This window comes from Tachypleus tridentatus, chromosome 12 (genome assembly GCF_004210375.1).
Source record: "Tachypleus tridentatus isolate NWPU-2018 chromosome 12, ASM421037v1, whole genome shotgun sequence".
Taxonomy (NCBI): Eukaryota; Metazoa; Arthropoda; class Merostomata; order Xiphosura; family Limulidae; genus Tachypleus; species Tachypleus tridentatus.
The window spans coordinates 120,983,018-121,124,811 of NC_134836.1; the positions used below are offsets into that span (position 1 = coordinate 120,983,018).

At 33.1% G+C, this 141,794-nt stretch overlaps 3 protein-coding genes and 1 non-coding gene across 10 annotated transcripts; 2 read left to right on the top strand and 2 right to left on the bottom strand.

The window, feature by feature from the left end:
* Nucleotides 1-2,705: 2,705 nt before the first annotated feature.
* On the top strand, nucleotides 2,706-33,658 carry LOC143234536 (dual oxidase maturation factor 2-like). 3 transcript variants are annotated; one of them, XM_076471966.1, is made up of 8 exons: nucleotides 2,706-3,310; nucleotides 11,230-11,287; nucleotides 13,608-13,742; nucleotides 15,106-15,168; nucleotides 18,397-18,550; nucleotides 20,139-20,350; nucleotides 31,373-31,607; nucleotides 32,378-33,658. In XM_076471966.1, the coding sequence occupies exons 1-8, from the start codon at nucleotides 3,143-3,145 to the stop codon at nucleotides 32,457-32,459; spliced, it is 1,107 nt and encodes a 368-aa protein (XP_076328081.1). In that variant the 5' UTR covers nucleotides 2,706-3,142; the 3' UTR covers nucleotides 32,460-33,658. The 3 variants fall into 3 exon arrangements, with proteins under 3 accessions (XP_076328081.1, XP_076328080.1, XP_076328079.1); XM_076471965.1 differs by having other exon boundaries at nucleotides 2,710-3,310; nucleotides 31,259-31,607; nucleotides 32,373-33,658; XM_076471964.1 differs by having other exon boundaries at nucleotides 2,710-3,310; nucleotides 31,259-31,607.
* A 5,321-nt stretch (nucleotides 33,659-38,979) lies between these two features.
* Nucleotides 38,980-39,051, bottom strand: TRNAC-GCA (transfer RNA cysteine (anticodon GCA)). The gene has a single exon. It is a non-coding gene; the product is annotated as a tRNA-Cys (tRNA).
* Nucleotides 39,052-54,358: 15,307 nt separating this feature from the next.
* LOC143234538 (multivesicular body subunit 12B-like) lies at nucleotides 54,359-63,685 on the top strand. 2 transcript variants are annotated; one of them, XM_076471968.1, is made up of 2 exons: nucleotides 54,359-54,499; nucleotides 58,050-63,685. In XM_076471968.1, the coding sequence occupies exon 2, from the start codon at nucleotides 58,079-58,081 to the stop codon at nucleotides 58,862-58,864; it is 786 nt and encodes a 261-aa protein (XP_076328083.1). In that variant the 5' UTR covers nucleotides 54,359-54,499; nucleotides 58,050-58,078; the 3' UTR covers nucleotides 58,865-63,685. The 2 variants fall into 2 exon arrangements, with proteins under 2 accessions (XP_076328083.1, XP_076328084.1); XM_076471969.1 differs by lacking the exon at nucleotides 54,359-54,499 and adding an exon at nucleotides 54,803-54,942.
* Nucleotides 63,686-100,821: 37,136 nt separating this feature from the next.
* LOC143234539 (uncharacterized) lies at nucleotides 100,822-134,426 on the bottom strand. Of its 4 annotated transcripts, XR_013018699.1 has the most exons (8): nucleotides 134,303-134,426; nucleotides 119,819-120,018; nucleotides 119,316-119,438; nucleotides 115,495-116,370; nucleotides 111,382-111,480; nucleotides 106,067-108,207; nucleotides 103,790-105,915; nucleotides 100,822-103,756 (listed from the first exon to the last, which is right to left on the bottom strand). XR_013018699.1 is itself a non-coding variant. In XM_076471971.1 (6 exons), the coding sequence occupies exons 2-6, from the start codon at nucleotides 119,976-119,978 to the stop codon at nucleotides 108,050-108,052; spliced, it is 1,404 nt and encodes a 467-aa protein (XP_076328086.1). In that variant the 5' UTR covers nucleotides 119,979-120,018; nucleotides 134,303-134,404; the 3' UTR covers nucleotides 107,763-108,049. The 4 variants fall into 4 exon arrangements, 2 of the variants coding, with proteins under 2 accessions (XP_076328086.1, XP_076328085.1); XR_013018698.1 differs by having other exon boundaries at nucleotides 100,822-105,915; XM_076471971.1 differs by lacking the exons at nucleotides 100,822-103,756; nucleotides 103,790-105,915 and having other exon boundaries at nucleotides 107,763-108,207; nucleotides 119,328-119,438; nucleotides 134,303-134,404.
* Between the last annotated feature and the right edge of the window lie 7,368 nt (nucleotides 134,427-141,794).

Below are 141,794 nucleotides of genomic sequence, written 5' to 3' on the forward strand. Positions count from 1 at the left end.
GATAGTCCTAGTAGTCCTCGAGTAGCTTTGCGCAAAATTCAAAACAAAGTCAAGCTCTGTAACCCACAAGTAAATTGTTGAATAAATATATATATTTTAAATGTGTGTTATAAAATCCAGGGGAGGTAGTAACTCCACTAATAACTCTAGAGTAAATTTTGGCAGACATTTCAGATTAACTGATAGTAAAAATAGTACATTAACTGTTGGAAATAAAGTTAACTGTTTGCAAATTACGACCACATATGACTGTGTGTCTGTTGAATACTAGCGGAAAAAATAGTTTCATTTGAGCTAAACAAAAATATGAAGTAATTTACTTTTAGTACATTAGCGTCGTTAATCTGGTATGTATTTTATAAAAACAACGTTTTCTCGAGTGTTCTCGTAGCTTTGGAAACTTTCTTCAAAGCTTTGACCTTCGGTTTCGCTTTATATGACGTCAACAACACTGTTTATCAATTGGGCTACATTATATGACGTCACAACAGAAAAGTATCTTTACAAATAATATGAAGTTAGAAACATGTAAGAAGGTGAATCTTATATTTTGATACAATAGTTTCTGTAGATAATTTTGAATCTCATAACTCCATTTATTTTTTGTCTCGTGGATATGAAGTTTTCACGTGTGATAAGTAAAGAAACTGTAAAACATAATACGTAACTTCGTTTCCTAAGTATACTATCGGCTAGAACCATTGACGAGTCTATTTACCTCCTTTTTAATGTAAGTTATGCACGTTAAATATTAATTTACACGATTTAAGTTATCATTGCTTATTTCCACAGTTATGCATGTCTTAAGCATAATGTGACGTTAACTTTCGTTCCATTTCCTTGAGTGAAGTAATGTAAGTTATTCTCTAACTTTGTTATATAGATGTAGAAGATAATGTTATCAAACAAAATCATAATATACATTCAGGTAAGGAAAAATTACATACAAGTTATACAACTCTAAGCTTCTACAGTGAAAATTACATACATCTGTACGTTACTACAATGAAAATCATATATACCTGTAAGTTACTATACTAAAAATTACATTCATCTACAGGTCGTTACAGTGAAGGTTACATACGTCGATAAGTTACTACCATGTAAATTATATATATTTGTAAGTTACTACATTTAAAATTACATACATCTGTGAGTTACTACATTCGTTTTTGTGTATAGACTTAAGTGTATCATGATATACACTGTTCTTATAGCTGAGAATAAATAAGTATTGTATTCAGCTTTATTTAAGGTTTTATGCGTTAAAGTTGAACCTAATTGTAGTAAAATATTGTTAGGCCTAGCACTTGTAATTTGATATTTATTACTATTACTAGGCCTCTCAGATTTGCTGCTTTGCTGGTTTCCGAAAGCAGTACTGTAACATTGTATATATAAATTAAACCAAATGTTTATCACATTTTTATCTTACGATCATGAAAGAAACAAATATTTTAAAAGTAAGTTTAGCAACATGTGACGCAAAAAATTCCAAAAATGTGTTGTTGTTTTTTGTCCTATATTAGCCCGATATTGAAAAACAAATGGTAGATTTAATTATATCTCTCGGTCACACTTTGTGATATTCTATTAAATATTTATAATAACAATATTTAGATTTTCAGAAATATACAAAGTCAATCTCATTGTAAATAAAACTGCTTTATTCTCTAATTAGTGCTCTTATTTGATGTGTGATGGCGCCAACATCACACAGCCAACAAGAAACTGTTAACGAAACATTATGCAGAACTCAAAAAAATTAGGCTAGTTTTTAAATTCTTTATAGACACTTGTTCATTTATTGATTTCAAAAAGCGAAAACGATTAAAAATCTTAGGTTAAAAGTTAATGAATTTTCGTTGTAAATTTTCGTCTTCGTTTATTATTCTCCGACCATTTACATGTAACGCTTCTCAATCATAAAATTCGACGTTAAAAGATTATTGGCTTCTTTCCATATTTCTCGCTAAATAATTAATTACTATAGTTTGCATTTAATACTTATAAATAATTACTCTAACCTAACTCTTTAACGATGTCTTAATTAAGGTAAAACGTTATGCCATAAAGATGTCACATTTCAGCCGTTAATTCAGCCGTTTTCTTTAATAGATGATTCAGCTTACGATATTAAGACAAAATAACTTCTGTTTCAACGTTAAGAAAATCCCAATGATAGAATAGATTACTTGGACAACCCTATATTTTTGTTATTATTGTCTTTTGTGAATATGGTGTTGCCCAAGTAATCTATTCTATCATTGGGGTTTTCTTAGCGATGAAACAGAAGTTTTTTCTGAATATCGTATATATATATATATATAATAAACCTTGTATTTTATTACAAGTATTTTATTGCATCATTCATCGAAACGTTGTGCCCGTCCTAAAACCAAACCTTTACTGTAAAAGCTACAATTTTTTTCCTGTTTAAATTGTGTGTTTTACTCCTGTTTAAATATTTGTTCACTGGACTAAGCATTGAGAATGTATAACTCAAATCTCGCACATCTTTCTTTGCCCAGCCACTTGTGAGAATATATATTTACATAAGTTCGTTTGAATTCAAGTTAAGTGAACATGTCTCAAAACACAAGTAATCTACAACCAATTAAATTGATTTCCTCCTGCTTTCACTCGCTAGTTACCGCTGATTGCTCTACGCATGCGTCAAAGTTGAAAAAAAAAGTCGACATCTGTTTACCTTCAGATATAAATCGAGCTTGGAATGTGAGCTAATTTGCTCTTGTATGGTATAACGTAACATATTTCTTGGCCCTTGGCCTGATTTAATAATGTTACGGCGAAAAGTTGGGCAAAACAGGAATATGGGTCGCTGTATATTTTTTCAGAAGCATGAGACTATTCTGGACGTGTGAAGTTCAAGAGAATGCAAGAAGAGTATATTTGAAGACCTATTCACTTTCACTTTAAGTTTAATTCAAGCACTCGTTTCTCCTAAGCCTTAATAAGATAAGGTTCCCTTAAACTACTGTTGACTTGATAATATTTAAATTTTGTTGTTTCTATCAGAATATAGTGAATTTTTCTCATAACATTAGATTGCAGGGATATCTCTGCATAATTCTGTGTATACTTTCATTGCGCATGAAAATTATTAAACTAGACAGAGAGAATGTTGAAAGGATGGTTCGATGCCTTTCGTAGTAACGGAGGCCCTACGTTGTACACCTGTTCTAACCGGACGCCTGTGGTAGAGGATATACAAAATGTACTCGTTTATGTCAGTTTTTCGGCGATATTTCTTGCCTTCCTCATTGTGTTCCCAGGGGTGCGAAAAGAGGTGAGTCCCACTTTATTTATTTTCATATTTTGGGCATTTAACAATCAGTTTTTGTTACATCTAATTACAATATTCAACAGGATGAAACTAAAATAAAAATGTAATATATTTCAACCAAGTTAAGCCTTTTAGTTTGAGGGTCGGTTTGTTTTGAATTTCGCGCAAAGCGACAATAGTTTGAGGGAATTTCATGAGCTAGAATTTTAAAAGTAAATTATATAACGTTTGATGTCTCAAGATTTAACCTAATTTTTGTCGTAGTGGCATTTAACTTTAATCCATAATACATATGTTCTCCTACAATTTTTCGAACTAAATATTTGTTTAACTTTTTAAAAATTTTCAAGTGAAGTATGGATAGTTGACCTAAGAATTAAAAATAACGTTTTGTTTATTAAATAAGATAAGAAAGATCTGTAACCAATAGGAATGGTTATAATTCAATACGTTGAAAGATCTGTCACCACTAGCAATGGTTATAATTCAATACGTTGAAAGATCTGTTACCAATAGCAATGGTTATAATTCAATACGTTGAAAGATCTGTTACCAATAGCAATGGTTATAATTCAATACGTTGAAAGATCTGTTACCAATAGCAATGGTTATAATTCAATACGTTGTTCTGTCACCAATAGGAATGGTTATAATTCAATACGTTGAAAGATCTGTTACCAATAGGAATGGTTATAATTCAATACGTTGAAAGATCTGTTACCAATAGCAATGGTTATAATTCAATACGTTGAAAGATCTGTTACCAATAGCAATGGTTATAATTCAATACGTTGTTCTGTCACCAATAGGAATGGTTATAATTCAATACGTTGAAAGATTTGTCACCAATAGCAATGGTTATAATTCAATACGTTGAAAGATCTGTTACCAATAGCAATGGTTATAATTCAATACGTTGAAAGATCTGTTACCAATAGGAATGGTTATAATTCAATACGTTGTTCTGTCACCAATAGCAATGGTTATAATTCAATACGTTGAAAGATCTGTAACCAATAGCAATGGTTATAATTCAATACGTTGAAAGATCTGTCACCAATAGCAATGGTTATAATTCAATACGTTGAAAGATCTGTTACCAATAGCAATGGTTATAATTCAATACGTTGAAAGATCTGTTACCAATAGCAATGGTTATAATTCAATACGTTGAAAGATCTGTTACCAATAGGAATGGTTATAATTCAATACGTTGAAAGATCTGTTACCAATAGGAATGGTTATAATTCAATACGTTGTTCTGTCACCAATAGCAATGGTTATGATTCAATACGTTGAAAGATCTGTCACCAATAGCAATGGTTATAATTCAATACGTTGAAAGATCTGTCACCAATAATTCAATACGTTGAAAGATCTGTCACCAATAGCAATGGTTATAATTCAATACGTTGTTCTGTCACCAATAGCAATGGTTATAATTCAATACGTTGAAAGATCTGTTACCAATAGGAATGGTTATAATTCAATACGTTGTTCTGTCACCAATAGGATTCAATACGTTGAAAGATCTGTCACCAATAGCAATGGTTATAATTCAATACGTTGAAAGATCTGTCACCAATAGCAATGGTTATAATTCAATACGTTGAAAGATCTGTCACCAATAGCAATGGTTATAATTCAATACGTTGTTCTGTCACCAATAGCAATGGTTATAATTCAATACGTTGAAAGATCTGTCACCAATAGCAATGGTTATAATTCAATACGTTGAAAGATCTGTCACCAATAGCAATGGTTATAATTCAATACGTTGAAAGATCTGTCACCAATAGCAATGGTTATAATTCAATACGTTGAAAGATCTGTCACCAATAGCAATGGTTATAATTCAATACGTTGAAAGATCTGTCACCAATAGCAATGGTTATAATTCAATACGTTGAAAGATCTGTCACCAATAGCAATGGTTATAATTCAATACGTTGAAAGATCTGTCACCAATAGCAATGGTTATAATTCAATACGTTGAAAGATCTGTCACCAATAGCAATGGTTATAATTCAATACGTTGAAAGATCTGTCACCAATAGCAATGGTTATAATTCAATACGTTGAAAGATCTGTCACCAATAGCAATGGTTATAATTCAATACATTGAAAGATCTGTCACCAATAGCAATGGTTATAATTCAATACGTTGAAAGATCTGTCACCAATAGCAATGGTTATAATTCAATACGTTGTTCTGTCTTGGTAAAATGTGGTTTCGTCGTTATTATTTAAAGTGTTATATGTATTATTATGTTTCATATGTCAGAGTTGTTAATGTTGTATTTTTATTTAATACTTAGTGTTAAAAAGTAGTGCAATTGTAAAAGTCAGGCTATTTGACGTGCTTATAAAATCGGTAAATTTGAGTCAAACATGAGAATGACTTCATTCGTTGAGAGGCCCGACATGGTCAGACGGGTAATCTGAGGGCCGCGGGTTCGAATCCCAGTTGCACCAAACATGCTCGCTCTTTCAGCCGTGGAGGCGTTATTATGTTACGGTCAATCCCACTATTCGTCGATAAAAGGGTAGCCCAACAGTTGGCGTTGGATAGTCATGACTAGCCGCTTTCCTTCTAGTCTTACACTGCTAAATTGAGGACGGCTAGCGCAAGATAGCACTCGTGTAGCTCTGCTCAAAATTCAAAAGCAAATCATTCGTTGAGATACATATTTCAAGTATTCAGGAGTTGTGAGTCGCTTGAGTTTTGCATATAACGTTTTATATTTGAAAAATAACTTAAGAACTGATGCTTATAGTAATACAATTTTACAAAAATCCTGTTAATACGTGTTGGTTCACACGTTTCTAACATTGCACAGTTAGAATAAGATCGGTCGTTGCCGTCACGTAGATTTTTGACCCAGGGTCTGATTACGTCACGCGAAGTGATTTTGCTGTATGCGTCAGTTGTGGTAGTAGCCACTTGGTGATGTGTTTTAACCTGATTTACTTTATTATTGTGTTGTTACAGCCGTAAAAAAAGTAAACTTCCAACTATTTAAGAGATGTTATTATTACACTGTCTACAACTCCATGACGGTATAAAGCAATATTCTATATACCTTTACACAATAAAAATGATGTGTTGTGTGTTAGAATCCATCACTCGGAGTTAACTGACTTGATTACTGTAATTCTTAGTATGATAAGTGGGAACTGTCCGACGGTGTACGTAAAATCTTTGTTTAAAAATCTACCCCTAAGAAGGGAATAAAGAAAACCCCTGAAGCGGGGCACACTTCTACTTTTTAATAGGTAATCCGAGGGTTGCGGTTTCGAAATCCTGTCACATCAAACAGTCTCGCCCTTTCAGCCATGGGGGCGTTATAATGTGACGGTCAAGCCCACTCTTCGTTGGTAAAAGAGTAACTCGTGTGTTGGCGGTGAGTGGTGATGACTAGCTGCCGTCCCTCTAGTCTTACACTGGTAAATTAGGGACGGCTAGTGTAGATAGCCCTCGTGTAGCTTTGCGCGAAATTCAAAAACAAACAAACTTTTAAACAGACTTTCAGTTTAAAAGACACAAAAAATTAAACCATTAAATGAGTCCGTCACTACCTTCCACAAGGCAGGTTATGTAATGAATATCCAGATTAGTTAATTTTATTAAGTACAAGAAAAAATCAAGGGGGGAACATTACGTGACATTGTCCTTTAACGGGACTCTCAGTTATTCATTATAAATATTGTTTACACCTCATATTATATCAGTCAGTATAACATTATTATAAATATTGTTTAAACCTCATCTTATATCAGTCGTTATAACATTATTATAAATATTGTTTGAACATCATCTTATATCAGTCTTTATAACATTATTATAAATATTGTTTAAACATCATATTATATCAGTCGTTATAACATTATTATAAATATTGTTTAAACATCATATTATATCAGTCGTTATAACATTATTATAAATATTGTTTAAACATCTTATATCAGTCGTTATAACATTATTATAAATATTGTTTAAACATCTTATATCAGTCGTTATAACATTATTATAAATATTGTTTAAACATCATATTATATCAGTCGTTATAACATTATTATAAATATTGTTTAAACATCTTATATCAGTCGTTATAACATTATTATAAATATTGTTTAAACATCATCTTATATCAGTCGTTATAACATTATTATAAATATTGTTTAAACATCATCTTATATCAGTCGTTATAACATTATTATAAATATTGTTTGAACATCATCTTATATCAGTCTGTATAACATTATTATAAATATTGTTTGAACATCATATTATATCAGTCTGTACAACATTATTATAAATATTGTTTGAACATCATATTATATCAGTCTGTACAACATTATTATAAATTTTCTTTACAAAAACTAGTAGATAGTGTACCATTATTAATCATTGCGACGTTGTAATACCGTGTAAAACAATCGTCCGGGAAGCCCATTTATGAAATTTCTTTTTAAGACCCCGGATCAGTGTAGCAGTACTACGTTTTCAGGGGCCAGTGAACTGCAGTGGAAATAAGTGAAGACTACTGGTCGAAGTGACTAGTACAACATTTTAATATAGGTGAATGGAGCTACATTTCTCTGGAGCTTTTGGTATTGTTGAAGATTTGATAGTTCTTAAAGTGAGGGTTACTAGCACTCCAGCAAATATAAAACTAACCTGAGCTCACCACCCACCTATATGGACTGAGTATGTGGTGAAAACTGGTCCTCGGCCAGTAGGAGTGAAATTACTCTCTGGTGGATGTGGGAGTGATTGGCGTGACGACATTTTCTAATGTATAACGTAAAATCTTTAATATCGTGAGACTGTGGTTTACATGAAAGACGTTGATAGCTTGTCTTTATCTAATATAAAATATATGCTTACAAAATATTGTACCGGATAGTTGATTTCTGAGAAGCTTTGAAAGAAGAATGACCTAGAGGGCTACTTCCAAGTGTCAGAATTAGTCGCTGAGAGAACGTGGAACTGGTTTAATCCGAATGGCATTGTATCAGCTCTATCTTTGTTAACTTGAAGATGACCTAAGAAGTTCCAAACGTTGTTCTGTACTTTATTTTAATCAAAGTATTAATACTCGTACTAGCCGTCTCGAGAATACATTTTAATATTGCACCAGTTCTTTTAAATCTCTGTAAGTTAATTTATTACAAAATTTCAGTCCTGAGAGTCCTTGGTTGAATGATGACACTATTGGTTGTATGTGAGGATTCAAGTACACGTAGACTCCTTATGAGCGACATGAAAAAGAAAGCTAGGTGGCTTCATGTGACGTAGCTGATGATTGGTGAGAATCAGGATAAGAAAGCTAGGTGGCTTCATGTAACGTAGCTGATGATTGGTGAGAATCAGGATAATATATTTATCTGTCACTTTCTGAACAGTCCACAGAGAATGAAAGGACTAGTACATTAACCTGTTGTGATTGAAAGTAAAATAGTATTTTTATTATTAAGTGCACAGAATTTGTGTTTGCTCTTCTTTTAAAACTGACCTGTAGCCCTAACGTAACCCAATTTTTAGTGTGCTGGACCACCGATCTGCAAGTCCATCTACATACTGTTGCCGTTAAAATTAAAAACGTCGATGTGTTTTAAGGGTTACTTTCAAGTCCCACCGTTTGGTCAACAGTTGGTTGGTTGTAGGCTGTCTTCTTTCAGTTCAAATTTGGGACGGCTAGCGCAGTTAGCTCTTGAGTAGCTTTGCGCAAATATCTGATAGCAAACAAATAAAAACTCAAATAACCCAAACTCTTGTGATTAAGAATCAAACCTTATGCCTGTCGCTCAGTTACAGAAGGTCGGGTAAAATGTAAGAGCTCTAGGTAAAGAACATTAGTAACTTAAAGCTGACCTGTACCAGGTAAAGAACTTACTTAAAGCAGTTAAAGAACATTAGTAACTTAAAGCTGACCTCTACCAGGTAAAGAACATTAGTAACTTAAAGCTGACCTCTACCAGGTAAAGAACATTAACTTAAAGCTGACCTCTACCAGTTACCAGGTAAAGAACATTAGTAACTTAAAGCCTCTACCAGTTAATGAACATTACTTAAAGCTGACTCTACCAGGTAATGAACATTAGTAACTTAAAGCTGACCTCTACCAGTTAAAACATTAGAACATTAGTAACTTAAAGCTGACCTCTAGTAACCAGGTGAAGAACATTAGTAACTTAAAGCTGACCTCTAAAGAACATTACCACTTAAACTTAAAGAACATTAGTAACTTAAAGCTGACCTCTACCAGCTCTTAAGCTCCACCAGGTAAAGAACATTAGTAACTTAAAGCTGACCTCTACCAGGTGAAGAACATTAGTAACTTAAAGCTGACCTCTACCAGGTTAAAGAACATTAGTAACTTAAAGCTGACCTCTACCACTTAAAGAACATTAGTAACTTAAAGCTGACCTCTACCAGTTAAAGAACATTAGTAACTTAAAGCTGACCTCTACCAGTTAAAGAACATTAGTAACTTAAAGCTGACCTCTAGCAGGTAAAGAACATTAGTAACTTAAAGCTGACCTCTACCAGTTAAAGAACATTAGTAACTTAAAGCTGACCTCTACCACTTAAAGAACATTAGTAACTTAAAGCTGAGCTCCACCAGGTAAAGAACATTAGTAACTTAAAGCTGAGCTCCACCAGGTAAAGAACATTAGTAACTTAAAGCTGAGCTCCACCAGGTAAAGAACATTAGTAACTTAAAGCTGAGCTCCACCAGGTAAAGAACATTAGTAACTTAAAGCTGACCTCTACCAGGTAAAGAACATTAGTAACTTAAAGCTGATCTCTACCAGGTAAAGAACATTAATAACTTAAAACTGAGCTACACCAGTTAAAGAACATTAATAACTTAAAGTTGAGCTCCACCAGTTATATCACGTTTTCAAAACGACATTTCGAACTCGACTTCTGATCCTTATGACCTCACTTGTGTTCACAATTCGTCAAATTGATCAAAATGTGTGGTTGCCAAGGCTGGTTTGCTGATTTTAGCAGTGTAAGACTGGAGGGAAGGCAACTAGTCATCATCACCCACCGTCAACTCTTAGGTTACTCTTTACCAACGAATAGTGGGATTGACCGTTACATTATAACGACCCCATTGGCTGAAAGGGCGAGCATGATTAATGTGACGGGGATTTGAACCCGCGACCCTCAGATTACGAGTTGAGTGCCTTTACTACCTGGCCATGCCGGGCCTGCAAAGACTGTATCAGGTTTTTCCCGAACAAAGGATGAGTGTATTTCTATGCCTGGTAGCAGGCTTGTGTGAGATTTTACCTAACAATTCAGATATATCATGAAGATGGTCTTCAAAGTTCTGAAGAAAGGGTGCTCTAACTTATATTGGAATATTCAACGTGTTGTTCGTTTTGATATTCCAGATATTCGTGGATGTAAGATACACCTTTTAGCTGAGGAAGTTTTAGATTGTTTCAGGCACGATTGCCGGTTTGGAGTTACAAACTTACAATGAATAAACGAGCGTATAAACCAGTGGAATTTATTTTTGAGTTTCATGAAAAGCTACACGAGGGCTATTTGCGCTAGCCGTTTTTCATTTAGCACTGTAAGAATAGAGGGAAGACAGCTAATTATCACCACCCACTGCTAACTCTGGGCTACTATTTGTCAATAAATAGTGGAATTAATCGTGACATTATAACGCCTCTCTGATCAATTCAATAAAACTGAATTTACAAAAGTACGAATTGCAATATCACAGGTCATTCATGTTAGTTTGTTAAATATTTTATTTGTTTTAATTTACATTTAATAAATACCTGGTTGTTTTTTGCTAGAATTGTGCTTTAATTAATAAAGTTTGAACTTTAAGTTGAAACTATCGTTTTGTCTGTTTTATAGGTTGTTCTTATTTGTTTTTGTTTTACAGAGACTTTCAACATTTGTGTATGTCACTCTTAGTCTCTTCATTGGAGCAGTCATTCTTGGTGAGTCGATTTGAAAATGTAAAAACTGGTAAAAGTTAGCTTTCCTCGTCTAACAGAGGCTTGTGTAATGTTTATTTCTTAAGATGGCGTCACGTATAAAACACCAGGTTTTAATTAACTTGGCCTATTACTGACTGGAACTGCCCTACCGTATTTACAGCTCATGTTTTAATAGTAAAAAACAAACAGAATACATTTTATTGTTTGTGTTTGTTTTTATAAATAATATAAAAATAGCTTACATAATCATTTAGGTTTGCCTCAATTTTTGTTATCCAACTTGAAAGTAGATAACCTAGTCTTGGTGATCGCGTAACTTTATCCAACAACACCAAAAAGACCTGTCTTATGACCTAAAACATACGTCTTACTAGACACATAAATGCACTTTGGCCTCTAGTTAATAAAACTAAGTTTTAAGGGTGATTATTTTTATAATATTTAATTAAGAGCTAAACATTATGGACATGGTGCTTGTTTTGTATGTAGTTAAGACTTTAAGATTTCATAAATATAGATCCATTATGGGTTATACATATAGAACTTCATTTTTCATATAAATATTGTAGCATACAGTCAAATATTTACATTTTATTAATATTATTTGAAATTAAAGATTTCATTAGTAATGATTGTTGTAAGTGTATACAGTTATATGTTTAATGTTATTTAAATTATGGTTACTCTATCGTATTGTATAGATAATTAAAATGATTGGATTATACGATTAATATTTTAATGTATTATACATAATAATAATAATTATTATTACAATACATGTTTATGTATTTAATGTTTTATAAGTACCGGTGATTATTAGTGTAGATATTTATTTGTTTAATGCTTTAAAAAATGTACAATAACTAACATGTTTATATATACACTTAAAATTTGAGGGAAATAAAGTTTCAAATAAACTTAGATTTCATGCTTTTCCCTAAAAGAAACTCGAATTTTGTTATAACGGAAATACAAAACGTTACATTCATTTATCGGTGTTTTTTGCTTTAGACTAAAATTATCTTTGAAACCTAGCTAAAAATGTAATATGCTATAGCAACATACGACGGCTTCTGAAAACAAGATAAAACCCTAACGGAAACAACTTTAATTATTAGTTCATGGTATTTGTATCATTATTTCTGTTCATCTTATTTACATACATATATAATATGTATTCTTGGTGCTGTGTTGTGCGTTTTGTCTCAGAAAGTTTTCGCGACATCACAATCAAAATATAGTTTTGGAATTTTCCGTTTTGCCCAGTGGTTTCAGGTTTTATCAGATTGTATTTTCACCTTTACTTCCATGTTGCAAAGAGTAAAACTATTCTAGATCGTGACTCTTTTCTTAGGCCTAGTGACGTTTATGGTTTAACCCTACCTAACCACCGAACATTAAGTTTTACCAAGCCACTTGTACGAAACTAATTATCTGTTATCATGACACGTTATTTTGATCCTTTAGTTTCGAAGACAGTATTGTTCGGAACCGCCTGTTTCTTGATTGGTTTCTTTGTCACGTGATTTTGTTTCATATTACATTCGTAGTTATGAAGAACTATGAAATACTGAAACGTTCGCACGGCAAACACGAAAATCAGGTTTAGTAATCTAAAAAGTTACTTTATGATTCGTGAAAACTGTTCCAAACGTCACATATATATGTAAAACGACAATAATATTGGAATAAATACTTTTCTTGCACAAGTTGTCACTATTTAATAAAACAAACAAACTGATTTCCAGAATGGTATTTCGTCCCCGTCAGAAGCTTTAACGTACTTTGGATGATAATAATTCTAATTAACAATGAATATTTTTTAGGCTTACAGTGTATATTAGTTTTCATTGCTTCATAATAGTGAAATTACTTGGTGTGGAGTTTTTTAAATTATAATTTTCCACGTATTCGAACGCTAACAGTGTAATTTCCGTGTCTTATATAGTGAAAACTTGTTACAAATTTATAATCTAAGTATTTATTCCACACTTATTAATAACAAGAAGGTAGGTTTAATGATAATAAAATATCTCGTGTCTTGTTAAGCACCTGAAAATCTATACTGATTGTAAGTTAGTACATTAAAGATTTTAACAGTAACTGTAATAAGGTAAAAAAAAAAAAAATCAAATGTCTTTGTAACAAATTAAAAATAACTGTCTTTAAGCCTTTATTTAGAAAAACTACTTTAGCCGATATAAAGAAAGGCCAACTCGATATTTTAGCCATAATCTCTAATATTTAAGCGCTTGGATACGTCTAGGTAACAAAAAAAAGAAACATCCAGAATCAGCTTTTCTTTCATTTTTTCTTTTAGTCTCTAACTTCGGTTCTGATTGGCACGTGGCACAGTCTTCGATATACACTTCCCACTATGCATTTTCTAGACAGAAGGTTGAAACAGGCGTGGGAGTACACATTGGCTTTACTGGCGTCAATATAACCCTCCGAGGTAACAAGTGCTAATGGAATACTGTAATGAATGTTTTATCCACTCTAATATTGAGCAGTTAACCTGCTATGGTAATAAATTTAAATTAACGTACGAGGCTCTATTTGATATGTTTGTGTTTATGGTACAAGTAATATTGTTGTAAGTTATAGTTTTAAATGTAATATATGCACACACCCCGCTAGTACAGCGGTAAGTCTACGGATTTAGAGCGCTAAAATTAGGGGTTCGATTCCCCTCGGTGGGCTTAGCAGATAGCCCAATGTGGCTTTGCTATGAGAAAACACACACACACACACAATATATATAATGATTTCCCAGTTGCAATGGCTCATAAAAGCCAAAACTCTCTCTGCCCTGTGGGACAGTGAGTGCGATATAAGAATGACAGTCAAGTCCCAGATTAAAGTAGCCTGATAGTTGTCAGTAGATATTGACTTGCTGCTTTTACTCTTAGTGTCTGCAGGGCGTGGCCCAGTGGTTAGTGTGTCGAACCATGGGTTCAAAGGTCCATGGTTCGTGTTTCGTTGTCACAAAATCACAATCCTTACTTTGTAGGCCCATAAGGGTATTAAACGAGTGACGGTGAAATTCTTATTATGTTATATTACTCCCAGAAGTCGGTGATGGGTGCTGTTTATTTTCCATTTTCAGTTAAAAATTAAGAGGATTTGATTTGAATTTCGAGCAAAGCTACTCGAGGGCTATCTGCGCTAGCCATCCCTAATTTAGCAGCGTAAAGCTAAAGGAAGGGCAGCTACTTATCACCACCCACCGCTAACTCTTGGGCTACTCTGTTACCAACGAATAGAGGGATTGACCGTCACATTATAACGCCTCCAAAGCTGAAAGGGCGAGCATGTTTTGTGTGACGGGGATTCGAACCCGCGTCCCTCAAATTACGAGTGTAGCTATCATTTGTGTATCTTTGTTAGAATATCCGACACCCCCTCCTAACTGTATCTTTACGCTCAGCAGCAAACACAATTAAACCCTCTTTTGTATCAATTAAAACGTTAGAGTGGTTAAATGTATATAATCATTTTAAAGTTTTGCGTAAAAACGTATCAAACAAGTCGTGTATTAATAATTTTTATGTAAATAAGCTTCCCTCTGGTGGCTCAGCTTGTATTTGAGTTATTTTAAGACTAAAAATCACTCTTCGATACCCGCAGTGGTACAGTCCTTAGCAGAGCATTATGATTAATAATAAACAAACAACCTAAAATATAAATTCTGTTTCATGAAATTATTCCACCAGTTGTTGTTATTTTCCATCCTTTTTAATGTTTATGTGAGTTGCTTAATGTGATATAATCTCTTTAAAATGGCTCGTAATTATTGATTGCATTTTTTTGATCAGCTGTCCCGAAAAATATATTATTAGAAGACATAAATTACAACGAAAGATTCAACTGGATTGAAGGTAGGTTTTTATTATTGTTTGAAATTATATAATTTATTGTGTCCAGTATTTAGAGGAACTTTTATTGTTGCAAATCGTATAATATATTGTTTCCTTTATTTAGTGGAACTTTTTTATTGTTGCAAATCATATATAATATTGTATCCAGTCTTTACTAGAGCCTTTTATTATTGTTTAAAATCGAAATACTTTATTGTGTTCAGTATACAATAATATTTGTTTTGAATTATCTTCTTGAAACATTGAAAACGATAAACATTAAAATAAAAAGTTAAATTGTGCAAAAACGTTTTGATTAAAACAAAATATTAATTCCTTTTAACGGAAATTAAAAAAATTAATTAGAATTATGAAAACAGTTGTTTCACTTTTCTGTGATTTTACTACTTCTTTCTTTTTAAATTTGGGCCGATCATACCCCTTGTGGCGGCAGATACAACTAACAATCAATCATTCTTTAGATCAACAGCTCAAAGTAGGACCGACTGACTACGCCTGACACATAGTATTCACAAACTAAATATATGATTAGCATTTATTCTTATATTACAATTACTTTTTATATATAATAGATTAATGACCGTTCAACTGTTGGTTATCCTCTTGGTAATTATTTTTTATTATGGAACCGTAACCCAAACGTCCGAAATTCCTTCCTCTAACGACAATCGGGTATTCGATTATACAATTCTGAACACTGGCGATTCCAAAATGACCTCTGAAACCACCGAGTTGGAACGATTATCTTTATCTCATATCGGACAATAATGGTTCGATGTTTGGAATGCTTGACTAAGAAATAGGGTGTAAGAGTATTTCGTGATGTGCCAGTTTTCTGCGAGAACAAAAAACAATCTTCTAAAAATTGTCAGGGGAAGTCTTGATCTTTCAGAGATAATATTCAGGGTACCAGGGCTGATGATAAAAGTTTGGTTCCAAGTGGTTATTACTCAGACAACTGTACTGTATTATTATTATTATTAAATATAGTTTTATTGTTTTTTTTTTTTTGTCCAGTGAAAGTGAATATCGAAACATGGTTGAAAGAAGACTGCTTAAGTAAGACATGGCCTCATTTTACTGTGACAGCTACAATAGTTGTGATTATAAAAACGATTAATTCATTCAGATATTATTGTGATTACGGCGGAAAATATCGTCAAACTCGACTGTAATCAGCTGATGAAACAATACATTATAATCTCGATAAGCTATTAACTTAAGAAAATTGGCTCTTAGCTTGTTTGTTTGTTTCTTTGTTGTATGTCACGCGAAACTAAACGAGAGATATCTGCGCATAGCTGTCCTTAATTTAGTAGTGTAAGACTAGAGGGAAGGCAGCTAGTCATCACTCCCACTGCCAACTTCTGGGCTACTCTTTTTATAACAGTGAATAGTGGGATTGAAAGTAACACTATAACGCCAACACGGCTGAAGGGGGCGAGCATGTTTGTTAAGACAGAGATTTAAACCGTCGACACGTGTTTCTATTATATACAATAAATGAAACCTGTGCACACGTCTTACCATCACATACAATAAATGAAACCTGTACACGTCTCTTGCCATCACATACAATAAATGAAACCTGTCCACACGTCTTGCCATCACATACAATAAATGAAACCTGTCCACACGTTTTGCCATCACATACAATAAATGAAACCTGTGCACACGTCTTGCCATCACATACAATAAATGAAACCTGTGCACACGTTTTGCCATCACATACAATAAATGAAACCTGTACACACGTCTTGCCATCACATACAATAAATGAAACCTGTGCACACGTCTTACCATCACATACAATAAATGAAACCTGTCCACACGTCTTGCCATCACATACAATAAATGAAACCTGTCCACACGTCTTGCCATCACATACAATAAATGAAACCTGTCCACACGTTTTGCCATCACATACAATAAATGAAACCTGTACACGTCTCTTGCCATCACATACAATAAATGAAACCTGTGCACACGTCTTACCATCACATACAATAAATGAAACCTGTGCACACGTCTTGCCATCACATACAATAAATGAAACCTGTCCACACGTCTTGCCATCACATACAATAAATGAAACCTGTGCACACGTCTTGCCATCACATACAATAAATGAAACCTGTGCACACGTCTTACCATCACATACAATAAATGAAACCTGTGCACACGTTTTGCCATCACATACAATAAATGAAACCTGTACACACGTCTTGCCATCACATACAATAAATGAAACCTGTGCACACGTCTTACCATCACATACAATAAATGAAACCTGTGCACACGTCTTACCATCACATAGAATAAATGAAACCTGTGCACACGTGTCACGTCTTACCATCACATAGAATAAATGAAACCTATACACGTCTTACCATCACATAGAATAAGTGAAACCTGTACACGTGTCTTACCATCACATAGAATAAATGAAACCTGTACACGTGTCTTACCATCACATAGAATAAATGAAACCTGTACACGTGTCACGTCTTACCATCACATAGAATAAATGAAACCTGTACACGTGTCTTACCATCACATAGAATAAGTGAAACCTGTACACGTGTCACGTCTTACCATCACATAGAATAAATGAAACCTGTACACGTGTCTTACCATCACATAGAATAAGTGAAACCTGTACACGTGTCTTACCATCACATAGAATAAGTGAAACCTGTACACGTGTCTTACCATCACATAGAATAAGTGAAACCTGTACACGTGTCTTACCATCACATAGAATAAGTGAAACCTGTACACGTGTCTTACCATCACATAGAATAAGTGAAACCTGTACACGTGTCTTACCATCACATAGAATAAGTGAAACCTGTACACGTGTCTTACCATCACATAGAATAAATGAAACCTGTACTAAACTCCATCTAGTTTTACTATTTTACACAAAGTTAACATTTAATGTAAACCATTAACAAACATGAATTCTTGTCTGAAATGTTATAAATTACACGAGGCAAGTTTGTAAACATGATAATAAACCAAAGGTTACTTATTTTGTATGGTACCAGGTAAAATACAATACTTGTCCAGGTTTTCTTCCTCTCTCGCAGTATTAACTCTCAGTACTTTAAAGACAACAAAATATATATATTGTTATTTTCAGCTGGATAACTAAGATCATTTGACTGGTAAGAAAAACTACAAAGCGGAAAGAAAACCCATTTGTTTTTTGTATGTCTATTTTAGCCACAGATTTGAAAGGAGAATACAGAAAAGCCTTGATCAAGGGTCTGCCCTACCCTATTCTAACTATAGCAGAGTACCTGAGTCAAGATCTAGAGGGCTTCTGCTGGGGTCGGAGGTATCGATTAGCTGGGTACTATTCTGGATTTATTCTGTGGTAAGTGGTGACGTTACTAAAATGTTTTAAATCTGTATAGTTAGGGGATAGACGTAACTTTTGTACTTACTAGATTAGGTATTACAATTGTTTTTCCAAATAATGTCAAAAGAAAAATTATACTTATTTCACTATTTTGTACCTATTAAGAAATTAACATCGTATTCTTCTAGTCCCCACAACGTTTAATTTTCGCTCACCGGGGTTTATGGGGGCGCTGTGTCTGTTTTTTTATGAAACTGGAATTGTCTGACCGTTCTACAATAATGCACTTATATTTAACGTACAGTAATGTTTACCATCCACAACAAAAAACAATATTTTTAATGAAAGTTTAGTTTAAAAGTGAACTAACAACTCAGAATGACATCACAGAGTGGGTTCTATTAAGATATTTCTATGTAGGCTTAGTTACCGTGATTTTTCCCTTGCAACACTCGTGAGATTTCCACTAAAGAAATAAATAATTTTGTTTAAGTTTTTTTTAATTTTTTATATATAAATATATTTGAAACTTGCTTTTGGTTATGTACTGTTGCTTGGGGCACATGTAGTTTTTGTCACTGGCCTTTATTTTTAATCCAGAGACGTTGTTAGACAATGGTATACGGGGGCCGATCCCCGATTGTATTTGAAAGCGCCCCGAATCTCCAGTTAGTGTCTTGAAAAATTAGAATACAAAATTATGACCGATATTATACTAAAACGCCGAAAATATCAGCGCTTATGATCTCAATCCACGGATCTATTAACTACCTAGCAATACGACAGATCTCGCATGTTAATTACTGTACAAGAGATGACGATTTGTTTACAATGGCTGGAGTTTCACTTGTTGTAGGCCTCTTTCTTAATATCGGTCCGGCATGGCCAGGTGGTTAGGGCACTCGACTCGTAATCCGAGGGTCGCAGGTTCAAATCCTCGTCACACCAAACATACTCGCCCTTTCAACCGTGGGGGCGTTATAATGTTACGATCAGTCCCACTATTCGTTTGTTAAAGAGTAGCCCAAGAGTTGGCGGTGGGTGGTGATGACTAGCTGCATTTCCTCTAATCTTACACTGCTAAATTATGGACAGCTAGCGCAGATAGTCCTCGTGTAGCTTTGCACGAAATTCAAATATCAAACAAACAAACAATCTTTCTGGTTTGCCCTGGTTTCTTAAATTGACTCGAATTTCTCCGTTCCCGAATTCCATAATACACAAGATATCCTCCTCTTGGAATATCTAAATTTCCGATCTGAACACATCTTTATGAGCTGAGTGTATAGATAGTTTGCTCCAGAAAGAACTGTTCAATGCCCTTCTCAAAAACGATCAAATTTTTAGTGGCAACGCACTGCGTACCTTGATACCGCACAATGTCAAAACGTAGTTCTGATTCATTCTGTCCCACCATGGCTTTATATGAGCTGTGGTTGTCACATGACTTGCTGATTTACATATTAAGAATCGTTTTAATATAACGTACTCAACTCTCTACAACTTCTGCATGTTTTCTGATCTATCAAAAAAAAATTGTTCAATAAAACGGTTCAGACCAACAATGCTAGTTTTTGTTAACATTTCATATTTTTCTCACCAGGGTGGCGTTTTCTTTGTGGCTGTTGATGAACATATTGCTGTGCACCTTACCCAGGTATGGAGCATATTGCATGCAGCTCACTGGCGGCGCCATGCTTTCCACCAATGTTGTGTTTCTTCATCTTATACCAAGGAAACCTCTGTCTATTCCTTTCGAAGGAGGGCATCTTTCGTTTCGTTATGGCTGGTGTTTCTGGCTTGTATTAGTAGCTGGTAGGTCTAATTTCATTTCTTTGTTTGAGTACACGTTTAATGTGCTTCAGTCATATCTTCATGTTATGTCAGATATAAAAACTGTTTAATTATTAAATTATTTATTTTGTGAGGTAATATTTAATGACTGTTTGCTATTTATTATTATAAGTTAAAAGCTGGCGATTATTGAAAGATGTGCTTGTGAGTCATTGCTGTCGAGGCTATGGAGATTTCCAGGATGCCTCAGTGAAAGATATCGAAAAGAACTGTTGTATGATGTGTGTACAGTTTTCAGGAACTGTTGTGTGGTGTGTGTACAGTTTTCAGGAACTGTTGTGTGGTGTGTGTACAGTTTTTCAAGAACTGTTGTGTGGTGTGTGTACAGTTTTCAAGAACTGTTGTGTGGTGTGTGTACAGTTTTTCAAGAACTGTTGTGTGGTGTGTGTACAGTTTTCAGGAACTGTTGTGTGGTGTGTGTACAGTTTTCAGGAACTGTTGTGTGGTGTGTGTACAGTTTTCAAGAACCGTTGTACGGTGTGTGTGTACAGTTTTTCAAGAACCGTTGTACGGTGTGTGTGTACAGTTTTTCAAGAACCGTTGTACGGTGTGTGTGTGTAGTTTTTCAAGAACCGTTGTACGGTGTGTGTGTAGTTTTCAAGAACCGTTGTACGGTGTGTGTGTACAGTTTTTCAAGAACCGTTGTACGGTGTGTGTGTACAGTTTTTCAAGAACCGTTGTACGGTGTGTGTGTACAGTTTTTCAAGAACCGTTGTACGGTGTGTGTGTACAGTTTTTCAAGAACCGTTGTACGGTGTGTGTGTACAGTTTTCAGGAACTGTTGTGTGGTGTGTGTACAGTTTTCAGGAACTGTTGTGTGGTGTGTGTACAGTTTTCAAGAACCGTTGTACGGTGTGTGTGTACAGTTTTTCAAGAACCGTTGTACGGTGTGTGTGTGTAGTTTTCAAGAACCGTTGTACGGTGTGTGTGTACAGTTTTCAAGAACCGTTGTACGGTGTGTGTGTACAGTTTTCAAGAACCGTTGTACGGTGTGTGTGTACAGTTTTCAAGAACTGTTACATAACGCTTCGAGACAGGATTCAGTCATGTTTTTCTGTTTTCCTTACATAAAATTATTTCGTTAAAGTCGTTATTCACCCCAAAATGTCTCAATTCCTCCTTGGGGCAGGAGGACAATTTGTGTCAGTAATCTTATTACACATGAGGTATGTCTGTACATCTGTGTCGTGAATTTTTGTAGCTCTAAACTTAGTTCGGTCATTGAAAATAGGATTATGTGTCATGTTGTAATACTGATGAAAGTCGCTCGCTTCAAACATAACGCTCAGGAATCATTGATATTTGGTCAAGTGTCCGACACTTCTTTTGACTTCTAGGAATATGTACCAGAAATGTGTCGTAAAATGGACTTAAGTCTTTTTGGTTAGGTGAAATCTTCGGACAAACAGCACTGTGACAGTTAGAACATTGATTTATTTGCGTACGTTAAGCCTACTTTAGCCATGCCACTGCTTAAAAACATACATTTATATATCTAACTCAATACTGATTTTTATTTTTCGTTAATGTCGGTCGCTTAGATATATTAACTATCGTTATTCAGTTTAAATATTTTTTTTGTAGTTCAGTTTTTATGTACTACAATGAAGTGGCGCCCTCTAGTAGTGTACATCTTCCAGTCAGTTTCGGTGATTACAACGAGTTACATGAGCAAGCGTAGAGGAAACACATACAACGTTTTCTCTCTATTCCTTTTTTTTTCTCTCTTTGACGAAGGCATCTGTGTTAAAAGTAATGTTTGTTTATTACTAAGCACAAAGTTACACTAATGAGATACTGTTCCCTGCCTCCCGCTGGTATCGAAACCGTAATTTGCTTAACTCGAATTACGTTCGTTGTCCTTGTTCTATTGATTTTATATGTTTGAAAAAATGAGGTTTAACTCTAACTAGACACAAATCATGTTTTCTCTTTATTATTTCATTTATCTCATTTGTAAAACTGAAAGAAAACTGTTTTTTTATCTTATCGATTCATTTAATTAGCACAGCTAGCACGCTTATTAAAACGTGTATACACCAACAGTTGTGGATATATTTATTTTCGTTTATCGCTTCATTCAGTGATAACTCTCTAAGATAATTTGCGTGCCATTTTTAAATTCATTTAAATACTCTCTCCTAGGTTTCAGTTTCATTTTATTCCAACATGTTCACTTTCCGGCTATATTCGTACGTCAGCGCTTTGTTGTTTTTACGATCTGCCTGGCGTCAAATCAATTACAAGCGATGGATAAACGCGTGTTAACACCCCATGTGCAGATCACTGACACGCTGTTCTCTAGAGAGCTGAAAACACCCGTTGGCATTGGATGCGGGTCATTGGCTTGACAACTGCGAAAGTTCAGTAGTGTTTTCCCTATGGAAGAGGAAAGCTCGAAGCGTGACGGTGGCCCAGAAACCTTATTGCTCTAGGAATTAATAGAAACACGAATAGCGAAGAAAATCGCAGTTGTGAGAGGGGGGTACATTTTGAGGGGGTGTGGTCGATAATCTAAATTGTGCCAAAGTGTCGAAATTGGCTCGAACGTTTATTGGTCGCCAGCTCAATGACCACTGATAAAACCTTCAGGGAGAAAGAGAAAGAGCGCGCCTTAAGTTTTACTTAGTGATACGAGAGATGGAACAAGTTTTTCATAAGTATTTTTATTTTTGAAACAGTGAACCTCTGTTAAGAAATTGGTTAAGGCTGAAAGTAGGCACTGCACAATGCTCATTATAAATTCATAATGACACCTCAAAGTAAACGGACACTTAGTAACAAACATGTTACATATAAGAGTTTTAAGCAGACACAGAGTGGATAGAGCTATTAGTTCAACTTTATTTCATGTAAAATTAAAGTCCTAGAGTTAGGTTATGGATTGTAACTTTTATTTTAGTTGAATATTCAAATATCTTATCTCTGATTAATTTTAAACTCGTGCTAATTGATAACATGTGGTATTTCCGGTTATATAACAGTACACAATGTGTTTTATATTATATTATACAAGTTTTGTTTGTTTACAGTATTAGGAAATATCCAGTTTTTAATTCTCGGTTTTTTAAAAAAATTAAAGTATTATAATCCAGCATGGACAACAGTGGTCTGACATGTACATGATACATAATCCAGCATGGACAACAGTGGTCTGACATGTACATGATACATAATCCAGCATGGACAACAGTGGTCTGACATGTACGTGACACATAATCCAGCATGGACAGCAGTGGTCTGACATGTACGTGACACATAATTCAGCATGGACAGCAGTGGTCTGACATGTACGTGACACATAATTCAGCATGTACAGCAGTGGTCTGACATGTGCGTGATACATAATCCAGCATGGACAGCAGTGGTCTGACATGTGCGTGATACATAATCCAGCATGAACAGCAGTGGTCTGACATGTGCGTGATACATAATCCAGCATGGACAGCAGTGGTCTGACATGTGCATGATACATAATCCAGCATGGACAGCAGTGGTCTGACATGTGCATGATACATAATCCAGCATGGACAGCAGTGGTCTGACATGTGCATGATACATAATCCAGCATGGACAGCAGTGGTCTGACATGTGCATGATACATAATCCAGCATGGACAGCAGTGGTCTGGCATGCACGTGACACATAATCCAGCATGGACAGCAGTGGTCTGGCATGCACGTGACACATAATCCAGCATGGACAGCAGTGGTCTGGCATGCACGAGACACATAATCCAGCATGGACAGCAGTGGTCTGGCATGCACGTGACACATAATTAAGCATGGACAGCAGTGGTCTGACATGCACGTGACACATAATTCAGCATGGACAGCAGTGGTCTGACATGCACGTGATACATAATTCAGCATGGACAGCAGTGGTCTGACATGCACGTGATACATAATTCAGCATGGACAGCAGTGGTCTGACATGCACGTGATACATAATCAGTAGTTTGACATACACATGATACATGATCCAGCATGGACAGCAGTGGTCTGACAGTGTACAATGTATCGTAGTTAAAAAGGATAATACTAAATATATTGGATTATAACTTCCTCATGCATGCTTTTGGTTACATTTATTCTACTGAGTTTAGATTCGCCCAGCTAGGAGTCACGTGCGTGCTGTAGTTTCTCTTCTTAATTTTACCTACCACAGTCTACAAGTTACCCAAGGTTAATGATCTCAAGTAGCATGGGCCACGATTGACTGGTACTGAGATTCTTTCTCTTGGCTAGGGCCTTGTCCTTCTCCCCCCCCCCAGTCCTGATTAGTACCAGAAACTGGGTCAGTCAGTACGTTCTGCCAACTTGTAACAACTTGTCATACTTTCTATTAAAACACGCAGGCAGAAAACTAGTTTCTAACACCCGTATAACTGTTTCTACTAGTTACTAGAGGTCCAGTATGGCCAGATGGTTAAGGCACTCGACTCGTAATTTGATGGTCGCGGGTTCGAATCCCCGTCACACCAAACATGCTCACCCTTTCAGCCGTGAGGACGTTATAATGTGACGGTCAATCCCACTCGTCTTTGGTAAAAGAGTAGCCTTTTTCTAAAAGATAGAAAGGATGCTAAAGCCAGGACTTGAACTCAAAATCTGTTAAATGTAGTAGTTCTGCCTGTTGTGTGTCCATGTAACTAATTCGCAAGGTGTGGACGGATCTTTACCAAAATAGGTACAAGAGTACATGAGGAGATACATTCACATTTTTAGATTTGCGTTTTGTCCTTTTACGAACTTTATACACACACACACACACACACACACACACACACACACACACACACACCCTAATTTAGCAGTGTAAGACTAGAGGGAAGGCAGCTAGTCATCACCACCCACCGCCAACTCTTGGGCTACTCTTTAACCAACGAATAGTGGGATTGACCGCCACATTATAACGCTCCCACGGCTGAAAGGGCGAGCAAGTTTGGTACGACCGGGATTCGAACCCGCGACCCTCGGATTACGAGTCGAACGCCTCAACACACTTGGCCATGCCGGGCCAATTTGGCCAGTATCCTTGGTTTGTCTGGTTCTCAGGTTACCTCAATACAACATTTAAAAATAAATTCACTTTTGTTTTGCATAATTTTGAATTTGGTCCTGGGATATTCCTTAATCAATAACTAAAGGAATTTGCCTTAACATTATAATGCCTTCACACTGAAAGGGTGAACATGCTCGTAGATAGAATTCGAACCCACAGCCTTTGGTTTGCGAGTTCAGCGCCCTAAACACCAGGTCATGCCAGACCAATAATTGTACGTTTAATGCTATGGTACATCTATTCAGTTCGTTATAATGGAATCGTACGTTTAATGTTATGGTACATCTATTCAGTTCGTTATAATGGAATCGTACGTTTAATGTTATGGTACATCTATTCAGTTCGTTATAATGGAATCGTACGTTTAATGTTATGGTACATCTATTCAGTTCGTTATAATGGAATCGTACGTTTAATGTTATGGTACATCTATTCAGTTCGTTATAATGGAATCGTACGTTTAATGCTATGGTACATCTATTCAGTTCGTTATAATGGAATCGTACGTTTAATGCTATGGTACATCTATTCAGTTCGTTATAATGGAATCGTACGTTTAATGTTATGGTACATCTATTCAGTTCGTTATAATGGAATCGTACGTTTAATGTTATGGTACATCTATTCAGTTCGTTATAATGGAATCGTACGTTTAATGTTATGGTACATCTATTCAGTTCGTTATAATGGAATCGTACGTTTAATGTTATGGTACATCTATTCAGTTCGTTATAATGGAATCGTACGTTTAATGTTATGGTACATCTATTCAGTTCGTTATAATGGAATCGTACGTTTAATGTTATGGTACATCTATTCAGTTCGTTATAATGGAATCGTACGTTTAATGCTATGGTACATCTATTCAGTTCGTTATACTGGAATCGTACGTTTAATGCTATGGTACATCTATTCAGTTCGTTATAATGGAATCGTACGTTTAATGTTATGGTACATCTATTCAGTTCGTTATACTGGAATCGTACGTTTAATGTTATGGTACATCTATTCAGTTCGTTATAATGGAATCGTACGTTTAATGTTATGGTACATCTATTCAGTTCGTTATAATGGAATCGTACGTTTAATGCTATGGTACATCTATTCAGTTCGTTATAATGGAATCGTACGTTTAATGCTATGGTACATCTATTCAGTTCGTTATAATGGAATCGTACGTTTAATGTTATGGTACATCTATTCAGTTCGTTATAATGGAATCGTACGTTTAATGTTATGGTACATCTATTCAGTTCGTTATAATGGAATCGTACGTTTAATGCTATGGTACATCTACTCAGTTCGTTATAATGGAATCGTACGTTTAATGCTATGGTACATCTACTCAGTTCGTTATAATGGAATCGTACGTTTAATGCTATGGTACATCTATTCAGTTCGTTATAATGGAATCGTACGTTTAATGTTATGGTACATCTATTCAGTTCGTTATAATGGAATCGTACGTTTAATGTTATGGTACATCTATTCAGTTCGTTATAATGGAATCGTACGTTTAATGCTATGGTACATCTATTCAGTTCGTTATACTGGAATCGTACGTTTAATGCTATGGTACATCTATTCAGTTCGTTATAATGGAATCGTACGTTTAATGCTATGGTACATCTATTCAGTTCGTTATAATGGAATCGTACGTTTAATGTTATGGTACATCTATTCAGTTCGTTATAATGGAATCGTACGTTTAATGTTATGGTACATCTATTCAGTTCGTTATACTGGAATCGTACGTTTAATGCTATGGTACATCTATTCAGTTCGTTATACTGGAATCGTACGTTTAATGCTATGGTACATCTATTCAGTTCGTTATACTGGAATCGTACGTTTAATGCTATGGTACATCTATTCAGTTCGTTATAATGGAATCGTACGTTTAATGTTATGGTACATCTATTCAGTTCGTTATAATGGAATCGTACGTTTAATGCTATGGTACATCTATTCAGTTCGTTATAATGGAATCGTACGTTTAATGCTATGGTACATCTATTCAGTTCGTTATAATGGAATCGTACGTTTAATGCTATGGTACATCTATTCAGTTCGTTATAATGGAATCGTACGTTTAATGTTATGGTACATCTATTCAGTTCGTTATAATGGAATCGTACGTTTAATGCTATGGTACATCTATTCAGTTCGTTATACTGGAATCGTACGTTTAATGTTATGGTACATCTATTCAGTTCGTTATAATGGAATCGTACGTTTAATGCTATGGTACATCTATTCAGTTCGTTATAATGGAATCGTACGTTTAATGCTATGGTACATCTATTCAGTTCGTTATAATGTAATCGAACGTTTAATGTTATGGTACATCTATTCAGTTCGTTATAATGGAATCGAACGTTTAATGCTATGGTACATCTATTCAGTTCGTTATAATGGAATCGTCCGTTTAATGTTATGGTACATCTATTCAGTTCGTTATAATGGAATCGTACGTTTAATGCTATGGTACATCTATTCAGTTCGTTATAATGGAATCGTACGTTTAATGTTATGGTACATCTATTCAGTTCGTTATAATGGAATCGTACGTTTAATGCTATGGTACATCTATTCAGTTCGTTATAATGGAATCGTACGTTTAATGTTATGGTACATCTATTCAGTTCGTTATAATGTAATCGAACGTTTAATGTTATGGTACATCTATTCAGTTCGTTATAATGGAATCGTACGTTTAATGCTATGGTACATCTATTCAGTTCGTTATAATGGAATCGTCCGTTTAATGTTATGGTACATCTATTCAGTTCGTTATAATGGAATCGTTCGTTTAATGCTATGGTACATCTATTCAGTTCGTTATAATGGAATCGTACGTTTAATGTTATGGTACATCTATTCAGTTCGTTATAATGGAATCGTACGTTTAATGCTATGGTACATCTATTCAGTTCGTTATAATGGAATCGTACGTTTAATGTTATGGTACATCTATTCAGTTCGTTATACTGGAATCGTACGTTTAATGCTATGGTACATCTATTCAGTTCGTTATAATGGAATCGTACGTTTAATGCTATGGTACATCTATTCAGTTCGTTATACTGGAATCGTACGTTTAATGCTATGGTACATCTATTCAGTTCGTTATAATGGAATCGTACGTTTAATGTTATGGTACATCTATTCAGTTCGTTATACTGGAATTGTCCGTTTAATGTTATGGTACATCTATTCAGTTCGTTATAATGGAATCGTACGTTTAATGCTATGGTACATCTATTCAGTTCGTTATAATGGAATCGAACGTTTAATGCTATGGTACATCTATTCAGTTCGTTATAATGGAATCGTACGTTTAATGTTATGGTACATCTATTCAGTTCGTTATAATGGAATCGTACGTTTAATGTTATGGTACATCTATTCAGTTCGTTATAATGGAATCGTACGTTTAATGCTATGGTACATCTATTCAGTTCGTTATAATGGAATCGTACGTTTAATGCTATGGTACATCTATTCAGTTCGTTATAATGGAATCGTACGTTTAATGTTATGGTACATCTATTCAGTTCGTTATACTGGAATCGTACGTTTAATGCTATGGTACATCTATTCAGTTCGTTATAATGGAATCGTACGTTTAATGTTATGGTACATCTATTCAGTTCGTTATACTGGAATCGTACGTTTAATGCTATGGTACATCTATTCAGTTCGTTATACTGGAATCGTACGTTTAATGCTATGGTACATCTATTCAGTTCGTTATACTGGAATCGTACGTTTAATGTTATGGTACATCTATTCAGTTCGTTATACTGGAATCGTACGTTTAATGCTATGGTACATCTATTCAGTTCGTTATACTGGAATCGTACGTTTAATGTTATGGTACATCTATTCAGTTCGTTATACTGGAATCGTACGTTTAATGCTATGGTACATCTATTCAGTTCGTTATACTGGAATCGTACGTTTAATGTTATGGTACATCTATTCAGTTCGTTATACTGGAATCGTACGTTTAATGCTATGGTACATCTATTCAGTTCGTTATAATGGAATCGTACGTTTAATGTTATGGTACATCTATTCAGTTCGTTATACTGGAATCGTACGTTTAATGTTATGGTACATCTATTCAGTTCGTTATAATGGAATCGTACGTTTAATGTTATGGTACATCTATTCAGTTCGTTATACTGGAATCGTGCGTTTAATGTTATGGTACATCTATTCAGTTCGTTATAATGGAATTGTACGTTTAATGTTATGGTACATCTATTCAGTTCGTTATACTGGAATCGAACAAAAACCATCATTTATTTTTTCCAAATTTTGCTCGTTTTACCAGAATATTGAAAGTAAATGTCGTAGAAGTTGTCAATAACTACCGACTACTGTACAGTCTACTTCTATAAGTTATTAATAAATACCGTCTACTGTACAGACTACTTACAGAAGTTGTTAATGAATACCGTCTACTGTACAGACTACTTACAGAAGTTGTTAATGAATACCGTCTCTACTGTACAGACTACTTACAGAAGTTGTTAATGAATACCGTCTACTGTACAGACTACTTACAGAAGTTGTTAATAAATACCGTCTCTACTGTACAGACTACTTACAGAAGTTGTTAATAAATACCGTCTCTACTGTACAGACTACTTACAGAAGTTGTTAATAAATACCGTCTCTACTGTACAGACTACTTACAGAAGTTGTTAATAAATACCGTCTACTGCACAGACTACTTACAGAAGTTGTTAATAAATACCGTCTCTACTGTACAGACTACTTACAGAAGTTGTTAATAAATACCGTCTCTACTGTACAGACTACTTACAGAAGTTGTTAATAAATACCGTCTCTACTGTACAGACTACTTACAGAAGTTGTTAATAAATACCGTCTACTGCACAGACTACTTACAGAAGTTGTTAATAAATACCGTCTCTACTGTACAGACTACTTACAGAAGTTGTTAATAAATACCGTCTCTACTGTACAGACTACTTACAGAAGTTGTTAATAAATGCCGTTTACTGCACAGACTACTTGTAGACGTTGTGAATAAATGCCGTCTACTGCAGTCTACTTGTAGACGTTGTGAATAAATGCCGTCTACTGCACAGTCTACTTGTAGACGTTGTGAATAAATGCCGTCTACTGCACAGTCTATTCGTAGACGTTGTGAATAAATGCCGTCTACTGCACAGTCTATTCGTAGACGTTGTGAATAAATGCCGTCTACTGCACAGTCTATTCGTAGACGTTGTGAATAAATGCCGTCTACTGCACAGTCTATTCGTAGACGTTGTGAATAAATGCCGTCTACTGCACAGTCTACTTGTAGACGTTGTTAATAAATACCGTCTACTACACAGACTACTTGTTAAACATCATGTTCTTTTTTCACATACTTTACTAAAAATTGATTTTAATTTTATTTTTAATTTAAAGTGAGAAATAGGTTTATTACTTACATTTATTTATAACGTTTCTATCTGCACCGTATCTTATCAGTGATTTGGTATTAGGCATGGATTATCCTTGTACCGATTAGTGCTCTAGTTAGGGTTATCTCTGCTCTACTTAGAGCTACAATTAAGATTATCTCTGCTCTAGTTAGAGCAATAATTAGGATCACCTCTGTGCTACTTAGAGCTATAATTTGGATAATCTTTGTAGTACTTAGCGCTAGAATTGAATGTTTAATTGCTACTTGTATTCCAGATGTATTTGATGTTACTTTTTATTTTAATATAAAGATTGTTTTCAACTGAATCATTATCAATAGTTTATTAATTACAGGTGTTGTCGCCATTCTAGCTGGAACCACTGTTGTCATTGTAGATACTCTTTTTCCCAACAAGTTTTCTACCATTTTGGAGGTCGACTATGATACTCCGTATCGTTACTTTGTAGGTCAAGACAGCCACTCTGTCATCAAAACTGACTTGGTGATCCAACCAACAACTTTCTCACCAGATGCCGCTATACCAGGACCAAGCCAGGATAGGATTGATAATACAATTTACGAGAACGATGACGGTGACGTCAGCACGATTTTCAACGGCAAGCGAGCAGTGAGCCTCCACTCTTTTGGCAAATTTACCCAAAAAGAAGCCGCGAAGAAGGAACTAATGCCTCCTTTTAATCGGTAGGTGGCCTTGTCTTTGTTTGCTGTTAACACAAAGAGCCATCTGTTCTGTGCCCATCCCGAGTATCAAAATCCGATTTTTAAGGCTATGCATATTCAGACTTATCGCTGAGGGTTTTATTGCCAAACATCACTATGCTGTGAAACAATCACTAGGAAACTGGAGAGATTTAGTAAAATAATCTAGGAGAGTGACTCGTTTTTCACTTGAAAGATATAACTAAAAGACTTCACAGTAAATTATCAATTCGAAATAACTTAGAAAAACATATGGATTTATTTTCCACTAACTTTTATCTGGAATGAATTTTTTCTAAGATGGAATATCTTATACCCTTGCAAAATAATTTCTATAACGACTTAGACTTTACTTTCTCTCTAGAGCTCTTAGTATTTAGTTGTGTGTTTTTCTTTTAGCGGAGCCACATGTGGCTACCTGCTGTGTACATCAAAGGGAATCGAACCCCCAATTTTAGCGTTGTAAATCAGAAGACTTAACGCCGTTCCTCTGGTGGATGACAGTTAGTAACTACTACTTTATGTTGTGGAAGTTTACTGTTATAAACCTCTTCCGCGTGTTGGGGAGATCTAAAACTTTAAACCTATTTTGTATGTTGGGAGCATTTACTGTTGTCAGGTTTTATTTCTTTCTTTCCTTCTAGACACTTCTACCAGTTGTGGAAGTTTTGTCTCTCAGAGGTCTGTTACTATGTACTTAGTTAATTATTAATGAGGTTCACCATTACGTGAACATTTTTCTGTTAGTGTAGATTCTCCGACATACCGAGGAGTATTGCTTGTCATCGCTTTGGAGAAATGAACACTAATATTCAAGCAGCGGCCATGTGGTGACGTCCCCTGTTGTACAGATAAAATAATTACAAGAGGAAAGACCATGTTACAGGAATCTAAAAAATCAGAAGTTTTAGGAAGATCTTTCTCCGTGATGGTTTACTAACTCTTCTAGTATACCACGCTCGTGCATGCAAATCGATATTTAGTATTAATCGATCAAATAGTCTCAAGGAGCCACCTGGTGACAAAATGTTACCTTCGATTGTGAATATGTGAACATCTAAATGTGCAAACTATTTTAACGTGTTTGTGTGGCGCATGAATGTTAGCATTTTCTAGGAAGCAACGTGTATGTTAATTTTAAAATGAACTGAAGTTTTGTTATTGTTATTGTAGAAAATTCTCAGAAAACTCGTGGTAAATAATGTAAAACATCAGTGAAAGTGCATGTATGAAAATTACTGGAAATAAAAAAATTAACGTATTATTATTCAGAATATAATTAACAATATTCTTAGACGTAATAATAAAATAAACCACAACAATGATATAGATAAATATTATTTTTATGTTCTACGAGCTAGTCCAGTACGTTATTGTTTAATAGCTCACATGGAGATGAAATTGCATCCTTTATGACGAGAAAACCCACTTGTAGAGAAAATTGTTGTTCGCTTCTCTACTAGTGCTTTCTCTACCCATACCAGCCGTTTTTAAATATATAAATTACATTCCTATTTGCAAAGGGTTCATTTCAAGTAGCAACTGTCATTGTATTTTAACACGTTAAGACCAATGTATAAAGCAAATCACAGGGGCATTTATTCTAGGATGTGCTAAGCCTAATAATTCTCCATACCATGATGTGTTGGAATAATTTATATTTTTTCTTGCCTTTTTATCGCTATATATGTTGATAACTGCAAACAATTTTGCAAAAAAATGCAGTATCGCGAGCAGAATTCTCAAATTACTGAAGTATATGTAGACTTCGTATTTGTTACTCTCAAGTAGGCTTAATTTGTTACCCTAAAGTAGGCTTAACCTTTATACAAACGCAGACGACTTTTAAAATGGCTAAAGTAATAGCGTTAAGCTATTTTGAAAGTTTTGTAATTTATCAACTTATTATTTGATTAATGGATATCGCAAAAACACTAAGAGGTTATGTGATTGCCAAATGTGGTTATAATTAAAAACTTTAATGCTAATTTACATATAAATGACCAATAAAAAGGCTTGTTTGATTACCACTAGCTGTTCTCCATTGTCCTACTTTCTACACAACGGTAGAAGTTAATACATTTGATAAAGAAGGAAGTGCCAACGAATAATTTAATTCTCTAGTCGTTTGGAACAATATGTTCAGATATTATATACATAATACATAAATATTTTACAAGAAGTAACTGGAAACACCTGTATAGTACATTAGAGCGTTACCCAGATTAACAGGAAACACCTTATCGTACATTAGAGCGTTATCCGGATTAACAGGAAACACCTTATCGTACATTAGAGCGTTACCAGGATTAACAGGAAACACCTTATCGTACATTAGAGCGTTACCCGGATTAACAGGAAACACCTTATCGTACATTAGAGCGTTACCCGGATTAACAGGAAACACCTTATCGTACATTAGAGCGTTACCCGGATTAACAGGAAACACCTTATCGTACATTAGAGCGTTACCAGGATTAACAGGAAACACCTTATCGTACATTAGAGCGTTATCCGGATTAACAGGAAACACCTTATCCTACATTAGAGCGTTATCCGGATTAACAGGAAACACCTTATCGTACATTAGAGCGTTATCCGGATTAACAGGAAACACCTTATCGTACATTAGAGCGTTATCCGGATTAACAGGAAACACCTTATCCTACATTAGAGCGTTATCCGGATTAACAGGAAACACCTTATCGTACATTAGAGCGTTACCAGGATTAACAGGAAACACCTTATCGTACATTAGAGCGTTACCAGGATTAACAGGAAACACCTTATCGTACATTAGAGCGTTATCCGGATTAACAGGAAACACCTTATCGTACATTAGAGCGTTACCAGGATTAACAGGAAACACCTTATCGTACATTAGAGCGTTACCAGGATTAACAGGAAACACCTTATCGTACATTAGAGCGTTACATAGATTAACAGGACTAATATCTGTAGAGAAAGTAAGACGTCACAAGGGGTATGAATCGGTTTTATTATAATGAGATTTAGAAATACAAAACGGAGACACAACCTACCCTTCATATGTTGAAACTGAGCTATATACGTCACAGAGAATAAATTTATTTGCTCAAAGTTGTAAGGTCACTATGGATGATGTAACGTAAGTCACTGATCACCAGATGACTCTATAGAAATTCGTCACGGTCTGATGAAAACTCTTAAAACTTCCACTTTCAATTCTTGTCCAACCTACTATAACTGGTGGGATTTCCCACTCAGTTCAATAGCTTGAAATATTTTTATCTCCGGGTTCGTAACACTGTTTGTTCTGAACCTCTTTTTACATCGGGGGGATGGGGGAGAGAGTTGAGACCGCCAGAAGAGAAAGCAGTTTCGGAAAGTTACGTTAATAATAAAGACAACTACAATAAACTAATTCATTAGAAAGTGTAACTCAATTCATTTTCATTGCGCCGTACTTGTCTTAGATTTGATAGCCTGGTGGATAGGGCTTTCGCCTCACAATATGGGAGTCACAGGTTCAAATCCCTGTCTTACCAAATATGCTCGTCCTTTCAGCTCTGGATGCGATATAAATGTTACGACCAATCACACTATTACCGGTGAAACAGTAGCCTAAGAGTTAGGAGGAGGGGTTGTTGTTAACTTTCTGCCCTCTCTAATCTGTCACTGTTAAATTAGGATGGCCCGGCATGGCTAAGCGCGTAAGGCGTGCGACTCGTAATCCGAGGGTCGCGGGTTCGCGCCCGCGTCGCGCTAAAACATGCTCGCCCTCCCAGCCGTGGGGGTGTATAATGTGACGGTCAATCCCACTATTCGTTGGTAAAAGAGTAGCCCAAGAGTTGGCGGTGGGTGGTGATGACTAGCTGCCTTCCCTCTAGTCTTACACTACTAAATTAGGGACGGCTAGCACAGATAGCCCTCGAGTAGCTATGTGCGAAATTCCAAAACAAAAGTTAAATTAGGGATGGTTTACGCAGATTGCGCAGCTGTGAGCAAAATCCGAAAGTTTGTTTTTGTTTGTTTTTGGAATTTCGCACAAAGCTACTCGAGGGCTATCTGTGCTAGCCGTCCCTAATTTAGTAGTGTAAGACTAGAGGGAAGGCAGCTAGTCATCACCACCCACCCCAACTCTTGGGCTACTCTTTTACCAACGAATAGTGGGATTGTCCGTCACTTTATAACGCCCCCACGGCTGGGAGGGCGAGCATGTTTAGCGCGATGCGGGCGCGAACCGGCGACCCTCGGATTACGAGTCGCACGCCTTACGCGCTTGGCCATGCCAGGCCTTTCTAATAGTTAATAAAACATCGGATACGATGTGTAAGGCGTAAACTAGGGGGAGTATCATTAACATACCTACTGTACTTTGTTGTTGTTGTTTTGAATTAAGCACAAAACTACACAATGGGCTATCTGTGCTCTGCCCACCACGGGTATCGAAACCCGGGTTTTAGCGTGTAAGTCCGCAGACATACCGCTGAGCCACTGGGGGGCTAAATCCGAAAGAAATGAAACCGAATGAAGGTCCATGAAGGAGTGTTTTCAGTCTCTCTCCGCTTATCTTCTGTGGTTAATGTTGCTCCAGGACCTCAAAAGATCCTCTGCAACTCTGACCAGTGCGTCTCATTTAAATTTTTCTCCTGAAATAACATCAGATTAAACTACACTCATTTCTTTACGCCTTTTCTTTGCCACTGCTAAGATTTAGTTAAGCTTGCAAACGTGTAACAGTCCGATTTCTACAGGAACCAATACAGAGCGTTAGATACAAAGTTACATTACAACGGATTTGAATTTTATGCAAAGCTATACGAGGACTATATGCACTAGCCATCTCTAATTTAGCAATGTAAGAGTGGAGTAAAGGCAGCTAGTTATCAACACTCACCGCCAACTCTTGGGCTACTCTTTTATCAACGAATAGTGTGAATGATCGTAACATTGTAACACCCCATGGCTCAAAGGAGGAACACGTTTGGTGTGACGGGAATTCGAACCCGCGACCCTACGAGTCGAACGCCCTAACCACCTGACCATTCCGGGCCTTTGTATTTATGACAGAGATACTGAAACTATTTACTGCAGTCTGTAATTTTCAGCTGCTGGCCAGAGTAGAAAAAGTTGGTCAGCGGTAGGCTACCTTGTATCCTAAGTGGATTGACTGTCACTTTTATGACACAACTAGAGCTTAAGGAACGAGTAATATTTTGTGGTTTCGCACAGACTTGAATTCGGCTCGCTACCTCTGAAATCCACAGTCTGCTGCAAGATCAACCAAACCGCATATTTAAACAATTCTGGGGCCTCACCACGTCGTTACAGTCCACGTCCAGTCATGCTCTTTCTGATGGTGTCGTATTTTAACATAGCAAAAAATTCCATTGTAAAACCATCAAATCCAAAACATGCCACTCTTCTACTCCAGGGGGGGGGGTCAGAAAACACGCAAGTATCACCAAACTACACACACACACACACAGTTTTGCCGGATAATGGTCTTGGTTTAGATACACAAATCAATATAAATATATTGATTTATAATTTATATCTCGAACTTTCGATTGATATCAGCGTTGAAACGGAGTCACAAAGACATATTGTCATATCGTGACTAGTTTACCTATAGACATTTAACTAGGCTAACATTTCCACATATGATTAATTCAGCTATAGATGTATATTGGAATAACAAAGACAGTAACACTTTCACACGTGACTAATTTAGCTACAAATATCTAATTGGCTGAAAGCGGTCAGTGACATTATATTAAACAAATGGGAACATTCAAACGTGCTCGCTGACCCATGACCTGAGTGCTGGCCAGTGTTAGAAGTATTCAGTATAATTTACTTCATTACTTGTTCACGTAATCTGTTTCATACCATTCTAATTTCGTGAATTATGTGTGATATGGTTTTAGTTTTGTTTTCAGGTCCACTAGATAAGGGGTAAACTGGTTTTCTAACAAAAAACTTGTACCTCTCATCTGTAGTTTAAATTAGTAACCTCGCAACGAATCCGTTTTCCTTTCTTCGTATAACAAAAAGTATTTTCGTTTTGAAAACGAGTTGAATTTTTTGTTACATTTAAATTACAGAATCTACCCGTTGCTGAAAAATAATGATAAAAATACTATAGCGACATCTACAATACTCTATGCATGAACCCATTCATCAACATATTACTCGGTAGCTGGTGGCACCAGCGTGTTTCGGGTATATTTGTCACTTAATCAAAATAAATAAGTTTGTTTGAAAGTCCACTGAACCGTCCTTTCTTCACGTATTTCCAAATCAAAGAAGGAAACAGAAAGAAGCCATTTTCGACACGTGACTCACATGTTTTATTTTCACTAGAAGGTCATTCATTTCGTTAGACTACAGTCCACTCCGCCTACAGTGACTCTACGTTATCTGCCGGGTTAAACAACATTAAAAATCGTGTTTCAGTAGCCGCGGTGGACAGAGGACAGATGTCAATACTCAGTGATGTCGAGAAAACCCACTTGTAGATACCGATAGTTCCGGCTACTGACGCAGATCCACGTCATCCCTTCGAGTCTCGGTTTTGTGTATTGCTAAGAGCTAAGCTACACAATCTGTACAAATACAAACACAAAACCAAAGAAGCCTGGCTTATACAAGAACTTAAACCAATATAAAGGAACACCTTTATACTTATATTAATTAATAGCCCAACATCTAACTACAACGCCCCCTACAATCTCGTACCTGTTCACTCTCTTGTCCCTAAGACACGTGCCCACCAAGGGTCAGTTTTAAACTCTCTTTGTTAACCTGAAGATGACCGAAGGAGGTCGAAACGTTGTTCTGTACTTTGTTTTAATTAAAGTTTTAATACCCATGCTAGCCATCTTGAGAATACACTTTTACTTCAAGTGGGTTCATTGGAGTGGAGAGAATCATTGCTGGCAATAATTGATTTATTTGGTATTAAGCGCTAGACTACGTGATGGGCTGACTTCGCTGTGCTCACCAAAGATATTATCAAACCTGATTATCGTTATAAGCCCACAGAATTGCCGCTGAGCCACCAGGGGCTTGCCGATAGAAGATAGAGTTTGGTTTGGTTTTAAATTTCTCACAAAGCTACTTAAGGATTATCTGTGCTAGCCGTCCCTAATTTAGCAGTGTAAGACTAGAGGGAAGACAGCTAGTCATCACCACCAACTCTTGGGCTACTCTTTTACCAACGAATAGAAAGATTAACCGTCACATTATAACGCCCCCACGGCTGAAAGGGCGAGCATGTTTCACGCGACGGGGATGCGAACCCGCGACCCTCAGATTATGAGTCGAACGTTTTAACCCACCTGGCCATGCCGGGCCAAAAGTAACAGATAGGGGGCGCCCAGGATTGAACAAGGGACCTCTCGATCTGCAGTCGAATGCTCTACCATTGAGCTACACCCCCTCTAGAGGACGGGAGAAAACTGAAACGTCTGTCAAAATGATAATTAGAAAATCAAACGACTGATTTAAGACACGAACAACCAAAACAACACAGGCCCAAATAACTTTATGGCTGGATTCTTTCAACGCGCTAAATACAAATAAAAACAGCAATGAACATCGTATGACTGGAAGCGAAAATTATTAAAAACACCTTCGTAATTTTTAAAACACGTGAAATCATTAAAATTTTAAGTTTCATAAATGTATAATATTTTCGAATTGTTCTTGCCCATAGAAATTTCACCTTCCATTAAAAGTAAAGATACGATATAAGTACGTCACAAGCTATATCATGGCCAAGCGTGTTAAGGCGTGCGACTCGTAATCTGAAGGTCGCGGGTTCGCATTCCAGTCGCGCCAAACATGCTCGCCCTTTCAGCCCTGGGAGCGTTATAATGTGACGGTCAATCCCACTATTCGTTGGTAAATGAGTAGTCAAGAGTTGGCGGTGGATGGTAATGACTAGCTGCCTTCCCTCTAGTCTTATACTGCTAAATTAGGGACGGCTAGCACAGATAGCCCTCGAGTAGCTTTGTGCGAATTTCTAAAACAAACAAACAAACAAACACAAGCTATATTAGAACAATACTCCATATTAGATCGATACTTCACGTTTCACATGAAACGTTGTTCAAACATTTTGTTGCCCAAATAAAACACAGCTCAGACCCGTTCATTATCTCAACCAATACAAAATGGAATTTCAACTTTAGCTTCGCTATCTGATCATATATAAAACATAACTCGAACGTTTTCATTATCTTATCATATATAAAAGAAAAAAAAAAAAAAACTCTTTCCATAAGACCCCCGCTGGTACAGCGTTAAGTCTTCGGATTTACAACGCTAAATTTAGGGGTTCAATTCCCCCTCGGTGGACTCAGCAGATAGCCCGATGTGGCTTTGATATAAGAAAACACACATATACGTTCCTTAAGAACAATACGAAAGGACTTACAATAAGTGTTTTTCTGAGGCAAGGAGTGTTCCTGGACCGCATGCTACTGGTCAGTTAGAGAGATAAGTTAGCATGTACTTACGATAATATACATCTGTATTCTACGGTACTTGTTATGGGTATCTATAGATTTTTGTGATCATGATCAAAATTTAGGAACAATTTCATGATCCCTAGCGGTGGAAAAGTCCCACCCTCCTACCACTAGCGCCATCTCTGTGTACCCCCAAGAATCACTCCTTTATCTTCCACCTCTTCCAAGCTCTATATAGAATAAAAGTTAACATATTTAACTAAGAAAAAAACCCAGATAACATATCATATACAACACCCCTTCTTCTGGTCATAATTAAATAAATACCTACTTTCCTTCATCTTACACCTAATCAAATAACACCTTACTTACTTACTACTTACTTCATCTTGACCCAAATAAGATAACACCTTATTTACTTTCTTTCATCTTGCCCCAAATAAAATAACACCTTACTTACTTCTCCTCATCTTACCCTAAATAAAATAACACCTTACATACCTTCTTTCATCTTGCCCCAAATAAAATAACACCTTATTTACTTCTCCTCATCTTACCCTAAATAAAATAACACCTTACATACCTTCTTTCATCTTGCCCCAAATAAAATAACACCTTACTTACTTCTCCTCATCTTACCCTAAATAAAATAACACCTTACATACCTTCTTTCATCTTGCCCCAAATAAAATAACACCTTACTTACTTCTCCTCATCTTACCTCAACTTAGCCCGACATGGTCAGGTGGTTAAGGAACTCGACTCGTACTCTGAGGGTCACGGGCTCGAATTCACGTCACATCAAACATGCTTGCCTTTTCATCCATGAGGGCATTATAAAGTGACGGTCAATCCCACTATTCGTTGGTAAAAGAGTAGCCCAAGAGTTAGCGGTTGGTGGTGATTACTAGCTGCCTTCTCTCTAGTCTTACACTGCTAAATTAGGGACGGCTAGCGCAGATAGCCCTTGTGTAGCTTTGCGCAAAATTAAACAGAAACCAAAACCAACACCCCCAACTAAAATAACACCTCATTTATTTTCCTTGAACTTAACCCAAATAAAACGACTATTTATTCTTCATGTTACAACATATATAAGAACATTGTAGACCCATCATCTTCATTTTTTCGCGTGGACAAGAATATTGACGATTCTCTCATTCGTTCTTCTCGTGAATAAAACTTATTTAAACTTTGCAAAAAATATATTCTATTACTAATCTTCCATTTTATACAGAAATCTAAATACAACAAAACATTGCCCCTCAAACTGGTGACACAGTAACCTACAATACTAAATCATATCATCTAGGTGTTTCCAGTTATATATAATATAAATAGTCGTAAAAATTTCAGTGACACAGTTGGTCTAAGCGCAATGTTTCTACCTGTCGCTCTTTCTTAACATGGACGTTAAAAATCGCGAATTGTTTTTCTTAATATAAATCTTAATTTTCACAGGTATATTTATGGTAAAATACAATATTACTATTTTGATAAACAAAACAAAATTTAGGGAGATTAAATCTGCATTACTGTTTGTTTGTCCGAATTAGAAGCGTTTAACCTAATTGGCCCCTTAAGCGCACGTGAGCTAAACAGCTAGGTCAGAGACCCCTACGATTAAAGTATAGCTGTCCATAATATCGAATTACTGACGAGAAAGAAGCCAACCAGCCAATCAACAGCATGTGCCACCACACTGGCTTTCAACCAAATAAAATAATTGACTGCAACTTTTATAACGCACCCACAGCTGAACGTACGGAGAAAGTTCAGTGAAACTTATTTAGTGAAATTGAAATAATAGAAATGAAGGGAGTCCATAAAGTCCTTTTAATATCTTCGGTTCTATATAAGATATATAGAATATATAAGATGTACACAATCTGTAAAATCGGATAAACAGGGGCTTTATTCAAGAGTTAGCATATTTAATTGTAAGAATGTTAACTTTCAACACATCCACCATTCTTCCAACAACACTTGAAACATGCACATTTGCTTAAATAATTTTGTGAACAGGAACACCTTCTTCCGTCTTACCGATTTTTGTGGACGATTCTGTTCTACAGACAACAGTAGTACCGATTTTTGTGGACGATTCTGTTCTACAGACAACAGTAGTACCGATTTTTGTGGACGATTCTGTTCTACAGACAACAGTAGTACCGATTTTTGTGGACGATTCTGTTCTACAGACAACAGTAGTACCGATTTTTGTGGACGATTCTGTTCTACAGACAACAGTAGTACCGATTTTTGTGGACGATTCTGTTCTACAGACAACAGTAGTACCGATTTTGTGGACGATTCTGTTCTACAGACAACAGTAGTACCGATTTTGTGGACGATTCTGTTCTACAGACAACAGTAGTACCGATTTTTGTGGACGATTCTGTTCTACAGACAACAGTAGTACCGATTTTGTGGACGATTCTGTTCTACAGACAACAGTAGTACCGATTTTTGTGGACGATTCTGTTCTACAGACAACAGTAGTACCGATTTTTGTGGACGATTCTGTTCTACAGACAACAGTAGTACCGATTTTTGTGGACGATTCTGTTCTACAGACAACAGTAGTACCGATTTTTGTGGACGATTCTGTTCTACAGACAACAGTAGTACCGATTTTTGTGGACGATTCTGTTCTACAGACAACAGTAGTACCGATTTTTGTGGACGATTCTGTTCTACAGACAACAGTAGTACCGATTTTGTGGACGATTCTGTTCTACAGACAACAGTAGTACCGATTTTTGTGGACGATTCTGTTCTACAGACAACAGTAGTACCGATTTTTGTGGACGATTCTGTTCTACAGACAACAGTAGTACCGATTTTTGTGGACGATTCTGTTCTACAGACAACAGTAGTACCGATTTTGTGGACGATTCTGTTCTACAGACAACAGTCTCGTCTTTTACCCTAGGGCTTCCAGTTCGTGGATTATCGTTAATGGAACCAGTCTCCTTAAATTTTTTTCATCCAGTTCTGAATTGTATTTTTGTGGGGAGCTTCCTTATTCTAATGAGATCTGAATCATCTTCTGACGACTGACACAGACTTCAGATCAGCCATAGAACACGATTGATCTTTTCTTTAATCGGTACAATAAAGGGTTTATTATCTGGAAAATAAAAGAAAGAAATGAGAACAAATTGATAATTATGGACACACTGTATATTATCAAAGTATTTACATGAGTGTATGTACACTGCTGGCCAAAATCTTAAGGCCAATGAACACAAAGAAAAAATGTGCATTTTGCGTTGTTAGACTCAACCACTTATTTCATTCAATAGAGCTTAGAAAGATGACAATAAGAAAAGAGAAAATAAAAATAAAAGTTTTTAGCATTTAATAGAGAAAATGTGAACAATATGAAATTAGCCTAAATACCAGCTGTTGAAAAGATTAAGACCATACCAAAAAGAAGTCCTAAACAGGGTAGGAAATGTCCAACAAGAGGTCTCAGTAGCGAGTTGCATATCCGTCATTGCGAATAACTGCAAACATTCGCTTTGGCATGGTGGATATATGCGTTTGCATAAGGCTGGCTGGAATGTTATTCCAAGTGGAGAAGATGGTTTCACGAAGATCATGCACTGTTTGGAATTTACGTCCATTTCTATGGATTTCCCTTACCATCCACCCCAAACATTTACAATGGAGTTCAGTTCGGGCGAACACGCTGGATGGTCCAAAATAATTACGTTATTCGCCATGAAAACGTCCTGCAGGCATTGTGGATTGCAGCGTCCGTAAGTGCCTTAATCTGGTTCGACGATCGGCTGGTGTTTTGCCGGACAATCCGTCGAATCCTCCTGCTCAACGCCGGCGAAATTTTCTTGGGCCTATCACTTAAAATTCTCGTTCCGTATCCCACAGGGTATTTTAATAAATTTGCAACAGTTTTACTAAGCCTAATCTCACCAGCGATGGCACGTTGAGAGAGATCTTGCTTTTACAGCTCGACAATTCTGCCACGTTCAAACTCTGTCAACTTTTTAACCTTTGCCATGTTTTAACACAATGTAACACAGGAGATGTCAGCGGGATATGTTGAACATAAATGACCAAATTTCGTCACGTGTTTACCGATTAACGCTTCGTTTCAGTATGGTCTTAAACTTTTCACCAACTAGTATTTAGGCTAATTTCATTGTGTTCACATTTTCCCTATTAAATGCTAAAAGTTTTTTTTTATTTTTCCTTTTCTTATTTTCATTTTTCGAAGCTCTACTCAAATAAGTGGTTGAGTCTAACAACGCAAAATACATATTTTTTCCTTGTGTTCATTGGCCTTAAGATTTTGGCCAGCAGTGTGTGTGTGTGTATTTTCTTATAACATAGCCACATTGGGTCATATGCTGTGTCTACCAAAGAGAATAGAACCCCTGATTTTAACGTTGTAAATCCGAAAACTTATTCGCTGTATCCTTTGTAAGAGAAAATATTTAAAGATTATATTTCCAGTTAAAATAGGAGTTGTATGTGTCGTTTAGTTTGAATTCCCTGCAAAGCTACATAAAGATCACCAGAGCTAACTATCTTTAAGTTAGCAACAATAGACTAGACGAAAGGCAGCTGGTCAACACTACTCACCGCCAGGTGGTTAGGGCGCTCAACTCGTAATCCAAGTGTCGCGGGCTCGAATTCCTCTCATAACAAATATGCTCGCCCTTTCAGATCTGCGAGCGTTATAATGTGGTGGTCAATTCGTTGGTAAAAGAGTAGCCCAAGAGTTCGTGGTGGGTGGTGATGACTAGCTGCCTTCCCTCTAGTCTTACACTGCTAAATTAGGGATGGTTAGAGCAAATAGCCCTCGTGTAGCTTTGCGCGAAATTCGAAACAAAATAAACCAATCCTTAGCTTCTTCCCGTTAATAAAAAGTGAGAAGGCGTGTCCTCCAGTGAGCCCCCACCGAGCCAATTGATAAATTGACAAATGTTGCAAAGACAGTGACTTGTCAAACATGAAAAAAATGCGAAGGTAATAAAATGAAATAAATTAGATTCTTAGAGAATTGTTCAGAGACTTTAGATTTTTTCTCTCTCTAAAAGTATAGTTTAATAAATTGTTCTTATTGCTTGTTTTTGGACGTCAATAAAAGCCATGACGCAAAACGTATATTCAGGAATTTCAAATAAGCGTCTCGAGACTTCTTGAGCTCTTTGTTAATTTTCTTTTGTTGCACAGCGAGGAAAAATAGTAAACGTTTTTTATTTATATTTTCTGTGCCCACACGAACATTCAGCGTGGTGTCAAACACGTAGTCTGTCACTGAATGACATGGAATAGTCATGACATTAAGAATTACGTCATTTAGGAAATTCCTAAACATCTTTATACAAAAAAACAAAAGCTTGAGCACCTCTATAACAGGAAAGCTAACAATGGAATACGTGATGTCCAACAAGCTATATTAAATAACTATAACTATAATAACTATAAATAACTATAACTATATTAAATAACACAGAAAATCAGGTGTTCGTAGTTTACGCTCGAACAAACTGTGTACTTTACAGAAACGTGCGTTTCGTTCTTTAATTGCACGTTCTGTCGTTTTGGTAACTAATAGTTCATTTGGTAATAATTCATCATCAACATTTACAGTGCAACTTGATTGTTTTCATCCATTTTGATCCAAGTAATGTTAACACTGTCAACAGCCCACGAAAGTTTTCAGGGTTGTATACACTAGTAGTATGCCCTAAATACCTAGTGTCACAGTCAGCTTGTCGTTAAGTGTCAAATTTCGTTTGTTAGGTTAATTGTTCTGTAGCAAAGCCACATTGGACTATCAGCTTTGTCCACAGTGAGAAATCGAATCCTTGATGTTAATGTTGCAAATCATCAGACATGCTGCTGTCCCACCAGGGTACCATAAAACTGTGTTTGCCAAAGGATGTGTCGTGGCATGCTGTGTTGCACGTGTGACACTCAAAATTAAAGGTTTAAAGGTCAACAGTTACAATAAAATATGAGCAACCGTTTTACTGTGATGACCAATAAAACTCCAATAAGAAACCGTTTTATTTACTGCTGATTGTTTATTGGGTATTTGTGTTTGTGATTTTGAACTTAGTTTGCTGTGAGAGACATAGTTGGTGGTGTGTCGAATTATTTTTAGTGAATCCAAAAGTGACCAGAAAAGAGGAAAAGAAGTAATATGGTAATTGGAATAAAAACCAACTATGAATTTATGAGATAAAAAATATAATAAATATCCTAAAAAATTAACCAGCGAGAACCAGTTTCAAACAAATATATTTTATTCCTTGCCACAAGAAGTCTCGTAATCGTATCCACAAAATGAACCATTATGTGTGTGTATGCGATCACCCATCACCAAGAGTCGGCTGGTTAGATTCCCTTTGTTGTTGTTATGTGTCAACTGGAATTTAGTGTGCATGGACTTCTCTGTTTTAGGATTTTTTGGCCGAGACGAGAAATAAATTCCTCGAAATAGGACACTTTTCCTATTTTCATAAGCGTTTGGCTTTTAATTTAAAGTACTTTATCAGCTAAATAAGTTAATTATTCTCCACAAGGGAAAATGTGAAATTGGCATATAATGAGAACTTTGTAGATTTAATAACAAAAAATGGAAACATTACCAAATATTATTCTTTAAATAGTTGTTTAATCTTTGACCCGTTTTCTCAGCTAGTAGATATAATGAACCAGTTTCATAATATCCTAGTATATTTGACATTATAATTTTTTGTTTTCTCAGACAGTACCTAATAACAACAGTCTCAGTAGCAATGGCAAGAGCTGGTGATAGTTCTGACATAACAATAATCTAAGTAGAAGTAGTGAGAACTGGTGATAGTTATGATCAAAGTAACTTTGTAAATGCTCCCTCCTTTGTGATTTAGCGATCAGTTTAATGGTTTATATATATGCAAAATTACCGTATTGCGATTGATACCCGGTCGGGCAGCGCTATTAGCCCATTGTGTAGCTTTTCACTTAAAAACAAACAAATTAGCCTTATTAAAAAAATCTTAGAACGTTTTTCTTTTATAGTGTGATTTTTACTTTAATTTTATAAAAGGTGATGTGACCTGCGCGACATCTAGTAGCGTTATATCTAATTACAATGATTAAAACGTAATATTTTGTTCGTTTTGCTTTAAGAAAAAGTCCTGAAATGCACGTTTTAAAAATATTATTGTAAAACTACTGAAACACTTGGATTAGTTTCGAAACTTTCTAGATTTATTGCGATAAATATCAAGAAAAAGAGTCGATGAACATGTGTAAGTAGTAAGTATCATTTTATATTATACAATTATTTTAAGCAAAGTTATACCATTCACATTATGTATTTAATTATAACCAATTTTATCTCCTACAAGTGGCACAGTGGTATATGTTACCATACTTACACCGCTACTCACGGTAGGTAGAGAACAGATTGCCCATTGCGTAGATTCTAAATAAACATAAAGCAATTAAACTCTAGTATACTCTAGCTACAGTGAGCTACATGTTTTTAATGTTGTAATTTATGTGTTAACTAGAGGGCACATTATTGGAAAATTATAGTTTGACGTCAAGTTTTGTTCAGTACTTTCGAACATAAGTACCCTCTATAGCGCCACAAATCTACAACTTTCTTTAAATTTAATAGCAGAATATTGCCATAAGAAAATATACGAAATAAAAATTAATTCCAAAGATTCAAATAATCGTAGTTTCAAAATTAAAGAAACTCCTAAAAAAACAATCCAGAACTAAATCTTCATGGATTATCCATCCAGACTGCTACATCAGCAAAGTTTCTTTCTGTGATGGTTGAAATAAAATATGGATACGAGTGAAGCAAGTTAGAAGTATGTCTTGGACATAATACAGACACGACACCCAACAACATATTTAAAATATGTAAAAAAGAACATAATACCACTGATCGAATACGCCTGTCCGGTATAGAGAAATATAGCATCTCATAAAATAACAACTGAATTGATTAAATTACAAAACGCAATACTTACAAGTGTATATAAAGTTACACAGACAACAAACTATTTCTACATACCTACGTAAACATCCAACCACTCTACGACAGTCTTCTAAACAGATCATTCACTTACTTCAAGAAAAACCTACATAAAAATGAATTATTACACACACTAAATCGCTATATCACACTTGATAGAAATTAGGCTTAGTACTTCTCATCCATAAATATGTACTACAGGTTTAGTAATATGCCACCTGTCGCTAGAACTACATAACATATCATTATAGTGTGTTATAGAGGTATTTATATAAATACATGTAATATAGGCTACACTATGAAAAGATGTTGGAACATACGGAACTATAAATAGCGATGTGTGTATTATTGTGAATGATAAACGTAGTGCATAAACGGACATGACCCTTAATTTACATATTCACTTTTGTGAAATCAACACCTTCTCTTGTGTGACGTTCAACTGCGAAACCTAAACATCAGTGACGGAAGGAAAAAGAGATCCAAATTTTCGCTGACCCTCTCAGATCCATATGGATCTAAGTCCTGATGCAGAATACCAATGAGTTTCGAATTAGGCCAATAACTCGAGCAATTTCGAATAGTTGACTTACCTTCTTCAGGAAAATAAAGAAAAAAGTAGCCTGGGCCTAGTTTGAAAACATTACAATTTTTGTAGGTGATCCTGTGTGCTAACTTCTTAACCAGAAGTGAATTTTGAATATAGATTATAAATATAAGGTCTATGAAGTACTGAGTTAATTTAGTTGAAACTTGAATGAGATTTACTGTGTTATTTTCTATCAGTAAGTGGTTTGATCATATGCTAATCGTAGTTTAACGTTACGTCTAGTAGTAGTAGTGCTGTTGTTGGAGATGTAAACGTCATTTGTAGGCCTAAAACATTTACAACATTTTGTGAAAATGTTGAATTTCATGCTTATAGAAACGTAAAGTTAGTTGAAATACAGTAAAGCTGGTTCAGATAAAAGACGGTCATAGCACTGTTTTATTCATGTAAGTGGAATTATTATATGATAGCTTAGTCCTACTACTATTCCCAGTACCGTAGAAGTTTGTTTGTTTGTTTTGAATTTCGTGCAAAGCTACACGAGGGCTATCTGCGCTAGCCATACCTAATTAAGCAGAGTAAGACTAGAGGAAAGGTAGCTTGTCATCACCACCCACCGCCAACTCTTGGGCTCCTATTTTACTAACGAATAGTGGGATTGACTGTAACATTAAAGCCCCCACGGCTGAAAGGACGAGCATGTTTGGTGGAACCGTAGAGGGGTAAAACGTCATTTGTAAACGTAGGTCTAAATATTTTGCGACAGTTTAAAAGTGATTTCGGCTTGCAGAAACTTTTAAATGAGAAATAACAAGTTTCATTAAATAGATTAGATGCGGAATTATGTTTACCGGATAATTCGAAAGAACTCACAGAGAAAGAATAACGTTCCAGTAATACGCACTATAATAGAATAGGTATTCCTTTGTTTGATAATAGAAATGTGATAAGCATGTGGTATGGATTTAATTTTTTACAACTCAAAAAATGATTTAGTCAGATCTATTCAAAAGTGTGTACTATCAACACTTATATAATCTTAAAATCAAATAAATAATAAAATACAATGTTTCATTATACACAAAATATTTACTGAAGTCATCAACAGCTTGTTTCCACCTCATATATTTCGATGTGTCTACATTACCTTTAAACTTCAATAAAGTAGTAACTCACAAAAACCAAAGTTTCAGTATTTATACATTTATTGCAAGTCGTGAGATGCCACGTTCAAAATTGTTTATTAATTGGTCAACATTTACAGAATATTTCGCCATATATGAAACATAAACTAAACGGACTGTCATATCTGTTTAGTTCTATTTCTTTTCGATATGCAATTATTTCTAACAATTCACGAGTATGTTGCGAGGATAAGCTAAAATTAGGTTTATCTCATAAAATGTCTGTTGCGTTGTTTGTAAGTATTCTACTCTAATTTGTATTTTCTATTTTATTATTCTCGTTTATCATTTCGTAATCTGTATCTTACGTTCCTTTTGTTTCGCTCTGTTTACTACCGCATTCAATTTTTTGTTTTATAACTCTGAGTTTTAACTCTTATTTTATCTTTACTATTCTACAACATGTGTTTAACCTTACTGATGGATTTGAAGATAGCGTAAAATTTTTTGTTGCTTTTGAAATACATTAAACAACTAACTTGACAATCCTGAAATATATTCTAAACTTAAAATATCTTTTGAGGTTTAAAATTAATATTTTAAACTGACATTCTATCATTACTAAATTTTTTAAAGACTCCATCACCAATATTCGATTTAAATATTCTTTCAACAGCGTATGTGTTAATTATTTATTTTATTCAGGTATATTCAGTTGTTTGTTTGTTTTTTATTTAAAACCAGTATAGATGGCTATACTTAGACGTTTTATACACGTAAACAGGAACAGGATGTGTGAGTAATGGCTTACGCTGATTTTTTTGTTAAGCCTATTACGTACGGCATAGTATAAGTTCGTGACATATCTTTTCTTATTGTTTACTGGTTGAATCAACTGTGTATTGTTCAAATGAAGTTTGTCCGTTGATAACAGAAGAGCATTTTATTGTTTCACTAAACAGTGTTTTTGTTTCATAACACAATAAACAATGTATAATAGACACAAGCTTCTCTTTGTTTTGTGTTGTATATTGAAATGTCAGTAAGTTCTAGCAGTTTTTAACTTATTTAGATTCTAATCTGTTATAATGTTTACTTGTTTGCAATAAAGCACAAAGCTACTCAGTGTATCTGTGCTATGCCCGCTACAGGAATTGAAATCCAGTTTTTAGCGTTATAAGCCTTAAGATTTAAAACCGAGCCATTATTAGTGAGTGGTGTTTCATGAAACGTGTAACAAATATAACCCATTTGTCGCTCAATAGCAACTCCACTTGTCGATAACCGCCAGAAAATTTTCAAATTCAGTTAACCGACGGCGCGAATAATTATAACATATGTTCAACTTAGAATCTTTAATTGTATATTATTTCTCTACAAACCGTGTATTTTAAAATAAGTTAACCCTCGAATGCGAACAAACGTTCCTCGCAATTAAAATGGGTTTTAACTAAAACTTTTGAAAGAACGAAGTAAATATTAAATTGTTTTGGTTTTGTTTTGGAATTTCGCACAAAGCTACTAATTTAGCAGTGTAAGACTAGAGGGAAGGCAGCTAGCATTGCCACCCACCGCCAACTCTTGGGCTACTCTTTTACCAACGAAAAGTGGGATTAACCGTCACATTATAACGCCCCCACGGCTGGGAGGGCGAGCATGTTTGGCGCGATTAGGGCGCGAACCCGCGACCCTCAGATTACGGAGCCACGCCTTAACGCGCTAGGCCATGCCAGGCCCTAGTAAATATTAAAGCATTTCTAGTTTATGCTGATTTAACAGATTCAGGGGCCCGGCATGGCCAAGCGTATTAAGGCGTTCGACTCCGACGGTTGCGAGTTCGAACCCCGGTCGCACCAGACATGCTCGTCCTTTAAGCTGTGGGGGCGTTATAATGTGACAGTCAATCCCACTATTCGTCGGTAAAAGAGTAGCCCAAGAGTTGGCGGTGGGTGGTGATGACTAGCTGCCTTCCCTCTAGTCTTACACTGCTACATTACGGACGGCTGGAGCACATAGCCCTCCAATAGCTTTGCGTGAAATTCAAAACAAACAAACAGATTCAGTTATAAAAATTTTTAGAAGCTAATTCCGTCATGTTTTTATTAGTGTTTCCGCGCACAGGAAACTTAAGTTAGATAGAATCGGTCAAATCTACAACTACAATTCAACCTCTGTAAGGATTGAAACTGCCTGCGATGACTGGATGGTATGCTTAGGGCTTTCAACGCTAAATTTGGAGTTCCACTCCTTCAGTGAGCACAGAACTTTGCTCTTGAAGCTAAAAACAAAATTAAAAATAAATTGGCATTTTGAAGTTCTAAATAAATGAGGGATATTGTAAAATAAACACAATAAAGTTTATAATTTTAATGTACGTGTTTTCTTGAAGCAAAACCACATCGAGCTATACTTTTAATAACTATTAAAGTTGGAAAAATGTGATATTTTATAAACATTTTATACAATCTACTAAATAACTTCTTGTTTATCACAGTGTTATTGATACTTTTAATAAATATCAAAATCCAAACAAAAAGTTCGTTGGGAGAAAAAATGTTTAGGAGAAACTCAGCAGATGTGACGTGAATATTTATATATGCTAACATTGATGAATCTTTATAGAATGGACGGTAACTGATGACATTTCGAAAGTCTTCTGTCTTTCGTCTTCAGACTTTCGTAACGTCGTCCTCTACACTTGTGTCTCAACAACAGACAGTTGCCGTCCTTTCTACAAAGTTTCATCATGAATACTCTGCTTAAACAGTCTATCAAAGAATATGCTAACATTGTTTAACTCAAATTCTAGTTTGCCTTAATGTTTGTTTGTTTGTAGTTAAGCGCATAGTTACTTAAAGAGTTATCTGTGCTGTGTCCACAACATGTATTAAAATCCGGTTTTTACTGTTATGAGCAAAGTTAAATGTGTTTTTTCTCTCTTTATGGAACCCTGCCAGTTTTACGGATAATATCGAAAAACATTAAACAAAAAACGCGATACTAGTGACATCTATCAATTCTCAATTTTGTCAAATAATATTTGTTTAAAGGGTCATAGAATCACTTAACAGGAACGGCACCATTGTCCTTTACTAAATTATATGAGCTACGATATGTGCTTAAATATGATGGTTTCCATATCACATTAGTTAAATAATTCACTGTCACTAATAATAAAGTATTTTAATAAGAACGATTATAGCGACACGGCAGAAATTATATTTAATAAAAATTCAATTTTTAGTTTCATAATAAAAGTAGGTTTTTTTCTTCTTCTGGATTCTTTATTCACCTTTATTTGTTAATCGTACAACTATAGCTAAAAACAATTACGTTTTTACAAATTTTATTAACAGTACAGTTTCGATGTGACTTATTTGAAATCACTCTACAATTTCTCACTAGTTTTTTTTTTTTTTTGTAGTTTTCTTTGGAACGTGTGTACGTATTTTAAACCATTCATTAACTATTTATAAATATCTCATAATCATTACAAAAATTATTCGTTGGTAAAAGAGTAGCCCAAGAGTTGGCGGTGGGTGATGATGACTAGCTGCCTTCCGTCTAGTCTTACACTGCAAAATTATGGATGGCTAGAGCAGATAGCTCTCGTCTAGCTATGCGCGAAATTTAAAACAAACCAAAGCAATACTGCAAGAATGCTATTTTATTTAGAGATTCAATTTCAAAGTTTGTAGCCACTTAAATGTATTCGAAACTGTTAATAATAATTTGTTTTCCTGTCACGAAGAATGATTACAGCAACGCTACGTACAACAATGGATATTTTTAGATTTCACCACTTTGCAACGGAATATACGGTGGAAAAGCTAGTTCCACGAATAGCACAAATAACAGTATCCCCTCATCCCTACACCGTTAATTGGCAGTAAAATATTTATAGCTACCCTCCTAAAGATTGCTTTCTCCACGGCTCAGGCGTTGTATGAAGATCAGTGTGTTGGATAGTGAATCAAAAGGTCCGTGATCCGAGTCCCATTACTGAAAAGAAATTCGCGATCTGCGCTTTGGGACAGTGGTTGTGTTATAACAGTGACTGTCAAATCACGTTATTTGATTAAGTAGCCCAAGAGATGACAGTGAGTGCTGTTCTTCCTCTTGTCCAATCTATCAGTTTAAATTAAGAAATAGCCAGCGAGGATAGCTCTTTCACATCTTTGGGTGAACATCTGTAAAAAACAACAACAAATACATTCACTTCCCATCCTATCCTCTTTATTTTAGGGCAGAGTTATACAGTGGGTTATCTACCCCATGACATTTGTGATCCTTGTCTTGGTTGTGTGTCACTTAGCTTTATACTTATGCACGCGCCTATAACAATATTAATTATATTATTTTTTACCCGAGTTGCATTTATTTATGCTGAAATAGTGTTATTTTGTTTGATCGTGCTTATCGTGTCTTGTATAATTATGAATGTTTAAGCTGTCTTTCATTTTCAGACGTTTCTATTGAATTACTTATTTTAGATTTTTGTATAAAGAATGGGTAAAGGAAATGTTTTCTGAAAGGAGCACAAGAGGGCAAACATCAAGACAAACAACCAACAGTATCACATGATATATTTCTTGATAATACGATAAAATATTCACATTTGAAATTGTGTTTCGTCTATACCTTTAACGTTTTTACGCCTAGATTAAAACATTTAAATTATTTAAATTGAATTGATTTTCATTTTAGAATTTGAGTCTGAGGTAATGTACCGTCTGATTTCCAAGTATTTACTAAACTATATAGTATTACTGTTAATGTTTTAATTAATAATATTAATATCAATTATTATATAGTAGTAATTATATAGTATTTCTATTTAGCTGGACACAGTAGATAGCTCGGTGTGGCTTTGCTGTAATAAAAACACACACATTATTTAGTACTTTTATATGTTTTTAATGGTATTATTATCCTACCAAAACCTCGAATTAGTACTAATGCTATTACATATGAAATGTAGAGCAGTGTGACACATCTAATACTTTTCTAAATAAGAATGTAGTAGGTGTTGAATATTGCTGTTATCTGTATAAATTTGCCAATACTTAACGTAAGAGATTAATAGTAATACAGAGTCAGCCAAATTATTGAAAAGTAATTGAGTTGAAACCTAGATGCTATATTCTGGAGTAAGTGTATAATGGTATGGATTGTTTTCACTCTTTAAATTGCATATTCTAGATTTTTTGTTGTCACTTTATGATGCTTTAAATAGTATTTAGAAAATATGAATCTGCTTTAAAATGATAATAGGATTGTTAACTTACAGGAATATTTCATTATTCAGCATGAATTAAACAATGTAAGTTGATGAATTACAAATTTAAGTTTGGTTGAAAATGTTAATTTAATATACCATGGGCAATGAATGGAATGATATAGTAGGACCATCATTAATGACATTGGTGAGGAACAGCCGTTACATTTACACGGACTGTCATTAATGACATTGGTGAGGAACAGCCGTTACGTTTACACGGACTGTCATTTATGACATTGGTGAGGAACAGCCAGAACATTGGTTAAATTTGCAGATAATACTAAACTACTAAGAATTTCAAAATGTACCAAAGGTGCTGTAGTTTTGTGGAAAGAGATTTGAACTATGTAGGAAGTTTTGTGAACACGTTGTAGATGTCTTTTTAACAAAAGTAAAGCTATGTAAGAGTTTCGTGGAAAACTAGTCTTACTTTAGTGTGTAAAATTCTGTAGAAATTAGTAAAAGAAGATTGTGAAATTTAGTAAAGCATCATAAAGAAAAGTAATTAATCTGATGAGGATTAATAATTTCTGTAGAAATTAGTAAAAGAAGATTGTGAAATTTAGTAAAGCATCATAAAGAAAAGTAATTAATCTGATGAAGATTAATAATTTCTGTAGAAATTAGTAAAAGAAGATTGTGAAATTTAGTAAAGCATCATAAAGAAAAGACTTCTTAGCCCAACAAAATCTGTTCATTTGTTAAAAATATTAATTGTTATGTGGATGATAGAAATGACCACAGGCTTACTGTGCTTAAATTTTTAATGGTTCTTGATAAAGTAGATGCCACATAGGACATAAACTAAGAAAAATGTCATTAACTCATTCTATGAAATACTGTTAATCTAATTTTGAAATGTTCACTTTTAGTTATGTTATTCTGTAATAGAATTTTAAATTATTAGACAAAGTATCTCATATTCAAGTATTCTGTTTCAATGACCTTGTTTAGAAAAAGAACCACCAGGATTATTTGAGGTTTGGAATGTTTAATGTGTGAAAATAGGGTGGAAGTAAGTAATGGTATAACTTAAATAGTACAAATTATCCCTTGTTGTTCACTGAAAGTAAAATATGATGAATGATAACTATCAGTAAGGGACATTTTTTTCTTTGGTTTGTTCCTTTTCAGGATTTCTAGTAAGAGTTCCCTGAGACCAACCTAACTACATAGCAAGTATAAGAATAGATTAGGCTTGAACTGTTTGTTGAAAATGTGCAGCTTTGCTAGTAAGAAAGAGTACAGTCAGTTTGCTGTACAATATGAAAAAAATTAGTTTAATTTTTTACTATTAATAACTTATTCTTTGACTGTGCATTTTAATATATTTTTTATTTGTGTTTAAGGAAGGACTTTACGAACAACATTGTCATGTTATCTTAGTTAAGTATTTATCAATATTTGCACCTAATTGATTTGGTGGCTAGGATTGGGTGATTGAGGAAGCCATTGGTCTTAAGTCAGCATAATGTTAAAAGTCAGTGTGTATCTTGTCATGCTTGATTTCATGAAATAAGAGTCATAAAAGTCAAAAGTTCATGTAGAATAATTTGATTAGTGTTTGCCCATTATGATTTTAGTGACAGTGATGCTGATGGTGTTTCTGTGAAACCTTATAAGTGTAGTGAGTGTTGGTATTATAAGTCTAAAGTAAAGACATGGTGTGGAATCACCTAACCTAGAGCCAAGTGTTAACAATTTATCATGAAAGTAAAAATATCAATTGAATATTAAACTTGTTACTTCTGTTATATGATGAATTTAACCTACTGAACTAAATTAAGAATATAACAAATCTGTTTTATTGTCTATACTTTTAATTTTATAATTTTAATGCATAGACAGCAATATTAAGTTATATATTTGTTGCTAAGCAACATAACATAAAAGCCATTGTTGGAATACAGTGTTACCAAAACACACTGGCTTTTCCATATATTAGAAGTTGTTAGTCTGATTGGTCGTTAAGAGTAATTATCCTGTGAATATGTCGCAGGTTTATTTTACGATTGATATCAGTTTTGATTGGCTGGAAAACGAATATACTGATGTTTTACTGCCTTGACTGCAATTTCAGCCTCTATGTTGGTCAAGCTTTATTTCAAAACAATTATTCCAGTTAACTGAGAAATGTAAGGTTAGGGTACACTGTGGAGTGGTTGTACTTGCTTTGTTATTTTTGATGAGTTATACACTAGTTTAGTATAGTTTTCTGAAATTGAAAGAGTGAATGCAAGCATTCGTGGGATGTATTGAGACAAACAAGTATTTACCTGTATTCTTTTTCAAAGAATACTTAGTGAATTTGAAAAACAAGTATCCTTTAAAAAGGCATGTTTTATTGTGGAATACTGCTAATTAGAACAAATACTTTAGCTCTTCAACTTGATTCTATCTTGTAAATTAATACCTGATTTCTAGTTGCTTAGTTTTAACTCGCATACAAGACGTGTGCCTATCTGTCTTATCATGGTGAATTTGATTTTTAAATTACATGCCCTGACCATGAATTTCATTTTGAGTGACCAACCAGTTTAGTTGTCCAAGATATAAATATACAGTGAACTAATCTTCTTGTAGAAGCAACTTGAGATTTCCTCCTAAACTTAACTAGTGTTGCTAGTTGTTACAAAACAAGTGATGTAATGTTAAAGATGAGATGAACATTAGGTTGACACAGATTATACATCAGTTGTGTATCCAATTTGGATTTGAAAATATGACCTTTGTCTTACTGACTTGGCATTCTACCAGCTGATGTACCAAGGTTTAAGTTCCAGTTAACAATCCATACTACAGTCATTACACACTGTTTTATACTTGATATCATATATTATCAAGTATTTATGTATATCTTAGTAATGGATGGTATAATATTTATAACAAAACTACCAGTTCTTTATTAATTGAAATTGTTAATTTGATATTATGGTCATTTAAGTGTAAGATGCATCTTTTAATAAGTAGATTCTTTTGTTGTAATTTAGGAAATGTGTGAGCTACTTCACCAGTAACTATGGATCTTCAGAATGTTTTAAAAGCTTTACCAGATGATCGACCAGTGACCAGTATTTGCGTGGTGGAAGATCCTACTAAATGCCCGCAAGGCTTTCAAGTGGTATCTAGGACTTTTGACCAGGATACAGATGCTGATTTGTGGAAAGACAGAATGTTTGTGAAGCGAATCACCAGATATATTTGTTTTTCAAAAGATGAAAACAGTTCTGATGAAGTGGTCGAGTCTATCGCTGTAGTTGGAGAAAGAGAATTTCCACCAGAGTTCACTCTTCTGTTGTACACTATTGATACCCAGCAGAAAGCTACAAAAAAGAAAAATCTGTGCTACAAGTTGATGAAGAAAGAATTGGTGCACAAGTTAGTAACTGATATTATTGTACTGAGTAAATTAAAGAAGCCTCCCTCTGGATTTACCCTTGCAGGAGAATTGAATAGTTTATTAATTTGTTACAAATGCAGACCAGTATCTCCAACAAAGATACCAGGAGGTATAGGTCCACAACCATATGGCTTATCTTGTAACAGTCATTGCTGGAGAGGAAATAATGAACAGTCCTTGGTTCGAGGACAGCAGACATTTTATAGGAGTACAAGTGGTTATGTTGCTGCTTTAGATGGTATTCCATTTACTGTAAATCCAAAATATGCTGATATTAGCCACCTGCTACAGTGTACTATTCCTCACATCATACTGAAGACGGAAGATCAGTTACTAATGCAGTATAACTACAGTTTTCATGTCGAACATCAATCTCAGCAAAGCTTTTCATCCAAATTCACATGATTGTTTTTTAATGTTCATGTTCGAGAACTTGGACTTTAAATAAGTTATAATCAGTCATGGGTATGTACTATAAAAAAAATGATGAAATTACCATTGTTAGTGTAATATTAGACATGATAAATGTTAATTCACAGAGAGTACTAACAAATATAAAAATATATACTATATGACATTTTAACTTGTGTGACAAACGAATATTTGTTTAAAGGAAACGACCATTCATGTATATTCTTTTACTGCTGTCAGCTGATAGACTCTGAAAGTTGCAATGCTGATTACCCATATTGACAGTATGGGTGATGTATTCATTGAATGTATGTGGTCAGTCCATTTTACTGGTCTTGTACTAAAGAAGGAACATTGGCTATAATCCTGAATTTAACAAATAACTCTAAATGGAATGCGACAAGCTTTCCCTCACGTATAGAAGGTTTGAATGCATAAAATTCAGATGTGTTACAAAGGTGCTTGTGGTTAAGATATCTCTGAATTGCAGATGAATGGCTGACTTGGGCTCTGAAAAATAAGAATATAAGGTGTTGTTCATGTGAACAATACAGATATTTGTATCTGTTGTTTCTGGATTGTATTTATATAGTCTCTAGAATATACTAAATACATATCTATAGTTTTATTCAGCATCCTTGTATATTGTATCTGTTTTTTCCTCTCGCACCACAAGCTGTTATTAAATCAGTAGCTTGGAGTAAAATGAACAGTTTATAACTTTGATATGAAATATACTATGGTGGATGATACTTTGTAAAAGGTTGTTGTAAACACATTGACCTCTGCTCTGGTACTCTTGTGTGCAGGATTAAGAAAGTTTGTGTTTAGTATACTGTAGCATATAAATTAACAAACATTAGAACTTTAATTTCTATTGTTTTGTGACCACCAGGTGGATACAGTTTTGATTTCTGAAGCTTGGGTATAATTTCTCTACATATTGTTTAAAATTACATTCTCATTTTCATAAATTTCATCTTGTAAATTTGTCATTTAATAACATTTAGTTAATATGATCCAGGCAGACAAAATTTGGCAGGGTAGAAGCCATTTTTTAATCAAGTTTTATTTTGCCAACAGGTTCATTGGCCTTTGGAATTTTGTTTTCAAGTATGATGGCAATAAATTTAAAGAAAGGCTTAATACATATTTGAATGATTAGGGCTAACTTTAAGTTTGTTTTTTAAGGTTAGTGAATGGAATGACCAATAATGAATCAGTGGGACCTTGTTATCTTTAAATTTTATTTTTAAGAAATACAGGGAAAATACACATCTGTATTTTTGTAAATGGCACTGTTAACCATTTGTAACCTCTGTTTTCCTTGTATTAAAATCGTTTCAAATTTTGAACACTGCTTTGCAAATACCTCAAATTCAACTTTTTTAAGACAAGAATAATGTTCCAAGTTTTCTTCGTCCATTTTATAGGAGTTTTTTTTTCAGGCATTGATGGTAGAAAACATGAGAGTGAACCTTTGAAGAAGCAATTAAAAGTTATTGACAAGTTCTAAAGTAACAACAAAAGTCCAGATGTAATAGCTACAAATTGATTATCTTTAACTTATTACATTAATGAGAAATTATATTAATTATATTAAGAGAAAGTGGAAAAATGGAAGTTAAAATCTTCATGAAGACAAACAGTTTCTTAGTTCTGTTTTGACATCTTTTCAGTGTTTCTTGTAGCAGTTCTTCATGATGCAAGCACAGATCTTATGCTTAGTACAGAAAGACATTTTAATTATTTGTGTTCTGGTCTACAGTTTTTGGCCTTTATTTTCCTGCTTTTTGTGGAAGCTGTGATACCACAGTTGGATTAACATGTTAATCGTCTTTCTTCAGAGGCTGACTAACATTGTCATCATCCTGACTGTCTAGTGTCTCTTCTACTTGTGTAGTATATCCTTTCAGTAGATAGCATCTCTTACCTTCTTCTCTGGAGAATGCAGGCATTTGTGATGGATGTTTCTAAGAAGTGCAAAGCCAGATAAACATATGATTATCATCCATTGGTAAAAATCTTATAAAGTGATAAAAGTATCTTGTCTTTTTTGAACCCTTCTGGTCATCTTATTGCATACAAGTATACATTTTAGTCAGAGAACTGTCACTTTTTCCCTGTTCACATCATGTCTGTTGCATTCCTCGACAAGTACAACATCATCATACTTGGAGGCAACGATTGCTGCTTTATTGTCATACCACTTGCAGATGACGTGTTACTGGAGACCAGTATAGCCTTTTGTTTGGTATATAAATGATGCTTGTAACAACTGTGTACATTTATCCTTGGTTGCAGATTTAATGAGAACCTAAAGACGATTTCCTGATTTTCTTCTGTGTCATACAAATTGGTCTGGACAACTTCTGTTACAAACCTCTAAATGGGAGTAGGAGTGATTTACGATGTTTGTAACATGGCTCAAGCATTATTGGTACATTTGTTTTAGAGGTCTTCCAAGCCAATCTTTTTTTTTTTTCTTTTTCTTCCAGGTATATTAAAAGGGCTCTTCACTTCTGCTATTTGAGTACAGTTCTTGTGCCTGTTTGGTTCACATCAGATATGCTTAAAAGTGCTTATTTCAAACTGTTATGATTCACTAAGGAATCACCATCTTCAGATGTGTAATACTGTAGCATATTGACAAGTTATAAAGTAACAACAAAAGTCCAGATGTCCTTTGCCACCTGTGAATGTATGCTTATTTCACACTGTTATGATTCACTAAGGAATCACCATCTTCAGATGTGTAATCAGTAGAGTTTGAGAGATTAACAACTGTCCTGCATAAATAAATTACAAGTTTACTAACAAAAACAGTATACATCCTCTTGTCTGTTATTACAGTTATCGAACTATTATTATTAATAATAAAAATATATATTTTTTACTAATAATTATTATTTTCTTAGTAAACAAGAAAGTGAAAGTTGTAAAAATAAAGTCTATGTACAGTACTTACAGAACTGGCCAGGTGGTTAAGGCACTTACCTTGCAAACTGAAGGTCACAGGTTTGACTTCATGTTCTGCTAAACATGCTTGCCTTTTCAGCTGTGGGGGGGTTATTAAGATCTGATGGTCAATTCCACTATTCATTGGTAAAAAGAGTAGCCCAAGAGGTAGTGATGAGTAGCTGCCTTCTCTCTACTTTTGCATTACTACATTATAGATGGCTAGGGGAGATAGCCCTAATGCAGCATTACAAATTTCTGGTTGCTACTTTTTCCAATAAACTAAATGTTGATCTTTGACAATACTTGGTAAACTTGTTTTAGTTCAATATTATGCTTCTTGGATTTCTGTGCAATGTACAAAATATGTTTTAAACGTGTTTTAAAGGATTAATCTGAATTATTCAAATATCGTATCGTACGATGTCAACTGAACCTTAAAAACAATTTAAGTTCTGACAAACAACTGTGACAAATAACCAAAAATCTGGACTTTTTGTTCTGTTTAATCTAATAGCTAATGTTGTGTTAAAATTATAAATCAATAATGATTGTTTGCTGTTTGACATGTACATTTTCATTTTTATACACTGTAACATTTCCAATAATTATTTAACAAATAAAAGAGAAAGCCTTAAAATCATTTTTGTTTAACAGACATATTGATATGACAAAATAAATGTGTCTGGTTTACTAGCTCATAAATCCAAAGCTCTAGCATAGGACCAACTTACACTTCCAGACCCATGTGTGGTATTTTTAAGCTGTGGGTGCATTGTAAGAGAAGTAGCAAATTGATTCGTGTGGGTTGTAAGGTGCTGTAATATTTTAAAATTAGAGAATACACCCACAGTAATGTTACTGTAGAATACCAAATGCAATGTTATCTTAACTAAGAAATGGCATGTGTGTCAGAAACTGGGGTTAGTGAACTTGTAGTAATTGTGTAGATGTAGATCTAGCATAGTTATTAAACTACTTAAGATATTATCTAGTCAATGTTTCATGTCTTTATGATAAAAAAAGACCTGAACATGCGAGCATTGAAAAAATAGTGAATGTACATATTTAGTTGTAACTTGCATGTTTTTCAAACTTCTTAAGACGTTATCTAGTCTTTGTAAATACTTGCAAATCCTGGATTTTTTTTGTTTATCCATTAGCGTTCAGCTCGTAATAATGGCTGATGTATTCTTTTGTAAAAAAATGTTATTGTGTTTAAATGTAACAGCATAAAAAATATCCTTATGAACATTGAAAGATTGGGTTGAAAAAATTGTCTTTTACTATTCAGAATGGTTGACTTGCATACAAGATGTTTTAGTTGTGTTGCTTTAAGCTTTATTTGTCAGTGTATTTAATATTGCTACTATAACATTTCTAAACCAACTATAACAGTTTGATCTGCACACCTGTGCATTAAAATGCAAACTTTATATCTTGTATGTTTTATTGCATACATTTTATCAACATGCAGATGTTATATGTTCACCTTGTGCATACATTAAAATGCAAACTTTATATCTTGTATGTTTTATTGCATACATTTTATCAACATGCAGATGTTATATGTTCACCTTGTGCATACATTAAATAATTTTTAATCAGTTTAAGCTAGGCCTTTTTTAGTTTTTGATAGTGTTACTGGTTGTTTACCAAGTTAAAATCAATTTTTTAAGAATTGTCTTTTCATCAGCACTGTAAGTAACCCAAATTGATGCCTGTTTTCCCACCTAGGTTACAAAGCTGTCCACATATTACTTTTGCATATGTTATTGAGTTTTACTTGTTATATGTATTTTAAAAAATCTTAAAACTAGTTAATATTAAACCTTATCAGTGGAAACACTGGAACAGTTGAGTGGATCCTTTATTTTTTCATTTCAGCCATTTATTTTCTATTTACTTTTCTTAAATTTTATAAGAAATTTATACTACTACACTAAATATTTTTTTATTTGATTAAGGAATGCACTAAAGAATACAATGATAATACACAAAAAGCAAACACTGCCCTCTTGTTATCTTCTGACTGTGTGGTAAGAGCCTTTTAAAAATTTAGCTAAACTTGTTGATTTGATTCCCGTGAGAATAGATTTGAAACTGGATGTTGAAATGGACAATGCAATGTACACCATATATTATTTGATAGATTAAAATTTTGACTTTCTGTTGGTTATATATAATATAGTATTCAATATCAGAGAAAACTTGTGGTAGCTTGTTAAACATATGAGTACGGTAGTTGGCTCTGGTTTTCTAGTTCTTGACTTTATAGACAAAAAATAAGATTGAAGGCTATAAACCTGTTTCATCTGAACAATATCTAAAGTATAACATTTATTCAGAGGGGGGTGACAAATAAGTTAGAATACCTGGAGGACAAATGTCACAATTCTTGTGGTAAAAAGTTGTTTCTATATTATTATGCCAGTGACTGTAAATACAGTGAAACAGCACACATTGATTTATTACTTTTTAAATGATTTTACAAGCATTTAATATGTAAATATCTTTACGAGCACTTTTAATCTTACTGTTTCATGTTGTGGTTAACCGGTTTTTTTTGTCTTCTCATATTTATTTGTGGGACTGTGGGAGAAAACTGACTAAATTTACACAAGTATGAAAATAAAACTGTAAAAAGGCTGCATACTTCCATTATTAAAGGTGCTGTAAAAATCTAGAACTAATTCATTTTGTAAAGTAGGACCTATAAGCAATTGCACTATCTTAAGACAATACTGGACAGTTCATTGTGTTTGTAGAATTTTGTAGACATGAATTTCAAGTTTTTCCTTGAACCTGGAAAAATCAAAATGTTGCCTTTTTTATGTACTGGATATGTAATTGAAAAACTCGATTTGTATGGTCAAATGAGTTATTAAATTATTACTAACTAATTTATGTATTAGTGATTTTAAACTGCGATACAGACAGTTCTCAAAATATCAACAAAAGACATTCATGTTATTGTATGTTTACATGTGTGTGTGTGTTTGAACTTCCTGTACTTTACAATATTTAGAAATAATGACGTATTGGATTTTTCTTTTCCATCTATGTAAAAGCACATATGGGTGGGGGGTATAGTGAGCCAGAAACAAGAGGATGGGGGATTCTGTCTAAGAGGTTTCTGAATCCCTCACACACAATCCTGTTTAATGACCTTAACAGATGCTATTTTATTAATGATGCCAAGTAACTCATTGACTACAGCTGCACTAAGAATGCATAGCATTTCGACAAACTGTATGCTCTATGCAGTACACTCACATTTGACTGCTGGAGATGAACTGTACTCCATACAGCAAATCAACAGTAAGTTGGTTAAAAATCATGAAAGACGTTCTAAAGCTAAATAGATCTTGATCAGAATGTATTTTTTGTAGGACAGTTGTGAGTGAAGTTTGTAGAATTACTACAAGTTTGTACCATCTCAGAATAATAATAATAATAAAAAAGACTTCAACTTTAAAGACTTATGCATCTGAAAATGAGAAGGAGCAAATGCTCATCTCCATTGGTTTCAAAACTGGACATCTGACCCAAATTGAGCATTTAAAATATTGTGGAACTTAAACATATGTTTGAAGAAGGGTTGCATGTACCACAGACCTTACCTTCTGTAGTAGAGCATCAGGTATTGTAACAATGTATGTGTGAAGAAGGGTTGCATGTACCACAGACCTTACCTTCTGTAGTAGAGCATCAGGTATTGTAACAATGTATGTGTGAAGAAGGGTTGCATGTACCACAGACCTTACCTTCTGTAGTAGAGCATCAGGTATTGTAACAATGTATGTGTGAAGAAGGGTTGCATGTACCACAGACCTTACCTTCTGTAGTAGAGCATCAGGTACTGTAACAATGTATGTTTGAAGAAGGGTTGCTTGTACTACAGACCTTACCTTCTGTAGTAGAGCATCAGGTATTGTAACAATGTATGTTTGAAGAAGGGTTGCTTGTACCACAGACCTTACCTTCTGTAGTAGAGCATCAGGTATTGTAACAATGTATGTGTGAAGAAGGGTTGCATGTACCACAGACCTTACCTTCTGTAGTAGAGCATCAGGTATTGTAACAATGTATGTGTGAAGAAGGGTTGCTTGTACTACAGACCTTACCTTCTGTAGTAGAGCATCAGGTACTGTAACAATGTATGTTTGAAGAAGGGTTGCTTGTACCACAGACCTTACCTTCTGTAGTAGAGCATCAGGTATTGTAACAATGTATGTGTGAAGAAGGGTTGCATGTACCACAGACCTTACCTTCTGTAGTAGAGCATCAGGTATTGTAACAATGTATGTGTGAAGAAGGGTTGCTTGTACTACAGACCTTACCTTCTGTAGTAGAGCATCAGGTACTGTAACAATGTATGTTTGAAGAAGGGTTGCTTGTACCACAGACCTTACCTTCTGTAGTAGAGCATCAGGTACTGTAACAATGTATGTTTGAAGAAGGGTTGCTTGTACCACAGACCTTACCTTCTGTAGTAGAGCATCAGGTATTGTAACAATGTATGTGTGAAGAAGGGTTGCATGTACCACAGACCTTACCTTCTGTAGTAGAGCATCAGGTATTGTAACAATGTATGTGTGAAGAAGGGTTGCTTGTACTACAGACCTTACCTTCTGTAGTAGAGCATCAGGTACTGTAACAATGTATGTTTGAAGAAGGGTTGCTTGTACCACAGACCTTACCTTCTGTAGTAGAGCATCAGGTACTGTAACAATGTATGTTTGAAGAAGGGTTGCTTGTACTACAGACCTTACCTTCTGTAGTAGAGCATCAGGTACTGTAACAATGTATGTTTGAAGAAGGGTTGCTTGTACCACAGACCTTACCTTCTGTAGTAGAGCATCAGGTACTGTAACAATGTATGTTTGAAGAAGGGTTGCTTGTACCACAGACCTTACCTTCTGTAGTAGAGCATCAGGTACTGTAACAATGTATGTTTGAAGAAGGGTTGCTTGTACTACAGACCTTACCTTCTGTAGTAGAGCATCAGGTACTGTAACAATGTATGTTTGAAGAAGGGTTGCTTGTACCACAGACCTTACCTTCTGTAGTAGAGCATCAGGTACTGTAACAATGTATGTTTGAAGAAGGGTTGCTTGTACCACAGACCTTACCTTCTGTAGTAGAGCATCAGGTACTGTAACAATGTATGTTTGAAGAAGGGTTGCTTGTACTACAGACCTTACCTTCTGTAGTAGAGCATCAGGTACTGTAACAATGTATGTTTGAAGAAGGGTTGCTTGTACTACAGACCTTACCTTCTGTAGTACAACATCAGGTATTGTAACAATGTATGTTTGAAGAAGGGTTGCTTGTACTACAGACCTTACCTTCTGTAGTAGAGCATCAGGTATTGTAACAATGTATGTGTGAAGAAGGGTTGCTTGTACTACAGACCTTACCTTCTGTAGTAGAGCATCAGGTATTGTAACAATGTATGTGTGAAGAAGGGTTGCTTGTACTACAGACCTTACCTTCTGTAGTAGAGCATCAGGTACTGTAACAATGTATGTTTGAAGAAGGGTTGCTTGTACTACAGACCTTACCTTCTGTAGTACAACATCAGGTATTGTAACAATGTATGTGTGAAGAAGGGTTGCTTGTACTACAGACCTTACCTTCTGTAGTAGAGCATCAGGTATTGTAACAATGTATGTGTGAAGAAGGGTTGCTTGTACTACAGACCTTACCTTCTGTAGTACAACATCAGGTACTGTAACAATGTATGTTTGAAGAAGGGTTGCTTGTACTACAGACCTTACCTTCTGTAGTACAACATCAGGTATTGTAACAATGTATGTTTGAAGAAGGGTTGCTTGTACTACAGACCTTACCTTCTGTAGTACAACATCAGGTATTGTAACAATGTATGTTTGAAGAAGGGTTGCTTGTACTACAGACCTTACCTTCTGTAGTACAACATCAGGTACTGTAACAATGTATGTTTGAAGAAGGGTTGCCTGTACCACAGACCTTACCTTCTGTAGTAGAGCATCGGGTATTGTAACAAAGAAAATGATTGGTATGATTAGACACTGCTTTTTAAACTGCTCTCTATATTTTATGAAATAATGTTTGTTTAAATCTTTCTAGGTTCACAAAGAATAATCACAAATAAGTTAAAGTTGGGTACAATATAGGGTGCTAGGTTATTACCATGAAGAATCATATTATGTTGTTGAAGTCATAGGTGTATTATAAGAGTGACAGATAAATCCTTTTCTTCAGTTTTGTACAGTATGAGACAAACATTTATTTACAAGTTTAGAAAACAGCTGTTATCAAATAAAATTCAGGATGTTGTAATATCTTTCACTGTTTGAAATCAAACTAGCCACTTATGAAATTGGAACTACGGTGAAAGTTGTATGCTGTGTGTTACATGTCACGTGTTTGAAATGTGAAGATTATACCACTGGATCCTCATTTAGAAAAACACATCAATGAGAGTATAATTTCTTCTTAGAGTATTTAATTTTTTTGTTAGTGTTCAGTTAAAATTGTTAATTTTTTTATTTCTGCTTTAACAGTTCTAAATGCTAAAGTTCTGAGTGTTGAGGGGAGAGTGAAGTTTACTAGAATTTAGCTTTTAAATGTCTAGTGAAAACCACTCGTAGGGGTGTCCGAAAGTAATTGTTCATGGTGTTTCATGTATCTCAGCAGACCATTTATGTAATGATTTTAAGTTTTGTTTTAGTTTGTTGTCATCACTTGTTTGTGATGATACTTGTCCTTATTTTATGTAATGATTTTAAGTTGTGTTTTAGTTTGTTGTCATCACTTGTTTGTGATGATACTTGTCCTTATTTTGTGTAATGATTTTAAGTTTTGTTTTAGTTTGTTGTCATCACTTGTTTGTGATGATACTTGTCCTTATTTTGTGTAATGATTTTAAGTTTTGTTTTAGTTTGTTGTCATCACTTGTTTGTGATGATACTTGTCCTTATTTTGTGTAATGATTTTAAGTTGTGTTTTAGTTTGTTGTCATCACTTGTTTGTGATGATACTTGTCCTTATTTTGTGTAATGATTTTAAGTTTTGTTTTAGTTTGTTGTCATCACTTGTTTGTGATGATACTTGTCCTTATTTTGTGTAATGATTTTAAGTTGTGTTTTAGTTTGTTGTCATCACTTGTTTGTGATGATACTTGTTCTTATTTTGTGTAATGATTTTAAGTTTTGTTTTAGTTTGTTGTCATCACTTGTTTGTGAAGATACTTGTCCTTATTTTGTGTAATGATTTTAAGTTGTGTTTTAGTTTGTTGTCATCACTTGTTTGTGATGATACTTGTCCTTATTTTGTGTAATGATTTTAAGTTTTGTTTTAGTTTGTTGTCATCACTTGTTTGTGATGATACTTGTCCTTATTTTATGTAATGATTTTAAGTTGTGTTTTAGTTTGTTGTCATCACTTGTTTGTGATGATACTTGTCCTTATTTTGTGTAATGATTTTAAGTTTTGTTTTAGTTTGTTGTCATCACTTGTTTGTGATGATACTTGTCCTTATTTTGTGTAATGATTTTAAGTTTTGTTTTAGTTTGTTGTCATCACTTGTTTGTGATGATACTTGTCCTTATTTTGTGTAATGATTTTAAGTTGTGTTTTAGTTTGTTGTCATCACTTGTTTGTGATGATACTTGTCCTTATTTTGTGTAATGATTTTAAGTTTTGTTTTAGTTTGTTGTCATCACTTGTTTGTGATGATACTTGTCCTATTTTATGTAATGATTTTAAGTTTTGTTTTAGTTTGTTGTCATCACTTGTTTGTGATGATACTTGTCCTTATTTTGTGTAATGATTTTAAGTTTTGTTTTAGTTTGTTGTCATCACTTGTTTGTGATGATACTTGTCCTATTTTATGTAATGATTTTAAGTTTTGTTTTAGTTTGTTGTCATCACTTGTTTGTGATGATACTTGTCCTTATTTTATGTAATGATTTTAAGTTTTGTTTTAGTTTGTTGTCATCACTTTTTTATGATGATACTTGTCCTTATTTTATGTAATGATTTTATGTTTTGTTTTAGTTTGTTGTCATCACTTGTTTGTGATGATGCTTGTCCTTATTTTATGTAATGATTTTAAGTTTTGTTTTAGTTTGTTGTCATCACTTGTTTGTGATGATACTTGTCCTTATTTTATGTAATGATTTTAAGTTTTGTTTTAGTTTGTTGTCATCACTTGTTTGTGATGATACTTGTCCTTATTTTATGTAATGATTAAGTTTTGTTTTAGTTTGTTGTCATCACTTGTTTGTGATGATACTTGTCCTTATTTTATGTAATGATTTTAAGTTTTGTTTTAGTTTGTTGTCATCACTTGTATGTGATGATACTTGTCCTTATTTTGTGTAATGATTTTAAGTTTTGTTTTAGTTTGTTGTCATCACTTGTTTGTGATGATACTTGTCCTTATTTTGTGTAATGATTTTAAGTTTTGTTTTAGTTTGTTGTCATCACTTGTTTGTGATTATACTTGTCCTTATTTTGTGTAATGATTTTAAGTTTTGTTTTAGTTTGTTGTCATCACTTGTTTGTGATGATACTTGTCCTTATTTTATGTAATGATTTTAAGTTTTGTTTTAGTTTGTTGTCATCACTTGTTTGTGATGATACTTGTCCTTATTTTATGTAATGATTTTAAGTTTTGTTTTAGTTTGTTGTCATCACTTGTTTGTGATGATACTTGTCCTTATTTTATGTAATGATTTTAAGTTTTGTTTTAGTTTGTTGTCATCACTTGTTTGTGATGATACTTGTCCTTATTTTATGTAATGATTTTAAGTTTTGTTTTAGTTTGTTGTCATCACTTGTTTGTGATGATACTTGTCCTTATTTTATGTAATGATTTTAAGTTTTGTTTTAGTTTGTTGTCATCACTTGTTTGTGATGATACTTGTCCTTATTTTGTGTAATGATTTTAAGTTTTGTTTTAGTTTGTTGTCATCACTTGTTTGTGATGATACTTGTCCTTATTTTATGTAATGATTTTAAGTTTTGTTTTAGTTTGTTGTCATCACTTGTTTGTGATGATACTTGTCCTTATTTTGTGTAATGATTTTAAGTTTTGTTTTAGTTTGTTGTCATCACTTGTTTGTGATGATACTTGTCCTTATTTTGTGTAATGATTTTAAGTTTTGTTTTAGTTTGTTGTCATCACTTGTTTGTGATGATACTTGTCCTTATTTTATGTAATGATTTTAAGTTTTGTTTTAGTTTGTTGTCATCACTTGTTTGTGATGATACTTGTCCTATTTTATGTAATGATTTTAAGTTTTGTTTTAGTTTGTTGTCATCACTTGTTTGTGATGATACTTGTCCTTATTTTATGTAATGATTTTAAGTTTTGTTTTAGTTTGTTGTCATCACTTGTTTGTGATGATACTTGTCCTTATTTTATGTAATGATTTTAAGTTTTGTTTTAGTTTGTTGTCATCACTTGTTTGTGATGATACTTGTCCTATTTTATGTAATGATTTTAAGTTTTGTTTTAGTTTGTTGTCATCACTTGTTTGTGATGATACTTGTCCTTATTTTGTGTAATGATTTTAAGTTGTGTTTTAGTTTGTTGTCATCACTTGTTTGTGATGATACTTGTCCTTATTTTATGTAATGATTTTAAGTTTTGTTTTAGTTTGTTGTCATCACTTGTTTGTGATGATACTTGTCCTTATTTTATGTAATGATTTTAAGTTGTGTTTTAGTTTGTTGTCATCACTTGTTTGTGATGATACTTGTCCTTATTTTATGTAATGATTTTAAGTTTTGTTTTAGTTTGTTGTCATCACTTGTTTGTGATGATACTTGTCCTATTTTATGTAATGATTTTAAGTTTTGTTTTAGTTTGTTGTCATCACTTGTTTGTGATGATACTTGTCCTTATTTTATGTAATGATTTTAAGTTTTGTTTTAGTTTGTTGTCATCACTTGTTTGTGATGATACTTGTCCTTATTTTATGTAATGATTTTAAGTTTTGTTTTAGTTTGTTGTCATCACTTGTTTGTGATGATACTTGTCCTATTTTGTGTAATGATTTTAAGTTTTGTTTTAGTTTGTTGTCATCACTTGTTTGTGATGATACTTGTCCTTATTTTGTGTAATGATTTTAAGTTGTGTTTTAGTTTGTTGTCATCACTTGTTTGTGATGATACTTGTCCTTATTTTGTGTAATGATTTTAAGTTTTGTTTTAGTTTGTTGTCATCACTTGTTTGTGATGATACTTGTCCTATTTTATGTAATGATTTTAAGTTTTGTTTTAGTTTGTTGTCATCACTTGTTTGTGATGATACTTGTCCTTATTTTATGTAATGATTTTAAGTTTTGTTTTAGTTTGTTGTCATCACTTGTTTGTGATGATACTTGTCCTTATTTTATGTAATGATTTTAAGTTTTGTTTTAGTTTGTTGTCATCACTTGTTTGTGATGATACTTGTCCTTATTTTATGTAATGATTTTAAGTTTTGTTTTAGTTTGTTGTCATCACTTGTTTGTGATGATACTTGTCCTTATTTTATGTAATGATTTTAAGTTTTGTTTTAGTTTGTTGTCATCACTTGTTTGTGATGATACTTGTCCTTATTTTGTGTAATGATTTTAAGTTGTGTTTTAGTTTGTTGTCATCACTTGTTTGTGATGATACTTGTCCTTATTTTATGTAATGATTTTAAGTTTTGTTTTAGTTTGTTGTCATCACTTGTTTGTGATGATACTTGTCCTTATTTTATGTAATGATTTTAAGTTTTGTTTTAGTTTGTTGTCATCACTTGTTTGTGATGATACTTGTCCTTATTTTATGTAATGATTTTAAGTTTTGTTTTAGTTTGTTGTCATCACTTGTTTGTGATGATACTTGTCCTTATTTTATGTAATGATTTTAAGTTTTGTTTTAGTTTGTTGTCATCACTTGTTTGTGATGATACTTGTCCTTATTTTATGTAATGATTTTAAGTTTTGTTTTAGTTTGTTGTCATCACTTGTTTGTGATGATACTTGTCCTTATTTTATGTAATGATTTTAAGTTTTGTTTTAGTTTGTTGTCATCACTTGTTTGTGATGATACTTGTCCTTATTTTATGTAATGATTTTAAGTTTTGTTTTAGTTTGTTGTCATCACTTGTTTGTGATGATACTTGTCCTTATTTTATGTAATGATTTTAAGTTTTGTTTTAGTTTGTTGTCATCACTTGTTTGTGATGATACTTGTCCTTATTTTATGTAATGATTTTAAGTTTTGTTTTAGTTTGTTGTCATCACTTGTTTGTGATGATACTTGTCCTTATTTTATGTAATGATTTTAAGTTTTGTTTTAGTTTGTTGTCATCACTTGTTTGTGATGATACTTGTCCTTATTTTATGTAATGATTTTAAGTTTTGTTTTAGTTTGTTGTCATCACTTGTTTGTGATGATACTTGTCCTTATTTTATGTAATGATTTTAAGTTTTGTTTTAGTTTGTTGTCATCACTTGTTTGTGATGATACTTGTCCTTATTTTATGTAATGATTTTAAGTTTTGTTTTAGTTTGTTGTCATCACTTGTTTGTGATGATACTTGTCCTTATTTTATGTAATGATTTTAAGTTTTGTTTTAGTTTGTTGTCATCACTTGTTTGTGATGATACTTGTCCTTATTTTATGTAATGATTTTAAGTTTTGTTTTAGTTTGTTGTCATCACTTGTTTGTGATGATACTTGTCCTTATTTTATGTAATGATTTTAAGTTTTGTTTTAGTTTGTTGTCATCACTTGTTTGTGATGATACTTGTCCTTATTTTATGTAATGATTTTAAGTTTTGTTTTAGTTTGTTGTCATCACTTGTTTGTGATGATACTTGTCCTTATTTTATGTAATGATTTTAAGTTTTGTTTTAGTTTGTTGTCATCACTTGTTTGTGATGATACTTGTCCTTATTTTATGTAATGATTTTAAGTTTTGTTTTAGTTTGTTGTCATCACTTGTTTGTGATGATACTTGTCCTTATTTTATGTAATGATTTTAAGTTTTGTTTTAGTTTGTTGTCATCACTTGTTTGTGATGATACTTGTCCTTATTTTATGTAATGATTTTAAGTTTTGTTTTAGTTTGTTGTCATCACTTGTTTGTGATGATACTTGTCCTTATTTTATGTAATGATTTTAAGTTTTGTTTTAGTTTGTTGTCATCACTTGTTTGTGATGATACTTGTCCTATTTTATGTAATGATTTTAAGTTTTGTTTTAGTTTGTTGTCATCACTTGTTTGTGATGATACTTGTCCTTATTTTATGTAATGATTTTAAGTTTTGTTTTAGTTTGTTGTCATCACTTGTTTGTGATGATACTTGTCCTTATTTTATGTAATGATTTTAAGTTTTGTTTTAGTTTGTTGTCATCACTTGTTTGTGATGATACTTGTCCTATTTTATGTAATGATTTTAAGTTTTGTTTTAGTTTGTTGTCATCACTTGTTTGTGATGATACTTGTCCTTATTTTATGTAATGATTTTAAGTTTTGTTTTAGTTTGTTGTCATCACTTGTTTGTGATGATACTTGTCCTTATTTTATGTAATGATTTTAAGTTTTGTTTTAGTTTGTTGTCATCACTTGTTTGTGATGATACTTGTCCTTATTTTATGTAATGATTTTAAGTTTTGTTTTAGTTTGTTGTCATCACTTGTTTGTGATGATACTTGTCCTTATTTTATGTAATGATTTTAAGTTTTGTTTTAGTTTGTTGTCATCACTTGTTTGTGATGATACTTGTCCTTATTTTATGTAATGATTTTAAGTTTTGTTTTAGTTTGTTGTCATCACTTGTTTGTGATGATACTTGTCCTTATTTTATGTAATGATTTTAAGTTTTGTTTTAGTTTGTTGTCATCACTTGTTTGTGATGATACTTGTCCTTATTTTATGTAATGATTTTAAGTTTTGTTTTAGTTTGTTGTCATCACTTGTTTGTGATGATACTTGTCCTTATTTTATGTAATGATTTTAAGTTTTGTTTTAGTTTGTTGTCATCACTTGTTTGTGATGATACTTGTCCTTATTTTATGTAATGATTTTAAGTTTTGTTTTAGTTTGTTGTCATCACTTGTTTGTGATGATACTTGTCCTTATTTTATGTAATGATTTTAAGTTTTGTTTTAGTTTGTTGTCATCACTTGTTTGTGATGATACTTGTCCTTATTTTATGTAATGATTTTAAGTTTTGTTTTAGTTTGTTGTCATCACTTGTTTGTGATGATACTTGTCCTTATTTTATGTAATGATTTTAAGTTTTGTTTTAGTTTGTTGTCATCACTTGTTTGTGATGATACTTGTCCTTATTTTATGTAATGATTTTAAGTTTTGTTTTAGTTTGTTGTCATCACTTGTTTGTGATGATACTTGTCCTTATTTTATGTAATGATTTTAAGTTTTGTTTTAGTTTGTTGTCATCACTTGTTTGTGATGATACTTGTCCTTATTTTATGTAATGATTTTAAGTTTTGTTTTAGTTTGTTGTCATCACTTGTTTGTGATGATACTTGTCCTTATTTTATGTAATGATTTTAAGTTTTGTTTTAGTTTGTTGTCATCACTTGTTTGTGATGATACTTGTCCTATTTTATGTAATGATTTTAAGTTTTGTTTTAGTTTGTTGTCATCACTTGTTTGTGATGATACTTGTCCTTATTTTGTGTAATGATTTTAAGTTTTGTTTTAGTTTGTTGTCATCACTTGTTTGTGATGATACTTGTCCTTATTTTGTGTAATGATTTTAAGTTTTGTTTTAGTTTGTTGTCATCACTTGTTTGTGATGATACTTGTCCTTATTTTGTGTAATGATTTTAAGTTTTGTTTTAGTTTGTTGTCATCACTTGTTTGTGATGATACTTGTCCTTATTTTGTGTAATGATTTTAAGTTTTGTTTTAGTTTGTTGTCATCACTTGTTTGTGATGATACTTGTCCTTATTTTATGTAATGATTTTAAGTTTTGTTTTAGTTTGTTGTCATCACTTGTTTGTGATGATACTTGTCCTTATTTTATGTAATGATTTTAAGTTTTGTTTTAGTTTGTTGTCATCACTTGTTTGTGATGATACTTGTCCTTATTTTATGTAATGATTTTAAGTTTTGTTTTAGTTTGTTGTCATCACTTGTTTGTGATGATACTTGTCCTTATTTTATGTAATGATTTTAAGTTTTGTTTTAGTTTGTTGTCATCACTTGTTTGTGATGATACTTGTCCTATTTTATGTAATGATTTTAAGTTTTGTTTTAGTTTGTTGTCATCACTTGTTTGTGATGATACTTGTCCTTATTTTATGTAATGATTTTAAGTTTTGTTTTAGTTTGTTGTCATCACTTGTTTGTGATGATACTTGTCCTTATTTTATGTAATGATTTTAAGTTTTGTTTTAGTTTGTTGTCATCACTTGTTTGTGATGATACTTGTCCTATTTTATGTAATGATTTTAAGTTTTGTTTTAGTTTGTTGTCATCACTTGTTTGTGATGATACTTGTCCTATTTTATGTAATGATTTTAAGTTTTGTTTTAGTTTGTTGTCATCACTTGTTTGTGATGATACTTGTCCTTATTTTATGTAATGATTTTAAGTTTTGTTTTAGTTTGTTGTCATCACTTGTTTGTGATGATACTTGTCCTTATTTTATGTAATGATTTTAAGTTTTGTTTTAGTTTGTTGTCATCACTTGTTTGTGATGATACTTGTCCTTATTTTATGTAATGATTTTAAGTTTTGTTTTAGTTTGTTGTCATCACTTGTTTGTGATGATACTTGTCCTATTTTATGTAATGATTTTAAGTTTTGTTTTAGTTTGTTGTCATCACTTGTTTGTGATGATACTTGTCCTTATTTTATGTAATGATTTTAAGTTTTGTTTTAGTTTGTTGTCATCACTTGTTTGTGATGATACTTGTCCTTATTTTATGTAATGATTTTAAGTTTTGTTTTAGTTTGTTGTCATCACTTGTTTGTGATGATACTTGTCCTTATTTTGTGTAATGATTTTAAGTTTTGTTTTAGTTTGTTGTCATCACTTGTTTGTGATGATACTTGTCCTTATTTTGTGTAATGATTTTAAGTTTTGTTTTAGTTTGTTGTCATCACTTGTTTGTGATGATACTTGTCCTATTTTGTGTAATGATTTTAAGTTTTGTTTTAGTTTGTTGTCATCACTTGTTTGTGATGATACTTGTCCTTATTTTGTGTAATGATTTTAAGTTTTGTTTTAGTTTGTTGTCATCACTTGTTTGTGATGATACTTGTCCTATTTTATGTAATGATTTTAAGTTTTGTTTTAGTTTGTTGTCATCACTTGTTTGTGATGATACTTGTCCTTATTTTATGTAATGATTTTAAGTTTTGTTTTAGTTTGTTGTCATCACTTGTTTGTGATGATACTTGTCCTTATTTTATGTAATGATTTTAAGTTTTGTTTTAGTTTGTTGTCATCACTTGTTTGTGATGATACTTGTCCTATTTTATGTAATGATTTTAAGTTTTGTTTTAGTTTGTTGTCATCACTTGTTTGTGATGATACTTGTCCTTATTTTATGTAATGATTTTAAGTTTTGTTTTAGTTTGTTGTCATCACTTGTTTGTGATGATACTTGTCCTTATTTTATGTAATGATTTTAAGTTTTGTTTTAGTTTGTTGTCATCACTTGTTTGTGATGATACTTGTCCTTATTTTATGTAATGATTTTAAGTTTTGTTTTAGTTTGTTGTCATCACTTGTTTGTGATGATACTTGTCCTTATTTTGTGTAATGATTTTAAGTTTTGTTTTAGTTTGTTGTCATCACTTGTTTGTGATGATACTTGTCCTTATTTTATGTAATGATTTTAAGTTGTGTTTTAGTTTGTTGTCATCACTTGTTTGTGATGATACTTGTCCTTATTTTATGTAATGATTTTAAGTTTTGTTTTAGTTTGTTGTCATCACTTGTTTGTGATGATACTTGTCCTTATTTTATGTAATGATTTTAAGTTTTGTTTTAGTTTGTTGTCATCACTTGTTTGTGATGATACTTGTCCTATTTTATGTAATGATTTTAAGTTTTGTTTTAGTTTGTTGTCATCACTTGTTTGTGATGATACTTGTCCTTATTTTATGTAATGATTTTAAGTTTTGTTTTAGTTTGTTGTCATCACTTGTTTGTGATGATACTTGTCCTATTTTGTGTAATGATTTTAAGTTTTGTTTTAGTTTGTTGTCATCACTTGTTTGTGATGATACTTGTCCTTATTTTATGTAATGATTTTAAGTTTTGTTTTAGTTTGTTGTCATCACTTGTTTGTGATGATACTTGTCCTATTTTGTGTAATGATTTTAAGTTTTGTTTTAGTTTGTTGTCATCACTTGTTTGTGATGATACTTGTCCTTATTTTATGTAATGATTTTAAGTTTTGTTTTAGTTTGTTGTCATCACTTGTTTGTGATGATACTTGTCCTTATTTTATGTAATGATTTTAAGTTTTGTTTTAGTTTGTTGTCATCACTTGTTTGTGATGATACTTGTCCTATTTTATGTAATGATTTTAAGTTGTGTTTTAGTTTGTTGTCATCACTTGTTTGTGATGATACTTGTCCTTATTTTATGTAATGATTTTAAGTTGTGTTTTAGTTTGTTGTCATCACTTGTTTGTGATGATACTTGTCCTATTTTATGTGTAATGATTTTAAGTTTTGTTTTAGTTTGTTGTCATCACTTGTTTGTGATGATACTTGTCCTATTTTATGTAATGATTTTAAGTTTTGTTTTAGTTTGTTGTCATCACTTGTTTGTGATGATACTTGTCCTTATTTTATGTAATGATTTTAAGTTTTGTTTTAGTTTGTTGTCATCACTTGTTTGTGATGATACTTGTCCTATTTTGTGTAATGATTTTAAGTTGTGTTTTAGTTTGTTGTCATCACTTGTTTGTGATGATACTTGTCCTATTTTGTGTAATGATTTTAAGTTGTGTTTTAGTTTGTTGTCATCACTTGTTTGTGATGATACTTGTCCTATTTTATGTAATGATTTTAAGTTTTGTTTTAGTTTGTTGTCATCACTTGTTTGTGATGATACTTGTCCTATTTTGTGTAATGATTTTAAGTTTTGTTTTAGTTTGTTGTCATCACTTGTTTGTGATGATACTTGTCCTTATTTTGTGTAATGATTTTAAGTTTTGTTTTAGTTTGTTGTCATCACTTGTTTGTGATGATACTTGTCCTTATTTTATGTAATGATTTTAAGTTGTGTTTTAGTTTGTTGTCATCACTTGTTTGTGATGATACTTGTCCTTATTTTGTGTAATGATTTTAAGTTGTGTTTTAGTTTGTTGTCATCACTTGTTTGTGATGATACTTGTCCTTATTTTATGTAATGATTTTAAGTTGTGTTTTAGTTTGTTGTCATCACTTGTTTGTGATGATACTTGTCCTATTTTGTGTAATGATTTTAAGTTGTGTTTTAGTTTGTTGTCATCACTTGTTTGTGATGATACTTGTCCTTATTTTGTGTAATGATTTTAAGTTGTGTTTTAGTTTGTTGTCATCACTTGTTTGTGATGATACTTGTCCTATTTTATGTAATGATTTTAAGTTGTGTTTTAGTTTGTTGTCATCACTTGTTTGTGATGATACTTGTCCTTATTTTATGTAATGATTTTAAGTTTGTGTTTTAGTTTGTTGTCATCACTTGTTTGTGATGATACTTGTCCTTATTTTGTGTAATGATTTTAAGTTGTGTTTTAGTTTGTTGTCATCACTTGTTTGTGATGATACTTGTCCTTATTTTGTGTAATGATTTTAAGTTGTGTTTTAGTTTGTTGTCATCACTTGTTTGTGATGATACTTGTCCTTATTTTGTGTAATGATTTTAAGTTGTGTTTTAGTTTGTTGTCATCACTTGTTTGTGATGATACTTGTCCTTATTTTGTGTAATGATTTTAAGTTGTGTTTTAGTTTGTTGTCATCACTTGTTTGTGATGATACTTGTCCTTATTTTGTGTAATGATTTTAAGTTGTGTTTTAGTTTGTTGTCATCACTTGTTTGTGATGATACTTGTCCTTATTTTGTGTAATGATTTTAAGTTGTGTTTTAGTTTGTTGTCATCACTTGTTTGTGATGATACTTGTCCTTATTTTGTGTAATGATTTTAAGTTTTGTTTTAGTTTGTTGTCATCACTTGTTTGTGATGATACTTGTCCTTATTTTATGTAATGATTTTAAGTTGTGTTTTAGTTTGTTGTCATCACTTGTTTGTGATGATACTTGTCCTTATTTTATGTAATGATTTTAAGTTTTGTTTTAGTTTGTTGTCATCACTTGTTTGTGATGATACTTGTCCTTATTTTGTGTAATGATTTTAAGTTTTGTTTTAGTTTGTTGTCATCACTTGTTTGTGATGATACTTGTCCTTATTTTGTGTAATGATTTTAAGTTGTGTTTTAGTTTGTTGTCATCACTTGTTTGTGATGATACTTGTCCTTATTTTGTGTAATGATTTTAAGTTTTGTTTTAGTTTGTTGTCATCACTTGTTTGTGATGATACTTGTCCTTATTTTATGTAATGATTTTAAGTTTTGTTTTAGTTTGTTGTCATCACTTGTTTGTGATGATACTTGTCCTTATTTTATGTAATGATTTTAAGTTGTGTTTTAGTTTGTTGTCATCACTTGTTTGTGATGATACTTGTCCTTATTTTATGTAATGATTTTAAGTTTTGTTTTAGTTTGTTGTCATCACTTGTTTGTGATGATACTTGTCCTTATATTTTGTGTAATGATTTTAAGTTTTGTTTTAGTTTGTTGTCATCACTTGTTTGTGATGATACTTGTCCTATTTTTGTAATGATTTTAAGTTTTGTTTTAGTTTGTTGTCATCACTTGTTTGTGATGATACTTGTCCTTATTTTATGTAATGATTTTAAGTTGTGTTTTAGTTTGTTGTCATCACTTGTTTGTGATGATACTTGTCCTTATTTTGTGTAATGATTTTAAGTTTTGTTTTAGTTTGTTGTCATCACTTGTTTGTGATGATACTTGTCCTTATTTTATGTAATGATTTTAAGTTTTGTTTTAGTTTGTTGTCATCACTTGTTTGTGATGATACTTGTCCTTATTTTATGTAATGATTTTAAGTTTTGTTTTAGTTTGTTGTCATCACTTGTTTGTGATGATACTTGTCCTTATTTTATGTAATGATTTTAAGTTTTGTTTTAGTTTGTTGTCATCACTTGTTTGTGATGATACTTGTCCTTATTTTATGTAATGATTTTAAGTTTTGTTTTAGTTTGTTGTCATCACTTGTTTGTGATGATACTTGTCCTTATTTTGTGTAATGATTTTAAGTTTTGTTTTAGTTTGTTGTCATCACTTGTTTGTGATGATACTTGTCCTATTTTATGTAATGATTTTAAGTTTTGTTTTAGTTTGTTGTCATCACTTGTTTGTGATGATACTTGTCCTTATTTTATGTAATGATTTTAAGTTTTGTTTTAGTTTGTTGTCATCACTTGTTTGTGATGATACTTGTCCTATTTTGTGTAATGATTTTAAGTTTTGTTTTAGTTTGTTGTCATCACTTGTTTGTGATGATACTTGTCCTTATTTTGTGTAATGATTTTAAGTTTTGTTTTAGTTTGTTGTCATCACTTGTTTGTGATGATACTTGTCCTTATTTTATGTAATGATTTTAAGTTTTGTTTTAGTTTGTTGTCATCACTTGTTTGTGATGATACTTGTCCTTATTTTATGTAATGATTTTAAGTTTTGTTTTAGTTTGTTGTCATCACTTGTTTGTGATGATACTTGTCCTTATTTTGTGTAATGATTTTAAGTTTTGTTTTAGTTTGTTGTCATCACTTGTTTGTGATGATACTTGTCCTTATTTTATGTAATGATTTTAAGTTTTGTTTTAGTTTGTTGTCATCACTTGTTTGTGATGATACTTGTCCTTATTTTGTGTAATGATTTTAAGTTTTGTTTTAGTTTGTTGTCATCACTTGTTTGTGATGATACTTGTCCTTATTTTATGTAATGATTTTAAGTTTTGTTTTAGTTTGTTGTCATCACTTGTTTGTGATGATACTTGTCCTTATTTTATGTAATGATTTTAAGTTTTGTTTTAGTTTGTTGTCATCACTTGTTTGTGATGATACTTGTCCTATTTTATGTAATGATTTTAAGTTTTGTTTTAGTTTGTTGTCATCACTTGTTTGTGATGATACTTGTCCTTATTTTATGTAATGATTTTAAGTTTTGTTTTAGTTTGTTGTCATCACTTGTTTGTGATGATACTTGTCCTTATTTTATGTAATGATTTTAAGTTTTGTTTTAGTTTGTTGTCATCACTTGTTTGTGATGATACTTGTCCTTATTTTATGTAATGATTTTAAGTTTTGTTTTAGTTTGTTGTCATCACTTGTTTGTGATGATACTTGTCCTATTTTATGTAATGATTTTAAGTTTTGTTTTAGTTTGTTGTCATCACTTGTTTGTGATGATACTTGTCCTTATTTTATGTAATGATTTTAAGTTTTGTTTTAGTTTGTTGTCATCACTTGTTTGTGATGATACTTGTCCTTATTTTATGTAATGATTTTAAGTTTTGTTTTAGTTTGTTGTCATCACTTGTTTGTGATGATACTTGTCCTATTTTATGTAATGATTTTAAGTTTTGTTTTAGTTTGTTGTCATCACTTGTTTGTGATGATACTTGTCCTTATTTTATGTAATGATTTTAAGTTTTGTTTTAGTTTGTTGTCATCACTTGTTTGTGATGATACTTGTCCTTATTTTATGTAATGATTTTAAGTTTTGTTTTAGTTTGTTGTCATCACTTGTTTGTGATGATACTTGTCCTTATTTTATGTAATGATTTTAAGTTTTGTTTTAGTTTGTTGTCATCACTTGTTTGTGATGATACTTGTCCTTATTTTATGTAATGATTTTAAGTTTTGTTTTAGTTTGTTGTCATCACTTGTTTGTGATGATACTTGTCCTTATTTTATGTAATGATTTTAAGTTTTGTTTTAGTTTGTTGTCATCACTTGTTTGTGATGATACTTGTCCTATTTTATGTAATGATTTTAAGTTTTGTTTTAGTTTGTTGTCATCACTTGTTTGTGATGATACTTGTCCTATTTTATGTGTAATGATTTTAAGTTTTGTTTTAGTTTGTTGTCATCACTTGTTTGTGATGATACTTGTCCTTATTTTATGTAATGATTTTAAGTTTTGTTTTAGTTTGTTGTCATCACTTGTTTGTGATGATACTTGTCCTATTTTTTATGTAATGATTTTAAGTTTTGTTTTAGTTTGTTGTCATCACTTGTTTGTGATGATACTTGTCCTATTTTATGTAATGATTTTAAGTTTTGTTTTAGTTTGTTGTCATCACTTGTTTGTGATGATACTTGTCCTATTTTATGTAATGATTTTAAGTTTTGTTTTAGTTTGTTGTCATCACTTGTTTGTGATGATACTTGTCCTTATTTTATGTAATGATTTTAAGTTTTGTTTTAGTTTGTTGTCATCACTTGTTTGTGATGATACTTGTCCTTATTTTATGTAATGATTTTAAGTTTTGTTTTAGTTTGTTGTCATCACTTGTTTGTGATGATACTTGTCCTATTTTATGTAATGATTTTAAGTTTTGTTTTAGTTTGTTGTCATCACTTGTTTGTGATGATACTTGTCCTATTTTATGTAATGATTTTAAGTTTTGTTTTAGTTTGTTGTCATCACTTGTTTGTGATGATACTTGTCCTATTTTATGTAATGATTTTAAGTTTTGTTTTAGTTTGTTGTCATCACTTGTTTGTGATGATACTTGTCCTTATTTTATGTAATGATTTTAAGTTTTGTTTTAGTTTGTTGTCATCACTTGTTTGTGATGATACTTGTCCTTATTTTATGTAATGATTTTAAGTTTTGTTTTAGTTTGTTGTCATCACTTGTTTGTGATGATACTTGTCCTATTTTATGTAATGATTTTAAGTTTTGTTTTAGTTTGTTGTCATCACTTGTTTGTGATGATACTTGTCCTATTTTATGTAATGATTTTAAGTTTTGTTTTAGTTTGTTGTCATCACTTGTTTGTGATGATACTTGTCCTTATTTTATGTAATGATTTTAAGTTTTGTTTTAGTTTGTTGTCATCACTTGTTTGTGATGATACTTGTCCTATTTTATGTAATGATTTTAAGTTTTGTTTTAGTTTGTTGTCATCACTTGTTTGTGATGATACTTGTCCTTATTTTATGTAATGATTTTAAGTTTTGTTTTAGTTTGTTGTCATCACTTGTTTGTGATGATACTTGTCCTTATTTTATGTAATGATTTTAAGTTTTGTTTTAGTTTGTTGTCATCACTTGTTTGTGATGATACTTGTCCTTATTTTATGTAATGATTTTAAGTTTTGTTTTAGTTTGTTGTCATCACTTGTTTGTGATGATACTTGTCCTATTTTATGTGTAATGATTTTAAGTTTTGTTTTAGTTTGTTGTCATCACTTGTTTGTGATGATACTTGTCCTTATTTTATGTAATGATTTTAAGTTTTGTTTTAGTTTGTTGTCATCACTTGTTTGTGATGATACTTGTCCTTATTTTATGTAATGATTTTAAGTTTTGTTTTAGTTTGTTGTCATCACTTGTTTGTGATGATACTTGTCCTTATTTTATGTAATGATTTTAAGTTTTGTTTTAGTTTGTTGTCATCACTTGTTTGTGATGATACTTGTCCTATTTTATGTAATGATTTTAAGTTTTGTTTTAGTTTGTTGTCATCACTTGTTTGTGATGATACTTGTCCTTATTTTATGTAATGATTTTAAGTTTTGTTTTAGTTTGTTGTCATCACTTGTTTGTGATGATACTTGTCCTTATTTTATGTAATGATTTTAAGTTTTGTTTTAGTTTGTTGTCATCACTTGTTTGTGATGATACTTGTCCTATTTTATGTAATGATTTTAAGTTTTGTTTTAGTTTGTTGTCATCACTTGTTTGTGATGATACTTGTCCTATTTTATGTAATGATTTTAAGTTTTGTTTTAGTTTGTTGTCATCACTTGTTTGTGATGATACTTGTCCTTATTTTATGTAATGATTTTAAGTTTTGTTTTAGTTTGTTGTCATCACTTGTTTGTGATGATACTTGTCCTATTTTATGTAATGATTTTAAGTTTTGTTTTAGTTTGTTGTCATCACTTGTTTGTGATGATACTTGTCCTTATTTTATGTAATGATTTTAAGTTTTGTTTTAGTTTGTTGTCATCACTTGTTTGTGATGATACTTGTCCTATTTTATGTAATGATTTTAAGTTTTGTTTTAGTTTGTTGTCATCACTTGTTTGTGATGATACTTGTCCTTATTTTATGTAATGATTTTAAGTTTTGTTTTAGTTTGTTGTCATCACTTGTTTGTGATGATACTTGTCCTATTTTATGTAATGATTTTAAGTTTTGTTTTAGTTTGTTGTCATCACTTGTTTGTGATGATACTTGTCCTTATTTTATGTAATGATTTTAAGTTTTGTTTTAGTTTGTTGTCATCACTTGTTTGTGATGATACTTGTCCTTATTTTATGTAATGATTTTAAGTTTTGTTTTAGTTTGTTGTCATCACTTGTTTGTGATGATACTTGTCCTATTTTATGTAATGATTTTAAGTTTTGTTTTAGTTTGTTGTCATCACTTGTTTGTGATGATACTTGTCCTATTTTATGTAATGATTTTAAGTTTTGTTTTAGTTTGTTGTCATCACTTGTTTGTGATGATACTTGTCCTTTTTTTATGTAATGATTTTAAGTTTTGTTTTAGTTTGTTGTCATCACTTGTTTGTGATGATACTTGTCCTATTTTATGTAATGATTTTAAGTTTTGTTTTAGTTTGTTGTCATCACTTGTTTGTGATGATACTTGTCCTATTTTATGTAATGATTTTAAGTTTTGTTTTAGTTTGTTGTCATCACTTGTTTGTGATGATACTTGTCCTTATTTTATGTAATGATTTTAAGTTTTGTTTTAGTTTGTTGTCATCACTTGTTTGTGATGATACTTGTCCTATTTTATGTAATGATTTTAAGTTTTGTTTTAGTTTGTTGTCATCACTTGTTTGTGATGATACTTGTCCTATTTTATGTAATGATTTTAAGTTTTGTTTTAGTTTGTTGTCATCACTTGTTTGTGATGATACTTGTCCTTATTTTATGTAATGATTTTAAGTTTTGTTTTAGTTTGTTGTCATCACTTGTTTGTGATGATACTTGTCCTATTTTATGTAATGATTTTAAGTTTTGTTTTAGTTTGTTGTCATCACTTGTTTGTGATGATACTTGTCCTTATTTTATGTAATGATTTTAAGTTTTGTTTTAGTTTGTTGTCATCACTTGTTTGTGATGATACTTGTCCTTATTTTATGTAATGATTTTAAGTTTTGTTTTAGTTTGTTGTCATCACTTGTTTGTGATGATACTTGTCCTATTTTATGTAATGATTTTAAGTTTTGTTTTAGTTTGTTGTCATCACTTGTTTGTGATGATACTTGTCCTTATTTTATGTAATGATTTTAAGTTTTGTTTTAGTTTGTTGTCATCACTTGTTTGTGATGATACTTGTCCTTATTTTATGTAATGATTTTAAGTTTTGTTTTAGTTTGTTGTCATCACTTGTTTGTGATGATACTTGTCCTATTTTATGTAATGATTTTAAGTTTTGTTTTAGTTTGTTGTCATCACTTGTTTGTGATGATACTTGTCCTTATTTTATGTAATGATTTTAAGTTTTGTTTTAGTTTGTTGTCATCACTTGTTTGTGATGATACTTGTCCTATTTTATGTAATGATTTTAAGTTTTGTTTTAGTTTGTTGTCATCACTTGTTTGTGATGATACTTGTCCTTATTTTATGTAATGATTTTAAGTTTTGTTTTAGTTTGTTGTCATCACTTGTTTGTGATGATACTTGTCCTTATTTTATGTAATGATTTTAAGTTTTGTTTTAGTTTGTTGTCATCACTTGTTTGTGATGATACTTGTCCTATTTTATGTAATGATTTTAAGTTTTGTTTTAGTTTGTTGTCATCACTTGTTTGTGATGATACTTGTCCTTATTTTATGTAATGATTTTAAGTTTGTTTTAGTTTGTTGTCATCACTTGTTTGTGATGATACTTGTCCTTATTTTATGTAATGATTTTAAGTTTTGTTTTAGTTTGTTGTCATCACTTGTTTGTGATGATACTTGTCCTTATTTTATGTAATGATTTTAAGTTTTGTTTTAGTTTGTTGTCATCACTTGTTTGTGATGATACTTGTCCTTATTTTATGTAATGATTTTAAGTTTTGTTTTAGTTTGTTGTCATCACTTGTTTGTGATGATACTTGTCCTTATTTTATGTAATGATTTTAAGTTTTGTTTTAGTTTGTTGTCATCACTTGTTTGTGATGATACTTGTCCTATTTTATGTAATGATTTTAAGTTTTGTTTTAGTTTGTTGTCATCACTTGTTTGTGATGATACTTGTCCTTATTTTATGTAATGATTTTAAGTTGTGTTTTAGTTTGTTGTCATCACTTGTTTGTGATGATACTTGTCCTATTTTATGTAATGATTTTAAGTTTTGTTTTAGTTTGTTGTCATCACTTGTTTGTGATGATACTTGTCCTTATTTTATGTAATGATTTTAAGTTTTGTTTTAGTTTGTTGTCATCACTTGTTTGTGATGATACTTGTCCTTATTTTATGTAATGATTTTAAGTTTTGTTTTAGTTTGTTGTCATCACTTGTTTGTGATGATACTTGTCCTATTTTATGTAATGATTTTAAGTTTTGTTTTAGTTTGTTGTCATCACTTGTTTGTGATGATACTTGTCCTTATTTTATGTAATGATTTTAAGTTTTGTTTTAGTTTGTTGTCATCACTTGTTTGTGATGATACTTGTCCTTATTTTATGTAATGATTTTAAGTTTTGTTTTAGTTTGTTGTCATCACTTGTTTGTGATGATACTTGTCCTTATTTTATGTAATGATTTTAAGTTTTGTTTTAGTTTGTTGTCATCACTTGTTTGTGATGATACTTGTCCTATTTTATGTAATGATTTTAAGTTTTGTTTTAGTTTGTTGTCATCACTTGTTTGTGATGATACTTGTCCTATTTTATGTAATGATTTTAAGTTTGTTTTAGTTTGTTGTCATCACTTGTTTGTGATGATACTTGTCCTTATTTTATGTAATGATTTTAAGTTTTGTTTTAGTTTGTTGTCATCACTTGTTTGTGATGATACTTGTCCTTATTTTATGTAATGATTTTAAGTTTTGTTTTAGTTTGTTGTCATCACTTGTTTGTGATGATACTTGTCCTTATTTTATGTAATGATTTTAAGTTGTGTTTTAGTTTGTTGTCATCACTTGTTTGTGATGATACTTGTCCTTATTTTGTGTAATGATTTTAAGTTTTGTTTTAGTTTGTTGTCATCACTTGTTTGTGATGATACTTGTCCTTATTTTATGTAATGATTTTAAGTTTTGTTTTAGTTTGTTGTCATCACTTGTTTGTGATGATACTTGTCCTATTTTATGTAATGATTTTAAGTTTTGTTTTAGTTTGTTGTCATCACTTGTTTGTGATGATACTTGTCCTTATTTTATGTAATGATTTTAAGTTTTGTTTTAGTTTGTTGTCATCACTTGTTTGTGATGATACTTGTCCTATTTTATGTAATGATTTTAAGTTTTGTTTTAGTTTGTTGTCATCACTTGTTTGTGATGATACTTGTCCTATTTTTATGTAATGATTTTAAGTTTTGTTTTAGTTTGTTGTCATCACTTGTTTGTGATGATACTTGTCCTTATTTTGTGTAATGATTTTAAGTTGTGTTTTAGTTTGTTGTCATCACTTGTTTGTGATGATACTTGTCCTATTTTATGTAATGATTTTAAGTTTTGTTTTAGTTTGTTGTCATCACTTGTTTGTGATGATACTTGTCCTATTTTTTATGTAATGATTTTAAGTTTTGTTTTAGTTTGTTGTCATCACTTGTTTGTGATGATACTTGTCCTATTTTATGTAATGATTTTAAGTTTTGTTTTAGTTTGTTGTCATCACTTGTTTGTGATGATACTTGTCCTTATTTTATGTAATGATTTTAAGTTTTGTTTTAGTTTGTTGTCATCACTTGTTTGTGATGATACTTGTCCTATTTTATGTAATGATTTTAAGTTTTGTTTTAGTTTGTTGTCATCACTTGTTTGTGATGATACTTGTCCTTATTTTATGTAATGATTTTAAGTTTTGTTTTAGTTTGTTGTCATCACTTGTTTGTGATGATACTTGTCCTTATTTTATGTAATGATTTTAAGTTTTGTTTTAGTTTGTTGTCATCACTTGTTTGTGATGATACTTGTCCTATTTTATGTAATGATTTTAAGTTTTGTTTTAGTTTGTTGTCATCACTTGTTTGTGATGATACTTGTCCTTATTTTGTGTAATGATTTTAAGTTGTGTTTTAGTTTGTTGTCATCACTTGTTTGTGATGATACTTGTCCTTATTTTGTGTAATGATTTTAAGTTGTGTTTTAGTTTGTTGTCATCACTTGTTTGTGATGATACTTGTCCTATTTTGTGTAATGATTTTAAGTTTTGTTTTAGTTTGTTGTCATCACTTGTTTGTGATGATACTTGTCCTTATTTTGTGTAATGATTTTAAGTTGTGTTTTAGTTTGTTGTCATCACTTGTTTGTGATGATACTTGTCCTATTTTGTGTAATGATTTTAAGTTTTGTTTTAGTTTGTTGTCATCACTTGTTTGTGATGATACTTGTCCTTATTTTATGTAATGATTTTAAGTTTTGTTTTAGTTTGTTGTCATCACTTGTTTGTGATGATACTTGTCCTTATTTTATGTAATGATTTTAAGTTTTGTTTTAGTTTGTTGTCATCACTTGTTTGTGATGATACTTGTCCTTATTTTATGTAATGATTTTAAGTTTTGTTTTAGTTTGTTGTCATCACTTGTTTGTGATGATACTTGTCCTTATTTTATGTAATGATTTTAAGTTGTGTTTTAGTTTGTTGTCATCACTTGTTTGTGATGATACTTGTCCTTATTTTATGTAATGATTTTAAGTTTTGTTTTAGTTTGTTGTCATCACTTGTTTGTGATGATACTTGTCCTTATTTTGTGTAATGATTTTAAGTTGTGTTTTAGTTTGTTGTCATCACTTGTTTGTGATGATACTTGTCCTTATTTTATGTAATGATTTTAAGTTGTGTTTTAGTTTGTTGTCATCACTTGTTTGTGATGATACTTGTCCTTATTTTGTGTAATGATTTTAAGTTTTGTTTTAGTTTGTTGTCATCACTTGTTTGTGATGATACTTGTCCTATTTTGTGTAATGATTTTAAGTTGTGTTTTAGTTTGTTGTCATCACTTGTTTGTGATGATACTTGTCCTTATTTTATGTAATGATTTTAAGTTGTGTTTTAGTTTGTTGTCATCACTTGTTTGTGATGATACTTGTCCTTATTTTATGTAATGATTTTAAGTTGTGTTTTAGTTTGTTGTCATCACTTGTTTGTGATGATACTTGTCCTTATTTTATGTAATGATTTTAAGTTTTGTTTTAGTTTGTTGTCATCACTTGTTTGTGATGATACTTGTCCTTATTTTGTGTAATGATTTTAAGTTTTGTTTTAGTTTGTTGTCATCACTTGTTTGTGATGATACTTTTCCTTATTTTGTAATGATTTTAAGTTTTGTTTTAGTTTGTTGTCATCACTTGTTTGTGATGATACTTGTCCTTATTTTGTGTAATGATTTTAAGTTTTGTTTTAGTTTGTTGTCATCACTTGTTTGTGATGATACTTGTCCTTATTTTGTAATGATTTTAAGTTTTGTTTTAGTTTGTTGTCATCACTTGTTTGTGATGATACTTGTCCTTATTTTGTGTAATGATTTTAAGTTGTGTTTTAGTTTGTTGTCATCACTTGTTTGTGATGATACTTGTCCTTATTTTATGTAATGATTTTAAGTTGTGTTTCAGTTTGTTGTCATCACTTGTTTGTGATGATACTTGTCCTTATTTTGTGTAATGATTTTAAGTTGTTTTAGTTTGTTGTCATCACTTGTTTGTGATGATACTTGTCCTTATTTTGTGTAATGATTTTAAGTTTTGTTTTAGTTTGTTGTCATCACTTGTTTGTGATGATACTTGTCCTTATTTTATGTAATGATTTTAAGTTTTGTTTTAGTTTGTTGTCATCACTTGTTTGTGATGATACTTGTCCTTATTTTATGTAATGATTTTAAGTTGTGTTTTAGTTTGTTGTCATCACTTGTTTGTGATGATACTTGTCCTTATTTTATGTAATGATTTTAAGTTGTGTTTTAGTTTGTTGTCATCACTTGTTTGTGATGATACTTGTCCTATTTTGTGTAATGATTTTAAGTTGTGTTTTAGTTTGTTGTCATCACTTGTTTGTGATGATACTTGTCCTATTTTATGTAATGATTTTAAGTTTTGTTTTAGTTTGTTGTCATCACTTGTTTGTGATGATACTTGTCCTTATTTTGTGTAATGATTTTAAGTTTTGTTTTAGTTTGTTGTCATCACTTGTTTGTGATGATACTTGTCCTTATTTTGTGTAATGATTTTAAGTTGTGTTTTAGTTTGTTGTCATCACTTGTTTGTGATGATACTTGTCCTTATTTTGTGTAATGATTTTAAGTTGTGTTTTAGTTTGTTGTCATCACTTGTTTGTGATGATACTTGTCCTTATTTTGTGTAATGATTTTAAGTTGTGTTTTAGTTTGTTGTCATCACTTGTTTGTGATGATACTTGTCCTTATTTTGTGTAATGATTTTAAGTTGTGTTTTAGTTTGTTGTCATCACTTGTTTGTGATGATACTTGTCCTTATTTTGTGTAATGATTTTAAGTTGTGTTTTAGTTTGTTGTCATCACTTGTTTGTGATGATACTTGTCCTTATTTTATGTAATGATTTTAAGTTGTGTTTTAGTTTGTTGTCATCACTTGTTTGTGATGATACTTGTCCTTATTTTGTGATGATTTTAAGTTGTGTTTTAGTTTGTTGTCATCACTTGTTTGTGATGATACTTGTCCTTATTTTATGTAATGATTTTAAGTTGTGTTTTAGTTTGTTGTCATCACTTGTTTGTGATGATACTTGTCCTTATTTTGTGTAATGATTTTAAGTTGTGTTTTAGTTTGTTGTCATCACTTGTTTGTGATGATACTTGTTCTTATTTTGTGTAATGATTTTAAGTTGTGTTTTAGTTTGTTGTCATCACTTGTTTGTGATGATACTTGTCCTTATTTTATGTAATGATTTTAAGTTGTGTTTTAGTTTGTTGTCATCACTTGTTTGTGATGATACTTGTCCTTATTTTATGTAATGATTTTAAGTTGTGTTTTAGTTTGTTGTCATCACTTGTTTGTGATGATACTTGTCCTTATTTTGTGTAATGATTTTAAGTTGTGTTTTAGTTTGTTGTCATCACTTGTTTGTGATGATACTTGTCCTTATTTTGTGTAATGATTTTAAGTTGTGTTTTAGTTTGTTGTCATCACTTGTTTGTGATGATACTTGTCCTTATTTTGTGTAATGATTTTAAGTTGTGTTTTAGTTTGTTGTCATCACTTGTTTGTGATGATACTTGTCCTTATTTTGTGTAATGATTTTAAGTTGTGTTTTAGTTTGTTGTTATCACTTGTTTGTGATGATACTTGTCCTTATTTTGTGTAATGATTTTAAGTTGTGTTTTAGTTTGTTGTCATCACTTGTTTGTGATGATACTTGTCCTTATTTTGTGTAATGATTTTAAGTTGTGTTTTAGTTTGTTGTCATCACTTGTTTGTGATGATACTTGTCCTTATTTTGTGTAATGATTTTAAGTTTTGTTTTAGTTTGTTGTCATCACTTGTTTGTGATGATACTTGTCCTTATTTTATGTAATGATTTTAAGTTTTGTTTTAGTTTGTTGTCATCACTTGTTTGTGATGATACTTGTCCTTATTTTATGTAATGATTTTAAGTTTTGTTTTAGTTTGTTGTCATCACTTGTTTGTGATGATACTTGTCCTTATTTTGTGTAATGATTTTAAGTTTTGTTTTAGTTTGTTGTCATCACTTGTTTGTGATGATACTTGTCCTTATTTTGTGTAATGATTTTAAGTTGTGTTTTAGTTTGTTGTCATCACTTGTTTGTGATGATACTTGTCCTTATTTTGTGTAATGATTTTAAGTTGTGTTTTAGTTTGTTGTCATCACTTGTTTGTGATGATACTTGTCCTTATTTTGTGTAATGATTTTAAGTTTTGTTTTAGTTTGTTGTCATCACTTGTTTGTGATGATACTTGTCCTTATTTTGTGTAATGATTTTAAGTTGTGTTTTAGTTTGTTGTCATCACTTGTTTGTGATGATACTTGTCCTTATTTTGTGTAATGATTTTAAGTTGTGTTTTAGTTTGTTGTCATCACTTGTTTGTGATGATACTTGTCCTTATTTTATGTAATGATTTTAAGTTTTGTTTTAGTTTGTTGTCATCACTTGTTTGTGATGATACTTGTCCTTATTTTGTAATGATTTTAAGTTGTGTTTTAGTTTGTTGTCATCACTTGTTTGTGATGATACTTGTCCTTATTTTGTGTAATGATTTTAAGTTGTGTTTTAGTTTGTTGTCATCACTTGTTTGTGATGATACTTGTCCTTATTTTGTGTAATGATTTTAAGTTTTGTTTTAGTTTGTTGTCATCACTTGTTTGTGATGATACTTGTCCTTATTTTATGTAATGATTTTAAGTTTTGTTTTAGTTTGTTGTCATCACTTGTTTGTGATGATACTTGTCCTTATTTTGTGTAATGATTTTAAGTTTTGTTTTAGTTTGTTGTCATCACTTGTTTGTGATGATACTTGTCCTTATTTTATGTAATGATTTTAAGTTTTGTTTTAGTTTGTTGTCATCACTTGTTTGTGATGATACTTGTCCTTATTTTATGTAATGATTTTAAGTTTTGTTTTAGTTTGTTGTCATCACTTGTTTGTGATGATACTTGTCCTTATTTTGTGTAATGATTTTAAGTTTTGTTTTAGTTTGTTGTCATCACTTGTTTGTGATGATACTTGTCCTTATTTTGTGTAATGATTTTAAGTTGTGTTTTAGTTTGTTGTCATCACTTGTTTGTGATGATACTTGTCCTTATTTTGTGTAATGATTTTAAGTTGTGTTTTTAGTTTGTTGTCATCACTTGTTTGTGATGATACTTGTCCTTATTTTGTGTAATGATTTTAAGTTTTGTTTTAGTTTGTTGTCATCACTTGTTTGTGATGATACTTGTCCTTATTTTGTGTAATGATTTTAAGTTTTGTTTTAGTTTGTTGTCATCACTTGTTTGTGATGATACTTGTCCTTATTTTGTGTAATGATTTTAAGTTGTGTTTTAGTTTGTTGTCATCACTTGTTTGTGATGATACTTGTCCTTATTTTGTGTAATGATTTTAAGTTGTGTTTCAGTTTGTTGTCATCACTTGTTTGTGATGACACTTGTCCTTATTTTCCAGAAACAGCAAGGAGAGACAGGTGACAAAGGAACATTGTAACTGTAGTGTTAATACAGTGAGGTACTTAAAGGATTTTGGAGTCACATACAAGAATAGTATAAAGTAAAAGAGTGAATGCTGATGAGGTAAAAAATTCAGTGTTACCTCCAGACTTTGGATATCAATCTGCGTGTATAAAATCATTTTTCAATAACGTAACATAAAAGCTTTCCTCTTTCCATATGAAATCTATATTTTGTATGATGTGACCAAAACAATTAAAATTTGCACATAAAATTTAAACATTTTCCCACTGCATGCATCTCCACTTTGGTCTGTCAATTTCTTGTTGCAGTTGGTCATCTCTCACTTTAGCAGTTATGCTAATTTGTTACTAATACCCACAAATAGGAAAAAGACAGTGTCACCAGCCCCTTGTATTAATCATCTATTTACAGACTTTGTTTGTAAACACCATGTTACTTTACTTATTTTTTATTGCTGGATCATCAGCTTCACATTTCAAGTGTTAACTTTTTCAGACTTGCTTTTATTTAGTTTTATTGCTGGAATTTTTTTCTAACTGAAACAGTAATTCTTCTGTTGAGAACAATAAAATACAAAGGAAGTCCAGTAGTTTCTTCTTCTAAAGAGCACATACAGTGTGTATTACCTTTACACTTGGATGTCACTACTGAAGCCTCAGATTTTGTTCATTAAGTTGGCTGTCCAAAATAATTTAGTTTTCAGTTATACAGTTTTGAAAACAAAACAGTCATTAGAATACAATGTCCCAAAACTAATTTAGCTGACATTTAAACTAAGCTGCAATAGATTAAAAATTTGTGATAATGGTTGGAGCAATTACTTAATACACTGACTTATTATTTTTAAAGAGATGGTCTTCACACTTCTTCTCACTGTCAACTCATCCCAAATCTGTATGACTGCACCTGTTTGAAAATAAATTTCAACTGTGCCATGTAGCTTTGTTTGCTACATAAGATTTTATTTGTCTGTTAAACTTGTGACCACCTAGTGCTTGTTTTTGGCCTTATGTTGAGAACCAGTTTTACAGGATAGTGTTAATTGAAGAAAAGAAATTAATAATACCATTGTGATTGTTTGTACTTCCAACTGTGGTAATCAGAATTCAGTATTAAAGTTATATGACTTTTTCAATTGGTGAACCTAAGAATTTCATTTAAAAAAGTTTCACCCATTCATATTAAAATTCAGTAGGAGTTCAGGGTCAACAGTTCTTTGGTCATTCAGGTCGAGCGACTGCAGCGTAAAGTTGATTAATTACAATAAATAGCTTGAAGTTTTTAACCTTTTCATTGTTTAAATAGTTTTCTATGACTGTTTGAAATATAATAGCTTAAAAATTCCCAGTCTTTGGCTAACTGTATATAGATGACAAAAGGCTGAGGAAGAGAAAACGAACTTATGGCAACAACTTTGGATTGATTTCACCAGAAAACAGAGATGGAGCACCAAGCTCACTTACAGACAAGAATTATAGAACCTTCAACTTCCATCAGCAAGAACTTTTGTAAGTTAAAAAAGCAGTGGATAAGATCAGTAATTTACAGTTTAATGGCTTTGCTCACTGATTTGTTTTAATTTAAAATGAGATTGCAAGGAAGATTGATTGTCCCTTTATGTAATTTAAGTTGGAACAAGTTATACAATTAGCAAAATTTATTTCTTGCTTTCAAAGCTCAAACACTGATGGAAAACCTTTTTAGGTCCATTTTGTCCTAAAGTTTTGTGTCAAAGTAGAACATGATGGTAGGGAAAGAGCCAACTTGTTTTCTGGTTTATTTATATATGATACACGACTTATCTGGGTGTAGATAGTAATTTTATCCTGACATCTTCGTTGGAGGCGAGGCCTAGCTATACTGCTGTTTGTTAGAACAGAAAGAACAACTTGGGAATGTAAAAAATACTTTGCAAATATTTTTTGTAGGAAGGTTGGATCTCGATGGGTGTAATAATTACTGAAGTAATAGAATATGTAAATTTTAGTAGAAAAGTGCATTTTATGTATCACAAAACAAATACGTCATCTAGCACAGTCTGTTTAAAATATTTACTGAAATACATCTAGTAAAGGTTTTAACATTTTAAATAAATATAGAATTGTCATCTAAGTTTGACAGTTTGGAAGAGGACAGATTGTATTTGCAAAATAAAATTTTACAACTTGTTCTGATCAATGCAATGCTTTCTTCAAGTGTATCTTAGTGTACTGTCTTCCAGATAGAAGCAAAGTATTAGTTGTGCTGGAACACTTGCTATTACTGTCAGAACAAATAAATTATGAAGATCTGTGCTTGTCGCATTTATGAAACAGACTGCCGAGAATTTCAACTTAAGGGTGTGAAGAAAAACAACAGAAATGTTCACTTTATCTTGGTTTCATAGGTAACAGTCAAATAAATGCTAAAGAACACAACTGTTACCATAACACTTAAAATAGACAAACTCTCTTCTGTCCCTGATGCTGATTTAAATGTTTATGTATTAAAATAAAATATGAAACAAATATGGCTATATTAGATTTACATCCAATATAGCTTTTAAACACTGTATATGTTACCCATAAACATGTGCAGCAGAGGTATTGAAAGATTGAGCTATTCAGCAATCCTATATGTAGTTCATGAAATGAAACACCACAGATCACATTTGTTACAAAATTCATAATAATACTGAATTTCTTCATGTCTCCACACACAAATTAAACTAGAACCACTAGACTTTAAATTGACTTCTCCAAGCCCATTCTGGTGGTTGTGGGTTTGCTAGATGGTAGAGAAAGACAGTGGGAAAACCATTCATGAATGTCACTAATTAGTTGATTTCTCCAAGCCCATTCAGTTGGCTGTGATTTTGCTATATAGTAGATAGGGACAGTGGGAGTCTTGTTCATCCATTCACTAATTAGATGATTTCTCCAAACTCATTCCCTTGGCTGTTGTTTATCAGGGCTCTATGTTCCTGATAATTTGATGAAAAAGTATTCCTGATAATGACATAAAAATAGTTCATATCACTGAAGTAGGCCTCCCACTTGTGTTACAAATACGTACCAGATCTGGTTAATAATAATAACACACATACAGTTATAAAGTTCTCTTTTCTTGCTCACAACTATGATTTGTTACTTGTGAAAGAAGCAACATCCTTCAGAGGCACTCTGTTTAAAGGAAATATTCACAGAATTTGCTAGAGAAACAACTTTTTGTGCATCTATTACAATTTTGTGGTAGTTGTCTAAAAAATTGACAAACCACCTTCAAAAACAACAAAAACTTGCATCTTTAATGTACAGTTGTGGTTTGATTAAACATTGTCAGTACTGCTTCAGTAATAAGCTAGCACTAGATGGTCAGATTTGTTAGGTTGTGGGTATCCATTATGCTTAGTGACCCGAATGAATATTTTTTACAGGATGAATGCAGTAACAAAATTTTTTCTTAAGTATTATTTCCTCCTTTCAAAGGCATACAATTTTGTTAGAGATCTTTCGTGATGGTGACGACAACAGTGTTTGTCCACAGCAACACTTAGTAAACGTGTGGATCTGGTCGCACTTCACTCATTAGAGGTAGCTTAACTGTCCTGCTAATTGAAAAATAAAAATTGTGTTCAAACCTTTTTCTTTGTGAGAATTATTGTAAACATAACTTAAGAATATTCTGGTGTAAGCACATCTAATAAACGTTATCGAAGTGTCTTTTAAGAAAATTCATTTTCATGTTTTTACTCATTTCAATATATACTCAACTAATTCAGCAAGAATACTAAATTAATAACAGTATTTTTAATACATTTTTCCTGAGGAACAGGCAGTTAATCTTAAAAGAAACAAAGCTGACAGTTAAGATTTGTAATAGGGGTTGCTTTAAAAACAATCCATCTTTCACAAATGTGAATTTTTTTAATACAAACTATTTATTACATGTACATAAAGAAGCTACAATGTAGTTTGTAGGGAGAGAACTTTAAGGCTCTTAACTGCACCAACTCGGTTCTAAGTCACATTCAAAACTATTACAGGTATCGACTTGCAGATAAAGCAGAAATACAAGTTATATATGTGTATCCTCCATAACATAAAATATACACACACAGAAAATCCACTTGGCCAATAAGAAGTCCTGCACTATTAAATGTGCATCTTAAAATTCTTTCTAATGTATTAACAATGTACAATTCAAACAATAAGTAAATTACCTGTACATATAACATTATACCTTACTGATACCATTATCTGTTTAAACAATACCCACTTTTTGTGTTGCTCTGTCGTAGCTCACACACGTGTAAATGGCTACCAATAGAAATTCTTTTACTTCTAATACTCACAAATAAACATTTTATCCAAAGTATTTCACCTCGAGAAATGAGATTAATCTTAACAATCATATTGCATGACCAAATTACTACATAAAACCATCAGGAGTTCATACTGTGAGTTTCTAACACAAAATATAATTTAATGAGGGGTGTAGATGGTACTAAGATGTCCACCGACTTGCATCTGTGCATTTTTGAGATATTTACACTGTGAACCTGAAAAACTCAACTTTGCATCGAATTGTACTTTTTCTCCTTTCAGTAAAAAACTAAATCACTGTTTCCAGTTAAAATAATTTTCTATTCACTTAACTACTACTCTTACCTTAATCATGGCACCACTTCTTACAAACAGGGTCAAATTTACTATCAAGCTTATTTGTAAGGTGACATTCAAACAATTATGTACAAAACATTGTTTTCCCATTGGTGAGAGTGAGAAAGTTGGCATGTCCATTGTACTGGATTTATTACCTGTATTTGAAAGACTCATCAATTTATTATTTTAATAGGAACTTGTACTTCTGAGATCACCAAGAGTACTAACTACAAATGTTTTAAATAAAAAGTACTTACTAAGTTTTGGTTTCATTTCTCACGTTATACTGGTATGATATTAAATACAGGGCAGTACTCTTATGTTTTTGAGATGTACTTTACTTGCACAGGTATTACGTTATCTGTCCTATCTGTCCGTCACTGTACGAAGCCTAGCGTTTCTCATGACCTTCCCCGAAACCAGTATATCCAAGCAAGAAGCGATAAACCAAATGCTAGAACGTGCTTCATTTATTTTTAGTACATTTCTCCAATGCTGCTGCATAAGAATGTTTCCACATAATGCTTATTAAATTTTTAGAAGAAATAAGATTAAATCTATTACATAAGATTTGGTAGAGTGTTTGCTTGTCACAACGTAAAGTCAGTGTTGAAAGACAGATCTACCCCTAAAACTATTAACCTACAAAAACACAATTTCAACTTGTACTGCTTTCAACAGTAGCTAAAGCTGAGAAAGGATGTTCCTAAAGTATGTCTAGTCATAGCTTTTGTCTGCTATCAGTTGCATCAACTTGTGTTAACACTGTCTTCTTTATTGTTGGCTGTTAGTTGCAGCTAGTGATATGTTTAGTATTATTAAAGGTTAAAATATTGAAAATAATTCCTAGTCTAGTTCATAGAATAAACTTGAAAAATGTCAAGGCCTCAATGCAATCTACACACGCATTCTAAAACATTACCTTCATATTGTTCTAAATACGTTCACAGCCTAACTCGTAACTGGAAATAATAAAATTTCTCTGTGTTGGTTTTGAGAACCCTATCTTAAATACAACGTGCAGAGTGACTTGTAACCTTTCATCTAAATCTTTTTACTGCAAACTTCACAAACAACAAAATAGTAACCACAGGAATAAACAGAAACTGTTGCATAGAGAATTACAACATATTACAATAGCAGCAACTGGTACCAAACTATTAAGGTGAAGACCAAGAACTTCTACACTATTAGGTTTGATTATACCAACTGTAGTTAAAGAACAGCTGCTACACTGTTAGGTTTGGTTATATCAACTGTAGTTAACGAACAGCCACTACACTATTAGGTTTGATTATATCAACTGTAGTTAAAGAACAATCACTACATTTTAGCTTCAATTATACCAACTGTAGTTAAAGAACAACCACTACATTTTAGCTTCAATTATACCAACTGTAGTTAAAGAACAGCCATTACATTTTAGCTTCAATTATACCAACTGTAGTTAAAGAACAGCCATTACATTTTAGCTTCGATTATACCAACTGTAGTTAAAGAACAGCCATTACATTTTAGCTTCGATTATACCAACTGTAGTTAAAGAACAGCCATTACATTTTAGCTTCGATTATACCAACTGTAATTAAAGAACAGCCATTACATTTTGTTCCAAACACTTTTCATAATTAAAAAAGAAATTAAGTTAATCAGCTGAACAAACAACAAGGATTCTCCCAGTCTCAATGTTTAGATCGCTAAAAAAATTCTCAAATTATTTCTGTCATGAACACAGAAATATATATGAAATCATTTTTTATTTGGCCAGCCTTGTGTTTACATTTTACAAACAATGTGAACTGGAGAACAATGGAAACTAGAGCATAAGATTTGTTTACTGATATTTGTGTACTTATGGTGAAATGGTGAACAAAATCAGTGTTGTCAGAGGTATGTTATTAGTTAACAGAACTGAAAAAATATTGAACTGAAATATCAGCCGCAACAACAGCAATAAACATGTGTTCTGTATTAAGCCTATCACTGCATAAACATATAACATTCAACCAGAAAAATATATGATCGATCGTACAATAGCTAACTACTGCCATACAGTCTTCATTATTATGAGATACTTCAAACCTGTCCAAAAAAAAAAGCAATAAACACTCGATTCAATGGCTTTTTACTTCTCAGTGTCTTTGAAGACTGTTCTAACCACTACCATTTAATTAGCAGTTTACTAATGTAGGAAAAGAACGTACACTAATTAAAATATTAACATGTTATCTTATGGATAAGTTGTTAAAGACACATTCAGTAGGGACCTTAATATGGAATTTAGAAAATTAAGTACCTTGAACATTTTATCCTAGTTTTATGGTAGAGAGGCATAACTCCACCAGCCTAAGATAAGAGACAAGCTTCTGAAATGTGTTAAAGATTACATCATACATTGAATTGTTCTGATTTTTAAAATTACCTTTAACAGCACTGTTTCTGAGAAACTCTTAGAGGTGGTCTTGGGATTGAACTGTAGCATAACATATAAAAACCTGACATAGAATGGAATACACTGAAAAGTAATTTTAAAGACACCACATAAAACTAGAATATAAACTGAATTATTTCATAGTAGATTCTGATGATATCAACTCTAACATTAAAGAAGTTACAGCTCAAATATCAGTTTGTTCGTAACATTTGGCACAGTCGTAATACTCCAAGATGATTACATTGTAAACTCCATATCTGAAGGACCAGGAAATTAATATAAAACTTGTATTCCAACAAGATCTTATTAAGCAGGAACATGCTTCAGTCCCAAATATCTGATGAAATGAACTGAGATGCTTGCTGACCCAACTGAGCTTGGTGTTTAGTAAACTAACTAAATGAACTGAGATAATTGATGACCCAACTAAGCTGTGTCTAGTAAACTGACTAAACAAACCGAGATAATTGATGACCCAACTAAGCTGTGTCTAGTAAACTGACTAAACGAACCGAGATAATTGCTGACCCAACTGAACTGTGCCTAGTAAACTGACTAAACGAACTGAGATAATTGCTGACCCAACTGAACTGTGCCTAGTAAACTGACTAAATGAACCGAGATAATTGCTGACCCAACTGAACTGTGTCTAGTAAACTGACTAAACGAACCGAGATAATTGCTGACCCAACTGAACTGTGTCTAGTAAACTGACTAAACGAACCGAGATAGTTGCTGACCCAACTGAACTGTGTGTCTAGTAAACTGACTAAACGAACCGAGATAATTGCTGACCCAACTGAACTGTGTGTCTAGTAAACTGACTAAATGAACTGAGAGTGCTAGAGTACCATCACATACCACATATTCAGATAACAATTTCAGCACACTTGAGATCTGGTGACATCCATGAACCAATTAAAAACAAATCACATGAAAGAGAAAACCTTGCATGTTTCCCTTAATGTGCCATATCACATTTGTGTAAACAGGTTAATACAGAAACACATGTATCATAGTTACACAAACCTCAACTTCCAACAGCGAAGGAACTGAACAAAATTAGGAGGTAACCATAATCTCATGACCCAGGAGCTAAAGAAGATAACATCATATCTCACCATGGAAGAGCTGGAGGAAAGAAGCCATGTAACACATCATAACCTCACTAGGGAGGACCTGAAGAAAGTTGAGGCCATATAACACATGCACGCACACACACCACATAGGAGCTGAACAAAATGAAGAATCCACATGATACAGAGAAATACAGATAATTAGAGGTAAACAATCAGGCTCATCACAGAAGATCTGACAAAAATGAAGAGGCCACACACTTAGCAACAAGAAGATAAAGAGGCAACAAAGTATAGTCTTATCACAAAGGTGTTGAGGCAAATACACATAACCATGCTCTCAACATAGAGGTAGAACAATATACAGAAGTCGCACACTACAGAAGAACTGATAAAACAAGGTAAGCCACACCAGACTATAAACTAACCATGACAGAAAATGACAACATTATGAAGCTGTATAAACACAAATATTGACCAAACTTTCTCCTTCCATTATCACTACTCCACTGACAAAGAAGAGAAATAGCCTTTTCAGAGAGTGGATTGGTCATACCAGTTTCATTTCATTGAAGCACCGTGATGTAAAAAAAATTAAGTCCAAGTGGTTTATGTGTTACTGAAAACCCATTATAAGCAGATGAATTTATATCAAAGTCCACTGCATTCACCAATGGAACTAACATCACAACCAACCACCAGCACAAGCCATTATCCTTAACAAACTAGACTGTCACGCTTACAACACTAGTCATAAACATTAGTCTTGACGAGATGCTCTATCACAGAATACATAATGTACTACAAATAACCAGAAACTCTTGTAATCTAGCAATGGTATATAAATCAATATGGCTTCACAATATTGTAAATATTAATTTTTTTTTCACATAATGGAAGTTCACAAGATTAAACTTGGTTTCTAAATCTTAACTACTACTTCAAAAGCATAAAAAATTCAGGTTTATATTATATCCTGTTTTCATGACTCTGTTAATAACTAGGATTTTGTTTCTCATTTAGAATGTTACATTAAGAACAAATTTGATAAAAGACTATTAGACTTTTTACAGTTACTATAATTTAATTAAGAATAATTCTGTAAAATTGACTTCACATAAATTATAATGCTTTAAAAAAATGAAGTATAGGGTAAGTCACACCACCTGAAACATGAAGTATAGGGTAAGTCACACCACCTGAAACATGAAGTATAGGGTAAGTCACACCACCTGGAATATACTATTCCTTAAAGTATATGAATAAACTGGTTTATACTGAATATTTTAAACACAGAACAATATATCTGATGCATTTTTTTCCATAAATTGAGTTGTTTAAATGATTCGTAACTTGGAGATGTTTTTAAACAAACAAAAAGAAAATGGAAGAAATTTGATACAAGAACTATTTTATATAAAAGCTAAACATTTTTTTTTGATATTACAAGTTCCAAAAAATTTAAATATCTTTGGAAAATGATGAAATTTAAACTACTAGAAGGTACAAACAGAGAATCAACATGTAGAAAACAGCACTTAAACATCAGCTAAAAATTGGATTATGGTAAAGTTTCTATTTCAGACCACCAGGCATGTGAGTTGGAATGAGATGGCAAAGTCTAAGTCAATGTTAAATATACGTACTGAATGAACAAAGACAGAAACATGTTTCTCGTTCTCCTGAGCCTCTCACAGATGTCCATGCTATGTTTTTACTTCAGATCACTAAGCACATGGGCAGGGGTGGATTGGGAAAGTCTAAATCAATGTTATATGTATGTACGTGTACACACATACCCACACTTAATGAACAGAGAGAGAAACAAGTTTTTCATTTTTCTAGAGAACAAGCCCTCCCAATGTTCATGCCACTTAGTTGGAATAAACCACTTCTTACATCATGTACTTTTCATTACACTGAGTCACACCCTTATAATTTTTGTATCAGAAGCATATAAAAAAATAGTATTTTAAATTTATGTTTCATCAGTCAAACCAATTTATTAATTTACCAACTAATATATTCTGATCTGTAGAGCTTATTGTTCAGCAATACTGACTGCAGAATTCTCCGCTTATTGTTCAGCAATACTGACTGCAGAATTCACCAGTCTTGTGCCATTTCACACACACACATACAAGGCATAGCTTATTTAGAGTAAGATGAAAAAAATACATTTTATTATTAACAATATTAAAACATCTTTAAGCAAAATAACATTCTATTAACATGGCTAACTTTACAGTTTTTCATATTTTGAAAAATACATTTTCACAAGCATCATATGTTTAACTTGTAAACCTTAGATAACCAAGATATAATGACTGATCCCAACAGTGTGACATTTATCAGACACAATGAACTTTGACATTTTCCCACAAGAACTTTATGTATTATATATACATACGTGATACACAGGTAAACTTTTCTTTTTACCAATAATGTCAACAGTCTTCACATGATCCAGTTTTGTTACTACTAATAAAATGGTACTATGATGAAATATATTTAACCCTATCCAGAACAACTGTTTACAGAGGATCTGGTTTTAATAGGTAGCATTGACACCAACACTACCTACCATGACAGAGGTATTAATATATTTCTCATATGCTCAATAAACATGGTGACTATAGCAATTAATATCAAATGTGAGGAAACTCATCCACTATAAAGTAATATAAATTAAAGAAAAAGGATTTGGGCTCACACAACAGAACATTAATAAAGTATCTAGAGAGATCTATTTCTAGTATGTAACGTTTCATGGAAAGTTGTCATGACAAGATACCATGTTCATACAGAGGTGAGCAGACTGGACTTGTACCCTTGTCAAACTGCTGTTGTATGGCTTAACCAATCAGAAGCTTTTGTTTATCAATCACCAAATATGTAAAAAAAACAACTAAATTTATCCATGCATTTAAATATTTAATGCAACTGGTTGTCCTGTCATCTGGACAAAATAAATTATTAAAAATTAATTCATTAAACTTCTCTTATAGCATCAGTAGTAGTGTTTACTTTAGTTCAATTTCTATTAAACCCAACCACTACACTGCTAGTAGTGTTTACTTAGTTCAGTTTCTATTAAACCAACCACTACACTGCTAGTAGTGTTTACTTAGTTCAGTTTCTATTAAACCCAACCACTACACTGCTAGTAGTGTTTACCTTAGTTCAGTTTCTATTAAACCAACCACTACACTGCTAGTAGTGTTTACTTAGTTCAGTTTCTATTAAACCCAACCACTACACTGCTAGTAGTGTTTACTTAGTTCAGTTTCTATTAAACCAACCACTACACTGCTAGTAGTGTTTACTTAGTTCAGTTTCTATTAAACCCAACCACTACACTGCTAGTAGTGTTTACTTAGTTCAGTTTCTATTAAACCCAACCACTACACTGCTAGTAGTGTTTACTTAGTTCAGTTTCTATTAAACCCAACCACTACACTGCTAGTAGTGTTTACCTTAGTTCAGTTTCTATTAAACCCAACCACTACACTGCTAGTAGTGTTTACCTTAGTTCAGTTTCTATTAAACCCAACCACTACACTGCTAGTAGTGTTTACCTTAGTTCAGTTTCTATTAAACCCAACCACTACACTGCTAGTAGTGTTTACCTTAGTTCAGTTTCTATTAAACCCAACCACTACACTGCTAGTAGTGTTTACCTTAGTTCAGTTTCTATTAAACCCAACCACTACACTGCTAGTAGTGTTTACCTTAGTTCAGTTTCTATTAAACCCAACCACTACACTGCTAGTAGTGTTTACCTTAGTTCAGTTTCTATTAAACCCAACCACTACACTGCTAGTAGTGTTTACCTTAGTTCAGTTTCTATTAAACCCAACCACTACACTGCTAGTAGTGTTTACCTTAGTTCAGTTTCTATTAAACCCAACCACTACACTGCTAGTAGTGTTTACCTTAGTTCAGTTTCTATTAAACCCAACCACTACACTGCTAGTAGTGTTTACCTTAGTTCAGTTTCTATTAAACCCAACCACTACACTGCTAGTAGTGTTTACCTTAGTTCAGTTTCTATTAAACCCAACCACTACACTGCTAGTAGTGTTTACCTTAGTTCAGTTTCTATTAAACCCAACCACTACACTGCTAGTAGTGTTTACTTTAGTTCAGTTTCTATTAAACCCAACCACTACACTGCTAGTAGTGTTTACCTTAGTTCAGTTTCTATTAAACCCAACCACTACACTGCTAGTAGTGTTTACTTTAGTTCAGTTTCTATTAAACCCAACCACTACACTGCTAGTAGTGTTTACTTAGTTCAGTTTCTATTAAACCAACCACTACACTGCTAGTAGTGTTTACCTTAGTTCAGTTTCTATTAAACCCAACCACTACACTGCTAGTAGTGTTTACTTTAGTTCAGTTTCTATTAAACCCAACCACTACACTGCTAGTAGTGTTTACTTAGTTCAGTTTCTATTAAACCAACCACTACACTGCTAGTAGTGTTTACCTTAGTTCAGTTTCTATTAAACCCAACCACTACACTGCTAGTAGTGTTTACCTTAGTTCAGTTTCTATTAAACCCAACCACTACACTGCTAGTAGTGTTTACTTTAGTTCAGTTTCTATTAAACCCAACCACTACACTGCTAGTAGTGTTTACCTTAGTTCAGTTTCTATTAAACCCAACCACTACACTGCTATTTGTTTATGTACCCCAACTCATTTTTTGTACACGGACACTGCATTGCTATAAATGCCTATCCTATCAAGTCTTTCATTTCAACTTGCCCATCATACAACAGTAACAATCACTGCATCATTTTATGGGAACCGATATTATCATTTAGAGAATCCAGCCGATCGTCCTCAATACAGCCACTGAAATGACAATATAATACAAGTATAATCTACTGATTATGTAATACAGTTCATAAAGGATTTTTGTGGTTTGTCTGTTGCTTATGATTAATGCTAATTATTATTAAGTGTAATCTTTATTAAAGATTTGTAGCAACTTTTCTTTTAGAAGTTATTAAATAATTATCTAGCTTTTCTTTTCAACCAAACTTCTGGCTGTTTAGGTGGTCAACTCTAAATATTTATTCCAAAACGGAGCAACTACTGTTGCTAGCAGTATCTATCCAATCCAGACGTTCCTTCTCCAGTCAGTAACTGAAGTACCAGTTGTTTATGTGTTCTATCTCTTATCTTTATTCCAATAATGACTTAACTTCACAAGTCCAATAATAAATCAACAACAGTGCTAGTAATGTTAACATAACAAACTTCCTGTACCACCATTATAGATTGTAAGCTGTGACACAGAAAAATTATGACAAAAGTTGCAGAAAGTAAATGCCATTCTTACAATAAATGATCTTCAGTTCAACCAGAACAAGCTTACATTCCTTGACTAGTTCCTCTATCTGCTTATGCACTTTCTGGGACTCTCATGTTTTTTCTCAGACCAAATGTTAACATTCGCTTGCGTAACTAGCAAACGGCCTTGTCAGATGCACTTGTAGTTTAGGCTGGGGCTCTGACGCACTTTCAGGATTAATTCTAGGATATCCCTGATTGAGAGGGGGTGGTGGTGGCGGTGGCTGTTGCCTTCTGGTGCTTGTCCGAACATCTGTAAAGATTTAAAAAAAAAATGATAATTTTCAAAACACAAAATTTACAAATGAAATTAAAATTTAAAAACAATGGACTTTTGAGTTATTAAAGTGGGTTCAAATAACCACAACCATATAATAAAACATGAATTACCTAGAATTTATTCTCAAACAGACAAATAAAACTGTAAAAATAAACAAGAACAGCAAATTTAAGAAATACAATTAGTAGTCAGATAGTATGTTCCAGAATACAAGTTCTTGGACATCACTTGACCAACCACAACTTACCAAATTAGTAGTCAGGTAGTATGTTCCAGAATACAAGTTCTTGGACATCACTTGACCAACCACAACTTACCAAATTAGTAGTCAAGTAGTATGTTCCAGAATACAAGTTCTTGTAAGCACAAGTTAAGGACTAATATTTGTTAGGTTTTCAGTCTTACTAGAGAAACTATCCCATTTATTTAATTATATGTTTACTATTTGTCTTCCCTGAATTTCTGATGTAGCAATATATCACATGAGCAAATCACAGAAGAAAGTTAACTACATTTTTGTTTCCATTTCATATTGAAATACTTTAGAAACAAGTTATTCCTTCCTACAAACATGGTATTGTTTAAAATGACAGTTAATTTGGTAACAGACTAAATGTAATGTCAACAACAGATCTGCTTCAACCTTAATTGTCTCAGTTATTTACATTTTCTAAACAATTCCACAACCATACGAGGTCTGTTCAAAAAATACGTGGACTGTTTGAATTGCGCGGCTCCAGTTGGTTCCAGTGGAATCCGCTTGGTGTCGCTAGGTTCGCACATATCAGCTGATTACAACGCCATTTCCCGATTGCAGATATTTTCATTTGTGTATTAGCTATGCAGTTTTAAGTGAAGTGCAATTTTTTCGTTTTAAGTGAAGTGCGGATTTCAGAATGAATGACCTGAAGGAGCAACGACTTGCTGTGAAATTTTGTGTTAAACTTGGAAAATCTGCGACTGAAACTTTTGCTATGCTTAACAAATGTTGCTATGAAGCGTACGGCATGTTTCAAGTGGCATGAACGTTTTAAGGATGGTCGACAGTCCATTGAAGATGATGAGCGTCCTGGACGTCCTTCCACGTCAACTGACGCACCCACACGTCGACAAAATCAACACCCTGGTGCGGGCAAGTCGACGTCTTACTGTCAGGGAGCTTGCTGAAGAGTGGGAGATATCAGTTGGATCTTGTTACGAGATTTTGACTGAAAAATTGAAGATGCACCACGTTGCTGCAAAATTTGTGCCTCAGAACTCGTGAGTTTTTGGCCAAACACTCGATCACTGTTCTTCCCCACCCCCCCTACTCACCTGACCTTGCTCCTTGCGATTTTTTCTTGTTCCCCAAACTCAAAAGACCCTTGAAAGGAAGAAGATTCCCGAGGTTAAGGCAAATGCGACGAAGGAGCTGGAGGACATTACAAAAGAAGCGTACCAGGACTGTTTCAACAAGTGGAAACACCGTTGGGATAAGTGTGTGCGTTGGGGAGGAGAGTATTTTGAAGGGGTCCCAGACCAGTAACTTCTAAATAAAGTACATTTCGTTTTATGACGTCAGTCCGCGTATTTTTTGAACAGCCCTCGTACAGTAATAAAAGTATTACATCAAAACAAAAAGAAATTAAATGGGAGAAAAACATGATTGAACCAAACATCCTTCTGCTAATGACAATGAGTCAATTTTACCAACAACATTTTAAATAAAACAGTAAAGAATTTTACTTCTGTTGTTAGATTTGGTTCTTTGTTGTAAAACATAAAGCAACACAATGGGCTATCTGTGATGAGCCTACCATGAATACTAAAAACTAGTTTTTGGCAGTGTGAGCCCTAAAACGTATAGCCGAGATGCTGGGGGTCCCATAGGAATGACTCATACATCAGATGTTGATCTTCATGATGATGAGAAATCCAGTCTAGGTAAAAATGTATCTCAGGACAGCTGGTATGGGTATTAACACTTTTACTAATAAAGCAAAAAACAACATTTTGGCCTTCTTTGGTCATCTTAAGATTAATAACTTGTTTGTTAACCTGATCAAACATGAGTAATCTCTCTTTGTTTGATGCATTTTGGTTATGACTATTATGCATCTGTTTCAAAATAACAATCAGGAGTTTGTAGTTTAAAACAATCACTTTCTACTAGTTAGAGACAAGTGAATCAAAACACTCCTTAATTGTACAACCTGCGATAAGTTCACTTACATTACTCTGCAGGATACCATAGTTGGAAATGGAACTTCAAATAATTGTTTTCTTTTCATTAAACATCCAAACAGATGGGTTCGTTTGCTTCTAAACACATGTGGACAACACAAATTATTCTCCTTGTCTCTGTTCAACTGTGAAGTTCATGTTAAAATATCACCTGTTACAATTAAACTAACAATCTGACTTCACTTTCACCTAATATCTCTGACTTCACATCCACCATAATTATATCCAGAGCTTAAAATAATTCTATTTTCTGGGCTCAAAAGTCCACACTGGTTGGTTCAGTTATTTTAGAACCTAACTGAGAAGACAAATTATTTTACTTATTTCTGTTGCTACAATACAGCTGTGAAATATTATACAGATTATCCATTACAGATTATCCATTACAATACAGCTGTGAAATATTATACAAATTATCCATTACAATACAGCTGTGAAATATTATACAAATTATCCATTACAATACAGCTGTGAAACATTATACAAATTATCCATTACAATACAGCTGTGAAACATTATACAAATTATCCATTAAAGCTAATCACTCACATACTAGCTAACATCTTTCTTCTAACCAAACTTTACTCGCACCTGCTTGGTCAACTATATATGAAGCTTGGAACTTTCTACAAACTAGAAGAAGCCATGATAAAATAATACTCACATAGCAAGAAAACCATAAGAGGTTTTAAGGAAGATAACATCAGTGAGTGAGCTACACACACAAAGTATCACTCTTACCAAGTCACGTAACAAAATTTATCTTAACTACAACTTTTAACAGTCTTGTCATGAATATTAAATATTCATTAAATAAAAGAAATAACTCTCACCCTATACAGTCTTGTATATCAGCAAAAATAAATAATAAACTATAACGAATAAACTATTCACAATTATTAACACAGAACTAACTATACTTACTTTTGCTAGGGTAGGTTTTCGGTGTGTTTTGAAAGGGACTAGGAGGCATCAAGTCAGAAAGATCGTGGAATTTATCGTTAAATCTGGATTCAAAACTATCTGTAAAACAAATTATGTTATAAGTTCAGCAGACTTAAATAATGAAACAACAGTAATTTTGAAAACTAACACAAATTACCAATACAGTTATTTGAAGAAATAAAGGATTAAGTGATCTCTCTATAAAGTTTGAACTTCGGTATGACACTGAAGAAAATTTATGATGTCACGTTCGAGAAACACGGGTGAAATGTATATACACACACGTTGCTTATGTGCACCTTACTTGAAGTATGCACATTTAGATGACAACATAAGAATTTCTTTCTTCTCCTAATTGATAAAATTACACACTTGAATGAGTCATTGTAAAGTACAGCTGAAACACAAATTTGGATCTAGCTAAGAAAAACTCATGTTGTCCAACACGCACGTTAAACAGCCATATCAGAGAATGCAAGATTCACCAAAACAACATGGAGAAAACATTAGAGACCTCAGAAGTTTCACACAAAACTGTACAGTAGAATTAAGTCATGGTTTGTTATACATAATAATTCATTTCAGGTGATTCTCCAATGAATTGTTATGTATGTCACATATTACTATCTCAAGTAACTGTAAATTTTAATCCAGAAATTAATAAAATGTTAATACATATCAAATTTTTGTTATTTGCCAACAAGTTTGATATACAATTTCTTTCTTTAATACATATACATTTTAATATATAAACAGAAATATAATACAATTTATAATAATGGTTGTTATTAATAGTTGTTACAAATGGTGGTTTATATACAAGTTTACAAACTAGAACTGAATACTTTATTCATAATCATGATGAACAAATTAATTAATTCTAATTTGATACTGTCACACCTTGCTTATGTTAGCCAGCTTAACTAACCTCACAGGATTGACTTTTCCCAGTGATGATATTTAATGTCCTTATACAAATACTAATATCTGAAGTAATTCACTGAAGTTGAAAAGTGTTTGTAATCTATAAACGTCTCTGGTAAAATTCTGTAGTTTTTCATTTAGAAGTAATTAATTACAAGTATAGCTTCGTAGACCTAACGTACACTGACTGTAGCTGACCAACAATAATCTCTTGGTTTGACGCACTGCTTTTATCCAAATCATGCGAGTTTCTTAAAAGTTTACTTGGCAATAATTCTATCAATCATTAACATTACTAACATTAATCTGGTATGTTGTTGTTTTTAAGAACCTTCTAAAAATTCCGAGAACAAGTGAGAATTGCACAATATACAGCCAACAACATACGTCACTTGCAAAAGAAAACTAGACAGAAACAAGCATAGGTATTATAATAAACACAAAATAGTAAATCCATTACAAGTTATATAAGATCCCCACAGACGTTGGTGTGGAGCACATTCAGTAGAATTAATAGTCATGGTTATATAACATCTGCACAGCTGCTGGTGTGGAGCATATTCAGTTGAATTAATAGTCATGGTTATATAACATCTGCACAGCTGATAGTGTGGAGCACATTCAGTAGAATTAATAGTCATGGCTATATAACATCTGCACAGCTGATAGTGTGGAGCACATTCAGTAGAATTAATAGTCATGGCTATATGAGATGTCCACAGCCATTGGTGTGGAGCATATTCAGTAGAATTAATAGTCATGGTTATATAACATCTGCACAGCCATTGGTGTGGAGCATATTCAGTAGAATTAATAGTCATGGTTATATAACATCTGCACAGCTGATAGTGTGGAGCACATTCAGTAGAATTAATAGTCATGGCTATATGAGATGTCCACAGCCATTGGTGTGGAGCATATTCAGTAGAATTAATAGTCATGGTTATATAACATCTGCACAGCCATTGGTGTGGAGCATATTCAGTAGAATTAATAGTCATGGCTATATGAGATGTCCACAGCCATTGGTGTGGAGCATATTCAGTAGAATTAATAGTCATGGTTATATAACATCTGCACAGCTGATAGTGTGGAGCACATTCAGTAGAATTAATAGTCATGGCTATATGAGATGTCCACAGCCATTGGTGTGGAGCATATTCAGTAGAATTAATAGTCATGGTTATATAACATCTGCACAGCCATTGGTGTGGAGCATATTCAGTGGAATTAATAGTCATGGTTATATAACATCTGCATAGCTGATAGTGTGGAGCACATTCAGTAGAATTAATAGTCATGGTTATATAACATCTGCACAGCTGATAGTGTGGAGCACATTCAGTAGAATTAATAGTCATGGTTATATAACATCTGCACAGCCATTGGTGTGGAGCATATTCAGTGGAATTAATAGTCATGGTTATATAACATCTGCATAGCTGATAGTGTGGAGCACATTCAGTAGAATTAATAGTCATGGTTATATAACATCTGCACAGCCATTGGTGTAGAGCATATTCAGTAGAATTAATAGTCATGGTTATATAACATCTGCACAGCCATTGGTGTGGAGCATATTCAGTAGAATTAATAGTCATGGTTATATAACATCTGCACAGCTGATACTGTGGAGCACATTCAGTAGAATTAATAGTCATGATTATATGAGATCTCCACAGCTGCTAGTGTGGAGCACATTCAGTTGAATACACGTATCACTAGGACACACAGAACGTAGTCTTAGTCTTGTAGTTACATTCTGGTTTATAACCTCAGTAATTCTAACTTCCTTTAGAAATGAACATCATACATTTTAACAACATGCAATGCTACTCCAGTATTTTCAAGTAAAATAAAATTCAATGAAAACTTTATAATATCAAATACAAAGAACACCAACTCTATGAAATCCAGATTCAATATTTTTAAACACGGTAGATACAGAATATAATTATAATGAACAACTAACGAAAGCACACAAAAAGTGTGATTAAAATGTTAACAGCTGTTATCATCATAACTTGACAAGCCAGAATCTTTTTAACAAATGCATTAATTTTGTGGTATTTATACATTAACTGACAGAAGTTTTACCATTAGGCCCAGAAGAAAAGGTTCCAATGAATGCTGTAAAATACATTAGTAACAACAATGGGAATACATAAGTAGGAACATAAATACAATTTACTGATCTACTGATTTCACACTTCATATCACATCTTTACCATCATGTACACATGACCAAAGAATACAAGTCTACATAAAAAAAAAAAAAACAAATACTCCAAATCATTACCAACAAGATGAATTGAAACATGTCACATACCAATAGCATCACATATGCAGGAGTTTTATGAAGATATAGAAACTTAATTGGGTCAGGGGTCAATTCTTAGTTTGTTCCTTTTCATCTGTCCACTGATATTGTTTAAGCATATACAGATATTTCATACATACATTAAACATTAACTTTATTAGTTACTTCTAAGAGCACATAATAACAATGTCCTACAAACCACGTGCACTGCAAGGACATACATTTCTAAGTAAAATAATCTGTAGATAATTATAAGTCATGACATACAATTAACCAAGTTTTGCTCATTACATTACAAGTCCACATTGGTTTGGGACACAAAGAAACAAAACTTTCATTTCACAAACTTATACAATTTCAAATACGTAATTTTTATACCTTACCCTTAAATTATGTGTACACAGAAAAACAAAACTGAAACTTAAAACATCCAGTGTGACAGCAGACTTTACTAAACAGTTATCTACAAAATTAGGTTCTGAATAGTTTTGTTTGAGTTTATTGAGATTAGGTACAAAACGTTTTACATGATACAGATTTTACAGCATGGAAAAATTATTTGTTTTGAATAGGTACATTGTTATACTGTTGAATGTTTGTTTTAATATAAAATACTATTCTCTTTACTGTTAGCATCTGCATGTTTAACAATGACCCCACCTGCCATCAGAAATGCTGTACCTGTTTATAAATTTGTTTATAAACGTAGCTCACATCAAAACACAAGTTGACCAAACATTACAAACTTATTTTCAAACTAGAGGAAGTTCAAGAAATCTTGCTAGAATACTGTTATTCTTAATTTATAACACCTGAATGCATTGTATTTATTTTATGCTAAAGCTTACCAAGTACAATACCACTGGAACGAACAGGTGGCACAGGAGGTAGTACATTAGGTGGTGGAGGTGGTGGAGCTTTTGTATAGGAGGGAACAGATGGTGCAGTCATGTGTGGAGGTGGAGGAGGTGGTGCCACAGCTGGAGGCCTCACTGGTGGTGGTGGTGGTGCTGGACGACTAGCAGAGGGCACTGTTTTCGATGCTGTAGACAGTTTACCAGAAGTATTTTTTGATTCTGACTGAAGGTGAAGTTTGTTCAAGTTATTAGGAACACTCTGGTTTCTTGGTGGTGGTGGTGGTGGTGGTGTCGGAGCTTGGTTCTTCACATTTGTAAGTCCCTGTTGAGATGAATTATAGTAATGTGAAGCAAGTCCATTTCTAACTTCTCGAGCTCCGAAACTTTGCCGTCTTATCAGGCTTGGAGGTTTACTAGGTGGAGGAGGAGGTCCCCTCTGACTCAGTTGTGGACTTCTAGGAGGTGGTGGTGGGCGTACGGAAGGTGGAGGACGACGTGGTGCCTCTCTTCTTGTACTTTGATGTAAACTCGTAGTTACTGCAGGAGGTTTTGTTGGTAGCGGAGGTCCCGAACGACTCTGACCAACTAACGATTGTGGATTGGGTTTTTGACTAGTAGGAGGCGGTGCAGGAGGCGGGGCTCGAGTCAATGACAGATCACTTGGGAACTGTAACCTACGGTTTAGTCCCGGTGCATAATGGTTGGGTTGAGCAATATTATTATTCACTGTGTCAGAAGTACTTGTAGCCTGTCGATACGAGGTGATGGGGCTAGGAGGCTGGGAATAGCTGGTGCCAGTTCGTTGAGCGAGAGCATTTGACATTGTACTTTGGACACTAGTACTTGGAGCTGATCTTCCTCTAACAACTAAAGCAAAAAAACAAAAAACTGTTAATAGTTTTCTAAACAAGGTTACCAGTTAATCCAGAAATACATTACAAGCTGGAAACAAAATTTACACAGCTACCAATATCTACGTTGAAAATTATTTCTAAGATCTATTTCTCATAATAATTTAGCACATTTCCTCCAAATATTATTTAATAACAAAGTTCAAAAAGTGGAATAATTTGAAAATTAATAATTACGTTTCAAAGCATACTGTCACAGAAACAAGAAGCCTTGATGAGCGTTTTCATAATGCATAACACCATCCAATCTTCAGCTTATTTTACAAATCAGGTGTTTCCATTATCTTATAGCCTTTGTAACATTCTTGGATATTAATAGATCAAGAGAGTCTTGTTGGTAAGAGGATCTTTATATGCTTTTTGCATTGAAAACTTCAGAAAAGTGTGTCAAAATATTTCTTTTTAATGGAAATCATCACATTCATTTTACATGTGCTAGGACTTCCAAGCTGCTATACTGAGCAAGTGATGAAAGTTCCCTAATTCTTTGGAGGAAATATTAGATCCAATGTAGCCTTTTTAGCACAAAGAACAAGTGTATTTGTAGACAACTAATAAGCTTTTTAATTGGGGAATTTCATCATCCTTATAAGAAACATGACAATGTCCAAAATGCTTTTAAAAATTATTCTGTGGAAAGACTCCTCAGAAATCGGCAAAAACAAGTTGGTCTTTTAAAGATCCTTCATCAAATTGAGTTAGAACAAAAGTTTTTACGTTTGTTTTTGAATTTTGCGCAAAGCTACAAGAGGGTTATTTTCTCCAGCTGTCCCTAATTTAGCAGGGTAAGACTAGAGGGAAGGCAGCTAGTCATCATCACACACTGCCATCTCTTGGGCTACTCTATTACTGACGAATAGTGGGATTGACCATCACATTATAACACCTCCACGGCTGAAGTGTCGAGCATGTTTTGTGCAACCGTAATGTGAACCCACGACCCTCAGATTACGAGTCGAGCACCTTAATCCACCTGGCCATGCTGGGCAGAACTAAAACAATGGTTAATTGTCTTGCATCGAGAGAACCACAAGATTCCTACAAACTCTTATTTTATATTTCAAGAAGCAATAGCTTCATAAACAACTTGCATCTTGATGTTCCAACTAGATACTCCAAAAAAATTTATTTTAGGAACTAACAAATAAATGTGCTTCAAAATGTAATTTTGAAATAGGCTGTTCAGGGATGTTTGAGGAAAGGTGCCAGGCACGCTTGACACCTCTCTTTAATGATGCAGTACATGTACAACCCTTACTCACTCAACCTGTTGAAAATAGTTGATAAAAACTCTACCTTCACTTACAGAATAACAGTACTAGCTGGAAAACTACAGGGTGGCCCATAAGTCCCTACTCATCCATATATCTTATAATATAATAACATATGGATGGGTAGGGACTTACGGGCCACCCTGTACATCTTGACATACAAGAAATGTCAAGTTTTACAGAAATGTGTTCTTTAAAGTACAAAAGTCAATTTATCCATACTGAAATACAATCGACCAACACAACTGTGCATGGTTCTGTTAAGTGTGATTCTGCATGTTTATTACACTCCTGAATATTCTTTTACTGGAGGAAAACACACCTTGTGTAACATGTTGTGCATGAATAACCAGTTCAGGATGCACCTACAAAAATAAGTTGGTACTTCCTTGAAACTAGTATCACCAACAAAATACAAACACTTAATGAATCTTACTATTACTGTAGTAGACTTCTCTATCCACACATCTAACTATTACTGTAGTAGACTTCTCTATCCACACATCTTACTATTACTGTAGTAGACTTCTCTATCCACACATCTTACTATTACTGTAGCAGACTTCTCTATCCACACATCTAACACCTGTGGTTTTCAGTCATGTAAGTTAGTGGATTAGTTACCAGTAATTAATTTCATATACTGTTAACATTACAATAAAAACCTTCTATACTTCACATTTCCTGGTTCCATAAGTTAATCTAATACAAGTCTAATTTAAATATGATGGTGCATGTTAACAATAAATCAAGTTCTATACACAGCAACTCCCAACCAGCAGTCCATCTCAAAAAACACTGTTAAATGTAACTATGCTTCCACATACAAACCATGGGTTTCTGTGGTGTGAACATTACTATCATTATTAATCTGTATAGAATCATAACCCCCCCCCCAAAAAAAAAAATAAATCCACAAATTTAAAGGAAAGAAAATTACAATGCAAGAAGATAATACAAAGTCAATGTGATACAATGAAATCATGTGGGGAAAAATAAACTTAAGCAAAATCCATTTCAGGCACCAAACATCTGATGACGGAATCCTTGTTGAAACGCTGTACATCCGTTAAGCTTCTAAGTACTTACATAGTTATTACTGCATTAACATTTAACATGTGGATCTAACACTAATCCAAATACCCAAGACATTAAAACCTTATGGTGTTATTGAATTTATACCAAAAAAAAAACTTGATAGAATAATTAATGGAACTAGTAACTAAATGTTTTATATTTTCTATACAGCACACACTGTAAACTGTTTCACAAGATGATTCATTTCAATTTCAACTATACTGAATCTGTACTACTCAAATTAATATTTTTATTCAGTTGGGCTTGCCACTCGGAGTACTTATCTTTGAATATGTACATCATAACCTTAAATTCCTTTTGAAAACAGACTCATAAATATTTGAAAAAACTTAAAACATTTAAAATACAACTTAAGAAGAAGAAATACCAGAAACAATAAATCACTGTTATTTTCCTTCTATTTAACTTAATGTGATTTAGCAAATAACAGCCTAAACTTTATTTCCATATTGAAATATATTCATGTAATTTGACATTACTCATTTCACACTTGCTTTAAAGCAACAAACCAATAAAACAAAAGGTCACGGACCTGGATGAGTACCTGCTCTATCACTAGTGGGGCGAAGTTTTGGCATGCCTTGGGCAAAAAGCCCACCTAAACCAGCTGGTGTGTTGAATTTTTCAGCTGATCGATCATTTGATACTTTAGAAGCTGGAAAAATTAAAAAATAATTTACAAATATAGTTAAATAATACCATCAGTACAGTTTCATAAACAATTTTCTATTTATCGTTACCAGCTTTATTAATCCAAAAACATGTATATTCAAGAGCCTAGAAAGTAGTACATGAAGACGTGTATCACTACACCCCTCATTTCAGATAAATTCACTGTCAAGGGACCTTGAAACACAGTATGAAGTTAAAAATCTATGTATAATTGTTTTAATTTCATGTTAATATACAGTCAATATTCTTCCACATACTCAGTTTTAGTTATTACTTTCCAGATTTAAAATCTCTATCCATTACATTTAACCATTCTTTTTACTATATTCCTTTTCAAACAGTTATAAGAAACTTGATACTTACAAGTGATTTGAGGAGCACTTCGATCGTTTGTCAGAGTCTTTTTTAATTTAGCTCCATGCCTTATTTCAGAAAGAAGTGCATTACGGTCTTTTGCATTAACTGACGGAGAAACTTCAGATGAAGGAGGTGGCGGGGGAGCCGGTGGCGGAGGTGGCGGCATATTTTATATTTATTCAAAATATACAAGCTAAACTATTCATCTGAAAGAAAAATTAAATATAATTTGGAAAATCTAAAGCGCATACATAAATATAACAATTAATTACTTGAAAGGATCACAGAACAAACAAGAAGTAACAATTTAAATAACCATATTAAGTACATAACCTTATACCCTATTATACTTAAGTTTCCAAAGGTTATATTTTTCTTACAATGAACATGTTTTGTGGAAAACCCTGATAAAGTTGTTGAATAAGTTAACCATTTATTATAGAATGCAACAATACAGCTAATAAGTTGGAAGTAACTTTTCTAGAAGTATAACACAAGAAAACAGATGATTAACTTCATATTAATAACTTGTTCAGTTGACAAGGAATAACAACTTCTGTTGGAAGTAACTTTTCTAGAAGTATAACACAAGAAAACAGATGATTAACTTCATATTAATAACTTGTTCAGTTGACAAGGAATAACAACTTCTGTTGGAAGTAACTTTTCTAGAAGTATAACACAAGAAAACAGATGATTAACTTCATATTAATAACTTGTTCAGTTGACAAGGAATAACAACTTCTGTTGAAAATCTTCCTGTTGTTATTAAAAACTTTAAATTTTATAATTTATATGGAATTAAAATACAGTAGTTATTTCCCAACAAAAAGTAGCAAACTGCTAATATTACAGCTTCATTCTTCAACAGCAGAGTGAAGAAGATAGACTGAGACCTAACTGTATTACCAACCACAGTTCAAACTTTATATATTCAAATACTGATAACAATACCACTGTCAGAATAAGAATGAAAAGCTCTTAGTCATATCCTTTGTTATGTTTCTAGACCCAAAGTAAAACAGCAAGTGGGAAAGTTGGGGTCAACAGAAAGGGACAATATGATAAGTGTTGTAATTAAAAAACTTTATTTAAAACACCTGAATACGTAAGCTACAAAAAGATGTCATATTAAGTTGAATGAAGCTGAAATTTCTGATTTACCCTTCATCGAACCAAAACACATTGTTTGGTCCCAAGTAATCAACAAAAATTATATAATCTCTGAAGATATTAGAAACAAAAGATGAATAATACAGTACAGTAAATAACAGATTCAGATGACAAAGGAACAAGGTAATGACAGAAAGCCAATGAGAAAATAAACTACCACCTTTACAAAGTTTAACATACAGAATACATCTACGAAAATGTGAGTGTAATATGCAGCAGTGGTATAAACATTCAAGTAATTAGGTTCTGTAACAAAAAAGTGAAAGAAAATGAGTCTACTAAAACAAGTCCAGGATTCAAAAAGAAAACATAAACACATTGTTTCCAAGCCTATTCTGCCAATATGTTCCAGGTTCCAGAAAAGATTGGTTAGTTGGTTTAGTGTTTTATGGCATAATGCAGTTAGGCTATCTGTGCCAAACATCCGGTAAAAAGGTAAAAATAAAGTAAATGTAGTAAAATTCATAAAAGGAAATGAAGGTAAAACAAAACATCATTGAAAAACATAAACAGCATAAAACCAATGTTGACACCTAGTCTACAATGTCAAGAGAGAAACCAGAGTAAGAGAAGTTGTAAAAGACTTTCAACAGCATAATGGTAATGATCATAACCCGCCAGGAAGACTAACAGGTAAGTACAAGAACCACCGTCAGTCACCTGTAGTTGGCCTTTCCAGTTCTAGGTTATGTTGTCATAACAGCCATTATCAAAAGGTAAAATAAGAAAAGTGTTAAAAGACATATAGCAAAATTGTAATAATAATTAGCCAAATGTCTGGTAAAAAAGGTAAAAGTAAAGTACATGTAGTAAAATTCATAAAAGGAAACAAAGGTAAAACTAAACAGCAATTAAAAACAAAATGACATAAAACCAATGTTGACATCCAGTCTACAAAGTTGTAAAGGACTTCCTGTAGCATAATAGTAATGATCATAACCCACCAGGAAGACTAACAGGTAAGTACAAGAACCACCATCAATCACCTGAAGTTGGCCTTTCCAGTCCTGGTTCCGGGTTGTGTGTCATTATGGCCAGTATCAAAAGGTAAAGTAATAAAAGTGTCAAAAGACATGCAGCAAAACTGTAATAACAACTTGCTAGGACGACTAACCAGTAGTTCAAACAGCAGCGTTAGTCACCTGAAGTTGGCCTTTCCAGTCCTGGTGTTGAGTTATTTTATGTTCTGGCCATTGTCCAATGTCAAATTGAACTAGAGAGATTGAGACTCTGAAAAGGGAACCACAATTAAAAAGGTGTAATGAATAAATATCAAACACTTAAATGAGATTAAAAAGATTAACGGCCATTAAAAAACTAAAAACTTTATCAAGGTGGACAGTGTCACCATCACCAATAACACTGTCCAATGTTACAGACAAACCCTGGGACAGAACATGCTTAAAATAGTGCCGTTGTTGAGAGTTGTAATGATGGCAAGAAAGTAAAATGTGGCTTACAGTGATTTGAGTGTTACACAAACTACACACTGGTACATCAGTTCCAGATAAAGGAAAACAATGAGCTAAAAAACTGTGACTAATGTGTAGTCTAGTTAGAACAACTTCCTCCTTCCGAACTTTACAGAAGCAAGACGGCCAAAGCCCAATATAGGGTTTTATTTGGAAAAGCTTGTTGTCATGTTGCTCACTCCAAGTCGACTGCTAGCTGGCATGGAGCTGAGCCTTTAATACAGGACCATAGTCCATGTACGGAATAGGCACAGTGGTGATAGTGCCAGAGAAGATAGATTTAGCTGCTGTGTCTGCAAGCTCGTTCCCGTGAATACCAACATGGCCTGGTATCAGAAAAACTGGATAGAAGTAGATGTTAATGAGAAATGGGCCAGTTGGTTTTGAATATCAGTGAGAACAGGGTGTGAGCCAACGTGAAGTGAGTCCAGGGCCAGTAGAGAACTAAGGGAGTCAGTATAAATAGTGCAGTCGGAGTACTGCTCAGCTTCAATATGATCCAGGGCAAGAGAAATGGCATACAGTTCAGCAGTGAACACAGAAGTTGTAGAGAGAATTCTGCATGCAACCACTGAACCGCAACAAACCATGGCAAAGCATCAGAATCACCTGATTTGGAACCATCCGTATAAATTGGAATGGAAAGATTGTTCGAAAGATGTTCAGTAAATACAAGTTGGTACTTCCAATTGGGAGTATCTGCCTTTCTCAGAGAACTTAAAGAAAGGTCATATTTGGGGACTGTAAAAGCCATGGTGGGATGGGCTGACCAGTGGATTCTGCAGTGTTATCCAAGAACAGACCCAATTCATCCAATTGCACCTGAATGACAAGGCCAAAAGGAGCAATGGCAGACTGTCTGTTCTGAAAAAGTATGGCCCACTGAGGAAGGAAAACACAACCTCAGATGGAATGCTTTGGTAAGGAACAAAGTTTCAAAGAATATAGTAAAGACAGCTGCAAACAGTGAAGATGCAGAGAAGGTTCATGAGATTCTACGTATAAGCTCTGAACTGGGGAGGTGCAAAAAACCCCAGTGCAGAGTCAAAGTTATTGATGATGAATGGGGTCCAGCATCTTTAAGGCGGAGGGTCTGGCAGAGCCATAGACCAGTGATCCATAGTTGAGTTTTGATCGAATAAGAGTACTATATATCTTTATTATAGAACATCAATCCACTCCCCACCTGGTGGTAGAGAGGACATGCAGGATATTCAGTGCTCTTGTGCATTTGACCCGTAGCTGCTTTAAGTGTGGTATAAAGGTCAGCTTACGGTCAAATATAAGCCCCAAGAACTTGGTCTCGGGGACTTCAGGCAGTGAAACTTCAATGATACAGAGTTCAGGATCAGGGTGAATACCCCGTTGGTGGCAAAAGTGCACGCAAACTGTTTTAGAGAGAGAGAAACTAAAGCCGTTTGCCGTGGTCCACTTCAGTACATGATCGAGGACAGTTTGTAGTTGCCTTTCAATATATCTCATGTTCAACGACTGACACAAGACGTGAAATGTGTCAACATAGAGCTCGTTTGCAACAGTGAGAGGGAGTTGTTCAGTGATGGCATTAATCATTATACTGAAAAGTGTGATACTCAAAAGACAGCCCTGAGGGGCTCCAAGTTCCTGTAGAAAAGAACGGGAAAGTGTCGAACCCCCACAAACTTGGAATCTCCTGTTCGTTTAAAAAATTTTAATAAAAATGGGTAAATGGCCACATAACCCATATATATAGAGAGGTCTCACAAAATGCCATACCTCCATGTTGTGTCATAAGCCTTCTCAATGTCCAAGAATATTGATACAAGATGTTGTCATTTGAGAAAGGCTTCTCTGATTGACGTTTCAAGTCCATGGTAGAGTGCTGTCGTCAGAACCCACATTTGGGTGGACAAGAGGAGGTTGTTTGATTCGAGGAACCAAACAAGACTAGCATTAACCATCCTCTCTAAGGTCTTACAGAGACAGCTCGTCATAGCAATTGGATGGTAGTTTGAAGGATAATAGCCTGGTGCCAGACATTAGGAAAAACATTCTCCTGCCAGATCTGGATAAAAAACAATTAGAAGAATATCAAGAGAAGCAGGAGATAGATAGTGCAGCATGTCATAGTGTACATCATCAGGTCCAACAGATGTACTGCAGACCGATGAAGGGCCAGTTTCAGTTCCACCAGTGTAAAGGGACAATTATAGTCATAGAGACAGTCAGTACAAAAGGAAAGAGGTGAATCCTCTGCCCGAGTCTTGATGGCCAAGAAGGTGGAGTAACAAGCAGAAGTGCTAGATACCTGGCAAAAGCTTTCACCTAGAGTATCAGCTATGCTCTGGACATCAGCTACTTCTTGGTCATCAGAGAGTAAGATGGAGAGGGGGACAGCATTGTAGTGCCTACTGACCTTTCGAACCCTGTCCCATATGACTTTGGAACTGGTGGTAAAAGATATGCCTGTTGTGAACTTGATCCTAGATTCCTTCTGGCTTTGACGTCTTACCCACTGAACATGTACATGAACCTGCTGGAAAGTGATGAGGTTTGAAAATGTGGGATATCTATGGAAAGTATCCCAGGCCCATTTTTGAGCCTTCTGTGCCATGTGACAGGCAGGATTCCACCACGGACAAGGATATAGTGAAAACATGTCGAGGTTTTAAGAATACATTGAGCAGCTGCTTGTATAATACAGTCAGTTAATGCTGCCACACAGTCGTCTATTGATGGCTGACATACGATGGCAGGATAAAGTTCTGTGAGAGCAGTGAAAGTGGATCAGTCTGCCTGATCCAGCTTCAACCAGGGCACACAGGTAGGGTGGCATCAACCACAGTCAGTCTCTCTCAAAAGTATGGAAAAATTATCACTGCCTTGTGGATTATTGCCAACCCTCCATAAAAAATGGGAGAATAATGAAGGGGAGCAAACTGAGAGATCAACAGCAGTAAAGGACTGACTAGGTGCATGAAAACAAGTGGAAGAACCAGCATTGAAAAGAGAAAGATTATGATCAGCAAGGATGCGATCTACAGAGCGACCATTCCTATCAATAATAGCACTTGTACTATGAGGTACAACTGGCAGTACAGATGCTGAAGATTGCTGATCAGTCTTCAAGACATATTCATTTACCTATTGACTGATTTTTCACTATTTTATTTAAATTTTTTGTAGGAGGATCCATAGAAAACAAAGAAAATTTCAATGCCACTGACCTCACCCACCATGGAGCCTGACAAGGGGACGCACTACAATGTCATGCAAGGACACTGCAGCTGTGCCAGGGTCACGTGAGCACTATACCCAAACACCAGCATCAGACACAATGTCCACAACACCCATTGAGAACATCCAACATTGGTACTTGGTTGATCCCAGCCCAAGTGGACCAGCTGAATTGACCCAAGGGAAGCCACCCAAAGGCTGCCCGTCTGTAGGACTTCAAGGCCAAAGTGGTGTGTTAGGGTTGGACCCCTCAACCACCAGGATAATCTCCTCCCCTTTACGGGTCGCCACACACGGCAAACATGTGGATGGATGTTTAGATCCCAGAGCAGGCAACCAGACAGAACAGAACCTTCCTGGGAGGTCCCCTCACCACTTACAGGAATCCACATTGAGGTTGTCCCAATGTCCCACTCTCATCTGTATATATAGCCACTATGTCCTAGCCAATAAATAGCCCTTTAAAAAGAAAATATAGCATGAATCACTGGTAGGCCATGTGGTTTTAACTGGAAGACTATCATGACCCACTGGAGAGTTGTGTGGGAGCCAATGTGTTAAATGAGAGTTGCTCAAAACTTTTTACCAGGAACCTATCTGAAAACACAACTGTAGTTTAATAACATATATGCAGTCAAAATAAAACAGGAACAAATAGTAGTTATTAGAACCAACTGTTTACTCTAAACTGGAGAAGAACTTACAATACAATCCAGAAGAGATAAAAAAAAATAAACATGGGAGAGCTGGAACCCAAAGTCATGATGAATAGTACCAAAACACCAGTCACAAAGGCTATTATGGACAACAGCTGAGCACATGCACGTCTGTAATAAAAATTGCACTATGCACTTAAATAACCAGAGATAACCATGAAATCTTAAGCATAAATCATTGGAAAGGGACAATGCAAATGGCTGACAAGAGAAACAGATTAGGGAATAAGCAGTTCATCCTCAGTACACTTAACAACCAGAAATGTCATCAAGCATCCAGATAACTAATCACTCATATGTAGCACCTGAAACAGTGAGTTTGAGGGCAAGTTCCTCTGGAAAAGTTTAAAAATCAGCCCCAAGATGAGATTTGTGTTGCATTTTTTTACAGACCAGGTTGAAAATTACAGTTTACTAAATAGTATTATAACTTTTGTATTTGACCAAGCAGATAAGTTGTTTTAATATAAGAGGTGAATGTTATTGTTACTTGACAGACCAGAAAAATGCCTACATAAGGATTTTAGTTTAGAAAATACAAAATTAAAACACCTGATCCTGCACCTCTCATTGGTTCTGAGGCTGAGCTAGAAACTAAAATTGGCAATCTCATGTAGATCACACTAAAATAATGTTGTGCATTGTTTGTGCTGTCTTTCTGACTGCAAATATATTAAAGTTATGGAGACTCCAGACTGTCAAACAAGTTTCTAAAAGGATCCTCTTAAAGTTGGTACTGCTAAAAAATTATAACCGATAAAAGAAATGGTAATAAAAAAAGAGGGGGCCACTGGCAGCCAGCAAGTCTTCTTGTGATAAGCTCAGACAAATTATCAGGTGCTAACCCTTAAAGATATCACTGAAAACCATAAAAAAACAAGTAGAAATACAGTCACAAGAATTATCAAGACCTGAAATAAGAAAGAGGAAACAGATGCATACAGAAAGAATGACACCAGGTCAAATTTATCACACATAAACTATTATGAAAAAAATGATATGGAACCAAGGTCTAAAAGCACAAAATGCCCACAAGAGAGACTGCAGAGTCATCTAAAAAATGGACTACACAACAAATACAAGTAAATAATCATTCAGAAATATGAAAATATTAGAAAAATTTTAAGAATTGATCCATGATTCAAAAATAAACATGGGAAGATATCAAAAGCAAGAAGGCATCAAAAACCTTTGGGTTGAAAAAGATTTCCAAGAACCTGTTGGACAATGAGTATGGATATAAAAATTAATGACACATACACACACAACGCAATTGTGGAAAGGAAAACAAAAACGGGATCAAGCTTACTTGGTACTAAATTATTTTGAGTATACAAACTGTTAATATAAGTATATAAACAGTTTTTTTACATTATAGAAATTAAAAGGCATCATATAACATTGTTCTAACAAGAAGAATAACTCTGAAGTCAAGGTTTTGATATATTTACTGATAGATAAAGTGAAAACTTTATTCAATTTGTTTATGGACCAGTAAAACTGAATTGAAAACTCACAAAGCATATTACACATACAAGCTATACAGGTACAGAGAAGAATGTAAAAAAACTAAAGCAGTAAACATACGAATCTCTCACTGCATGTTATCTACTATTTCAGTGATCAGTGTGACATATTGGTAACACATAAGTTTACTTTATAGAACATGCACAAAACACAAAGCTGTACTAACACTAGAAAAACAACTGTGTAGTAGATAACAAAAAAATGATGCAAATTTGATCAGTGATAAATACCTAAAACCTTTGGCTAAAGTGAAAAAAATACACATTTTAAACAGTTTGTAAAGGTCAGTTGTACCTTGCACAAAGGTTTATTTTGAATATTATACATACGTGTGTATTGACAGGAAGAGTGGAGGTTCTAAAAAAATGCCCATATTTTTATAAAATGTATTACACTTAAGGAAATTAAATAAAATGTTATTTAAACTTTTTGTTTTATCTTACAGGGATTCAAACTTTAACTAGTTTACCTTCGTCCTGGAATACAGGTTAATGAGAATATACATGCATGTTGAAAAAATGTAACAATGAGTTATTAAAGTAATAGCTAAAGTAACAGTACATTACAAACTACACAAGAGGGTAACAAAAACTCATTGATGAATCCATTAAATCATGGGTAGATAAACTGATTTCACAATATAACAAAATGTTTATAAATGGGTTTGTTTTTTTATTGCAAAGATGTAGTTGGTGAGAGTTATAAATGGGTATTTGTCTAATTGTAAAGATGTAGTTGGTGAGAGTTATAAATGGGTATTTGTCTAATTGTAAAGATGTAGTTGGTGAGAGTTATAAATGGGTATTTGTCTAATTGTAAAGATGTAGTTGGCGAGAGTTATAAATGGGTATTTGTCTAATTGCAAAGATGAAAATATTGAAGTCTCAGTGTTTGTCTTGGGTATCTTTCCTGACAACAAGAAACCCACTTGAAATAAAAATTCATCTCAGAATGACTGGCACTGGTATTAACACTTTTACTAGTAAAGCAGAGAACGTTTCAACCTGAAGATGACATAGGAAGGTCAAAACATTGTTCTCTGCTTTATTAGTAAAAGTGTTAACACCCATACCAACCATTCTGAGAGACATTTAGGTGTCTATGATGTTTATAGTTTACATCAAGTTGGATAACTTCTTCAACAGTAATGTTTCAAATGTTCTATAGATTCTGACAGACTTCCTATGAATATTATATAACCTGAAAATAAAAAAAAAATCAAACCTAAATACTGGGTATAAAACATTTTAATTTTAAAAACCAAGACTGAGACTTGTTCCTTGATATTTTTGGGTATATACTCAGGGATTTTTTCACTAATGATACAGCATGGAGTTAGGATTGCTTTCAATGTTTTATGCAATTTTATGCACTGTTATACTCCTGTGAAGAACTGTTTTCTTTAACACTGATGACTTGGCAGGTGAAAGTGACCCTCAATATGTTAACTTCCTTTCTTTTACCTAACCAAGAGTTGTGTTTATGTTGCATTATGCATTAATAAGATGGACAACAAAAATTAACAATACAAATGTAACACAATGTACTGGTTAAAATTACTCCATTGTCATATGACCTGAAAAACATTCTAATTCTCCAAGCATTCCCCCAATCCAAATTAATGTATTCTGAAGCCATTAATTTATTTTTTAGGGAATAAGCCAAGAGATGATTGAATCCTTTTCTTAGACCATACCATGAAATAGATTACACTGCACAACAAAGTTTTTGCTTCTTGAACACTGTTCAGTGTTCCCTATAGATTTTTGGCTGCTGATCACGAAAATCACATCCAAATTTGCCAATCATGTACCATTTCATCGAAATCTTCAGTTTTAGCAGGATATTGCTACAATGGAAGAACAATATCAGGGCAACAGGAATCCGTCAATGTTTGCTGACTACTGTTGAACACTGCAACATGATGCACCGGACATTGAATACAAAATCAGGAGCAAAACACTTTTAATTATGTTGAACTTAACAGTGTATTAGAAACATAAACGCAATTAAATAAGTAACTGCCGGTAAACAGTTAAGTGTCTATTTCTCAGAGTTCCAACGTGATGAAGCAAAACCAAAACTATATTTGTGTATACCCACCAGGTATACCTGTCACAATCAGCAAAAACTTTTCAAAAAAAATTGTTGTGCAGTGTAATTTAAACAGTGTTGTCACCACAATAAAACTAATATTATTTGATTGGGTTCTGAGTTTTATTTTTTACTTAATATTTACTGAACTTAAAGAGTTTGTATAGCAAAGTGACAATGGTTAAAACATTATATTACATGATATATTAACATTATTTGAACTTTATTTGATTTTTATTCATGTTACTTTAGGGTTACTCCTGATTAACATAAAACTCAAAACTCTTATATCATTTTTTTTTTATTTCATATAAAAAATACTAAAAATTTGATTACAGTATTGTATAGTTAGCTTTACAAAATTAATGCATATCATGTTTCCCTAATTAAAAAACACTTTACATGAGGTAGCATGGAAAAGTTAAACTGTTGTCAAAACATTTATTATATCTGAATAGTTGTTCTAATTCAAGCCTGCCAAGTTCTCATGGCTAGGGTGCTCAACCTGCAATCTGAGGGTTGTGAAACATGCTGCTGTATTTGTTCATCCTTTTATCAATGAAGGTGTTATAATATAAAGAACAATCTCTTATTTGTTGATAAAGAACAACCCATGAGTTAGCAATGGATGTTGCAAGTTGGTTACTTTCTCTGTGGTCAACAGTTCTAAATTAAAAATAACAAAAGATGGTTTAGTAGGTTTTTCATAAAAAAAATCACTTTCTAGTTTTCTTTTTATGCATTTCCTTGTGGTCTTCAAACTTTGTAAGATAGTTACAATAATGAAAAACTTATATTTTAGAAAATAAAATTTATCTCATTTAAATTGGAACAATATTAATATTAAAGGTTACTCTAAGAATATTTAAAAATCTAGATCTTAATTTAGACTAATTATACATTTACTTCCTAAACGATTCAGGACCAAAGGAGGTGGGCAAGACCAGTCAGGTCACAGCCTGACCACTTTTCATGGCATGTACAAATTATATATTAAAATTTCTTTCTTTTAAATCAATTGTGTGTATACACAGTACAGGTAGTTAAAACGGCTCAAGATTCAATCCCATAGCATTCAAGTTAAAAGTTTAATCTTAACAGTAACTCTTATATTATATGAAAAACCTTTCTGATATAAAGGTTTAAATGTTGAAAGTCAAAACGATCCTCTTAAGAGGAAAAAAAAAAAAGTTTATAATAAGTTTTAGGCCTACTAGTTTCTAAATGATTTGCCAGCTTTCAATATTTAAATTACTACATTAGAAAATAAACAATGTGATACAACTGGCAAATTTTTAGAAGACACACATTTAGAAATCAAATTTGTAACAGCTAGTCTGACAACAGCTTGCTACTTGTTTTTAGAACTTCATAACACTAGGAATGGTTCGTAGTGGTGATTGTGTTTCTCTGAGAAAAGCTACATCCACATAAACTACTCCAGAGTAAACAAATATATTAAAAGTAAATTTGGAAAGGACTTGTCTTCCTTATAAAACGAGCATTGATAATGTTGAAAAAGATAATTAAATGTTTTTAGTAGTAAAATCTATACAAATCAGTGAGAATGCTACATGAATTTTGACCTTGTGTAAGAAATATTATGAAAAAGGGTTCAGAGGAGAGGCTTTAGAATGACTTCTGATATGAAAGGGTTGTCCTCATAGAACAGGTTTTCTCATTTTCTCTAGAATGTATAAGAAGTAGGGCTAACAGACATTGGAATACCTAAAGAACATACAAAATTCAAAAATAAAAAAGTAGGTGTACACACACACACACACACAAGCACACATATATACACAGCATACACTCACACATACATATGTTTGTGTGGGAAAATGGAAATTTTTTTAACACAGAGACTTGTAGCAAAATGGTAGAAGTGAGCTGTCCCAGAAGCTGTTCATGTATATATACATATATTTATAAACACAGAGGCTTGTAGCAAAATGGTAGAAGTGAGCTGTCCCAGAAGCTGTTCATGTATATATACATATATTTATAAATTTCGTTCTTAAATTTCCAAGTAAAATGCCAGACATTATTAAAATACTTAACATGCCTGTTAGACAGAGAACATGAGGTTAAAAACAAGGGCATGTACTCCTTTTGTTGGATGTCTGGTCATCTTGGTTAAGAGGTGATCAGACAGAGAACATGAGGGCATGTACTTTTTTTGGGTCTGTCACCTTGGTTAAGAGGTGATCAGACAGAGAACATGAGGTTAAAAACAAGGGCATGTACTCCTTTTGTTGGATGTCTGGTCACCTTGGTTAAGAGGTGATCATGATGTAGTTCAATATTATATAGATGATCGCCAAGAAGAAAGCTTCTAATTTCATTCATTATGCTATATTATGTACATAACAGGACAAGCTTTAGACAGTTATATATGGTGACTGATTCATGGAACGAAATGCCACCAACAGTAGTAAAGGCTAACATCTTACAGAATATTAAGAATTGATGGAAAATAAATGGTTGGGTAAAATATTTAATTTTCTTAAGAGTGGGTGCAAAGGTTAACATTCTAAGACCAAATTATCTATTGTTATCCATATTTTAAAAACTTACAAGTGAAAACAAAAATGGATATAATACTCCAACTTGACTCCACTGCAACCAAGGTCTTTCATCCAATACTACAGTTCAGACTGGGAGGTATACAACATACCTAGTATTAGTCCAGGCACTTGTATGTTATTTTGTACAAAACACAGAGTTTGTGTTCTGTTTGCTATAAACATTGTAAAACATGAGTCTCACTTAGAATACTGTAAATTTTGAACCTCTGACTACAGCAAGTTGAAATGTGCAAACATGATGCTAGAATGATAGCTACTTCAAAAAATGTAAATTAAATACATATTTTCAAATAATTTTTTCCTCGAAAGAGTAAGGAGTGGTGGAATATAAAACTAGTGGTTTATTAAAGTATATATATAATTGTTACACAGTTTACCATATTACCAGTTTGGTAACTGTAAGTCAGGTAAGTAATCTAATGTGTTAGCTGTCAATTACAAATATCTATCCACTCTAATTTGATTTTCAGTTTCTCTTGGTGAATGTAGAAGTGACTGATATGCTGAATGGCATTTGTGACCTTGACCTTTATGTATAAAATATCCTTGAATTTTCAAACTAGATTTTCTCTGTAGCACAATAAACTTCAGAAATGACCTTAGATGTTTCAAGCTATTGGGAGTTTGGAAAAACTACACAGCAAGATGTACATGAAATACAGTGTAAAACTTGTAATAATTAGATAAAATAGAAAACTTATTATTTATCATTATACATTATGTGTGGTGAAGTACAATGTTTCTTAATCCAGTCACAATAATTTTGTTGTATTATTATTATTATTATTTTTTTGTCTAACAACACAGCGAGATGGAATGGTATGATTTATTGTACAGTGAGAAAGAACTTTATGGAACAAAATTAAAAGGATTTGTTAAGTCAGAAAATATACAGTGTGGAGGCATTGCAAGGCACTGACACATAGAACTTGTGCCCCAAATACCAGTTGGTGTCTTGAAAAATTAAATACAAAACCACAATCAATATCACACTGAAACACTAGTTTCCCCTGGCTGTGGACCCAAACTCCTAACCTACCTAACACCACCTTTGATAGTGCAGCAAACTTATGGAATCAGATGCTGCTAATAATAAGGAAGACCAACATTTTACAAGCTTAAAGGGGAAACTGATGATTTCCTAAAACAAAGTATGGATCATAATTTTTTTCTCAATGGGAAGTGTGAAGAGATAACAATGACGTAGTCCCTTGTCTACACTATATAATCCCAAATATTTAGTATTTCCATCATCTTCAATATCAATATAGTTGATTGACGTAAACGTACGAAACACTTGTTATAATTTTTATACCACTGTTAAAACATGTTTCAAGTATTTAATTTATAAAATATATATAACATTGTAAACGGATAAGATTTAGCTTAAACTTTAATACTAAAAAAAATTAAAATAGGAAAGAATTACCTTATAAAGTTCTAAATCATTTATAACCTTATATATGTATAAGGTTATGATTTAGAAATTCAGTACTTAAAATTTGTAGTTTGTTAACACTGGATTTTCGCTTATTATTATGTTACTTATTTTAGATTTACCTTTTATTCAATTCGACGTATTACAGTTTAGTTACTTACAAATGCATTTAGTTAACATACTTTATGAAAAATAAAATAGTTTTGACAAACCATAAATCACGATTTCAATACTTATACGAACTATATAATATTTAAAGAAAGTACCTATATTTTTCTTTCTTTTTTTTAACGTAGGCCTAATACTTAAAGTTGGAACACCAAAACGTAGTTCACAACCCCTACTTTTAAAGTTAAACTTCTAGCCCCTTCCCATAACCAGCGTCCTCTATAAAAGTGAGATTTCTACAAATTAAGATAAATACGATTGAAGGGGTGGAAAACATTCTATTTACATGATTCATCAAATGTTTGGAAACGCATGAATTAAGAAAGCTAATTATTTGCATTATACAATGTGATATTTTCAATCGGAATTATTTTTAATGAAACTTTTAAACTCCACAGAAGTAAATGTAGTGACATTATTTATTAATATGCTTATATTTTTTTAATGGGCGAATTGGTGCGTAACGGGATTCCACTAGGTAAATTAGATCACACAGGTAAAACTAAAAAACATTTCAAACTAAGAATCTGTGAGCACTTAGCTGTGGCGAGTAGAATTAACTTTTATTGATTGTAGTTGAATGCAAAGCGAGACAAGTGCTCTGCCTTCCACGGAAACGAAACCCGGTTTCTGGCGTTGTAACTCCTCAGGTATTCCGTTGTGCCATTGGGGAGCAACTTTTATTGAAAAAGCTGGAACTTCTTATTTTTACAGTTTTGACTGTAATTTATTATCTATATAACTAGCATTGTCTTATTTAAATAATTCACAATTTACAGTGATTTTTCAAATTCTCGTGTTTGATAATCGAAATAGCAGCTGGCAAAAAAATGGAAATAAAAAAGTCAATATCGATCTGTTTTTCTGTTGTTAATTTATTACGCTGCTTTTCATGTATGTTTTTGGTACAAGAAATGGGCTAACTTGTATTATTTAATACTCATCTTTCGTTGTCGATAAAGACGTTCGACTCGTAATCCGAGGGTCGCAGGTTCGAATCCCAGTCGCACCGAACATGCTCATCCTTTCAGCCGTGGAGCCGTTATAATGTAACTGTCAATCTCACTATTCGTTGGTAAAAGAGTAGCTCAAGAGTTGGCGATGGGTGATGATGACTAGCTGCCTTCCCTCTAGTCTTACACTTCTAAATTAGGGACGACTAGTGCAGAAAGCCCTCCTGTGGCTTTGCACGAAATTCAAAACAAACAGAAACCCAAAAAACGTTTGATGAAGCACGAAAATAAATTGTATTTGTTTTCTCAACTGTATTTTAATTCTTTAGCAGACTTCGTTTGACCCTTCACAAAGTTATCGCTAAAAATACTTTTTTTTTCACGTTAAATCGACGTACCAAATTTTTTATGACCAGTGATATAACACCGGAAAGTAAGGAAAAATCTAGGGTAACTAAAAATGTAAATAACTACATAATGTGGCGACACAATGATTGTATCAATACTTGGTCAAATACGATAAAATATATGTATCTTTACAAACTGTGTCAAGCTTTTAGTAAATATTATTGATATCTTGTACAAGAATAAATTAGAATTTCTAATAAATTATTTTTGCTAAAATTTAATGTATCGACAACGATTTGTTTTGAATTTCGCGCAAAGCTACACACTGGCTATCTGTGCTAGCCGTCCCTAATTTAGTAGTGTAAGACTAGAGAAAAAGCAGCTAGTCATCACCACCCACCGCCAACTCTTGGGCTACTCTTTTACCAACGAATAGTGGGATTGACCGTTACATTATAACGCCCCTACGGTTGAAAGGGCGAGCATGTTTGGTGCGACCGGAATTCAAACCCGCGACCCTTAATATGCTTGGCCATGCCGGGCCTTATCGACAAAGAAAGACGAGTGTTAAGTAATACAAGTTGACCCCATTTCTTGTACCAAAAACATACATGAAAAGCAACGTAATAAATTAACAACAGAAAAACAGACAGATATTAACTATTTCATTTCAATTTTTTTGCCAACTGCTATTCAGATGATCAAACACGAGAATTTGAAAAATCACTGTAAATTGTGAATTACTTAAATAAGACAATGTTAGTTATATAGATAATAAATTACAGTCAAAACTGTAAAATTTTTAACAAATCGTTGGTAAAACATTCGCACTTAAATACGTATCATATCGACTAATACTGATAAGATGCGCATTTCTAATAATTTCTTCAAAATTAATTATGTTTTTACCAATTATTATAGTTGTTGAAGAGAGAGGGAAAGTTCAAACATTCGCTTGGTAAAGTGAAATGAAAACATGGTATTGTGGTGTTCTGTGTCCTCTATACCTTGTCGATAACTTGTTCATGACGAACATTAAATAAATATTTTGGTAGTGAAACAAGAAGACAAACGTATTTGAAAACGAGTTTCAAGTGGGTTTCTCGTAATTATGAACAAGACAAAATGTTTCAGAAAAAGTAAAAATATATCTTATGAGATTTTACGTATTTCATTTAAGGTTTGTAATTTATAACAAAAACGAATAAGTTGATAATTAAATAGTTATCATAATTACTTTATATAAAATTATACCTTCCCTAACTCGACTAGAAAAAAGGTTTTCGTGCGTAAATACTGTTGGCGTTGTCTGACAAATGTGTGGCGTCACCTACTCGTTGACGTCTTGGCCCTAAGCCATTATTGCTTGTTATATTAATAAAGTTTTTATAAGTACAAAAGATTAGTTGTGGATTTCAAGATAGGTATCTCAAAATTTCTTGCAGCAAGAAAAAAACTAATTTTAAGAGTTGTGTTTGTGTATTTTTCTCTGTTCTAAGTGATCATCAAAATGTACGTGTTGAATAATTAAACTTATTTAATTTAACTGTCTGGGGATTTTTTTTTAAATCGTGATCAAAACGTAAGAAGTGGTCCAGAAAACGTCTGGAGTTGGACCAGTTAGGAATTGTGATATAAAAAATAAAAAATAAGTCTTCTTTTTTTTCATAAATTGCTGTAAAGTTTCAACTAGACTGTTACAATATTTTGTACTGTTAAGCCTTTTAAGTGTTATAAAGAAAATGCTAACTATTAAATTTCTCAGCGCTAATTTTTATTATTTTAATTCCTTGTGGTATCTCACAGGCTGCAGCTCATAAATGCATGACTTATTTAGATTAAAAAATACAACTTTTTAAAACCTAGTATTTTTGTTGTTGATAGTTTTACCCTTACCGACAACTATGCTCACCCCTTCTCAATTTTTAACGCATTTTTAGTTGTACTTGGTTTATTTACGAATAAAAATCCTAGACAGGTCGACAAAATGATATTATACGTAATTTCCTAGAATTGGAATCTTTAACGTGAATGACACTTTGTAAATATGCATGGGGGCAAAACTGTTTGATCGGTAACCCTTGTCGTTCGCGTAAAGCCGCCCTCTTTATGAACGATTGACCACAAAGAGATAATCAAGCTAGCATCAAATGCCATTCAGAGTCTGCATGCGAATTTAAACAATTCACTGAAGTTAGTATTTTCAATAAATGTATATTTGACCATGTAGGTAAGCACTTGAGCAGATTTACAAAGATATTTAATAGTTTTTTTTTGTTGTTGTTGTTTTTAGTGCACAAGTATACAGTTTATTATTTGTGGTCTGTTTACTGCGAGGAATATAACCACAAACTTTAGTGCTGTAACTACGTAACTTACTGCTGACCCACCCGAAATAAAATGTAATAGAAGTTACTAGTGAAGTAAGGCCTAAGTGAACCACTTTGTTGCATGAAAGAGAAGCGTTTTCAGAAAACTAAAAGTTTAAACAAAACATAAAACCTGCAGAAGATTGAAACATTTAATTTTATTGTGAAACAAGTTAAACATTGATGTCTATTGAAAAAATATTAACAAGTTTTCTTCTCATCGTTCTAAACATAATATCTTTTTTTCAGGATAAAGTTTAATGGACTTAGATTTGTCTGTTTCTTTTGAAATATCGCACCAAGCTACACGAAGGCTCTCTGCGCTATCTATTCTTAATTTAAAAGTGTAAGACTTGAGGAAAAGCAGCTAGTCGTCACCAACCAACGCAAACTCTTGGGCTACTCTGCTACTCACGAATAGTGGGACTGATCGTAATATGTAACGCCCCCATGGATGAAATAGCATTTCAAACGAGATTAAGAATTTCGAAAAAGATAAGGATAATACGTTGTCTGGCCAAATGGTGTTCCAAAGTAATTGAATCAGCCTAAATGGACTCTGACAAAAGGAGACAGTTATTGGAAGTTCAGGATAAAACTGTTGTAACTAAACGATGATGTAAATAAACCGTACACATACATTATAGTGATAAGAAATAGAGAAAAATAAATCGGCTTGCCAACTGAATTCTAAAGCAATTGAATTGGTCTAAGTAGACTTTGGACAAGAAGAAGAGTTGTTTGTTTGTTTGTTTTGAAGTTAAGCACAAAGCAACACAATGAGCTATGTGTGATCTGCCCACCACGGATATCGAAATCTAGATTCTATTGTTGTAAGGGAAGAACAACGTTAACCCGTACCAGCCGTTCTGAGATACCATGTTTGATGTTCTTGATGACGTGTAAATGAGGTAACTTTTGTTGAAACCTTCCATTTACAGCAAACATATGACTATCTGAACATGTAAGAAGGTTCTCATTGGTTCAGTATTTTGGTTCTGACATCTACTCATTGGTAGGTCCAACTGGATAACTAGAATGGACTTATTACTTCCCTTAGAACCAGAAATGTTGTGTTTGAATTCTAAATTATGCCATTCAGTCTGTGTGACACGCGTTTCACTTTGGAGAGGCTGGTAGAGCTTTTATTAAAAGTATTGTAACGAAAGAGATGGATGGTCATTGTGGATGACGTTTTCGTGTTTGGTCATACATTCGAGTCTATGATTTAGAACCTAATAATGGTAACCAAACAAATAAATAAAGTAGTTTTGAAGCTAAAAACTGAAAGGTTCTCGCTCGTGTTCTTAGAAGTGGAGTTTTATGGTCAAATTGTACAGAGAGATGGAGTCTCTATGGGCACAGATTTTGACTCCAACCTGTGACCAAGCAATAAATCCGCAGTTTCCACGGTCTTATCATGCTACCAATTACTTGTAGACAACTTATGTAATGGTACCACTGTCTACCCTAAACAAAAATGAAAATTAATTTTGGGTGGAGTGAGGAATATGACCAAGGATTTTGTGGAGGTTTCTGTCTTGATCTGAATATCTTGTGAGAGCTGAAAGTATAGCGATTTATACCATAGCAAAGACAAACCATGAAGTAACATATTCTATTATAGGATGGATGTCAACATTACTAACTCCAGAAGCTTCAGGAAGAACAACTGTTGGACATGGACATTCCTTGCCTTGCAGTAAAGTTAAGCTCAATCTGCACTAGTAAACATGGCACAGATGCACTGTGCCTATAACATGATCAGTTACAAGTACAGAAAGATATGTTGTATCATTATGACGAGGTTTATAAAAGTAAACTGCAAAATAAAAAAAATAAGAAAGTGGAATATCAACCCAAGAAAATTAAAGAGAAAATACTAATATTACAATTAAACAACAACAAGCCATAGCCAATAAAAAAGTTTTGTTTGTTTGTTTTAGAACTTCGCGCAAAGCTACACTAGGGGCACTAGATTTGATATTAAATTGAAATAAACCTCTCTGTGCTAATCCCTCAGTTAGTAAGTCAAGTCAGTAAAGTCTAGCACCTACCATGAAACGTGGGGAGGCAGTGTGATGGTTCTGGGGTATTTTTCAGCTGATGCAACAGGAAATATTTGCAAAAACAGATGTTTTGTTTGTTTTTGAATTTTGTGCAAAGCTACACGAGGGCCATCTGCGCTAACCGTCCCTAATTTAGCAGTATAAAACTAGAGAGAAGGCAGCTAGTCATCACCACCCACCGCCAACTCTTGGGTTACTCTTTTACCAACAAATAGTGGGATTGAAAGTCATATTATAACGGCTGAAAGGGTGAGTATATTTGGTACGACGGGGATTCGAACCTGCGACCCTCCGATTAGGAGTCGAGCGCCTTAACCACCTGGCCCAGGCCATGCCGAAAAAAAAAAAAAAGCAAGTATATCTACTGCATCTAATATAATCGAAAAACTTAGAAGAAGATTGAAGAAAATGTGAAATAAATTGATGGATAAGAGCATAGGAACACAGAAAAAAATGTGATAGATATAAGATTACATCGGACAAAAAAACATTATTAGATCACAAACCAGTACAAACTAGATCCCTTACCAGAGAGGTACGATATATATATTAATAGCAAAAAACACAAGGTTATAAATAACTCAGATTTAATCTTGAAGTATAAAGAGTTAGATGTTTTAAGGTAGGGATTACATTTTTCATTTCTTCTGAAAACCAACATCATAACAGAAACTAAATTAATAAAAGAAATTGTACTTGGTAATAAAAACGATTATCATTTAAAAATTAAAAAATAACCAAAAGAAGGTGCACGATAATATAAAAATTAATCTAATAAATAAGTTCTCTACAGTGTTAAAAAAGTTACGAATTGTGCTGCAACCTTGATATCTCAAGAAAGAGAAAGGTTTAGCCCCAAGTAACTCTATACTTAATTTTGATTGGCTTACAGACCAATGACTGTGTCGATTGCAATTTTCTGCCTTTTTATTGATCAAATCCGATTTCACAATATTTATTTATTTCAGTTAGCTACGAAACGTGAAGGTAGGGCAAACTGTGGGGTATGGGTGGTAGCCCGGTTATTTCCACGTGCTATACGGTAGTTTACTTATATTACTGAATTATATTGCACTACTGTTTAAATTATTTAGTTATAATTATTTAAATTATTTATTTGTTGTAAAGCAACACAATTGATCTATTTGTTCTGTGTCTATCACAAGTATCAAAACCGGATTTTTAGTGTTATATAACCATGACTTACCGCTGAGCCACCGCGTGGGAGATAATATTATTGTTTAAATTACTGAATTGTAATGTTATATAACCAGTTTTTAAATTACTGAATTATAGTGTTATGTAACTACTGTTTTTAAATTACTGAATTATAGTGTTATATAACCAGTGTTTTTAAATTACTGAATTATAGTGTTATATAACCAGTGTTTTTAAATTGCTGAATTATAGTGTTATATAACTATTGTTTTTAAATTACTGAATTATAGTGTTATATAAATATTGTTTTTAAATTGCTGAATTATAGTGTTATATAACCAGTGTTTTTAAATTACTGAATTATAGTATTATATAAATATTGTTTTTAAATTACTGAATTATAGTGTTATATAAATATTGTTTTTAAATTGCTGAATTATAGTGTTATATAACCAGTGTTTTTAAATTACTGAATTATAGTATTATATAAATATTGTTTTTAAATTACTGAATTATAGTGTTATGTAACTATTGTTTTTAAATTACTGAATTATAGTGTTATATAACCAGTGTTTTTAAATTACTGAATTATAGTATTATATAAATATTTTATATATAAATAAAATTTTATATATATAATAAAAACATTCAACATTTTCACACATTGTCATTAATACCGGTGCATACACAAAA

Coding starts and splice junctions, on each gene's coding strand:
- LOC143234536 (XM_076471964.1), top strand. CDS start 3,143: ATGTTGAAAGGATGGTTCGATGCCTTTCGTAGTAACGGAGGCCCTACG. Junction 3,311..11,229: donor TCCCAGGGGTGCGAAAAGAG/GTGAGTCCCACT, acceptor TTTGTTTTACAG/AGACTTTCAACATTTGTGTA. Junction 11,288..13,607: donor CATTGGAGCAGTCATTCTTG/GTGAGTCGATTT, acceptor TTTTTCTTTTAG/TCTCTAACTTCGGTTCTGAT.
- LOC143234538 (XM_076471968.1), top strand. CDS start 58,079: ATGGATCTTCAGAATGTTTTAAAAGCTTTACCAGATGATCGACCAGTG.
- LOC143234539 (XM_076471970.1), bottom strand. CDS start 119,978: ATGCCGCCACCTCCGCCACCGGCTCCCCCGCCACCTCCTTCATCTGAA. Junction 119,439..119,818: donor AAGTGCTCCTCAAATCACTT/GTAAGTATCAAG, acceptor TAATTTTTCCAG/CTTCTAAAGTATCAAATGAT. Junction 116,371..119,315: donor TAGAGCAGGTACTCATCCAG/GTCCGTGACCTT, acceptor TTTTTGCTTTAG/TTGTTAGAGGAAGATCAGCT.